Genomic DNA, 143787 nt, shown 5'->3' on the forward strand with positions numbered 1-143787 from the left:
CTCATCACCTTGTATCCCCCCCCAGCGCTTAGAACAGTGCTTTGCACATAGTAAGTGCTTAATAAATGCCATCATTATTGGGGAAGCAGCGTGGCTCAGTGGAAAGAGCCCGGGCTTTGGAGTCAGAGGTCATCGATTCAAATCCCGGCTCTGCCACTTGTCAGCTGTGTGACTTTGGGCAAGTCACTTAACTTCTCTGGGCCTCAGTTCCCTCATCTGTAAAATGGGGATTAAGACTGTGAGCCCCACGTGGGACAACCTGATCACCTTGTAAACTCCCCAGCGCTTAGAACAGTGCTTTGCGTATAGTAAGCGCTTAATAAATGCCATTATTATTATTATTCTATTCTATCTATTCTGTTGTGGCCAACTTGTACTTCCCAAGCACTTAGTACAGTGCTCTGCACACAGTAAGCGCTCAATAAATACGATTGAATGAATGAATGTTGCTGACTTGTACTTCCCAAGTGCTTAGTACACTGTTCTGCACATAGTAAGTGCTCAATAAATACAACTGACTGAATGAATAATAAACACCATAATTATTTAAACAGTTCTGACTTTGCAATGGTCTGTGTGCCCAATGACCTAACTGCCCGGCTGCCTGTGTATCTGAAATCTCTGTTTGCCCCACAGTCTGCCCTATGGGATCAAGGCTTGACCGGAGCTTCTCAGCAATCAATCAATCAATCAATCATATTTATTGAGCGCTTACTGTGTGCAGAGCACTGTACTAAGCGCTTGGGAAGTACAAGATGGCAACATATAGAGACAGTCCCTACCCAACAGTGGGCTCACAGTCGGTTGTGCTGTGCTGCAGGAAGACTGCAGGAAGAAACAGTGTGGCCGACTGGGTAGAACACAGGCCGGGGAATCAGAAGGAATTCCCACTCTGTCCTTTGTCCGCTGTATGCCCTTGGGCAAGTCATTTAACTTCTGGGCCTCAGTTCCCTCACCTGTAAAATGGGGATTGAGACTGTGAGCCCCACGTGGGACAGGGACTGTATACAACCCGATTTGCTTGTGTCTATCACCACGGCGCTAAATACAGTGCCTGGCACATAGTAAGCGCATAACAAATGCTATCATTTGTAATATTATTATTATTCTCTGGGCCTCAGTTACGTTTAACAAATGCTATTATTTGTAATGTTATTATTATTCTCTGGGCCTCAGTTACCTCATGTGCAAATTGGAGATGAAGCCTGTGAGCCGCATGCGGGTTGTGGACTGGGTCCAAACCGATTAGCTAGTGTCTGCCACCGGTGCTCAGTATAGTGTCTGGTACATAGTAAGTGCTCAACAAATGCCATAATTATTATTATGGCATTATTACTATAGAAGCAGCATGGCTTAGTGGAAAGAGCACGGGCTTGGGAGTCAGAGGCAATGGGTCCTAATACCGGCTCCACCACTTGTCAGCTGTGTGACTTTGGGCAAGTCACTTAACTTCTCTGGGCCTCAGTTACCTCATCTGTAAAATGGGGATTAAGACTATGAGCCCCACGTGGGACAACCTGATTACCTTGTATCTTCCCCAGTGCTTAGAACAGTGCCTGGCACATAGTAAGTGTTTAACAAATACCATTATTTTTATTATTATTCTCTGGACCTCAGTTACCTCAGGCGAAATGGAGATGAAGACTGTGAGTCTCATGTGGGACGGGGATATTGTTATTATTAGTATTATTCTCTGGGCCTCAGTTACCTCAAGTGCAAAATGGAGATAAAGACCGTGAACCTCATGTGGGACAGCGACTGGGTCCAACCTGATTAGCTTCTATGGCTTAGAAGTGGGCTGACACATAGCAAGTGCTTAACAAATACCATTATTATTATTTTTATTGTTCTCTGGGCCTCAGTTACCTCGAGTGCAAAATGGAGATAAAGGCAGGGAGCCTCATGTGAGACAGGGACTGGGTCCAACCTGATTACCTTGTATGGCTTAGAAGAGGGCTTACACATAGCAAGTGCTTAACAAATACCATTATTATTATTTTTATTATTCTCTGGGCCTCAGTTACCTCAAGTGCAAAATGGAGATAAAGGCAGGGAGCCTCATGTGAGACAGGGACTGGGTCCAACCTGATTATCTTGTATGGCTTAGAAGAGGGCTGACACATAGCAAGTGCTTAATGAATATCAATATTATTATTTGTATTATTCTCTGGGCCTCAGTTACCTCAAGTGCAAAATGGAGATAAAGGCAGTGAGCCTCATGTGAGACAGGGACTGGGTCCAACCTGATTACCTTGTATGGCCTAGAAGAGGGCTGACACATTGTAAGTGCTTAATGAATACCATTATTATTGTTTTTATTATTCTCTGGGCTTCAGTTACCTCAAGTGCAAAATAGAGATAAAGGCAGGGAGCCCCATGTGAGACAGGGACTGGGTCCAACCTGATTACCTTGTATGGCTTAGAAGAGGGCCTGACACATACTAAGTGCTTAACGAATACTATTATTATTATTATTGTTCTCTTAGAGGAGGGTCTGACACATACTAAGTGCTTAACGAATACTATTATTATTATTATTGTTCTCTGGGGCCTCAGTTACCTCAAGTGCAAAATGAAGATGAAGGTAGCGAGCCTCATGTGGGACAGGGACTGGGGCCAACCACGATTAGGTTGTATGGCTTAGAAGAGGGCCTGACACATACTAAGTGCTTAATGAATACTATTATTATTATTATTCTCTGGGCCTCAGTTACCTCATGAGCAAAATGGAGATGAAGGCAGTGAGCCTCATGTGGGACAGGGACTGGGGCCGCCACGATTAGCTTGTATGGCTTAGAAGAGGGCCTGACACATACTAACCACTTAATGAATACTATTATTATTATTATTATTATTATTCTCTGGGCCTCAGTTACCTCAAGTGCAAAATGGAGATGAAGGCAGTGAGCCTCATGTGGGACAGGGACTGGGGCCACCAGGATTAGCTTGTATGGCTTTGAAGTGGGCCTGACACATACTAAGTGCTTAACGAACACTATCATTATTATTATTATTGTTCTCTGGGCCTCAGTTACCTCAAGAGCAAAATGGAGATGAAGGCAGTGAGCCTCATGTGGGACAGGGACTGGGGCCCAATTGATTGGCTTGTATGGCTTAGAAGAGGGCCTGACACATACCAAGCACTTAACAAATACTATTTATTATTATTACTGTTGTTATTGTCACCACCCCAGCGCTCATTTCGGTGCCTGTCCCCCATCAGCGCCTTACAAGTAGAAGGAGAAGCTGCGTGGCTCAGTGGAAAGAGCCCGGGCTTTGGAGTCAGAGATCATGGGTTCAAACCGGCTCTGCCAACTGTCAGCTCTGTGACTTTGGGCAAGTCACTTCACTTCTCTGGGCCTCAGTTCCCTCAACTGTAAAATGGGGATGAAGACTGTGAGCCCCCCGTGGGACCACCTGATCATCTTGTAACCTCCCCTGCGCTTAGAACGGCGATTTGCACATAGTAAGGGCTTAATAAATACCATCATCATTATTATTATTATTATCCCGGCTCTGCCAATTGTCAGCTGTGTGACTTGGGCAAGTCACTTCACTTCTCTGGGCCTCGGTTCCCTCAACTGTCAAATGGGGATTAAGCCCCTGAGCCCCCCGTGGGACCACCTGATCACCTTGTAACCTCCCCTGTGCTTAGAACAGTGATTTGCACATAGTAAGCTCTTAATAAATACCAACATTATTATTATTATCCCGGCTCTTCCAACTGTCAGCTGTGTGACTTTGGGCAAGTCACTTCACTTCTCTGGGCCTCGGTTCCCTCAACTGTCAAATGGGGATTAAGAGTGGGAGCCCCCTGTGGGACCACCTGATCACCTTGTAACCTCCCCTGTGCTTAGAACTGTGATTTGCACATGGTAAGCACTTAATAAATACCATTATTATTATTATTATCCCGGCTCTGCCAATTGTCAGCTGTGTGACTTTGGGCAAGTCACTTCACTTCTCTGGGCCTCGGTTACCTCATTGTCAAATGAGGATTAAGACTGCCAACTTGTACTTCCCAAGCGCTTAGTACAGTGCTGTGCACACAGTAAGCGCCCAATAAATACGATTGAATGAATGAATGAATGAATGTGAGCCCCCCAGTGGGACCACCTGATCACCTTGGAACCTCCCCTGTGCTTAGAACAACGATTTGCACCTGGTAAGCGCTTAATAAATACCATTATTATTATTATTATCCCGGCTCTGCCAATTGTCAGCTGTGTGACTTTGGGCAAATCACTTCACTTCTCTGGGCCTCGGTTCCCTCAACTGTAAAATGGGGATTAAGACTGTGAGCCCCCCATGGGACCACCTGATCGATCACCTTGGAACCTCCCCAGCGGTTAGAATAGTGATTTGCACATGGTACGCGCTTAATAAATGCCATTCTTATAATACTAATAATAGTATTTGTTAAGCGCTTACTATGTGCAAAGCACTGTTTTAAGCTCTGAGGGGGAAACAAGATGATCAAGCTGTCCCACTGGGGGCTCACTGTCTTAATCCCCAATTTACAGATGCGGGAACTGAGGCTCAGAGAAGTTAAGTGACTTGCCCAAGGTCACACAGCAGACATGTGGTGGAGACAGGATTTGAACCCATGACCTCTGACTCCAAAGCCCATGCTCTTTCCACTGAGCCACTATCCCGGCTCTGCCAATTGTTAGCTGTGTGACTTTGGGCAAGTCACTTTACTTCTCTGGGCCTCGGTTCCCTCACTGTCAAATGGGGATTAAGACTGCCAACTTGTATTTCCCAAGCGCTTAGTACAATGCTTGGCACACAGCAAACGCTCGATAAATACGAATGAATGAATGAATGAATGAATGTGAGCCCCCCCCCCCCCCACCTGATCACCTTGTAACCTCCCCTGCGCTTAGGACAGTGATTTGCACATAGTAAGCACTTAATAAACACCGTCATCATTATTATTATTATCCCTGCTCTACCAATTGTCAGCTGTGTGACTTTGGGCAAGTCACTTCCCTTCTCTGGGCCTCGGTTACAACCTCAACTGTAAAATGGGGATGAAGACTGTGAGCCCCCCGTGGGACCACCTGATCACCTTGGAACCTCCCCTGTGCTTAGAACAGTGATTTGCACATGGTGAACGCTTAATAAATACCATCATTATTATTATTATTATCCCGGCTCTGCCAATTGTCAGCTGTGTGACTTTGGGTAAGTCACTTCACTTCTCTGGGCCTCAGTGACCTCAACTGTAAAATGGAGATTAGGACTGTGAGCCCCCCGTGGGACAACCTGATCACCCTGGAACCTCCCCAGCGCTTAGAACAGTGATTTGCACATAGTAAGCGCTTAATAAATATCATTATTATTATTATTATCCCTCCTCTGCCAATTGTCAGCTGCGTGACTTTGGGCAAGTCACTTCACTTCTCTGGGCCTCGGTGACCTCAACTGTCAAATGGGGATTAAGGCTGTGAGCCCCCGTGGGACCACCTGATCACCTTGGAACCTCCCCAGCACTTAGAATAGTGATTTGCACATGGTACACGCTTAATAAATGCCATTCTTATAATAATAATAATTGTATTTATTAAGCGCTTACTATGTGCAAAGCACTGTTCTAAGCGCTGAGGGGGAAACAAGGTGATCAAGTTGTCCCATGGAGGGGGCTCACCGTCTTAATCACCATTTTACAGATGAGGGAACTGAGGCTCAGAGAAGTTAAGTGACTTGCCCAAGGTCACACAGCAGACATGTGGTGGAGGCTGGATTTGAACCCATGACCTCTGGCTCCAAAGCCCGTGCTCTTTCCACTGAGCCATTAATGATCCCAGCTCTGCCAGTTGTCAGCTGTGTGACTTTGGGCAAGTCACTTCACTTCTCTGGGCCTCGGTTACCTCAACTGTCAAATGGGGATTAAGCCCGTGAGCCCCCCGTGGGACCACCTGATCATCTTGTAACCTCCCCTGCGCTTAGAACAGTGATTTGCACATAGTAAGCGCTTAATAAATACCAATATTATTATTATTATTATTGTTATTATCCCGGCTTTGCCAATTGTCAGCTGTGTGACTTTGGGCAAGTCACTTCACTTCTCTGGGCCTCGGTTCCCTCAACTGTAAAACGGGGATTAAGAGTGTGAGCCCCCCGTAGGACCACCTGATCACCTTGTAACCTCCCCTGCGCATAGAACTGTGATTTGCACATGGTAAGCACTTAATAAATGCCATCATCATCATTATTATTATTATGCCGGCTCTGCCAATTGTCAGCTGTGTGATTTTGGGCAAGTCACTTCACTTCTCTGGGCCTCGGTTACCTCAGTGTCAAATGAGGATTAAGACTTCCCATTTGTACTTCCCAAGCGCTTAGTACAGTGCTGTGCACACAGTAAGCGCCCAATAAATACGATTGAATGAATGAATGAATGAATGTGAGCCCCCTGTGGGACCACCTGATCACCTTGTAACCTCCCCTGCGCTTAGTACAGTGCTTTGCACATAGTAAGTGCTTAATAAACACCATTATTATTATTATTATTATTATTATTATCCAGACTCTGCCAGTTGTCAGCTGTGTGACTTTGGGCATGTCACTTCACTTCTCTGGGCCTCAGTTTCCTTAACTGTCAAATGGGGATTAAGGCTGTGAGCCCCCCGTGGGACCACCTGATCACTTTGTAACCTCCCCAGCGCTTAGAACAGTGATTTGCACATAGTAAGCGCTTAATAAATACCATCATCATTATTATTATTATCCCTGCTCTGCCAATTGTCAGCTGTGTGACTTTGGGCAAGTCACTTCACTTCTCTGGGCCTTGGTTCCCTCAACTGTAAAATGGGGATTAAGACGGTGAGCCCCCCGTGGGACCACCTGATCAATCACCTTGGAACCTCCCCAGCAGTTAAAAGAGTGATTTGCACATGGTATGCACTTAATAAATGCCATTCTTATAATAATAATAATAGTATTTCTTAAGCGCTTACTATGTGCAAAGCACTGTTTTAAGCGCTGAGGAGGAAACAAGGTGATCAAGCTGTCCCACGGGGGGCTCACCGTCTTAATGCCCATTTTACAGATGAGGGAACTGAGGCTCAGAGAAGTTAAGTGACTTACCCAAGGTCACACAGCAGACATGTGGTGGAGACGGGATTTGAACCCATGACCTCTGACTCCAAAGCCCATGCTCTTTCCACGGAGCCATTATCCCGGCTCTGCCAATTGTCAGCTGTGTGACTTTGGGCAAGTCACTTTACTTCTCTGGGCCTCGGTTCCCTCACTGTCAAATGGGGATTAAGACTGCCAACTTGTACTTCCCAAGCGCTTAGTACAATGCTCTGCACACAGCAAACGCTCAATAAATACGATTGAATGAATGAATGGGACCACCTGATCACCTTGTAACCTCCCCTGTGCTTAGGACAGTGATTTGCACATGGTAAGTGCTTAATGAATACCATTATTATTATTATTATTATCCCGGCTCTGCCAGTTGTCAGCTGTGTGACTTTGGGCAAGTCACTTCACTTCTCTGGGCCTCAGTTACCTCAACTGTAAAATGGGGATTAGGGCTGTGAGCCCCCCGTGGGACCACCTGATCACTTCGTAACCTCCCCTGTGCTTAGAACAGTGATTTGCACATAGTAAGCGCTTAATAAATACCAACATTATCATTATTATTATCCCGGCTCCTCCAACTGTCAGCTGTGTGACTTTGGGCAAGTCACTTCACTTCTCTGGGCCTCGGTTCTCTCAACTGTCAAATGGGGATTAATGGTGAGCCCCCCGTGGGACCACCTGATCACGTTCTAACCTCCCCAGCGCTTAGAATGGTGATTTATAATAATAACAACAATGGCATTTATTAAGTGCTTATGCAGAGCACTGCTCTAAGCGCTGGGGAATTTACAAGGTGATCAGGTTGTCCCATGTGGGGCTCACAGCCTTCATCCCCAATTTACAGATGACGTAACTGAGGCCCAGAGAAGTGAAGCTACTTGCCCAAAGTCACCCAGCTGACGAGTGGTGGAGCCGGGATTTGAACCTATGACCTCTGACTCCAAAGCCCGGGCTCTTTCCACTGAACCACGCCGCTTCTCAATAACAATGGCATGTATTAAGCGCTTACTATGTGCAGAGCACTGTTCTAAGCGCTGGGGAATTTATAAGGTGATCAGGTTGTCCCACGGCGGGGGGGGGGGGGGGGGGGGGGCTCACAGTCTTCCTCCCCATTTTACAGATGAGGTAACTGAGGCCCAGAGAAGTGAAGCTCCGCTCCTCTGCCGCTAATCTCCTCACCGTGCCTCATTCTCGCCTGTCCCACCATCGACCCCCGGCCCACGTCATCCCCCGGGCCTGGAATGGCCTCCCTCTGCCCATCCGCCAAGCTAGCTCTCTTCCTCCCTTCAAGGCCCTACTGAGAGCTCACCTCCTCCAGGAGGCCTTCCCAGATTGAGCCCCTTCCTTCCTCTCCCCCTCGTCCCTCTCTCCATCCCCCCATCTTACCTCCTTCCCTTCCCCACAGCACCTGTATGTATGTATACATGTTTGTGCATATTTATTACTCTATTTATTTTACTTGTACCTATCTATTCTATTTATTTTATTTTGTTAGTATGTTTGGTTTTGTTCTCTGTCTCCCCCTTTTAGACTGTGAGCCCACGGTTGGATAGGGACTGTCTCTCTATGTTGCCAACTTGTACTTCCCAAGCGCTTAGTCCAGTGCTCTGCACACAGTAAGCGCTCAATAAATATGATTGATTGATTGATTGATTGACTGAGCCCCCTCCTTCGTCTCCCCCTCTCCATTCCCCCATCTTACCTCCTATCCTTCCCCACAGCACCTGTATATATGTATACATGTTTGTACGTATTTATTACTCTATTTATTTATTTTTTTATTTTACTTGTACATATCTATTCTATTTATTTTATTTTGTTAGTATGTTTGGTTTTGTTCTCTGTCTCCCCCTTCTAGACTGTGAGCCCACTGTGGGGCAGGGACCGTCTCCCTATGTTGCCGACTTGTACTTCCCAAGCGCCTAGTCCAGTGCTCTGCACACAGTAAGCGCTCAATAGAGCCCGGGCTTTGGAGTCAGAGGTCATAGGTTCAAATCCCTGCTCCGCCACCTGTCAGCTGTGTGACTTTGGGCAAGTCCCTTAACTTCTCTGTGCCTCAGTTCCCTCATCTGTAAAATGGGGATCAAGACTGTGAGCCCCCCATGGGACAACCTGATCCCCTTGTAACCTCCCCAGCGCTTAGCATGGTGCTTTGCACATAGTAAGCGCCTAATAAATGCCATTAAAAACATAAATACGATTGATTGATTGATCAATCTCTCCCTTTTAGACTGTGAGCCCACTGTTGGGTAGGGACCATCTCTATACGTTGCCAACTTGTACTTCCCAAGCGCTTAGTCCAGTGCTCTGCACACAGTAAGCGCTCAATAGAGCCCGGGCTTTGGAGTCAGAGGTCATAGGTTCAAATCCCTGCTCCACCACCACAGTCAGCTGTGTTACTTTGGGCAAGTCCCTTAACTTCTCTGTGCCTCAGTTCCCTCATCTGTAAAATGGGGATCAAGACTGTGATTGGGACAACCTGATCACCTTGTAACCTCCCCAGTGCTTAGCACGGCGCTTTGCACCTAGTAAGTGTCTAATAAATGCCATTAAAAATAATAAATACGATTGATTGATTGGTTGATTGATTTAGACTGTGAGCCCACTGTTGGGTAGGGACTGTCTCTATACGTTGCCAACTTGTACTTCCCCAGCGCTTAGTCCAGTGCTCTGCACATAGTAAGTGCTCAATAAATACGATTGATGATGATCTGTAAAATGGGGATCAAGACTGTGAGCCCCCCATGGGACAACCTGATCACCTTGTAACCTCCCCAGCGCTTAGCATGGCGCTTTGCACCTAGTAAGCGCCTAATAAATGCCATTAAAAAAATAAATACGATTGATTGATTGATTTAGACTGTGAGCCCACTGTTGGGTAGGGACCGTCTCTATATGTTGCCAACTTGTACTTCCCCAGCGCTTAGTCCAGTGCTCTGCACACAGTAGGCGCTCAATAAACACGATTGATTGCTCTCGCCTGTCCTGCCATCGACCCCCGGCCCACGTCCTCCCCCGGGCCTGGAATGCCCCCAATCCCTCTGCCCATCCGCCAAGCTAGCTCTCTTCCTCCCTTCAAGGCCCTGCTGAGAGCTCACCTCCTCTAGGAGGCCTTCCCAGACTGAGCCCCTTCCTTCCTCTCCCCCTCATCCCCCTCTCCATCCCCCCATCTTACCTCCTTCCCTTCCCCACAGCACCTGTATATATGTCTATATGTTTGTACATATTTAATACTCTATTTATTTATTTATTTTATTTTTACATATCTATTCTATTTATTTTATTTTGTTAGTATATTTGGTTTTGTTCTCTGTCTCCCCCTTTTAGACTGCGAGCCCACTGTTGGGTAGGGACTGTCTCTATATGTTGCCAACTTGTACTTCCCAAGCGCTTAGTGCAGTGCTCCGCACACAGTAAGCGCTCAATAAATACGATTGATTGATTGATTGATTGGTTTTCTTCTCTGTCTCCCCCTTCTAGACGGTGAGCCCGCTGTTGGGTAGGGACCGCCTCTATATTGGGCCAGTCATTTCTCTGTGCCTCGGTGACCTCTTCTGGAAAAAGGGGGAGGAAGGCCTCGAGCCTTCGTATTTACTACTCTATGTATTCATTTATTTATTTTACTTGTACATATTTATTTATTTTACTTGTACCTATCTAGTCTATTTATTTTATTTTGTCACTACGTTTGGTTTTGTTCTCTGTCTCCCCCTTCGAGACTGTGAGCCCGCTGTTGGGTAGGGACCGTCTCTCTATGTTGCCAACTTGTGCTTCCCAAGCGCTTAGTACAGTGCTCTGCACACAGTAAGCGCTCAATAAATACGATTGATTGATTGATTGATTGGTTCTGTTCTCTGTCTCCCCCTTCTAGACCGTGCACCCGCTGTTGGGTAGGGACCGTCTCTATAGTGGGCCAGTCATTTCTCTGTGCCTCGGTGACCTCTTCTGGAATAAGGGGGAGGAAGACCGCGAGCCTTCGTATTTATTACTCTATGTATTTATTTATTTATTTTACTTGTCCCTATCTAGTCTATTTATTTTATTCTGTCACTACGTCTGGTTTTGTTCTCTGTCTCCCCCCTTCTAGACTGTGAGCCCGCTGTTGGGTAGGGACCGTCTCTCTATGTTGCCAACTTGTGCTTCCCAAGCGCTTAGTCCAGTGCTCCGCACACAGTAAGCGCTCAATAAATACGATTGATGATGATGATGATTGATATTGATTGAAGCGACTGGTATTGATTGATTGAAGCGACTGGTATTGATTGATTGAAGCGACTGGCCCAAAGTCACCCAGCTGAGGAGAGGCGGAGCCGGGATTTGAACCTTATGACCTCTGACTCCAAAGCCCGGGCTCTTTCCACTGAGCCTTGCACGTCGTCATATTTTAATAAACGCCCTCATCATCATCATCATCATTATTTTATTATTATTAGTATTATTTAGAGAAGGGAGGGTAGGTTGAGGAGAGTAGGCCGCGGGCGCTCGTCGGCTCGGCCGTCGAGCGGCCTTGCCTGTGGGCGGTTCTGGCGGGCCGCGGCCTCCATCTTGCGCTCGGCGCTCGATTGGCCGCCGCCCTGAGGAGGAGGGAGGAGGAGGAGGAGGAGGACGGAAGATGGCGGACAAAACGCCCGGCGGGTCGCAGAAATCCACTTCGAAGGTGGTCCGTGAGGGGAGCGCGGTCGGGGCCGCCATGGCGGAAGGGCGGAGGGCTTTGGGCAAGTCACTTCGCCTCTCCGGGCCTCGGGCCCCTCAGCTGTGAAATGGGGATACAGGCCGTGAGCCCACCTCGTCACCTTGGAATAATCAGAGCCATAATGGCATTTGTTAAGCGCATACCGTGCGCGGAGCACTGTTATAATAATAATAATGATGATGGCATTTGTTAAGCGCTTACCATGTGCGGAGCACTGTTATAATAATAATAATGATGGCATTTGTTAAGCGCTTACTCTGTGCAAAGCACTGTTATAATAATAATAATAATAATGGCATTTGTTAAGCGCTTACCATGTGCGGAGCACTGTTATAATACTAATAATAATGATGGCATTTGTTAAGCGCTTACTCTGTGCAAAGCACTGTTATAATAATAATAATAATGGCATTTGTTAAGCGCTTACCATGTGCGGAGCACTGTTATAATACTAATAGTAATGATGGCATTTGTTAAGCGCTTACTCTGTGCAAAGCACTGCCCTAAGCGCTGGGGGATTTAGAATGTGATCTGCGAGCCCACTGTTGGGTAGGGACCGTCTCTATATGTTGCCAACTTGGGCTTCCCGAGCGCTTAGTACAGTGCTCTGCACACGGTAAGCGCTCAATAAATACCATTGAGTGATCAGGTTGTCCCACGTGGGGCTCGCGGTCTTCACCCCCCGTTTTACGGATGAGGGGGCTGAGGCTCAGAGAAGCGAAGCGACTTGACCAAGGTCGCACAGAAGACGTGGTGGGGGGCGGAATTCGAACCCAGGACCTCCGACTCCAAAGCCCGGGCTCTTTCCACTGGGCCACGCTTGGTTAGAATCAATCAATCGTATTGAGCGCTTACTGTGTGCAGAGCGCTGTACTAATCAATTAATCGTATTGAGCCCACTGTTTGGTAGGGACTGTCTCTATATGTTGCCAATTTGTACTTCCCAAGCGCTTAGTACAGTGCTCTGCACATAGTAAGCGCTCAATAAATACGATTGATGATGATGATTGAGCGCTTACTGTGTGCAGAGCGCTGTACTAATCAACCAATCGATCGTATTGAGCGCTTACTGTGTGCAGAGCGCTGTACTAATCAATCAATCGTATTGAGCGCTTACTGTGTGCAGAGCACTGTACTGAGCGCTTGGGAAGTCCAAGTGGGCAACATAGACGGTCCCTGCCCAACAGCGGGCGGAGGTCGTGGGTTCGAATCCCGGCCCCGCCGGTTGTCAGCTGTGTGACTTTGGGCACTTCTCTGGGCCTCAGTTCCCTCATCTGTAAAATGGGGATGAAGACTGCGAGCCCCCTGTGGGACAACCTTGTCCCCAGCGCTTAGAACAGTGCTTTGCACATAGTAAGCGCTTAACAAATGCCCTTATTATTATTATAGAAGGGGGAGACAGACAAGAAAACCTGTTTATTTATTCTTAGCTTCTCGGGGTGATGACCGGATTTTCTTGGCTGGAGGGGGTAGAGTGATTTGCACATAGTGAGCGCTTAATACATATTATTATTATTATGAGTGATTTGCACATAGTAAGCGCTTAGTAAATATCATTATTATTATTATGAGTGATTTGCACATAGTAAGCGCTTAGTAAATATCATTATTATGATGATGGTGATGGTTAGTATCCCGGCTGGGCGGGAGGGCCGGAGCGGGGTTGCGGCCTACGGGCCTCCCGGAGCCTCGGGCTCGCGTAGATCGGGGCCCCGGACGGGGGCGGGGGGCGGCGGCAGCGCCTGCACGTGCGCCCGCCCGCCCTTCCTCCTTCATCCACTCCCTCACTCGTTCGGTCATATTTATTGAGCGCCTCCTGTGTGCGCAGCGCTGTGCTAAGCGCTTGGGAAGCGCGAGTCGGCCGCATTCATTCATTCAATCGTATTTATTGAGCGCTTCCTGTGTGCACAGCACTGGACTAAGCGCTTGGGCGAGTACGAGTCGGCCATATTCATTCATTCAGTGGTATTTATTGAGCGCCTCCTGTATGCACAGCACTGGACTAAGCGCTTGGGAGAGTACAAGTCGGCCGCATGCATTCACTCATTCAATCGTATTTATTGAGCGCTTACTGTGTGCAGAGCACTGTACTAAGCGCTTATGGAATCAGTCGTATTTATTGAGCGCCTCCTGTGTGCAGAGCGCCGTCCTAAGCGCTTGGGAAGCGCGAGTCGGCCGCATTCATTCCCTCAGTCGTATTTATTGAGCGCCTCCTGTGTGCGCAGCGCCGTCCTAAGCGCTTGGGAAGCACGAGTCGGCCTCATTCATTCCCTCAGTCGTATTTATTGAGCGCTTCCTGTGTGCAGAGCGCTGTACTAAGCGCTTGGGAAGTACAAGTTGGCAACATGAGTCGGCCGCATTCATTCATTCAGTCGTATTTATTGAGCGCTTCCTGTGTGCACAGCACTGGACTAAGCGCTTGGGAGAGTACAAGTCGGCCGCATTCATTCACTCAGTTGTATTTATTGAGCGCTTCCTGTGTGCAGAGCACTGTACTAAGCGCTTGGGAAGTACAAGTTGGCAACATGAGTCGGCCGCATTCATTCATTCAGTCGTATTTATTGAGCGCTTCCTGTGTGCACAGCACTGGACTAAGCGCTTGGGAGAGTACAAGTCGGCCGCATTCATTCACTCAGTTGTATTTATTGAGCGCTTCCTGTGTGCAGAGCGCTGTACTAAGCGCTTGGGAAGTACAAGTTGGCAACATGAGTCGGCCGCATTCATTCATTCAATCGTATTTATTGAGCGCTTCCTGTGTGCACCGCACTGGACTAAGCGCTTGGGAGAGTACAAGTTGGCCGCATTCATTCACTCAGTCGTATTTATTGAGCGCTTCCTGTGTGCAGAGCGCTGTACTAAGCGCTTGGGAAGTACAAGTTGGCAACATGAGTCGGCCGCATTCATTCACTCAATCGTATTTATTGAGCGCCTCCAGTGTGCGCAGCGCCGTCCTAAGCGCTTGGGAAGCACGAGTCGGCCGCATTCATTCACTCAGTCGTATTTATTGAGCGCTTCCTGTGTGCTCATTGCCGTACTAAGCGCTTGGGAAACACGAGTCGGCCGCATTCATTCCCCCAGTCGTATTTATTGAGCGCTTCCTGTGTGCAGAGCGCTGTATTAAGCGCTTGGGAAGTACAAGTTGGCACCAGGAGTCGGCCACATTCATTCATTTAATCGTGCTTATTGAACGTTTCCTGTGTGCACAGCACTGGACTAAGCGCTTGGGAGAGTACAAGTCGGCCGCATTCATTCACTCAGTCGTATTTATTGAGCGCCTCCTGTGTGCAGAGCGCTGTGCTAAGCGCTTGGGTAGCGCGAGTCGGCCGCATTCATTCACTCAGTCACATTTATTGAGCGCTTCCTGTGTGCAGAGCACCGTACTAAGCGCTTGGGAAGTACAAGTTGGCAACATGAGTCGGCCGCATTCATTCATTCAGTCGTATTTATTGAGCGCTTCCTGTGTGCACAGCACTGGACTAAGCGCTTGGGAGAGTACAAGTCGGCCGCATTCATTCACTCAGTTGTATTTATTGAGCGCTTCCTGTGTGCAGAGCGCTGTACTAAGCGCTTGGGAAGTACAAGTTGGCAACATGAGTCGGCCGCATTCATTCATTCAATCGTATTTATTGAGCGCTTCCTGTGTGCACCGCACTGGACTAAGCGCTTGGGAGAGTACAAGTTGGCCGCATTCATTCACTCAGTCGTATTTATTGAGCGCTTCCTGTGTGCAGAGCGCTGTACTAAGCGCTTGGGAAGTACAAGTTGGCAACATGAGTCGGCCGCATTCATTCATTCAGTCGTATTTATTGAGCGCTTCCTGTGTGCACAGCACTGGACTAAGCGCTTGGGAGAGTACGAGTCGGCCGCATTCATTCCCTCAGTCGTATTTATTGAGCGCTTCCTGTGTGCAGAGCGCTGTACTAAGCGCTTGGGAAGTACAAGTTGGCAACATGAGTCGGCCGCATTCATTCATTCAGTCGTATTTATTGAGCGCTTCCTGTGTGCACAGCACTGGACTAAGCGCTTGGGAGAGTACAAGTTGGCCGCATTCATTCACTCAGTCGTATTTATTGAGCACTTCCTGTGTGCAGAGCGCTGTACTAAGCGCTTGGGAAGTACAAGTTGGCAACATGAGTCGGCCGCATTCATTCACTCAATCGTATTTATTGAGCGCCTCCAGTGTGCGCAGCGCCGTCCTAAGCGCTTGGGAAGCACGAGTCGGCCGCATTCATTCACTCAGTCGTATTTATTGAGCGCTTCCTGTGTGCTCATTGCCGTACTAAGCGCTTGGGAAACACGAGTCGGCCGCATTCATTCCCCCAGTCGTATTTATTGAGCGCTTCCTGTGTGCAGAGCGCTGTATTAAGCGCTTGGGAAGTACAAGTTGGCACCAGGAGTCGGCCACATTCATTCATTTAATCGTGCTTATTGAACGTTTCCTGTGTGCACAGCACTGGACTAAGCGCTTGGGAGAGTACGAGGTGGCCGCATTCATTCAGTCGTATTTATTGAGCGCCTCCTGTGTGCAGAGCGCTGTGCTAAGCGCTTGGGAAGCACGAGTCGGCCTCATTCATTCACTCAGTCGTATTTATTGAGCGCCTCCTGTGTGCAGAGCACTGTACTAAGCGCTTGGGAAGTACAAGTTGGCAACATGAGTCAGCCACATTCATTCATTCAGTCGTATTTATTGAGCGCTTCCTGTGTGCAGAGCGCCGTCCTAAGCGCTTGGGAAGCACGAGTCGGCCGCATTCATTCACTCAGTCGTATTTACTGAGCGTCTCCAGTGTGCGCAGCGCCGTCCTAAGCGCTTGAGAAGCACGAGTTGGCCGCATTCATTCACTCAGGCTTATTTATTGAGCGCTTACTGTGTGCACAGCGCTGCCCTAAGCGCTTGGGAAGTACAAGTCGGTGACGTATTCAACATATTCATTCGTTGTCATATTTATGGAGCGCTTCCTGTGTGCAGAGCACTGGACTAAGCGCTTGGGAGAGTACAAATCGGCCACATTCGTTTATTCAAGCGTATTTATTGAGCGCCTCCTGTGTGCAGAGCGCCGTCCTAAGCGCTTGGGAACCGCGAGCCGGCCGCATTCATTCACTCAGTCGTATTTATTGAGTGCTTCCTGTGTGCGCAGCGCTGTCCTAAGCGCTTGGGAAGCACGAGTCGGCCGCACTCATTCAATCAATCAGTCAATCATTCATTCAATCGTATTTATTGAGCGCTTCCTGTGTGCAGAACACTAGACTAAGCGCTTGGGAGAGTACAAGTCGGCCACATTCATTCATTCAATCGTATTTATTGAGCGCCTCCTGTGTGCAGAGCGCTGTTCTAAGCGCTTGGGAAGCACAAGTCGGCCACATTTATTCATTCAATCGTATTTATCGAGCGCTTCCTGTGTGCACAGCACTGGACTAAGCGCTTGGGAGAGTACGAGTCGGCCACATTCATTCATTCAATCGTATTGATGGAGCGCTTCCTGTGTGCACAGCACTGGACTAAGCGCTTGGGAAGTACAAGTCGGCCACATTTATTCTTTCAAGCGTATGTATTGAGCGCTTCCTGTGTGCAGAGCGCTGCCCTAAGCGCTTGGGAAGCCCAAGTCGGCCACATTCATTCATTCAATCGTATTTATTGAGCGCTTCCCGTGTGCAGAGCACTGCCCTAAGCGCTTGGGAAGTACAAGTCGGCAACGTATTCATTCAGCCGTATTTATTGAGCGCTTCCTGTGTGCACAGCACTGGACTAGGCGCTTGGGAAGTACGAGTCTGCGACGTATTCATTCATTGTCGTATTTATTGAGCGCTTCCTTTGTGCAGAACACTGTCCTAAGCCCTTGGTAAGTACAAGTCGGCAACATATTCATTCATTCAGTCGTATTGACGGAGCGCTTCCTGTGTGCAGAGCACTGTACTAAGCGCTAGGGAAGTACGAGTCGGCAACATCTAGAGACGGTCTCTACCCCATAACGGGCTCACAGTCTAGGAATAATAACGATGGCATTTATTAAGCACCTACTATGTGCCAGTCACGGTTCTGAGCCCTGGCGGAGATACAAGGTGACCAGGTTGTCCCACGTGGGGCTCGTAGTCTTCATCCCCACTTTACAGATGAGGGAACGGAGGCCCAGAGAAGTGAAGTGACTTGCCCAAAGTCACACAGCAGACAGTTGGCGGGGCGGGATTTGAACCCGTGACCTCTGACTCCAAAGCCCGGGCTCTTTCCACTGAGCCACGCTGCTTCTCATTCGTTCATTCAGTCGTATTTATTGAGCGCTTACCGTGTGCAGAGCAGTGGGCTAAGCGCTGGGGAAGTACAAGTAGTAGGCAACATTCATTCATTCAGTCGTGTTTATTGAGCGCTTATTATGTGCAGAGCACTGGACTAAGCGCTTGAAGTACAAGTCGGCAACATTCATTCATTCAGTTGTATTTATTGAGCGCTTCCTGTGTGCACAGCACTGGACTAAGCGCTTGGGAAGTACAAGTTGGCAACATTCATTCATTCAGTCGTATTTATTGAGCGCTTCCTGTGTGCACAGCACTGGACTAAGCGCCTGGGAAGTACAAATCAGCAACATATAGAGACAGTCCCTACCCCACAACAGGCTCACAGTCTAGAAATAATAATAATGGTATTTATTAAGCGCTTCCTATGTGCCAAGCACTGGACTAAGCACCTGGGAAGTACAAGTCAGCAACATATAGAGACGGTCCCTACCCCACAACGGGCTCACGGTCTAGAAATAATAATAATGGTATTTATTAAGCGCTTACTATGTGCCAAGCACTGTTCTAAGCCCTGGGGGGTATACAAGGTCAGCAGGTTGTCCCACGCGGGGCTCACAGTCTTAATCCCCATTTTCCAGATGAGGGAACTGAGGCCCAGAGAAGTGAAGTGGCTGGCCCAAAGTCACACAGCAGACAATTGGCGGAGTGGGGATTTGAACCCATGACCTCTGACTCCATAGCCCGTGCTCTTTCCACTCAGCCACGCTACTTCTAATTCATTCATTGTCGTATTTATTGAGCGCTTCCTGTGTGCAGAGCACTGGACTAAGCGCTTGGGAAGTACAAGTCGGCAACATATTCATTCAGTCGTACTTATTGAGCGCTCCCTGTGTGCAGAGCACTGGACTAAGCGCTTGGGAAGTACAAGTCGGCAACATATTCATTCAGTCGTACTTATTGAGCGCTCCCTGTGTGCAGAGCACTGGACTAAGCGCTTGGGAAGTACAAGTCGCGCCAACTGCACGCAGGCCACTGGACTGAGCGCTTTCAATAATAATAATAGTAATAAGGACGGTATTTGTTAAGCGCTTACTCTGGGCCAAGCACTGTTCTATTCATTCATTCAATCGTATTTATTGAGCACTTGCTGTGTGCAGGCACACTGGGGGAGATACAGAGTCATCAGGGTGTCCCACGTGGGGCTCACAGTCTTCACCCCCATTTTAATAATAATAATAGTAATAATAATAATAATAATAATGATGATGGTATTTGTTAAGTGCTTACTATGTGCCAAGCACTGTTCTAAGCGCTGAGGGGGATACAGGGTGATCAGATTGTCCCACGTGGGGCTCACAGTCTTCACCCCCATTTTAATAATAATAATGATGATGATATTTGTTAAGCGCTTACTATGTGCCAAGCACTGTTCTAAGCGCTGAGGGGGATACAGGGTGATCAGATTGTCCCACGTGGGGCTCACAGTCTTCACCCCCATTTTAATAATAATAATGATAATATTTGTTAAGCGCTTACTATGTGCCAAGCACTGTTCTGAGCGCTTGTGGGGGGGGATACAAGGCGATCAGGTTGTCCCATGTGGGGCTCAGTCTTCATTCCCATTTTAATAATAATAATAATAATAATAATGATATTAGCATTTGTTAAGTGCTTACTAAGTACCAAGCACTGTTCTAAGCGCGGGGGAGGATGCGAGGTGATCAGGTTGTCCCATGTGGGGCTCCCAGTCTTCATCCCCATATTAATAATAATAATGTTGGTATTTGTTAAGCACTTACTATGTGCCAAGCACTGTTCTAAGCACTGGGGAGGATACAAAGTGATTAGGTTGTCCCACGTGGGGCTCACAGTCTTCATCCCTATTTGACAGGTGAGGGCACTGAGGCCCAGAGAAGTGAAGTGAGTTGCCCAAAGTCACACAGCTGACAAGGGGCGGAGCCGGGATTAGAACCCATGACCTCTGAGTCCCAAGCCCGGGCTCTTTCCACTGAGCCACGCTGCTTCTTTCACAGATGAGGGAACCGAGGCCCGGCTCCACCAGTTGTCCGCTGTGTGACCTTGGGCAAGTCACTTAATCAATCGTATTGAGCGCTTACTGTGTGCAGAGCACGGTACTAAGCGCTTGGGAAGTACAAGTTGGCAACATATAGAGACAGTCCCTACCCAGCAATGGGCTCACAGTCTAGAAGGGGGAGACAGAGAACAAAACCAAACATACTAACAAAATAAAATAAATAGAATAGATGTGTACAAGTAAAATAGAGTAATAAATATGTACAAACATATATACATATATACAGGTGCTCAGAGGAGCGGAGGGTGCGGGCTGGGCTGGAGAAGGAGAGAAGGGAGGTGAGGTAGGAGGGGGCGAGGGGATGGACAGCCTTGAAGCCCAGGGTGAGGAGTTTCTGCCTCATGCGCAGATTGATTGGTAGCCACTGGAGATTTTTGAGGAGGGGAGTAACATGCCCACAGCGTTTCTGGACAAAGACAATCCGGGCAGCAGCGTGAAGTATGGATTGAAGTGGGGAGAGACACGAGGATGGGAGATCAGAGAGAAGGCTGGTGCAGTAGTCCAGACGGGATAGGATGAGAGCTTGAACGAGCAGGGTAGCGGTTTGGATGGAGAGGAAAGGGCGGATCTTGGCAATGTTGCGGAGCTGAGACCGGCAGGTTTTGGTGACGGCTTGGATGTGAGGGGTGAACGAGAGAGCGGAGTCGAGGATGACACCAAGGTTGCGGGCTTGTGAGACGGGAAGGGTGATAGTGCCGTCAACAGAGATGGGAAAGTCTGGGAGAGGGCAGGGTTTGGGAGGGAAGACAAGGAGCTCAGTCTTCGACATGTTGAGTTTGAGGTGGCGGGCGGACATCCAGGTGGAGATGTCCTGAAGGCAGGAGGAGATGCGAGCCTGGAGAGAGGGGGAGAGAGCAGGGGCAGAGATGTAGATCTGGGTGTCATCAGCGTAGAGATGATAGTTGACTTAACTTCTCTGGGCCTCAGTTACCTCCTCTGTAAAATGGGGATGAAGACTGAGCCTCACGTGGGACAACCTGATAACTTTGTATCCCCCCCCCCAGTGCTTAGAACAGTGCTTGGCACATAGTAAGCGCTTAACATATATCATCATTATTTTTATTATCAGGGTGTCCCACATGGAGCTCACAGTCTTCATCCCCCTTGTACAGATGAAGGAACTGAGGCCCAGTTCCACCACTTGTCTGCTATGTGACCTTGGGCAAGACACTTCACTTCTCTGGGCCTCCGTTACCTCACCTGCAAAATGGGGATTAAAACTGTGAGCCCCACATGGGACAACTTCGTTACCTTGTATCCACCCCAGTGCTTAGAACAGTGCTTGACACATAGTAAGCACTTAACAAATACCATTATTATTATTATAAAGTGCAATACAGCACTATAAAGAGGCCGTCCCTGCCCACACAGGGCTGACGGACTAGAAGGGGGGAGACAGACATCAATACATTCATTAAATCGTATTGATTGAGCGCTTACTGGGTGCAGAGCACTGTAGTAAGCACTTGGAAAGTACAATTCAGCACTAAAGACCATCCCCATCCACACTAGGCTCACAGTCTGATAATAATAATGGTATTTGTTAAGTGCTTACTATATGCCAAGCACTGTTCTAAGCGCTGGGGTAGATACAGAGTAATCAGGTTGTCCCACATGGGGCTCACAGTCTTCATCCCCATTTTACAGATGAGGTCACTGAGGCCCAGAGAAGTGAAGTGACTTGCCCAAGGTCACACAGCAGACAAGTGGCGGAGGCGGGATTAGAACCCATGACCTCTGACTCCCAGGGCCTTGCTCTTTCCACTGAGCCACTCTGCTTCCCATAAGGGGGGGAGGCAGACATCAGTGTATTCATTCATTAAATCGTATTGATTGAATGCTTACTGGGTGCAGAGCACTGTAGTAAGCACTTGGAAAGTACAGTTCAGCACTAAAGAGAGACCATCCCCGCCCCCACCAGGCCGACAGTCTAGAGAGGAGACAGACATCAATATATTCATTGTCGTATTTATTGAGCACTTACTGGGTGAAGAGCACTGTAGGAAGCGCTTGGAAAGTAGAGTGCTGCCAATAAAGAGAGGCAGTCCTTGCCTACACCAGGCTCACAGTCTAGAGTGGGGGAGACAGGTATCAAAACAAACAGGTGTCAGTATAAATAAATAGAATTATAGGTTCATTCATTCAATCATATTGAGCTCTTACTGTGTGCAGAGCACTGTACTAAGCTCTTGGGAAGTACAAGTTGGCAACATATAGAGACGGTCCCTACCCAACAACGGGGTCACAGTCTGGAAGGGGGGAGACAGACAACAAAACAAAACACGTGGACAGGTGTCAAGTCATCAGAATAAATAGAAATAAAGCTAGACACACATTATTAACAAGAGAGAGTAGTGAATATGTACAATTAAAGTAAATAGAGTAATAAATCTGTACAAGTGCTATATACAAGTGCTGTGGGGAGGGGAAGGAGATTAGATGGGGGGATGGAGAGGGGGACGAGGGAGAGAGGAAGGAGGGGGCTCAGTCTGGGAAGGCCTCCTGGAGGAGGTGAGCTCTCAGCAGGGCTTTGAAGGGAGGAAGAGAGCTAGCTTGGAGGATGTGTGGAGGGAGGGCATTCCAGGCCAGGGCGAGGACGTGGGCCGGGGGTCGACGGTGGGACAGGCGAGAACGAGGTACGGTGAGGAGATTAGCGGTGGAGGAGCGGAGGGTGCGGGCTGGGCTGGAGAAGGAGAGAAGGGAGGTGAGGTAGGAGGGGGCCAGGGGATGGACAGCCTTGAAGCCCAGGGTGAGGAGTTTCTGCCTGATGCGCAGATTGATTGGTAGCCACTGGAGATTTTTGAGGAGGGGAGTGACATGCCCAGAGTGTTTCTGCACAAAAATGATCCAGGCAGCAGCGTGAAGTATAGACTGAAGTGAGGAGAGGCAGGAGGATGGGAGATCAGAGAGGAGGCTGATGCAGTAATCCAGTTGGGATAGGATGAGAGATTGAAAGAGCAGGGTAGCGGTTTGGATGGAGAGGAAAGGGCGAATCTTGGCGATGTTGCGGAGGTGAGACCGGCAGGTTTTGGTGACGGATTGGATGTGAGGGTGAACGAGAGAGCAGAGTCGAGGATGACACCAAGGTTGCGCTTGTGAGACAGGGAGGATGGTAGTGCCGTCAACAGTGATGGGAAAGTCAGGGAGAGGGCAGGGTTTGGAGGGAAGATAAGGAGTTCAGTCTTGGACATATTGAGTTTTAGATGGTGGGCAGACATCCAGATATATATACGTCAAAACGAGTAAGGCCCCCGGGGCAGAAGCTCAGCACCAAGAGGTGGGGTGTCGAGGCTGGGGTTGGGGTCAGGCTCAGGCTCTCGCCCCCTCCCTCTCTCTCCCTCTGCCCCCGCCCTATAATTATAATAATAATAATTCTGGTATTTGCTAAGTGCTTATTGTAGGCCGGGCACTGTACTAAGCGCTGGGGTGGATGCAAGCAGAGCGGGTTGGACCCAGTCCCTGTCCCACATGGGGCTCACAGGCTCAATCCCCATTTTAGAGGAGGAAACTGAGGCCCAGAAAAGTGAAGTGACTTGCCGAAGGCCACATATCATACAAGTGGCAGAATTGGGATTAGAACCCATGACCTTCTGACTCACAGGCCCGTGCCCTAACCACTGGGCCATGCTGTTGCCCCAAATTAAGACCATTTGTTGAGCGCCTCCTCTCTCTCTGCCCCCAGCCCTTTAATCCAGAGCATCTGTTGAGTGCTTCCTGGGAGCAGAGCACCCTATTTTTCGTGTGGAGGAGTAGAGTAATAATCATGGTATTTAATTAAGCACTTAACATGTGCCAAGCACCATTCTAAACTCTGGGGTAGATACAAGGTGATCAGGTTGTCCCACCTGGGGCTCACAGTCTTAATCCCCATTTTACAGATGAGGTAACTGAGACACAGAGAAGTGAAGTGACTTGCTTAAGGTCACACAGCAGACAAGTAGCGGAGCCGGGATTAGGAGCCACGCCTGTGCTCTTTCCACCAAACCACGAGGCTAAACACTGGGTGGATACAATCAAATCAAGTTGGATACAGTCCCTGTCATCAATCGTATTTATTAAGCACTTACTGTGTGCAGAGCACTGTGCTAAGGGCTCACAGTCTCAATCCCCATGTTACAGATGAGGTAGCTGAGGCCCCGAGCAGTGAAGTGACTTGCCTAAGGTCACACGGCAGACAGGTGGTGGGGCTGGGATTAGAACCCATGACCTGATTCTCAGGCCCGTGATCTATCCACTATGCCATGCTGCCTCCGAGACACAATCCCTGTCTCCAGGAAGCTTTCAATTTAATAGGGGAGAGTTGCCAGGCCAAAGCAAACACGAAAAGCTTTGGTAGCTGGAAAACTGTAAATTAGTCCCAAATCAGGGGTCGTGACTGGCAACTGTATTGTCTTCTACTGTCCCAAGCTCTGCAGGCAGCGCTCAGTAAATACCACTGATTGACTAATAAATTGAAAATGTGTGTAAATGTTAAGGGTGGCTGGGGGATGATGGATACGACCAGGTAAAGTGGAGTTGAAGCAAGCAGTGCGTTTGGAGGAAGTATTTTTGCAGGAGGGTTTCGAAGATGTGGTGCGTCATGGCCTGACAGATTTGAAGTGTTAGTTGTGGTATTTATTCGGCGCTTATTATTGGTCAAGCACGGTGTGGGTTAATACGACTGTCAGAGACTGTGAGCCCACTGTTGGGTAGGGACTGTCTCTATATGTTGCCAACTTGTACTTCCCAAGCGCTTAGTACAGTGCTCTGCACACAGTAAGCGCTCAATAAATACGATTGATTGATTGATGCGACTTTCGCGTGCAGCCCCTGTTCAATCCGGGTTCACAGTTTAGGGTGCAGGAAAGGTCGGCAGCGTGGCTCAGTGGAGAGACCGTGGGCTTGGGAGTCAGAGGACACGGGTTCTAATCCCCGCTCTGCCACCTGTCAGCTGTGTGACTTTGGGCAAATCATCTAACTTCTCTGTGCCTCAGTTACCTCATCTGGAAAATGGGGATTAAGACTGTGAGCCCCATGTGGGACAGCCTGATTACCTTGTATCTCCCCCAGCGCTTGCGCTGGGCACGTAGTAAGCGTTTAACAAATACCAAAATAATAATAATAATATTTATGGGTATGAGGTCGGACAGGAGAGGGCAGGGTACGGAGGAAGATTCAGCGAGAAAGTGAGCTTGGGAGGAAGAGCTGATGGAGAACCCTAAAGGCAGTGGTCAGTTATTCCGTCTTGGTGTGGGAAAGTGGGTAGACTTTTGAGGAGACGTGAGTTATGATTTTTCTTTAATAATCTGGGCAGCCAAATGAGAGGATGGAGGCAATAGCGATAAAAATAATTGTGGTATATAAGCGCTTACTCTTTGCCAAGCGCTGCACTAAGCATGTGGGTAATAATGATAACGATGGCATTTATTAAGCGCTTACTATGTGCAAAGCACTGTTCTAAGCGCTGGGGAGGTTACAAGGTGATCAGGTTGTCCCACGTGGGGCTCGCAGTCTTAATCCCTTCTTCCCTTAATCTTCTAAACTGTGAGCCCACTGTTGGGTAGGGACCGTCTCTAGATGTTGCCAACTTGTACTTCCCAAGCGCTTAGTACAGTGCTCTGCACACAGTAAGTGCTCAATAAATACGACTGAATGAATGAATGAACCCCCATTTTACAGATGAGGGAACTGAGGCCCAGAGAAGTGAAGTGTCTTGCCCAAAGTCACACAGCTGACAATTGGCGGAGCCGGGGTTTGAACCCATGACCTCTGACTCCAAAGCCCGTGCTCTTTCCACTGAGCCACGCTACTTCTGTAGATATTGGACGGTCAGGTCCCACGTGGGGTTCACGGTCTAAGTAGGAAGGAGATGAGGTTTTGAATCCCCATTTTGCAGATGAGGCAACTGAGACCCAGAGAAGTGAACTGACTTGCCCAAAGTTCTCATTCTGGCTCCCGGGCCCACGCCCTTTCCACTAGGCCACGCGTCAGCCACAAAGCTGATACAGTACACTTGTGATATGAGTGCCTGTTGTTTTGGGCTGTTTGACTAGTAGGGGAAAAGCCGGATGCAGAAAATGAGGTGGAAGAACAACCGGCCGAATTTAGTGAATGTGAGACTTGAAAGACAGCGAGGAGTCAAGGATAACACCGTGCCGGTGAGCCTCGGAAACAGGGAAAGTGGTGGTGGGGGTTACACTGTGATGGGAAAGTTAGAAGTGGGTTGGGGAGGGAAGGTGGGGCGTTCCGTTCCAGACCCGTTGGGCACGGGATTTCCATTAGCTGTGGCAGGATGGGCGTGTGGGAATGCGAGATGGCGGGAGTGAGAGCGCGGAGAAAGGTGCTAGCTGAAAGGATGTGTGAATGAGTGAGCGAGTGTAAAGGGAGAAGAATAAGGGCATCCGGAAAAGCGACTGAGGGACACCCACAGATGGGGGCGAGGCAACGGAAGAAGAGATAGAAGAGCAGGCAGAGTGGGAAAACCGAGACTGGATAATATTTCCAGGAAGAAGCGAGCGGTCGACACCGACGAAGGCGAGGACCGAGAGGTCAGTTAGGATTAGGCTAGAGTATAACCCCGGGAGATCTGGCAACACCGAGGTCGTCGACGGTCTTGGAGACTGCAGGCTAAGTGAAACAAACAAAGGAGACCGAAACCAGGTTGTCGTGGCGAAGGAGGGAACTGGAGAAGAGGGAGTGAAGATGGTGGGTGTATTGCAGCCATTTTAGACAGGAATGGGCACAGATAATCGCTTGATATTCACTCCACCCCCCAACATTGCGTGTGCATGTCTGTATGCACCCCCTCTCCCATATCATAATTTCCTTTAATGTCCGTCTCCTCTAGACTGTAAGGTCCTGGTGGACAGGAATCATGTCTACCAACTCTCTTGTACTTTCCCAGGCGCTTAGAAGAGTTGCTCTGCACAGAGTGAGCACTCAAGAAGTGCCATTGATTGCAAGGAGATCTGGAAAAGTCTCTCTTAGCTTAGGAAAGACCTGTGTGGCTGAAGGCAGAGGAGGAGGAGCCATCTGAACGTGAGCAGCTGAAGTGGGTGGATAGGGAGTCAATCATTCTTATTGTGTGCTTACTGTGTGCAGAGCACTGTACTAAGCGCTTGGTAGAGTACGGTAGAGCAGATACATTCGCCGCCCACAACGAACTTATGGTCTAGAGCGAAGAAGGGTGGGAGAAAGGGTCTTTGGAAAGGGAGAACGAATGGGATCTGAGGCTTGGGTGGGTTTTGAAAGCAGGTGGGAGACTTCTTGTGAGACTGCTGAGAAGGATGAGGAAAGATGGTGGGGGAGGAAGGGGAGGAGGAAGTGAAGCGAGGGCTTTGGATTGCTCGGGCTCGAGGGTGTCAGTTTTGTCAACAGAGTAGTTGGCAAGACTGTCAGGAGCAAGATGGGGCGAAACACTGAATGGGCTGGGCCGGTTTCCCTGTGGGGAAAAGGAGAGTGAAAGTAATGCTTGTCACTGCCAGGGTCAGAGGAAGTATTTTAAGATGCGAAAAAGAAGTTCTGTCATTTTGGTGGGATCATAAATGGAATGCCAAATGTACAGAAGCAGCTAACATCCTTGAAAGGCTTCTATGACTTCATATAGCTCCTATCCCGTAAATACATGCAGTCCTTGGATTAATGACGCGATTCCTGTCAAATACATCGTAGCCTGAGACGTTGTGAGTTGGGACCAATTTTCTCATCGGAAAACTGTTTAAAAGCGGGGGGGGGGGGGGGTTGGTTCCCGAATCGAGGCCAGACATCCTTTTTTTATCAAAATGACCTAGAACAGTAGTCATTGAATTGTAGATGAGGCATGTAGGTGCATTAATGAATCTGTGTGGATATTGACCTTGCACACTGACCTGTCATTATGGTGGAGCAAGTGGAGCTACGGTGTCCTATGTAGTTACCCACGAGTGTGGAAAACTTCACTCCCATAGCTAGGCTTCTGGCCCTTACCCTTCCCTGCTTCTCCTGTTCTTCCGTTGTGGGAAGAACCTCCCGCCCCCCCCCCCCCCTTTTTTTTTTTTGACTTCCACATCCACCATCACTGGCCTTCTCCACCGGCCCCCACCTTCCAAGGCTGGGTCAGGATGTGTGTTTGTCGGAAGCGGGGTGTTGGGGTGGAGGAGGAAGGCAACGGGAAAGAAGGTACGAGCTCCCTGTTGCTGCTGCTGCCCCAACTATCCCCTGCCCTCCCCGTGTCTGATGGGTATTTGTTGATGGTATTTGTTATGTTCTTACTATGTACCAAGCACTGTTCTAAACATTGGAGAAGATACAAGTTAATGAGGTAAGACACAGTCCCTGTCCCACATGGGATTCACACTCACACCCCCGTTTTACAGATGAGGTCACTGAGGCCCAGGGAAGGGAAGTGACTTGTCCAAGGTCGCTTCCCCGTGCTATTTACCTGGAGTCGCAAGCCTCATATCATAAAGCCAAAACCGATACTGAGTCGGAATCGCCATTGGTGGTAACCCCGAAAATGTTGTAAGGCAAGAGCCGTCTGTAGACTGATCTCCAGATAAAGGGCCAGGTTGAGGACTGTTGATCCTTTGCGAAATCGTAATCGACTTTATTCCAGATATCCTGGGTACCAAGACATTATTCTTCCACAGACTGTAACTGTGGACTAGTGTGGCAGTAAAGCTTTTCATCCTGGAATTCTGCCAGTCTGTTTCGAGTACCTGGTACTGGGATCAATCAATTACTTGGTGTTTACTGAGTGCTTACTATGTGCGCAGCACTGTACTAACGCTGAGAAGCAGCGTGGCTCAGTGGAAAGAGGCTTGGGAGTCAGAGGTTTAGGGTTCAAATCCCGGCTCTGCCAATGGTCAGCTGTGTGACTTTGGGCAAATCACTTAACTTCTCTGTGCCTCGGTTACCTCATCTGTAAAATGGGGATTAAGACTGTGTGCCCCCCATGGGACAACCTGATCACCTTGTAACCACCCCAGCGCTTAGAACGGGGCTTTGCACATAGTAAGCGCTTAATAAATGCCATCATTATTATTATTACTAACTGCTTGGGAGAGTACAATACGACAGAATTAGCAGGCCATGTTCCCTGCCCACGGCAAGCTTAGAGTTTAGGTGGGGGAGACAGACATTAATATGAATAAATAAGGTTTGTATAATAGATAATTTAAATCTCTGTACATAATCATATTTATTGAGCACTTACTGTGTCCTGAGCACTGTACTAAGCGCTTGGGAAGTACAAGTTGGCAACATATAGAGACGGTCCCTACCCAACAGTGGGCTCCCAGTCTAGAAGGGGGAGACAACATAAGTGTTGTAGGGTTTGAAGGGGTGGGGTGAATGTCAAATCGGGAAGGAAACTGTTTGAGCCTAGCCACCCTCACCCTCCAGCTGGAAGAGGGTTTTCTTTCAAGCCACGCTCTTCAAAGGAAACTCTGCCGTGGCTACCACGACATTTTGAGTCGCTCCCTTTTTAAAAAGAGAAGCAGTGTGGCCTAACGGGTAGAACACAGACCTGGGACCTGGCTTCTAATCTCGGCCCTGCCACTGATCTGCTTTGTGACCTTGGGCAAGTCACTTCAGTGGGCCTCAGTTGCCTCATGTGTAAAATGGGGACAGGGACCGTGTCCTACCTGATTAGCTTGTATCTGCCCCAGTGCTTAGTTAAGTGCCTGGCACATAGCAAAAACTTAAGTGCCACTATTATTATTATTATCATGGTCACCGAAAAGTGAGCTGCCCTCCTTTAAGTGCCCACCCAGTGTCTGTGCAGCTCCCTGCCAGCCCACCCAGCTTCTTTTCCCCCCTTGTTTCCCTTTCCTCCCTGTGCCCTACCACACATCCCGTTTCCTCCGTACTCATCGATTGCCTTCTGTTAGCTCACCTAGCGTAATCCAGTCGGCTCATCTGCCACGGGCACGACCTCTGGCTCCTGGAACCTGGAAAAGGCAACCCCCGGGTTGGCACTCACCAGAATCTCCTCACTGGCACCTGTACCCTGTACTTCCCAAGCGCTTAGTACAGTGCACTGCACACAGTAAGCGCTCAATAAATACGATTGATAGATTGGTTTGGTGGTGGTGACGGTGATGATTCTAATAATGATAACAGCAATTGCCGATGGTATTAAGTGCTTACCGGGGACCAAGCGAGGGGTGGATCCGAGATAAGGAGATCAGACACAGTTCCCGTCCCACAGTCTAAGCCGGAGGGAGAACAGGTTTTTGGTCTCATTTGACAGATGAGAGGCAAGCCCAGAGACGTTGCACGACTTGCCTAAGGTTCCTCAGCAGGCAAGCGGTGGAAACGGGATTAGAACCCGGGTCTCCCGACTCCCAGTCCCCCCGGGCCACACTGCCTCCCGGGCCACATTTGAAGACCAACCACCTAGTTTATGGCTTATAGGCCGCCTCTCCCCATGATTGGCTTTCTCTTGTGAAGTATGCAGAACTTAAAAAGGGTAGTAATAGGAATTTCTGAGTACCTCTCATTGAGGCCCTCTGTTTAAAAAGGACCATCGATCAATCAGTCGTACTTATTGAGCGCTTACTATGTGCAGAGCACTGGAATAAGCCCTTGAGAAAGCAGAATTAGTAGACACCTTCCCTACTACCCAGTGACTTTGTCTTAGCCAAAGGTAAGCAAAATTTAGGATAGTATGTGATTGTGCTTCTGTGAATTTATTAACTAGATATTAAAATAGCATGTAACATGGTGGGATTGGAAGTCTCTGGGGACATAACTTTATCAGTTTTTATTGCGTTTAGTTATTTGCACGTATGGTTAGATCTTCCTGATAGCCACCAAAGTTCATTTCAGGACTCCAAACAATTTTACTTTTAAAGTTTTTCACAACATTGAATATTGGGTTTGCTCCAGTACATTAAAGGAAAACCTGTTTCCCGCTCTAGAGTGTAAGCTCAATGTGGGCGGGGAACGCATCTACCAACTCTGTTGTAGTGTACTCTCCCAAGCGCTGAGTACAGTTCTGTGTCCCCAGTAAGCGCTCAGTAAATCCTGTCGATTGATTAACCTCAGATTTCTCTATTGCTCTACAAAAGGCCGTTTTTTCAGCCCTCCAGTTAAGTTCAAAGTAGTGGCGTGCATGGGGTGGGGGGTAGTGAATGGAGATGGGAGAAGAGGATGACAACTCGAAAGGGTTCTGTTGGCTCTTCCTGCAGTTCCTGGCATTTCTAGCTCCCAGATTTGGATGTCTTGCCTGCCCACACGGTTTTCCCTGAGAGGAGAGTGGGCAGTGTTTGCTATTCCAACCCCTTCCCAACTCGTGTTTGTTCCTGCCGCATGTATTTCTATATCCCGAACAAACTCACGCTAGCACCGTACATGGGCCAAGATGGCTTTTGCTCATTGAGCTGCTTCCTTCTTTCTGATAGTGGTCATGCCATGAATGTGTCTAGTCCTTTTATTTTTCTAAAGCCGTGTGTGCGCATCATTCACATTAATGATCTCATTTTAAGTCGACATCATCCCCCTTAAGGGGAAGCATCTGTTATTTTCCTCATTTCACAGATGAGGAAACCAAGGCACAGAAAGGGTAAGTGGCTAGTCGGAGAGATGAGGCAGCGAGCCCGTGGCAGAGCTGGGACCAAGGTCCCGGAGCCATGCTTTTTTCCACTTAAGGAGCTGACCTCTGGCTGAGAGAGAAGCACCAGGAAGTTGAGAGCAGGAACAACCGATCTGCGGCCTGTTTGTCTCACGGTTGCCCGTTGAAGCAGTGCGGTGTGGGGGCCAGGGTGTCTGGACCGTGAGCTGGTGCTGGGCGACGTCTTTTCCCCGTGCCACCCGATGCAGGAATTCCGAAAGGCCTCAGCGCTTCCAGCCTCCGAGCGCTCTGGCCCACCGACCCTTCTTCCCAAGCCCCTGGGATTGGGACGGGGACTCCAGGGGCTGGAAACGCTTGTGCTTTAGAGGCCGCAACGGCGGGACGGGAGATCGGGACTGAGCCAGGCTGCGTTGGCTCTCGGTCACTGGGTGAGCGAGGGCTGAACCCTATTGGGATTGGGCTCAGGCCAGTCTAGAAGGCGAGGCCCACCGCCAAGAGACGCTTCGGGAAAGAGGCAGGCGTCCTTGGGTCAGTCGAGAGTTGAGGTTCTGGCAGGCCACGGGACAGTCATGTCTGTGGTATTGCCCTAGAGACCCTTGAGAACGTCCTTATCCTCTTTCTCTCCACCCCCTCAGCCTGCAGCCCCCAAAGCACTGTACTAAGCACTGGGGTGAATACAAGCAAACTGGGCTGGACACAGTCCCTGTACCACTTGGGGCTCAAACTCTTGAGACCTATTTTACAGATAAGGGAATTGAGGCCCAGAGAAGGGAAACGAGGTCACACGGCAGGCAAGTGGCAGAGCCAGGATTAGAATCCAAGTCCTCCTGACTCCCAGGCTTGTATTCTAGCCACTGGGCCACGCTGCTTCTCACTAGACCAGCCTAATAATCATCGTCGTCGTCATCCTGTGTGCTAAGCCCGTGGATGGATAGAAGGCATCCATCGTTGGGTCCCTCGGTGGGTTCCATGTCTAAGGAGGAGGGAGAATATGACCGGTTAATCCCCGTGTTTCAGGTGAGGAGCCGGTCTCCTTGGGGCCCGTGGGCTGGGTATTTGTTGGCCATACTGGGATGCCAGGGGCAGTGGGGAGAGCGACGTTGCCCGTCGGCATCTCCCGGGTCATCCCTCGTTAGGTGTCACGGCAGAGCCGGGTAGGGGCCGTGGCTCTCTAGGGCCCCTCGGTCCACCTCTGAGGCCGCGGCAGAAGCCGGCCAAGAGAGGTGAGTGGAGATTGGAAGGAGCCCCGGGCCGGGGAGAGCCGTCGGGGACGCGTCTGTGTGGCGTCTCGGTTTCCCCTTGAAAAACCGGGGGCCCGCTGGTCGGGGTGATGCATTTTTGCGGCGTTCTGGATGGGCGATTTCTGTGTAGTGCGTCTGCGGAGTAAAGCACAAGTACACTTGAAGAAAATGCGGCACAGGCTCTGAAAGTCCGGCTCTTTCTAAATTAATTAAAGCCCGGCCCCAGGATTTTAGAGGCAGCGAAATTGTTCGCGATTGGCCCGCGGGTGGCCGGCTTTGGTCGGGGTGCCGTGAGGTCGTCGGAAGTCTTGATCCCAGATGGGTGGCCGTTAGGCTGTCCCGCTTCTGTTGAATGCTCCGCTGCCGAAGGTGACCGGCTTGTTCTGTCTCCCTTTCTCGTAAACCCCCAGCCTCCCAATCAGTCTTTGGTTGGGTAGGGGACTGTCTCTCTATATTGCCAACTTGTACTTCCCAAGCGCTCAGTACAGTGCTCTGCACACAGTAAGCGCTCAATAAATGCGATTGATTGGTATTTGAGTGCTTACTGGGTGTCGGACACTGGACTTCACCTCTCTCCTTCCCCACAGTCCTCTGTCTCTTTCCCACGTATCCCACTCTTTGGCCTGTTTCCGCCCAGGCCCGTCTCCTATCAAAGCCTTGGGCGTGATCTTGGCAATTTTTAGAGCATTTAGTTTTGTAGAGCTACTGAATTCCCTGCAGCAGTTGACATCATTAACACCCTTAAGGCAACTGCGGAAGACTCCGTCTCCCCGAACTTTTTCAGACATCCTTTGCTGGGAAGGAAACAACATCGATAATTGAGACTTACTGCAGAGGTGGGTGAAAATTGTATTTAGAGCCTTGTACTTTGATGAACAACTACCGTTCAGCTTATTTATTCATTCAATGGTATTTGTTAGCTAAACATTTAGTTGATGAGCGCTTATATAGTTTGTAAGTGCTTAACAAGTACCGTAATTATTATTGTGAATTTTGTGAATTATTGTGAATTATTGTGAATTTTTCTTAAATTTTTCTTACCCATCAGAGGCTGGGTAAGGAATCATTAAGGAACCCAAGGTGTTTTGTACAGCTCACTGCAGGATTTTTTTTTTTATGGTATTTGTTAATCACTTACTGTGTGTTGGGCACTGTTCTAAATCCTGGGGTAGATAGACGCTACTCAGGTTGGATACCATCCATGTCCCACATGGGACTGTCGGTCTTAATGCCCATTTTACAGATGAGGAAACTGAGGCACAGAGAAATGGAGTGACTTCTACAAGCTACTCAGGTTGGACACTGTCAGTGTCCCACATGGGGCTTTCAGTCTTAATGTCCATTTAACAGATGAGGAAACTGAGGCGCAGAGAAGTGGAGTCACTTCTACAGGCTACTCAGGTTGGACACTGTCCATGTCCCACATGGGGCTTTCAGTCTTAATGTCCATTTTACAAATGAGGAAACTGAGGCACAGAGAAATGGAGTGACTTCTACAAGCTACTCAGGTTGGACACTGTCCATGTCCCACATGGGCCTGTCAGTCTTAATGCCCATTTTACAGATGAGGAAACTGAGGTGCAGAGAAGTGGAGTGACTTCTACAAGCTACTCAGGTTGGACACTGTCCATGTCCCACATGGGGCTTTCAGTCTTAATGTCCATTTTACAGATGAGGAAACTGAGGCACAGAGAAATGGAGTGACTTCTACAAGCTACTCAGGTTGGACACTGTCCATGTCCCACATGGGGCTTTCAGTCTTAGTGTCCATTTTACAGATGAGGAAACTGAGGCACAGAGAAGTGGAGTGACTTCTACAAGCTACTCAGGTTGGACACTGTCCATGTCCCACATAGGGCTTTCAGTCTTAGTGTCCATTTTACAGATGAGGAAACTGAGGCATGGAGAAGTAGAGCAACATGCCCAGGGTTGTACAACAGACAAATGGTGGAGCTGGGATTAGAACCCAGGCCCTTCCGACTCCGAGGCCTGTGCCGCCTTCACTTGGCCACGCTGCTATTCTAATCATCATCAATCGTATTTATTGAGCGCTTACTATGTGCAGAGCACTGTACTAAATGCAGTCTCTTAGCGGATGGGGCTTAACTCGGACGCAGATGTGTTCACCTTCGGGGTCTGAAGAGAAACTTGCTCCTGCTTGCTGTGGTTTAGCACCAAACTCAATTCCCATTCTTCCGCTCCCTTAGCCCGTGAGCCCCAAGTGGGGCAGGGAAGGTGCCTCAACTGATGATCAAATACAGTTCTTGGCACATAGTAAGCACTTAACTAATACCACTGCAATACTAATAATAATTCTAAATCGTCTCTCAAGAAAGGATGGAGGCCAGACTGCCCAGGCCAGAGAAGCAATATGGCATAACGGATAGATGAAGGGCCTGGGAGTTAGAAGGTCATGGGTTCTAATTCTGCCTGTCCCACTTGTCTGCTGTGTAGCCTTGGGCAAGTCGCTTCACTTCTCTGGGCCTCAGTTATCTCATTTGTGAAATGGGGATTGAGACGGTGAGCCCCACATGGGACAGGAACTGTGTCCAACCCAATCTGCTTGTATTCATTCTAGCATTCATTCATTCAATCAATCGTATTTATTGAGCGCTTACTTATTACTCTATTTATTTATTTTACTTGTACATATCTATCCTATTTGTTTTATTTTGTTGGTATGTTTGGTTTTGTTCTCTGTCTCCCCCTTTTAGACTGTGAGCCCACTGTTGGGTAGGGACTGTCTCTATGTGTTGCCAATTTGTACTTCCCAAGCACTTAGTACAGTGCTCTGCACATAGTAAGCGCTCAATAAATATGATTGATGATGAAATACGATTGATGTGCAGAGCACTGTAATAAGCCCTTGGGAAGTACAAGTTGGCACATATAGAGACGGTCCGTACCCAACAACGGGTACAGTGCCTGGCACGTAGTAAGCATTTAACTAAAACCACGATGATGCTGATGATTATTATTAATCTCCTTTGCCTTGCTATTCTGGAAGCATTCTGCATCCCCAGGCCCTAAAGCAAACAAGGTTGTCCACCCCTCTTCTTCCTACTGGCAGGCAAGAGGTGTATCCTTGGGCAAGTCATTTCACTTCTCTGTGCCTCAGTCGCCTCATCTGTAAAAGGGGGATTAAGACCGTGAGCCCCGTGTGGGTCAGAGACTGTGTCCGACCAGATGGGCTCGTATTTACCCCAGCTTAGTACAGTGCCTGGCACATAGTAAGCACTTAACAAATAACATTAAAAAAGGAGGTGGGGGATGGTAATGTGTTTAAAAAACCTCATAGGACAAGAGCAAGTGTGGGCCAACTCGACTGAGGGCATACTGCAGGTTTGCAGAGACGGCAACAGACTCAAAGGAGAGAAATGCCCCTTCCACCACAGGGAATGTTTTTACAAGAAGAGGTGTGTATTACCCAAAATAGCCTTGTCTTTTGGACATAACGGTTTTCCATTTCTTAAATTTGGCTGCAAACTGTTAACTTCACGGTGGGGCGTTTAAAGGCGCTTCTGAATAAAGATGATTTAGGAGCCATTTAATTAAGCTTTGATTCTCAAGGGGCGGTTTTGTAAACGGTCGGTGGATTGCGTTAACAAGCTGAGCTCTACCCGGAAGGTCTTGTGTCTCCAGTGGACCTCATTTGCCCTGGGAATCTCAATCTATCAGTGAACAGTATTTATTGAGTGCTTACTATGTGCAGAACACCATGCTGAGCGCTTGGGAAAGTACATTACAGTAGAATTAACAGAAACGTTCCCTGCCAGTATCGAGCTCGAAGCATTCTGGGCTGGTTATGAAGCTTTCTTAATTAGCTCAGCATTTCTTAGAGACTCATTTGGTGGGTTTCGTGAATTTAGTGTGCATTTGGAAGAATGTCACCCACTTCACTGTCACAACAGGAGTCCAGTTGTCTTCTTTCTCCGAGTGCTCATTGGAGCATGGTCTCCCCGTTGATGGCCAGAAGGGATTTGGAAAAAGTCTTTCTTTGTTCTCCATAATAATAGTAATAACACTTGTGGTATTTGTTAAGCGCTTACTATATGCCCGGCTTTGTACTAAATGCTGGGGTGGATCCCAGCAGATTAGGTTGGATTTGGTCACTGTCCCATGTGGGGCTCACATCCTTAATCCACATTTAACAGATGAGGGAACTGAGGCACAGAGAAGCTAAACTGTAAGCTTGTTGTGGGCAGGAAACGTGTCTACCAGCTCTGTATTGTATTCTCCCAAGCGCTTAGTACAGTGCTCTGCACACAGTAAGCGCTTGTAGAATACCATTGGTTGATTTGGAAAGAAATATCTATAATTCTATTTATATTGATGCTATTGCTGCCTGTCTACTTGCTTTGTTTTTTTTTTTTGTCTGCCTCCCTCCTTCTAGACCGTGAGCTCATTGTTGGATAGGGATTGTCTCTATTTGTTGCCGAATTGTATTTTCCAAGTACTTAGTACAGTGCTCTGCACACAGTAAGCGCTCAGTGAATACGATTGAATGAAAAGAACTGTCTTTCTCCTGAAACCCACTCTTGCAGGGAGAGCGGCTCACTGGCCTGATTCTCAGTTGCCTCTGAGAGCCCCATGTGGGACAGGGACTGTCACTTGTATCTACCCCAGTGCTTTGAACAGGGTTTGGTGCATAGTAAGCGCTTAAAAAAGCCAAAAAACCCCAGAAAGAGCAAACTAGTTGTGGAGGTCCCGATGATGAATTACGGCAGTAAAAACGGAGTAGGTGGTTCTGGCGTGTTAGATGGCATCGATGATTGACTGCTGGATTGGGTGATGCGTTGTACCGCTTATTTAGCAGGGTAGCCGATTTTGCTCCTTGTCTCGCAATGGTAGAAGAACGATCCCAACAAGGTGGCCCAAAGTTTCTCCGTAGAGCACGACTTGCTACTGTGGTAAAATGAGTTTCCTACCAAGTCCATTTCTCGTTACAATTTGCTGTAACTAGGAGGAGGCTGGCTCTGCCTCCTCCCTGGCCTCCCTGCCTCTGGTCTCTCCCCACTCCAGTTCATACGTCACTCTGCTGCCCAGTTCATTTTTCAACAAAAATGTTCAGTCCATGTCTCCTCAGGAACTTCTCGTGGCTGCCCACTCTCCTCCGCATCAAACGGGAGCTTCTTACCTTTGCTTTAAAAGCCCTCAATCAGCTTGCCCCCTTCTACTTACCTCTCTGATTTCCTCCTACAGCCCAGCCTGCTCACTTCACTCCGCTAGCGCCAGCCTAATTCCCTGTTTTCCGATCTCGTCTCTCCCACCGCCGACCCTTTTCCCTCATCCTCCTCCCTTCCCCTCCAAATGCCAGACCACTGCTCTCCTCCTTCAAAGCATTATTAAGGTCACATCTCCTCTAAGAGGCCTTCCCCAATTAAGCCGTCTTTTCCCTGGCTCACTCTCCCTTCTGCGTCATCTCTGCACGTGGTTCTGTGACCTTTGGGCATTCGATATTTTCCCCCCCACGACCCCATAGCACTTCTGGACGTACATTTAAATTATATATTATAAATGATTTATATTAATGTCCAACTTCCCCTCTAGACTGTAAAACTGTTAAAGGCAGGAAACGTATTTGCTAGTTCTGTTGTACTCTCCCATATGCTTCGAGAAGCAGCGTGGCTTAGCGGAAGGAGCCCGGGCTTGGGAGTCAGAGGTTGTGGGTTCTAATCCTGACTCCGCTGCCTGTCAGCTCTGTGACTTTGGGCAAGCCACTTCACTTGTCTGGGCCTCAGTTACCTCATCTGTAAAATGGGGCTTAAGACTGAGTTTCACGTGGGACAACCTGATTAGCTTGTATATGCCCCAGGGCTCAGAACAGTGTGTGGCAAATAGTAAGCGCTTAACAAATACCGTCATTATTATATGCATAGAACAGTGCTCTGCACATAGTAAGCTTTCAGTACATGCCGTTGATCCAGTGTGCGGTTCATCTTTCTGGGTCACAGTCTGTCCTAACTGTGTGTAATGAACAGGCAGATCAACAAGAAGGACATTTGAATTTGCCACTGAGAGGCTTGAGAAGGGACCCAGACGTCTCTTTGAACTGGAGTCTGGGTGGGAGGGAAATGAGAGAGTCAGGTGAGCACTGGGAAGCAGCGTGGCCTTGAAGGTAGTGCACGGGCTTAGGGGGGCAGAAGGACCTGGGTTCTAATCCCGGCTCCACCATTTGTCTGCCGTGTGACCTTGGGTGAGTCGCTTCACTTCTCTGGGCCTCAGTTACCTCACCTGTAAAATAGGGATTAAGACTGTGAGCCCAATATGGATCATGGACTGGGTGTTCGACCCGATTAGCTTGTATCTATCCCAGCACTTAGTACAGTGCCCGGCCCATAGCTAATTACATAACAAATACCATAAAAAAGGATATCAATTTATGAAGAACCCATGCTATCAAAGGATCAATCGATCAATGAATGGTATATATCCAGAGCTTATTATGTGCTCAGCACTGTACTGAGCGGTTGGGAGAGTACACTGTAATAGAGTCGGAAGACACGCTCCCTGCCCGCAATGGTAGTGATATTAACAGCTGGGCACGGAGCAAACTCTCCCCCTTCCTCCGCTCTCCTCCTTAGAGAGAGACAGCAGCTAGATTTGGGCTGGATAGGGGTGGGAGAAAGCAGAAAAAGGGGCAACATCATCAATCGTCAATCGTATTTATTGAGCGCTTACTATGTGCAGAGCACTGTACTAAGCGCTTGGGAAGTACAAATTGGCAACATATAGAGACAGTCCATATAGAGGCAGCAGTTTCCAGCAGAATCCTCCCCTGTATAGGTTTTGAGGAACAGGGGTTCGGAGGATCTTCAGAAGAGCCTGTTGCCTACTGTTTCAAATGGATCACTAATTTCTCGGTTCCTCGAACGCCTCCAAAGCCAGATTCTGCTGAGCAGAAATTCCCCCCTCCTTTGGAAAGTTCTCCAAATGGCAGATTGGGAGCAACCTCCAGGATCTTACTGGACTTCCCTCAGTCAGTCAGTTGGTATTAAGTGCTTACTGTATGCCAAGCACTGTACTAATCACTTGGGAGAGTGCAGTATAACAGAGATGTTAGACATATTCCCTGCCCATAATGACTTTAGGATCACTTTCGTTTTTGCTGGTTTAATTTGTTGGGACTGTGAAGGCTTTGACACACACATTGTGCTTCTTTCTCTAAAAGTAATAATAATGACGATGATGGTATTTGTTAACACTTACTATGTGCCAAGCCCTGTTCCAAGCGCTGGAGTACAAACAAGGTAATCAGGTTGGACACAACCTTAATCCCCCTTACCTTTCCAGATGAGGTAACTGAGGCACAGAGAAATTGTGACTTGCCGAAGGTCACCCAGCAGGAGCTGGGCTCTGGAGCCACGTCCTCTGATTCCCAAGCCCATGCTCTTGCCACTAGGCCAAACTGTTTCTCTACTAGGGAGTAATCAAGGCACACCCAGTTGTCCTGTACCACAAGGGTTGGGTTCTTGCAAAACCCTTTTTGCACTAAAGCAAGTTTGTGCTGCAATCCTTTGCCCTGTTTTGATGCCATATGCACAAGCGGTTTCTTCCGAGAACGCCAAGCCCCAACAGGCTTCCATGGTCAGAGGAACTTTCCCCAGTTGCCTAGTTTGTGTCCTGGCCAAAACGCACCGCGCAAACATGTGGTTTCTTCTTCCGCAACCCAGCCTGTACACTCTGATCCTCTAACGCCAGCCCACCCACTGTACCGCTATCTCGTCTCTCCCGCCACCGATCCTTTGCCCAGGTCCTCCCTCTGGCCTGGAATAATAATAATGATGGCATTTATTAAGTGCTTACTGTGTGCAAAGCACTGTTCTAAGCGCTGGGGAGTTTACAAGGTGATCAGGTTGTCCCACGGGGGGCTCACAGTCTTAACCCCTATTTTACAGGTGAGGTAACTGAGGCACAGAGAAGTGACTTGCCCAGAGTCACACAGCTGACGAGTGGCGGAGCCGGGATTTGAACCCCTGACCATCTCTTCCCCCTTCATATCTGACAGACCACTACTATCCCCATCCTCAAAGCCCTTCTCAAATCACGTTATCCTCCAAGAGACCTTCTCCGACTAGGCCCTCATTTTCTCCTATTTGCTCTCCCTCACGTGTCACCCGTGCCCTTGGCCGTGTACCCTTTAAGCGCTTGATACCCACCCCAGCCCCTAGTACTTAGGTACATATTCGTATTCTCTCCCATTCCCCTATCAGTAATTCATTTTAATGTTTACCTCCCCCCTAGACTGTGAGATCCTTGTGGGTAGGGAATACGTCTGCTAACTCTACTGTAACGTTCTCTCCCCGGCGCCCAGAACAGTGCTCAGCACATAGTAAGCGTTCGATGAATACCGTAGATGGTGGCAGAACTGAGTGTATTCTCTTCAGTTTATAAAATTATGACGTTGGACCACGTAAACAACCTGAGGTCTGCGAGCCCTAAACCTAATGGAAGTAGAAGTTTCTGCGGTTCTCAAATCGATCAGTCAGTGGTATTTATCGAGCGCTTCCCATGTGCAGAGCACTGGACTAAGCACTTGGGAGAGTACAACTGAACAATAAAACGGACAACCTTCCCTTCCCACAACGCGCTTATAGTCTAGAGACGAGGTTGCAGGGTAGCCTTAAAGCAGGGTGCGGGTTTTGAAGTTTTGTGGATTTGGGCCACAGGTCATGACCGTAATGTCTATCTTCTGGGCTCCTGAGCCAAGCATTCAGCAAGCAGTCAGGGAGGCCGTGATGGACGGGTCTGACGGCAACAAGCACGCCATGCGCTTTAAATAGCCAAAGAGAAAAATCTCCAGCAGCATTCCTTGAAATGAATTCAGTTACCAGTGAATAGTTCCGCAAGTATGTAGGAGCAGCAGTCTGACCTAGTTGAAGAGCCTGGGCCAGGCAATCATGGAGCGCTAGACTATAAGCTCGTTGTGGGAAGGGAAGGTGTCTTTTTATTGAGCTGTTGTATTCTCCCAAGCACTCGGTAAGTGCTCAGTAAATATGAACGAGTGACTAAACCTGGGTTCTTAATCCAGCTCCACCACTTGTCTGCTGTGTGACCTTGGGCAAGTCAGTTAACTTCTCTGTGCCTCAGTTACCTCATCCTGAAAATGGGGATGAAGACCGTGAGCTCCACGTGTGACGGACTGTGTCCAAGTTGATTAGCTCGTATCGACCTCAGTTCTTAATACTGCGCCAGGCGCATAGTAAGCATTTTTGTCAGCCGGGAACGTGCCTACCGACTCTGCTTCACTGTACTTTCTCAAGCGCTTAGTAAGCACTCAATAAATGTAATCGATTTGGAATTTTATTTTAAAAAAGAGGCAGAGGAGAATGGCATTTGCGTTAGGGGTAAAGCAACATGGGGATGGGCGGCTTATGCGGCAGACATCCATGTGAAGCTGCACTTGGATAACAGCTGCGCATTTCGGACGTTCTCTCAAGTTTTCGGCGCCAAGTAGAAGGCAGAAGAAAGGGCAGTGAAATTGGTGACTAGAATTCGTCGTTTTTAGTTCTTGCTAATTCAGGGCTTTGGGCGTCCAGAATCAGGGAGATGAATAAGGCCCAGTCAGCCACGACACACGCTCACACGGACTCTCACGCGGATATATTTTCTTCAGTGCCCTCCTCGTGGGCAGGGAACTCTGTTGTGTTGTACTCTCCCGAGCGCTTAGTACAGTGCTCCGCACACAGTAAGCCCTCAGTCCACTCCAGCGATGTACCACAACCACAAAAGCAGGACACAGCGGAGGCATGCGCTTTACCATCGCGCTCTGCTGCTCCTGGGCCAGCTGGGCCTCGCAGGCCGCGTTTTCGGCATTCCTAGTGTGGTGCGTCATCTGGCTGGAGTCGGATGCCAAAACAAACGTTCTTGGAATTACCTAACCCGTTGTCCCACTTGTATTCACCGAACACGGGTGGCCGCTCGGCGGAAAATGCCATTTTCATCAAATGCCAAGCACCGCTGAAGACTAGAAAGATTCCAGCCAAGCTTGCCACCACACAGCCTGTTGTAGCAACTCTCAAGGGAGCGAGAAATGCCCTGTACCCCAACTTTATTTCCGGCAGCCCTTGTTATGAGGTGGTTTTTTTGGTTGTTTTTATGGTATTAAGCATTTACTATGTGCCAGGCACTGTACTAAGTGCTGGGATAGGTACAGTCAGGTTGGACACAGTCCCTGACCCATATAGGGCTCACAGTCTCAATCCCCATTTTTCAGGTAACGGAGGCACAGAGAAGTGATCCAAGGGTCACACAGCAGACAAGTGGCAGAGCCGGAATTAGAACCCAGGTCCTTCTGACTCCCAGGCGCTATCCACTAGCCCACACTACTTCTCCACAATATGTTCTTCATTAGTTGTATTTATTGAGCGCTTACTGTGTGCAGAGCAGTGTTCTAAGTGCTTGGGAAAGTACAGTACGGCAATAAACAGTGACACAAAGTGCTTACCGTCTAGAGGCGGGGGAGACTGACGTCAGTACAAATAAATAAAATTACAGATACGTGCATAAGCGCTGTGGCTTGTGGAAGAAGCAAAAGGAGCGGTAGAGGAGGAAAAGTGGGGTTTAGTGTGGAAAGGCCTCTTGGAGGACTTGTGACTTCAATAAGTCTTTGAAGGTGGGGAGAGTAATAGTCTGGCGGATTGGAGGAGCGAGGGAATTCCTGGCCAGAGGCAGGACATGGGCCAGGGGTCGGCGAGGAGGTTAGCGGCGGCAGAGGAGCGGAGTGTGTGGGCTGGGCTGTAGAAGGAGAGAAGGGAGATAGGAGGGGGCAAGGTGATGGAGAGCTTTAAAGCCAGTAGGTAGGAGTTTTTGGTTTTGATACAGAGGTGGATGGGCAACCACTGGAGTTTTGGGAGAAGAGGTGGTGACGTGTCCTGAATGTTTTTGTAGAAAAACGGGCAGCAGAGTGCAGTATGGACTGGAGTGGGGAGAGACAGGAGGTTGGGAGATCAGCAAGGAGGCTGATGCAGTAATCCAGGCGGGATAGGACGAGCGATTGTACGAACTCGGTAGCAGTTTGGCTGGAGAGGAAATGGCAACTTGTAGCGATGTTGTGAAGGTGGGACCGACAGGGATTTGGTAACAGATTGAATATGTGGGTTGAGTGAGAGAGAGGAGTCAAAGATAATGCCAGGATTATGGGCTTGGAAGACAGGAAGGGTGGTGGTACCGTCTACAGTGTTGGGAAAGTGGGCCTGTGTACCACCTGTGCCATTTTTATACCCCCAGCTCAAGGGGAGCAGGTGGTAGAGGAAGTGGAATATGGGAAACTGGGGGAAAACCATTTTCCAAGGCATGATGGTTGGGAAGAATGAAGAGAAAAAGGAATGGTTTAACGGTGCTGGGGGGTAGAAATGGATTAGGGTGGGGTGGTAGCCGATTACCAAGTGGAGTGAGCTAGAGAGAGTTGTTCACGTGGCCGTTTTGCTTCTGAAGACGATGTTTCAGGGCTCCTGTCCCTCTGGTTTTCTCTTTGTTCTCTCGCGAAGCTTATTGGCCGTGCGGTTTCAGTTCCCAGCCAGTCCCTTAAGTTCTGGTGCAGCTTGCGGGAACCAGTTCAATCACTAATTTGTATGGAGGGCATAGTATGTGCAGAAAATTGGAAGAATGCAATGTAGCAGAGTCGGTAGACACGTTCCTTGCGCAAAATGAGCTTAAAGTCTAGTTTGGGTCCTCTGGACTGTAAGCCCCCTGTGGGAAGGGGATGGTGTCTACCAACTCTGTACTGAAAGAGCGCGGGCTTGGGAGTCAGAGGTTATGGGTTTGAATCCCAGCTCTGCCACTTGTCAGCTGTGTGACCATGGGCAAGCCACTTACATTCTCTGTGCTTGTTACCTCATCTGTAAAATGGGGATTAAGACTGTGAGCCCCAAGTGGGACAACCTGATCCCCCCCCCCAGCACTTAGAACAGTGCTTTGCACATAGTAAGTGGTTAACAAATACCACCACTATTGTTATTATTATTATTACTCTGCCCAGCTTTGTACAGTGCCTGCATACAGTAAGCATTCAGTAAGTGCCGTTGATTGATCGGCAGTGCCAGGACTACTTGGTGGCACAACTGCCCCCCGTCATGCCCGTCACCGCAAATTCCCCACACTGTCACTCACGCCCCCGTTGGGCATCTCCCTCCCGATCCAACTGCCCCAGGCCCCAAAGGGCAGCTCCTCCAGCCCATGCCCAGGACCTCTCCCTGTGGTCAGACAGCTTTGGGGAGGCCAGCAAGGGGCAGAGGTGTCACAAGCTGCCCCTTCTTGCTTGTAGGACCTCAGCGCTGGGCCCTTCCCCACCAAGGGGCCCCCGGGGGGGGGATAACACCACAATGCCCAGCTTTGTGCCACAGGTGAGACAATGACAGAGCCCCCTGTGCCAGTGGGGGCATGAGGCCCAGCAAGCTACAGGCAATCAAGAAGCTGAACCTGGTAACTCATGTGGGCTGGGAATGTGTCTGCGTATCTCCAGCGCTTAGAACAGTGCTTTGCACATAGTAAGCGCTTAACAAATGCCAATTATTATTATTATTCTGTTGTATGGGTTCTAATCCCAGCCCTGCCACTCGTCGGCCGTGTGACTTCGGGCAAGTCACTTCACTTCTCTGGGCCTCAGTTGCCTTATCTGTAAAATGGAGAGTAAGACTGTAAGCCCCACGTGGGGCAACCTGATTACCTTTTATCTACCCTAGCGCTTAGAACAGTGCTTGGCAATCAATCAGTCAATCAATCAATCATATTTATTGAGCGCTTACTATGTGCAGAGCACTGTACTAAGCGCTTGGGAAGTACAAATTGGCAACATATAGAGACAGTCCCTACCCAACAGTGGGCTCACAGTCTAAAAGGGGGAGACAGAGAACAAAACCAAACATACTAACAAAATAAAATAAATAGAATAGATATGTACAAGTAAAATAAATAAATAAATAAATAGAGTAATAAATGTGTACAATTTACATATTGCTGTGGTGCTGTGGGGAAGGGAAGGAGGTAAGATGGGGGGATGGAGAGGGGGATGAGGGGGAGAGGAAGGAAGGGGCTCAGTCTGGGACACATAGTAAGCGCTTAACAAATACCATCATCATTAATACTACTACTACTACTACTACTACTACTAATAATGGTGATGGTCATGTACAGGAAACATGTCTACCAACTCGGCACATAGTAAGCGCTTAACAAATACCATCATCATTAATAATAATAATAATGGTGATGGTCGTATACGCTGTCTACCAACTCTGTTCTCCTGTACTCTCCAAACTCTTAGTCCAGTGTCTGCAGAATTAGTGGAATTCAGGGAAGGTGAAGCCCCTCTAGACTGTAAGTTCATCGTGTACAGGGAACCTGTCTACCAACTCTGTTCTCTTGTACTCTCCAAACTTTTAGGCCAGTGCCTGCCCACAGTAAGCGCTCAATAAATACCATTGAGTAATGGGTTGATGGAGTGCTTGTGGCTGCAGGGTTTTCCTGTCACATCCCTCCCAGGCAGCCTGCTGAGTTCCACCTCCTCTCACTTTCCACCTCCTCTCACTTGGTATTTTTTTTATTTTTATTCTTTTTTTTAGTCTTAAAAATGTGTTTGATTCAAAGATGGTCTGAAAAGTTTATATGAAGATCGACTTGATTTTAGACTTTAAATATTTCTCCAGCCTCAGCCCACTGATTTGGTGTTGGTGTATTGAGTGATTACGGTGTGCCGTGGGCTTGTGCTTAGACAGTAGGTCTTTAAAATGGTCTGGAAAATGGACTCCAGCCCCTCTATAATCATTCAAAACCCACGTAAAAGAACCTGCAAGTGCGGGTGGATCTGGAGGCGGCTCCAAAGAGCCGTGCCAGCTTTCTAACTTGGTACCTTGGTACCTAGTGGGCAGAGCTGTGTGACTTTGGGCGAGTCACTTAACTTCTCTGTGCCTGTTAGGTCATCTGTAAAACGGGGTTGAAGACTGTGAGCCCCCCGTGGGACAACCTGATCACCTTGTAACCTCCCCAGCGCTTAGAACAGTGCTTTGCACGTAGTAAGCGCTTAATAAATGCCATCATTATTAAAGAGCACAGGCCCAGGAATCGGGACCTGGGTTCTAATCCCACTTCTGCCACCTGTCAGCAATGTGTCCGTGGGCAAGTCACTCCTCTGGGCTTCAGTTTCCTCATCTGTAAAGTGGGGGTTAAATGCCGGTTCTCCCTCTCCTTTCGACTGGGAACCCCATGTGCAACAGGAATTGTGTATGGTCTGGTCGTAGTGTAGCTGCCCCAATGTTTGGCACATAGGTGCCTAACAGAAATTAGTATTTTCCGCCTGAAATCAGGTTCCTGTACGGGCCAGCCGTGGTATATCTTGGGGGAGGAGGAAGGCAGATGGGATTCAGGGAAGGTCCTGGGCACTGAGTCCCAAACTGGTAATCATCCAGGATGCTAGCACCAGTCTGGTCCCCCGTCCCCCCTGCCAGGGTCAGTTACTGCTCCAGGCGTGTCGGACTGCCCTCCAGAATAGTAGTGGTAATAGTAATAATAATAATAATTAATAATAATAATAATGGTGGTATTTGTTAAGCGCTTACTAGGTGTCAAGCACTGCTCCAAGTGCTGGGGTAGATACAGGGTAATCAGGCTGTCCCATGTGGGGCTCACACTTTAATCCCCATTTTAGAGATGAGATAAGCAAGGCCCAGAGAAGTTAAGTGACTTACCTAAGGTCACACTGCAGACAAGTGGTGGAGCCGGGATTAGAACCCATGTCCTTTGACTCCCAAGCCTCTGCTCTTTCCACTAAGCCATGTGGTGGTGGTGTTTATTGAGGAGATAATAATGGTGGCATTTGTTAAGCGCTTACTATGTGCCAAACACTGTTCTAAGTACTGGTGGGGGGGGGGGATACAAGGTAATTAGGTTGTCCCACATGGGGCTCAGTCTTAATCCCCATTTTCCAGGTGAGGTAACTGAGGCCCAGAGAAGTTATGTGACTTGCCCAAAGTCACACAGCTGACAAGCGGCAGAGCTGGGATTAGAACCCACGACCTCTGACTCCCAAGCCCGGGCTCTTTACACTGAGCCATGCTGCTTCTAAAATTCTTGCCCCCAAAGCCTTTCCTTTTGACATCCATTATGTGGTACACACTTATGTAATGAGGGCTATGTAATGTAATGTACACGTTGCCTCATGTGACAGCAGCCCAGGACACCCTTTTCGCTACTACCCACAATCAGAGAGACCTAAGTAGATAAATAGTAAGTGCAGGAGGAGGTTTGAGGGTCGATGGGAAGCGGGACTAATTGTTAATCCAGACAGACTTGGAGGAGGTGGAATTTTAGGATCCCTGAAGGTGGGGGGAATGAGCTCACTGTGGGCAGGGAACATGTCCGGCAATTTGCATGGTACTCTCTTAACTGCTTCGTACAGTGCTCCGTACAGCTGGAGCTCAATAAATACCATTGATGGTGAGGGCCAAGGTGGGGCAGCGGTGGGTGGGAGGTGGAGGGGAGGGCAGGAAGATGGACAGTGTGAGCAAGGGTACAGAGTTAATCAATCAATCGTATTTATTGAGCGCTTACTGTGTGCAGAGCACTGTACTAAGCGCTTGGGAAGTACAAGTTGGCAACATATAGAGACAGTCCCTACCCAACAGTGGGCTCACAGTCTAAAAGGGGGGGACTGAGAACAAAACCAAACATACTAACAAAAGAAAATAAATAGAATAGATATGTACAAGTAAAATAAGTAAATACATAAATAGAGTAATAAATATGTACAAACATATATACATATATACAGGTGCTGTGGGGAAGGGAAGGAGGTAAGATGAGGGGGATGGAGAGGGGGACGAGGGGGAGAGGAAGGAAGGGGCTCAGCCTGGGAAGGCCTCCTGGAGGAGGTGAGCTCTCAGTAGGGCCTTGAAGGGAGGAAGAGAGCTAGCTTGGCGGAGGGGCAGAGGGATTGGGGGCATTCCAGGCCCGGGGAAGGACGTGGGCCGGGGGTCGATGGCGGGACGGGAGAACGAGGCACGGTGAGGAGATTAGCGGCAGAGGGGTGGAGGGTACGGGGTGGGCTGCAGAAGGAGAGAAGGGAGGTGAGGAAGAGAGGATCCAGCCAGGAGGTGGGCTTCAGAGGGAGTGCGAGCAAGGGAGTAGTGGGCGAGCAGCCCCAATAAGGTGAAAAAGCATAAAAGGCAAGGGTAAGGAGTACCTCCCCTAGACTGGAAGCTCGTTGCGTTCAGGGAACGTGTCCGCTAGTTCCGTGGTATTGTGCTCTCCCGAGCGCTTAGGACAGTGCTCTGCATTAGTAGGCCCTCAATAAATACCATTGATCGATTAGACTGGAAGCTCCTTGTGGGCAAGGGACCATGTCTGCCCACTCTGTTGCACTGCACTCTTCCAAGCTCTTAGTACAACGCTGTGCACCCAAGGATGCACTGATGGATGGATCGATCTAGTCTTTGCATGTTGAGTTTGGCAGCCGTTGGAGGGGTGTGTGGCTAGGGGAGGTGTCTGCTGAGAGAGCAGCCCGCAGTTGGCCTGAAGATGTTCAAGCCACGCCTAGAGAAGCAGCGTGGCTCAGTGGAAAGAGCCCGGGCCTTGGAGCCAGAGGTTATGGGTTCAAATCCCGGCTCCGCCACTTGTCAGCTGTGTGACTTTGGGCAAGTCACTTAATTTCTCTGTGCCTCAGTTCCCTCATCTGTAAAATGGGGATGGAGACTGTGAGCCCCACGTGGGACAACCTGATCACCTTGTAACCTCAGCACTTATAACTAACAGTGCTTTGCATGAAGTAAGCGCTTATATTATTATTATTGTTATTATTATTATTATAGATGTTAGGTAGAGGGGTGAGCACTTGAACCGGGGGAAAGGGTGGAGCCACAAAATGCTCCTGAGGAAAAATGGGCAGGTTTTGGCGACAGACTGGCTGTTAGAGCAGAACGGTGACAAGGAGTCAAGGATGTATAATACCAAGGTTACAAGCTTCCAGCCCCGGGCAACTGCCTTCCCGTGTATTGTCAGCAGAGATGGGGAAGTTGAGAGGAAGAGAGGGTTGGGGGCGTGGGGTCAGGCAAAAATGTTGCGTTTGGGACACGTGGAGGAGTGTGAGGAGCTGACTGGCCATGTCTGTGAAGAGGGCTGGGGCTGCTTGCTACAGGATAGAAGCCTCCCCCAGAGGTCTGGGCCTGAGATCGGGGAGCGGGCCTAGCCCTGGCCCCATTGTTGGGGCTTTGTAAAATGAGCAGCCTTGGCCAACCCCCTCCCTGTGAGCCTGCCCTTGTTCTGCCAGGCTCCCACCTGTGGCTACTGCTGTAGGAAATGGCGAGCCCCAGCACTAGCCGTCCGCCGTCCCGTGCACACCATACTGACCTGATGTTTTCCGTGTCCGCAGGCCAGAGTACCAGAACCGGTCCATTCCTCGGGATCTGCAGATGCACACGTAAGTACCCAAAGGACAGCTGTCGGGGCAACGAGGGAGGAAGGCATAGTTTTCTTGTCCACTCTTTGATCTTGATGGTTGGTGGCCCAGCGTTTGGAGGGCAGACCACCAGCCCGAGCCAGAAGTTACGCATGTGAACACCCTCGTAGGAAGGAGCATTTCTCACTGACTGGTGTTCTCTCTTGGATGACCAAATAACTTCAGATGCATTTAGGTGCAAGCACTCAATCAGATCGCACCCTCACTGATCTCCTATTACAGCCCAGCCCACAACACTTGGCTCCTCCAGTGCCAGGTTGCTCACTGTGACCCGATCTTTTCTTGTCTTGATGCTGACCTCTTCCCCATGGGTCCCTTCTGGCTTGGAACTCCCTGCCCCTCCATATTTGCCAGATCACCACTCTCCCCACCTTCAAAGACTTAAGGTCACATATCTTATTAGGGGCTTCCCCCAATTAAGCCCTCTTTTCCCTGGCTCCCTCTCAATCAGTCAGTCGGTTGGTATTTGAGTGCTTACTATGTGCAGAGCCCCGTACTAAGCGCTTGGGAGTGTAAGATGCAACAGAGTTGGCACACATGTTCCCTTTCCACAGTGAGCTTTGGGCATTTGATATTCACCCCACCCTCAGCCCCATGGGATTGAATTATTGTGACAGAACTGTATATATCTATGAACTATTTATATATTATGAAATATTTATTTATATTAACGTTTGCCCCTCCGGACTGTAAGTTTGTTGTTGGCAGCGGACATATCAAACAACTCTGTTGAATTGTAACTCTCCCAAGCACTTAGTTCGCACATACAAAGCGCTCAGTACCATTGATGATGATGATGATCAATCAATCAATCAATCGTATTTATTGAGCGCTTACTGTGTGCAGAGCACTGTACTAAGCGCTTGGGAAGTACAAATTGGCAACAATGATGATGCGTTGGCACAGATATTCAGCAATAAAGTCAGTTTAAATTAAGCTTCCAACGCTCAAGTTTTGAATTTTTATTGCTTTTTTGATCATCTGAAAGTAAATCAGATACCCAAATCTGATTTACTCCAGAATGTCAATCCTGGGTCAATCTGACCTACAAAATGCCTCTCAAATTTTCCATGAACCTCTTTCTCCTCCGGTGCTGCTCTCTACCTGAACCCAAAAGCAAATTAACCAAGAAAGGGGGTAATAAAAGAGTGTTTCTACCATCAACAATACCGTGTTTCCGATTTAAAACGTTAGCAGCCCCTCTTCCCCAAAGAACCTCAAATACAAGGAGGCCAGTTTCAGATTTCTGGGCAGGTCTGTTGTCGAGAAAATCAGCAGGTAGGGCCGTAAGGGTTTCGCAGAACTCCTAGTTCCTACTTCTGACCCAAGTCTATGCTTAAGGAAATCCAAATGAAAGGCTTTTAGGTTAGGGAGAAATAGGCAGGGAGGTCAGCCAAGAGGTTGATGGAGCAGTCACGGTGGGATAGGATAACTGGATCAACATTATTTATTTATTTTACTTGTACATATCTATTCTATTTATTTTATTTTGTTAGTATGTTTGGTTTTGTTCTCTGTCTCCCCTTTTTAGACTGTGAGCCCACAGTTGGGTAGAGACTGTCTCTATATGTTGCCAATTTGTACTTTCCAAGCGCTTAGTACAGTGCTCTGCACATAGTAAGCACTCAATAAATACGATTGATGATGATGATGATGAGTAGCAGTTTGGATCGAGGGGAAAGGCCTTTTTTTGGGGGGTGGGGACAGGGAGGGCTGGCCAGCCAGCCTGGGGAGATTAAATGAGAGAAGTGGGCTAATGGCTGTTGGGGCAGGGCTGGGCAGCAAAGACCCTCCTGGCCCAGCCCCACTTGAGTCTGGGCACTCCTCATTCATTCATTCATTCATTCATTCATTCAGTCGTATTTATTAAGCACTTACTGTGTGCAGAGCACTGTACTAAGCACTTGGGAAGTACAAGTTGGCAACATATAGAGATGGTCCCTACCCAACAGTGGGCTTCTGGTCTAGAAGGGGGAGACAGACAACAAAACAAAACAGGTGGATAGGTGTCGTCAGAACAAATAGAATTAAAGCTAAACGCACATCATTAACAGCATAAATAGAATAGTAAATATGTACAAGTAAAATAAATAGAGTAATAAATCTGTACAAACATATATACAGGTGCTGTGGGGCGGGGAGTTGGGGAGGAGGAGAGGAAAAAGGGGGCTCAGTCTGGGAAGGCCTCTTGGAGGAGGTGAGCTCTCCGTAGGGCTTTGAAGGGAGGAAGAGAGCTAGTTTGGCGGATGTGCGGAGGGAGGGCATTCCGGGCAGGGGGAGGACGTGGGCCGGGGGTCGACGGCAGGATGGGCGAGAACGAGGTACTGTGAGGAGATGAGCTGCAGAGGAGCGGAGGGTGCGGGCTGGGCTGGAGAAGGACAGAAAGGAGGTGAGGTAGGAGGGGGCGAGGTGATGGACAGCCTTGAAGCCGAGAGTGAGGAGTTTTTGCTTGATGCGTAGGTTGACAGGCAGCTACTGGAGATTTTTGAGGAGGGGAGTAACATGCCCAGAGCGTTCCTCCTTCCCCTCCCTACGTCCACAGGCCTTTCTGGCGGGAGTTGCCCATTCTGGGACTTTGCCCTCCACCAGAGGTGAGTTCAGGCCGATTCTGGCTTGCTTCCACAGCTGAGGGGAGGTTCCCAAAGTCCTCAAAAAGCTACTCTCTTTCTAAAGGCAATTTCTCCATTGCCACCTTAGCCAAGTGCTCTGGAGCTGAATTTTTGAAAGCAGCTCAGGTGGGACATTGGCCTCTCTCTCTCTGCCTGCTCCTGGTTCCTAGAAACTTGTCTCCTGGGAGCAAAGTTTTTCCAAGCCTGTGAGTCATACCCTTAGTAGCTAGTTAATTTTCTTTGTAATTTTTTTTTGTTAAGTGCTTGGTGCGTGCCAGGCACTGTACTAAGCATTGGGGTAGATACAGGCTAATCAAGTTGGGCCACGTCTAGAGAAGAAGCGTGGCTTAGTGAAAAGAGCACAGGCTTGGCAGTCAGGGGTCGTGGGTTCTAATCCTGCTTCGGACACTTGTCTACTGTGTGACTTTGGCTAAGGCACTTCACTTTTCTGTGCCTGTTACCTCATCTGTAAAATGGGGATTAAGACTGTGAGCCCCAGTTGGGACAACCTGATTACCTTGTATCTACCCCAGCACTTAGAACAGTGCTTGGCACATAGTAAGCGCTTAACAAATACCATCATCATGAATATTGTTGTTACATGGTGCTCTCATTCTTAGTCTTCATTTTTCAGGTGAGGTAACTGAGGCACAGACAAGTGGAGTGACTTGCCCAAGGTCACACAGCAGACAGGTGGCAGAGTCGGAATTAGAACACAGGTCCACTGACCCCATGCCCGTGCTCTTTCCAGTTGGCCACGCTGCTTTCCAAATACATAAGCCTTCCTCTTTCCTGGAAAAGTTTATACAACGTGATGAGGATTTCAATTTAGAACAGTCTGTGGCCTGGAATTTTTAATTGATCTTCCTTTCTTGTTTACTTTCTGTTATTGATTTATATTAATGTGTCTCCCTCTCTAGACTGTAAACTCTTTGTGGGCAGGGAACATGTCTGCCAACTCTGTTGTATTCTCCCGAGCGCTTATTACAGGGCTCTACACACAGTAAGCAATCAATAAATGCCATTGATTGCCTCTTTGGAATTAACACACTGGGAATGTTTAATCAGGAGAAATTGCTGATCACTTAAGGATCTTATAACACCTCACTCACTTAACACTTTAAGAGAAGCAGCGTGGCTCAGTGGAAAGCGCCCGGGCTTTGGAGTCAGAGGTCATGGGTTCGAATCCCGGCTCCGCCACATGTCTGCTGTGTGACCCTGGGCCAGTCACTTCAATTCTCTGTGCCTCAGTTACCTCATCTGTAAAATGGGGATTAAGACTGTGAGCCCCACGTGGGACAACCTGATCACCTTGTATCCCCCCCAGCGCTTAGAACAGTGCTTGGCACATAGTAAGCGCTTAACAAATGCCATCTTTTTTAATTTTTTTTAGGTTTATTAGTCTGGGCCTATCAGTCGTCCTAGGAGACCTAATTCCAGGCTGATCACCTAAAAAAGACCTCCTCCCTCACATTTTTTATGTCAGTTGTTCATGTTTCCTATGTGCCAGGCACTGTATTATACACCAGGGTACCTTCTAGACTGTGAGCCCACTGTTGGGTAGGGACCGTCTCTATACGTTGCCAACTTGTACTTCCCAAGCGCTTAGTACAGTGCTCTGCACACAGTAAGCACTCAATAAATACGATTGAATGAATGAATACAAACTAATCAGATTGGACACAGTCCATGTCTCACAAGAGGCTCCCGGTCATGATCCCCATTTTACAGAGGAGGTAACTGAGGTGGAGGACAGTTAAGTGTCTTGCCCATGGCCCCGCAGCAAAGTGAGAAGAAACAGCGTGGCTCAGTGGAAAGAGCCTGGGCTTTGGAGTCAGAGGTCATGGGTTCGAATCCCGGCTCTGCCAATAGTCAGCTGGGTGACTTTGGGCAAGGCACTTAACTTCTCTGTGCCTCAGTTACCTCATCTGTCAACGGGGGATTAAGACTGTGAGCCCCACGTGGGTCAACCTGATCACCTTGTAACCTCCCCAGCGCTTAGAACAGTGTCCTGCACATAGCGCTTAATAAATGCCATTAAAAAACAAAAAGTGGCGGGGCCGGGTTTAGAACCCAAGTCCACCCGCCTCCCAGGCCTGCGCGTTATCCACCACACCACGCTGCTTTTTGGGTCCGCTTCTAGCTCCCTTTGCAGGGGCCACCAGGGAAACGTCTAAGAAGTTCACCTCAGGCGCAAAAATGGGACCCGGCTCTCCTGTATCCAAGAATTCGAACCGAGCGTTTTGGCCGGGAGGGAACTGAGGGCTTCCTGGGTCCCCTCTCTGATCGGCTCTGCCGCCCGCTGTTGGGTAGGGGCCGTCTCTATATGTTGCCAAATTGTATTTCCCAAGCGCTTAGTACAGTGCTCTGCACACAGTAAGTGCTCAATAAATACGATTGAGTGAATGCAGCCACTGGTTGGGACAGGAGATTGGAGCCCTGACCCTTCCCCAGGGTTATTAATAGCAGCTGAGAGGCCAGCAGTGGATGGCAGGGAAGGGGATAAAGGTAATTCTCCTCCAAGAATCCTTCCCTGACTAAGCCCTCCTCTCCTCTTTTCCCACTCTGTGTCCCCCTGACTTGCTCCCTTCATTCATCCTCCCTCTCATCCCCACAGCACATTGTCTACATCTATATAGACAATATATATATATGTATATATGTATATATGTTTGTACATATTTATTACTCTATTTTATTTGTACATATCTATTCTATTTATTTTATTTTGTTAGTATGTTTGGTTTTGTTCTCTGTCTCCCCCTTTTAGACTGTGAGCCCACTGTTAGGTAGGGACTGTCTCTATATGTTGCCAGTTTGTACTTCCCAAGCGCTTAGTACAGTGCTCTGCACATAGTAAGCGCTCAATAAATACGATTGATGATGATGATGACCTATAATTTATGTATTCATATATGTGTATTAATGCTTGTCTCCCCTGGACTGTGAGCTCATTGTGGGCTGGGAATGGATCCGTTAATCGTATTGTAATAATAATAATGATGGCATTTATTAAGCACTTACTATGTGCAAAGCACTCTTACAAGCACTCAGTACAGTGCTTTGCACACTGTAAGCATTCAATAAAATGATAGATTGAGTGAATGAATAAAGTTAACCCACGAGGGCCTTAACACCTCATAAGGAGGAAGAAGAAAAGTTCACACCTCCCCCGCACTGTTTTGTTTTTGTTTTCTTGATGGCATTTATTAAGCACTTACTATGTGCAAAGCACTGTTCTAAGCGCTGGGGAGGTTACAAGGTGATCAGGTTGTCCCACGGGGGGGCTCACAGTCTTCATCCCCATTTTACAGATGAGGTAACTGAGGCACAGAGAAATTAAGTGACTTGCCCAAAGTCACACAGCTGATAATTGGCGATTTGGGTTGTGGGCTACCTCTATCAAAAAAGCATTCCCAATTTGACCTTTACTTTTCTAGAGAGGAAACTGATGGGAAGGAGAGAGATCGATCAATCAATCAATCAATCGTATTTATTGAGCGCTTACTGTGTGCAGAGCACTGTACTAAGCGCTTGGGAAGTACAAGGTGGCAACATATAGAGACAGTCCCTACCCAACAGTGGGCTCACAGTCTAGATTCGATAGACTGTTTCAGTTAAGAGATGCTCAGGAGAACACAAGCACATTTGTGCAGCCCCAGCCTTTAAATCAATCAGTTGTATTTATTGAGCACTTACTGTGTGCTTGGGAGAGGACAGTAGCATAATTACCTTATTCATTCATTCAGTCGTATTTATTAAGCACTGACTGTGTGCAGAGCACTGTACTAAGCACCTGGAAAGTACAATTAATCAATAGAGACAATCCCTGCTCACACTGGGCGTAGTCTAGAAGGGGGAAAACAGACATTCAAACAAGTAAACAGGCATCAATGTAAATAGAATTGCATAGACATATCAGAACAAGTAAAAAGGCATCACTATAAAGAGAATTATGAATATATATATATATATAAGTGCTGTTGGGTGGGGAGAAGGGTAGAGGAAAGGGAGTGAGTCGAGGTGATGCAGAAGGGAGGGGGAGTTGATAAGGGGGGCTTATTATGGTAAATCCTCTTGGAGCAGGTGAGCCTTCAGTCGGGCTTTGAAGGGCGGGGAAGAGTAATTGTTTGGTGGATTTGAGGATGGAGGGTGTTCCAGGCCAGAGACCCAGGTTGCAGGCTATTTATTTTATTTTGTTAGTATGTTTGGTTTTGTTCTCTGTCTCCCCCTTTTAGACTGTGAGCCCACTGTTGTGTAGGGACTGTCTCTATATGTTGCCAATTTGTACTTCCCAAGCGCTTAGTACAGTGCTCTGCACATTGTAAGCGCTCAATAAATACGATTGATGATGATGATGATGATGGCGAGGATGATTGTGCCATCCACTGTGACGGGAAAGTTTGGGAGGGGAGATAAGAAGCTCTGTCGTGGACAACTTAAGTTTTAGGTGACAGGAGGACATCCAAGTAGAGATGTCCTGAAGGCAGGAGGAGATGTGAGCCTGGAGGGAGGGAGAGAGAACTGGGGAGGAGGTATAGATTTGGGTGTCAGCTGCGTAGAAATGATAGTTGAAGCCATGGGAGCGAATGAGATCACCAAGGGAGTGAATATAGATGGAGAATAGAAGGGGACCAAGAACTGACCCTTGAGGGACCCCAACAGTTAGGGAATGGGAGGGGGAGGAGGAGCCCTGGAATTGGTTGACACGTTCCCTTCCCATCGCAAGTGTGAAGTCTAGGCGGGTTTTAAAACTCCTAGTTCACAGTTTGTCTAGACCTTTAAGAGCATCTAAACTAATCCGCTGGCCAAGGCAGTTGTTTTCACTCTTAACCCTCTGGGAAACCTAGAGCCTATTTGAAAGAGAAAGTCTGTAAATTGTTTCCCCATCTTCTCTTGGCGCTTCTCCTGAAGATGGAAGGAGCAGGACCTTCAGACACGGACGCGCCAAGCCGGTCACGCCCGAAGAGCCCCAGGAAGCACAGTTACCGAACGGAAAGCTCGCGTGACAACCTTTGTGACTCTCCACACCAAAGCCTATCATCCAGGGTAAGAGTCCCAAGTGCCCAGAGCACTGACGCTTTTCTCATTTTGCTTTTCTTTTCTCCATGTTTCTGGCAAGAAAGTGGAAGAGACCTCCCCGCTCCCCAACATCCCCTGCCCCGATGCTTTTTTACCGAGCCAGTGGCTTGTGAACCGGTCGGATGGGGTCTGTTGTTGTGTTCTAGGACCAGACTTTAGCCGGGTCCCCTCCTTGCTATCTCACAATGCCAGCACTGGTCATGATGGGGGTCAGGGGTGGGGAAGAGGCATGGGAAGAGTGTGGAGGACTTGGCACAAACCATCACCGCTCCTTTACAAACCACTCCAGCCTTGGTTTGTCCTTTCTGAGACTCTCTGAGAGAGTCTCTCTTGTACACTTGACTACTCTGAAGGGATGAGGGCTGGGTCTGGCCTGGGGCTCTCTCCCAAACAATAGAGTGCTCTGCACACAGTAAGTGCTCAATAAATATGACCGACTGCCCCAGGCAGCTTACAAGGCTGTAAGCATTTAACTCCCCTTGTATTCTTTTTGTTCTCACCTCTGTGTCCAAACCTGGCCTGGATTTGGATAGTGGAGGGCTTCTGGTGACCCCTGGTTCCTCTGCCCCATCCTCCCATCTAAATCAATCAATCGTATTTATTGAGCGCTTACTGTGTGCAGAGCACTGTACTAAGCGCTTGGGAAGTCCAAATTGGCAACATATAGAGACGGTCCCTACCCAACAGTGGTCTCACAGTCTAGAAGGGGGAGACAGAGAACAAAACCAAACATACTAACAAAATAAAATGGAGGAAGGGCTGGACTGTGAGGTTTATCTGTGTGTTCTCACCACGGAAGGTGGGGCCTCTGATTCCCCTCTGAATCTCTGGGTCTGAGAAATGCTGGCCTGAATGGCAAGGGGTCAGAGGAGATTTGGCGGTTGTCATTTCATGGGTTTGGGGTCCGAAGCAACTTGACCACTGTCGCGTGCTCGCTGTCTACTTGGGAACATAAAGTACAAGTAAAGGAAGTGTTAGGAGCTGGTAGATTAGGTATGGGAAACACCCCCCCACCCCTTTTTTTTAAAATGGTATTTGTTATGCACTTACTCTGTGCCAGGCACTGTACTAAGCGCTGGGGTAGATATAAGCTGATCAGGTTGGATACAGTTCATGTCTCACGTGGGACATAGTCTTCACTCCCCATTTTACACATGAGGTAACCGAGGCACAGAGAAGGTCATTGACTTGCCCAAGGTCATACAGCAGACAAGTGGTGAAGCCAGGATTAGATCCCAGGCCCTCTGACTCTCGGGCTCTAATAATAATAATAATAGTAGTAGTAATCATGATAATAGTGATATTTGTTAAGCACTTACGTGCTAAGCACTGTTTTAAATGCTGGGTTAGGTACAAGGTAGTCAGGTTGTGTCACGTGGGGCTCAGTCTTTAACCCCCATTTTACAGATGAGGTAACTGAGGCACAGAGAAATGAAGTGGCTTGCCCAAGGTCACACAGCAGACAAGAGGCGGAGCAGGGATTAGAACCCACGACTTCTGACTCCCACATCTGTGCTCTTTCCACTAAGCCACGCTGCTTCTTGTTTGTACTAGAGGGAGGGTTGGTCAGCGGTTTGTGTTTTGACCTGGTCTCCAAACTGGCTTTAAAAGAAATCTCTGAAAGTAACCATGTTTCTTTTTTCTGGTTTATAGAGATTAACCCTTTTAGATAAATGGGGAATATTAGTGGATGCTGGAAACCACATAGTCTCACTCAAAACAGATTTAAAAATTGAAATTAAGTAGGTTACAATGGAAAGAATTGCAAATGCCACAGAGAATTCAACTATTATCTTCATATTTCAGAGCTTTAAACAAAGTTGTTTTGACTAAGTAAAATTATTTCTGAACTCATTGAGATGATTTTATTTTATTTTCATTATCATTTTCAAAATGACTAGCAGTCTGTCCTAATTTAGGGAGAGAATCAATCATATCTGTTGAGCACTTACTGTGTGCAGAGCACTGTACTAAGCACTTGGGAGAGTAAAACACATTAATATAACAGACACATTCCTGCCCACAATAAGAGAAGTGGATACTCTCTCATTCAATAGATGACAGTATGGAGGAAAAGAGAAGTCACTTTCCTAATGTAGAGTGTTTGAGGGTTAAGAAATGTGTGCAATCAATTTTGGGTGCTAAATAAAATAAATCAAACAGCAAGGTGCTTTTCTTAGCTGTTTTGGTGTTTTATTCTTAGCTGTTTTGTTTCTAAATGCTGAATTCAGTTAGAGAGGCAACAAATATGAGATGCTCTTAAAACGTATTTAATGTTTTCGATTGGGTCGGCAAATAAAGCAGTCTGTTTTCACTAATTCAGTCAATCCGACCATTATTTTTGTTAAGAAAAGAGATGTTGGAAAGAGTGAGTTTGTGATCAGTAAGTAACCCCGGTGCCAATCTACCTATAACGTTTTCCGTAGGCATCCTTTAAATCAAGCTGAGGCCAGTGTGATCTTCAAATTCCTTTCATTTGGTGCCTGAGAGAGAATTGATAATAGGATTTTTGTTGTGTATGTAATTACTATTGTCTTCCTTTCGCAGCCGCTTCTGGAAAATAAACTTAAAGCTTTCAGTATCGGGAAGATGAGTGCTGCCAAGAGGACTTTAAGCAAGAAAGAGCAAGAAGAATTAAAGAAGAAGGTGATGTTGCATTAAATCTTGGTTTATTGAGCAGCTTGGGGTCGCATTGCATAAAAATAATAATTGTAGTATTTGTTAAGCACTTACTTTGTGCCAATTACTATACTTAGCGCTGGGGCAGACACAAGTTGATTAGTCCCACTTGGGGCTCCAAGTCTAAGTAGGAGGGAGAACAGGTATTGAATCCCTGTTCTGCAGATGAGGGAACTGAAGCTGATAAATTAAATGACTTGCCCAGGGTCACACACTTGGGGTGGCATTGCATAATAATAATAATAATTGTAGTATTTGTTAAGCACTTACTTTGTGCCAAGCACTATACTTAGCGCTGGGGCAGATACAAGTTGATTAGTCCCACTTGGGGCTCCAAGTCTAATTAGGAGGGAGAACAGGTATTGAATCCCTGTTCTGCAGATGAGGGAACTGAAGCTGAGAAATTAAATGACATGCCCTGGGTCACACAACAGGTGCATGCCAGAACCAGGATTAGAATCCAGGTCCTGGAACTTACAGGTGTGTACTCTTTCCACTAGACCACACTGCATACCGTAACACATCCAGGAGGGGCTGGGAGAGCATGCCTAATGCGATAATTGCTTTAAGAAAAGGCCAAATCCTCTAAAATCTAAATGTTTAAAATTTTAAAATCAGTGGGAATAATGCTGTTTTGCAAGGCTTTCCCCAGTTACCCTGAGAGTCCTTGCAGGAGATGGGGGTCCTCACACAAGCTTTGCTGGCTGGATTCAGAGAGGGAAGAGTGAGAACTGGAGGAAAACTGGGGAAAAGGAGAGAGCCGAGTGGGGAGGAGGGTTAGAGACCAGTAGAAGCGGGAGTAAAGATAGCCGCAGGGGAGTCTGAGGGGAGTTGAAACCACTTGGATAACAGAAGGGCCTGGAAGGAGGGCCCACCAAAATGAGTGAGAGACCAAAAGGGGTCTCTGCTGGGAATCAAAACCACGTGGAGTTTGTAGGTCTCGGCAGTCAGCTGAAAAGGGTACTCATCGTTTCCTGGTCACCCGTCCTCTGAAGTAGTCATGATTTCTACTCGAACTCCTGCCCCTTAGCTGCAGTGGAGAAGGAATTACACACTTCATTTACATTTACAGCAGTAAAATGACTGGCTTTGGAATTACAACATGATGATTGAAAGAGGCGTTCTTGAGCAGATGTGCATGTTCACTGGGTGGTAATTTCCGCAAATTAAAAACCTTCAAGCAAGCAAGTCAAGATTTCCCCCCCCTCGACTTATAAAAATCAGGCTCATTCATCGTGGTCATTGATAAATGTCCAGACACTAGCTATTTGATTGTTTTTCTGATTTTCCCTCAAAGAGCATGCTTCAAGTTTCATGTGATTTTAAAAAAATGTAATCTTTTCAACCAACAAAGGAAACAACGCTTACCTCATGGGCCTTGTATTGTCAACTCAGCCATGCTGGATGAAGGACATTCATCTGTAGTTTGGGGGATGAACAGATGAGTAACGTTTTGCTTTGAATGCAGGAGGATGAGAAGGCAGCTGCTGAGATTTACGAAGAATTCCTTGCAGCTTTTGAAGGAAGTGATGGGAACAAAGTGAAAACGTTTGTGAGAGGGGGAGTTGTGAATGCAGCTAAAGGTGAGTGGGTTGGAGGTGCCCAGGCCTCGCTGGCCACTGGCCACTGCCCCGGGCGAAACGGTAGGAGAGAACGCATGTTCTACGTGCTTCTTCACGGAGTAGAGTAAGACACATCTGTTTCCCTGTATACTTCTTTTTTTTTTTTAATCAGTATTTTCCATGAGATTTCGTTTGACACTGACCTTTCTTTCACTACTTGTTGAACTGTTGCCCTGTTTGTTTATCTGTGGTAAAGGAGTACAGAGTTAGCAGGGAGAGAGGCAGCGTGGCTTAGTGGGAAGATCCCAGGCTTGGGAATCAGCGGTTGTGGGTTCTAATCACGGGTCCGCCCCTTGTCAGCTGTGCAAGTCACTTGGGCAAGTCACTTCACTTCTCTGGGCCTGTTACCTCATCTGTAAAATGGAGAGTAAGACTGTGAGCCCCACCTGGGACAACCTGAATACCTTGTATCTACCCCAGTGCTTGGAACAGTGCTTGGCACATAATCAGCGCTTAACAAATACTATCATCATGATAGAAATTTGTCCGTCGCTCCCCAACCTAATATTTTGGCCATTTGCTTCTCTTCTTTCATCAATCGTATTTATTGAGCGCTTACTGTGTGCAGAGCACTGTTCTTTCTTTCCCTCCTTTTGGCGATGGTGTTGCTGATTGGAAGGCAGGCTGAGGGAGGGAGGGTGGTGGGTGGGTATGGCTGTTCAACCTTTTGGCAAGCAAGCACTGGCTGTAGTTTAAAAAACCCCTGGCCTGTCTGTGCTAGAGGCCCCCCGGCCCCTTGGCAGGCATATCTGGTATCCGAGCGGTCACGGGGAATCCGGTGGGGGCCCGCGGCTTCGGGACTCACCCCAGGACTGCTCCAAGTCCACCTGCCGCCCGAAGGGAAGACCACCGTTCCTCCCGGTGGTCGGGCGGACAGCGTTCCATTTGAAACCTCCTCTGGGACTTCTTAAATTGCAGAAGAACACGAAACGGACGAAAAGCGCGGCAAGATCTACAAGCCCTCGTCAAGGTTCGCCGATCAGAAGAATCCTCCCAGTCAGTCATCCAATGAAAAGCCTCCGTCCCTTCTCATGATAGAAACCAAAAAGCCTGTAAGTTTTTTTTCAAAAGAGGACCACCCTGCTGCTGATGCTGCTTCCTACCCTAGTACAGATTTCCCTTGTCGGTGGTGACGGACACCCTCTACTTCTGAACTTTCCTCACCTCCCCGCTCCCTCATTTTCATAGTGAGAAGTTTGGGGCCATTTTGCCCCCACCTTGGTGATCCACAAGCTGAAAAGCTTGAGGGTGGCAGCTGCAGCCAGATTTGGTTGCCCCTCATGGTCCCTGACAGGTTGTCTAGAGGTGCCAGTTGCATGGCCATTGTATCCCACACAAATTTGCAATCAATCCATTAGTTTCGGATCCTGTGGGAGCACCTGACTACATTAAATCTCACAAATGCAGGATGTCACTTCAGTTGGGGTAAGAGTCTCCCACCTCTGAATTATTCAGAGAACGGGACACAGATTTACTCTAGGCCCATATGTTTAATTGAGAATATTCTTCTACAACCCCCAGACCCAGTTCTTAATGTTCATTTTTGGAATGCATTTTGGATAGACCGATTTTAGGAGATTATTCAAGTGTATTTACGGCTCACCGGCTGTGTGCAGAGCACTGTTTTAAGCATTGGAGAAGAATACATCTGAGAGTTTGTGCCTACCTGGTGAAAACGTGATTGTGGAGTTGGAAGAAATAGTTGTGCACGGGGCACCACTTGAGGTGTGGGCTGTAGTGTGAGATTTCTCTTAACGTGGGCTTCGTTAGGAAGACAACCCCCCCACATCCTCCTTTTTATGAATGGAAATGCTCATTAAAAAGTTACCGTGGGATCAGTATAATTGAAAACTGGGGTAATTATGGGAACTGTTTGTTTTGTTAAGCATTCCGTAGCACACAGTTCTGAAACACAATTTGCCATTTCCTTCCTAGCCTTTAAAGAAAGGGGAGAAAGAAAAGAAGAAGAGCAATTTGGAACTCTTCAAAGAAGAACTGAAACAGTAAGTATTACAGTGTGGGGAATTAATTGTTCTCAGTTATTGCTAGCCGACTTGATCGATACAAGAATGAAAGCACGTCCCACGCGACTCCGTCATTACCATCTGGTCCGTCATCAGACTGGTTATTAGGCTGGGTGACCGTTATGTGGAGTGGGACGGGATTGAAACTTTATGGCTAATAAAATTCAAAGCCTACCCCCTTGTTAACATCCGCAGAGGCTGAGTTTAATGAATTATTACTTCAAGAATAATGAGTTATTACCTCAAAACCCAAATTCCACTTTTGGTGGGATCAGTCTCAGCACAGGGTCCTTGGGTCCAGTAGTGATTTTTTTTGGGTGGGGCGGTATTTTTTAAGATATTTTTTCCCCCCGTTTTTCTTTTAATAGTATTTAAGTGCGTACTATATGCCAGACACTATTTACTAAGGCGCCAGGACAGATACTAGCTCAATACACAATACATGTCCCACATTTTACAGATGAGGTAACCGAGGCATGGGGAAATTAAGTGTCTGCTAGGTGACCTTGGGCAAAGTGAGTGGTGGAGCTGGCATTAGAACCCAGATCCTTCTGACGCCCAGGCTCATGCTGTATCCTTTAGGCCATGCTGCTTCTTGAATTTACTTGAAACTTGAGTTTTCTTCCCCTAGTGATGCAGCTAGTGTGGTCTTGGTCTAATGCTAGTGAGAGAGGCAGAGCTAGGGACTTGCATACCCACAGGAATCCATAACGCAGTTGAGGTTGGATCTGATAATGGAGGTCAGGATGCAGAATGGCTTAGTTAAAAGATTTGGGGATTGGCAGTCCGGAGACTTTGTGTAATAATAATTGTGGTGTTTGTTAAGCAATGGTAATAATAGTATTTATTAAGTCCTTACTTGGTGCTGAGCATTGTACTAAGTGCTGGGAGAGAATGTGCTGTTTTTTCTTGTTTGTCGCCCGTTTCTAGACTGCGAGCTCGTTGTTGGGTAGGGATTGTCTCTGTCTGTTGCCGAATTGTATTTTCCAACCATTTAGTACAGTGCTCTCACACAGTAAGCGCTGAATAAATACAACTGAATGAATGAATACACAGATAGGAATTAATAATAATCATATTTGTTAAGCACTTACTATGTGCCAGTCACCGTACTAAGGTCTGTGTGGAGATGAGAAAATCCAGTTGGACACAGCCCATGTCCTGTGTGGGGCTCACAGTCTCAATCCCCATTTTACAGATGAGGTCACAGAGAAGTGAAGTGACTTCCCCAAGGTCACCCAGAAGACAAGTGGCAGAGCTGGGATTTGAACCCATGACCTTGTGACTCACAGGCCTGCCCATGCTCTATCCAATACGCCGTCCAATAGCTGTCCCACCTACGGTCCCTGTCCCTCAAGGGGCTCACAATCTAAAAATGGGGAGAAGGCGTCAGATGGACACATCAGGAGCTCACTGTGGGCAGGGAATGTGTCTGCCAACACTATTTGCATTGTATGTACTCTCCCAAGCACTTAGTACACTGCTCTGTACACAGCACTCAATAAATTGATTGATTGAAGCATTACTCAACACAGAGGGACAAAACAGGCCCCAAGTCTCAGTGGCAGGAGAGCAGGTGGTGGTTATCACAATGTTTTTCTCAATGGCTATAAAAGGTCCGAGAGCAGGTGGAAGCAGCTGTTATCCCCAGCCTGGAATTCCCGGTGCCTGCCTGGGACAGGGATCATCTGGTGGGAAGGAAGGTGGCGGTTACCACGGGGCTTTCCTTGGAGTTGATGGGGGCGGGGGGGGGGGGAGTCTGAGAGTGCCCAGGAGCAGCTCTTATCCCTGGTCCAGTGGGCACCGAGCCCACTGGGAGCAGGGACCCCCTTAGTACAGTGCTGTGCACACAGTAAGCGCTCACGATTGATTGAATGAATGAATGGTGGGAAGGAAGGTGGTGGTTACTGCGGTGTTTTGCTCCACCACTCTCCACTGAGAGTGCATTATAGCAGATTGTATCCCCGGTCCCATGAACTCGGAGCATGCCACGAGTAGGATTCTCAGTCAGTGGCACGACGAAAGGTGACGGTTACTACGGTGCTTTTCTAGGCAGCAGTGAATTGCACATAGAGAAGCAGTGTGGCCTATTGGAAAGAGCACCACACTGGGACGCACAGGATCTGGGTTCTAATCCCGGCTCTATCACTTATCTGCTGTGTGACCTTTGGCAAGTCCCTTAACTTCTCTTTGCCTCCGTTGCCTCATCTGTAATGTGGGGATTCAGTCGTTCTAATTTGTACTTAGACCGTATGCCCCATGTGGGAAGGGACTATGTTCAGCTCGATTAATTTGTTTCTACCCCAGGGCTTGTAACAGTGCTTGACACATAATAAGCTCTTAGCAAATGCCAACATAATAATAATAATTAGTAGTAGTAGTAAGAGCTTACTATGTGCCAATCACTGTTCTAAGCGCTGAGGTAGATTCAGAATCATCAGATCAGACACATTTCTTGTCAAACATGGGTGTAATCCCATCTCCACTGCAGGCCTCCTTCGTGTCCGTGGGCTAATCACTTAACCTGCCTAGACCACCATCTCCTCCTCTGCTCTGCCGGTTCCTTAGACTGGGAGTCCCATGTGGGGCGGAGGCTGTGTCCGATCTGACTGTTTGGCACGTACTAAACCCTTAATAAATGGCATCGTAATAAAGAATGATTTGGGATTAGGTCAGGTGGGAATAAAGTCAGCTGTCCAAACTCTGGGGTAAAAATGGTAACAACTGTGGCCTGAAGCAGCCCTTGTTATCCCTTTACCCCTCTCCTTTCCCAGCAGCAGCCGTTGCCCCTCTTTGCGTGCCCAACACCATTTTGTCTTGGGAAAGGACGGCGGGGGTGGCCTTCTCTGTACCCTCCTGTCGAAACGTATTCGGCTGCCTTTCAGTACCTTCCACCTGCCTGGCCTGATAAAAATAATAATAATGATGGCATTTATGAAGCGCTTACTATGTGCAAAGCACTGTTCTAAGTGATGGGGAGGTTACAAAGTGATCAGGTTGTCCCACGGGGGGCTCACAGTCTTAATCCGCATTTTACAGATGAGGGAACTGAGGCCCAGAGAAGTGAAGTGACTTGCCCAAAGTCACGGACTTGAACCCATGACCTCTGATTCCAAAGCCCTTTTCCACTGAGCCATGCTGCTTCTCTGCAGCCGATCTGCAGTCGTCAGCGGCAGAGGTGTGGTTTGAGTCAGTAAAGATGATGTACAATGCTTGGCACATCAGTCTTATTATCATCAATCTTATTTATTGAGCACTTACTGTGTGCAGAGCACTGTACTAAGCGCTTGGGAAGTACAAATTGGCAACATATAGAGACAGTCCCTACCCAACAGTGGGCTCACAGTCTAAAAGGCACATAGTAAGCGCTTAACCAATACCATTAATTATGGCTTTTGCGGGTCTGGCACCGTTACTGAATATAGTGCTGCTCTCTAGGCAGAAGGCCTGCAGATGTCTGGCCAGGAGGAAGAACGGGGCAACAGACTTGGGAGAGGAGATCCCCGCCTACAAGGAGTTTACAGTCTTCAATGGGAGGCAGAAATGAAAGTAGATTAGGGATACAGGACGTAGTAGGGTATAAGAATGTTTCCATAAGTACTATGGGGATGAGATGAGAAGAAAAGTACTTAAGGGATCCGCAGCCAAGTTCATCGGTGACCCAGAGGAGGGCAAATAGGGGATATAAAAAGCTTAATCTGGGATGGTCTCGTGGAAGAGATGTGATTTTAGGAGAGTTTCTTGAACGTGGGGAAGAGTGGTCGACTGTTTGATACGTCGGCCAGCAGCATCTCTTAGTGGAGAGAGCAAAGACCTGGATTCTAATCCCGGCTCTCCCACTTGTCTGTTGTGAGAGACCGCGGACCAGTCACTTTAATTTATTTGTCTGTGCTTTAGAAGCAGCATGGCCTAGTGAATAGAGCGTGGCCCTGGGAGTCAGAAGGTCGCGGGTTCTAATCCCAGCTCCGCCACTTGTCCGCTCTGGGATCTTGAGCAAGTCACTTCACTTCTCTGTGCCTGTTATGTCCTCTAAAATGGGGATTGAGACTGTTAGCCCCATGCGGGACAGGGACTGTGTCCAACCCGATTTGCTTGTAGCCACCCCAGCGCTTAGTACAGTGCCTGTCACGTTGTAAACGCTTAACAAAAACTGTAATTATTTAGTCTCTTAACCTGTAAAATGGGGGATTTAGGCGTACTCCCTCTTACTTAGACTGTGAGCCCCATGAAGCAGCGTGGCTCATTGGAAAGAGCCTGGGCTTTGGAGTCAGAGGTCATGGGTTCAAATCCCGGCTCCGCCAGTTGTCAGCTGTGTGACTTTGGACAAGTCACTTCACTTCTCTGTGCCTCAGTTACCTCATCTGTAAAATGGGGATGAAGACTGTGAGCCCCCACCCCCCGTGGGACAACCTGATCACCTTGTAACCTCCCCAGCGCTTAGAACAGTGCTTTGCATATTGTAAGTGCTTGATAAATGCCATTATTATTATTATGTGGGACAGGGACTGTGTCTGAGCCGATTAACTTGTATCTACCCCAGTGCTTAGTCCGTACTAAACTATTTGCTTGGCAGATAAGTACTTAACAAATACGATAATTGTAGCCCGGGCTTGAGAGTCAAAGGTCGTGGGTTCTAATCCCGGCTCAGCCACTTGTCAACTGTGTGACTCTGGGCAAGTCACTTTCTCTGTGCCTCAGTTACCTCATCTGTAAAATGGGGATGAAGACTGTGAGCCCCACATGGGACAATCTGGTCACCTTGTAACCTCCCCAGCGCTTAAAACAGTGCTTTGCACATAGTAAGCGCTTAACAAATGCTATTATTATTATTATTATTATTGTTATATGAAGAGGGAGGGAGTTCCAGGCCCAAGGGAGAATGTGGACAAAGGGGTGGGTAGTGAGGTAGACAAGATTGAGGTACAGAAAGTAGGTTGGCACTAAATCAGTGGACTGTGTGAGTGGGGTTGCCATAGGAAATCATGAGGAAATCCATGAGTGCCCTAAATAGTTTCTGGTGGAATGCCAGTCTGGCCACTCTGCCCAGCAATTCACCTCTTTCCTCTGTTTCTAAACCCTCTCATACCACCCCTACTAAACCTTTTATAATGGAAGGTTTGTTTGCTCGTATGAATATCACCGTGCGTTTTTCACAGAATCCAAGAAGAGCGGGACGAGAGACATAAAACGAAGGGCAGGTTAAGTCGTTTCGAGCCACCTCAATCAGACTCTGATGGCCAGCGCCGTTCTAGTGAGTGATATTTATTCGAGTACATACCTTCTCCACAGTTAATTTTGAAAATTGAGACTTGCTCTTTCTTTGTTTGTTTTTTTCCTTTTAATGAAGTGGATGCTCCTTCAAGAAGAAACAGATCATCTGGTGGTAATATAGTTTCTTGCTTTTTAATTCGGTCCAAATTGTTCTCCCTAATTCAATTTCAAGGGTTACAATCTCTTTCTCTATTCTAGTGCTTGATGACTATGCACCTGGATCACATGATGTCGGGGACCCAAGCACCACAAATCTGTACCTGGGAAACATTAACCCACAGGTAATAGCACGAAAAAGAAGAGTGGTATTTGTTGAGAGCAGGGACACACAGCCACTACCGTGGGCATCATAATAATGGTATTTGTTAAGCGCTTACTATGTGCAAAGCACTGTTCTAAACACTGGGAGGTATCCCATTTCTTCTTCACGTATCCTTTCTTTCCGTTCTTTTCTTTCTCCTATCTAGAAATTATTTTGTCCGTCTCCCCTTTGCAATTCTGAGGTCCTCGAGAGCGGATATCTTGTCTCGGTTGTACTTGCCCGAGCACTTAGTACACAGTCCTGCACACAGCAGGTGCCTGATCAGTGCTGTTGATTGGTTTTGTTTAAGTAATTGTTAAATGTCCTCTAGGATATATGTGGTTAAATAGAGATTTTAGAATAATAATAATAATAATAATAATAATAATAATGGCATTTGTTAAGCGCTTACTATGTGTAAAGCACTGTTCTAAGCGCTGGGGAGGATACAAGGTGATTAAGTTGTCCCACATGGGACTTACAGTCAATCCCCATTTTACAGATGAGGTAACTGAGGCTCAGTGAAGTTAAGTGACTTGCCCAAGGTCACACAGCAGACATGTGCTGGAGGCGGAATTCGAACCCCTGACCTCTGACTCCAAAGCCCGGGCTCTTTCCACTGAGCCACGTTAGAAGAGCCCTTGTACAGGAATGAATGCCAATTTCCATTCATTGAAGAAAAGTGAGAGTTTCTTTAGGAATTATTGATGATGATGATAATGTGAGTGTGTGTGACTGGATGGAAAAGACTAACAAACTGTCTCTTTCGGTAGATGAACGAGGAAATGTTATGCCAAGAATTTGGGCGGTTTGGACCATTAGCCAGTGTTAAAATTATGTGGCCAAGAACTGACGAAGAAAGAGCAAGAGAGAGGAACTGTGGCTTCGTGGCCTTTATGAATCGCCGAGATGCCGAACGAGCTTTAAAGAATTTAAACGGTAAGCGGTGCTACTGACTCTGGAAAGGGAGGGAGAGAAAAACCCATAGCACTAAGGGGCCGACCATCCTTTACGGGGTGGGAGAGATGTAGGGGAGGGAAGGAGGTTGTTGAGGTGCCTCCCCTCTCCAACCCTGGTTTCTTAGGATTCAGTGCTGAGAGTTGTAGTCACATTGTCAAACCGTTGGCTGTTTCTTTCCTCTTAGACTGGCTAGCTCCTTGAGGGCTAGGACTGTGTCTTGTTGATCGTTCAAGTCCTCAGTTCAGGACTCAGCCCAATGCAGGTCCTGGATAAACAATTCTGTGATGAATGTCTAGCGTTTCCAAAGTCCCTTTTGTGAGACGCTCCTACTCTTGGAGGATGGAGGGAAGAGACTAGGAAAGTGGTGGCTATCTTTCCGATCAGCTGTTCAAAATAATAATAATAATAATGATTATGGTATTTTGTTAAGTGTTTACTATGTCAGGCACTCTATTACGCCCTGGGGTGTAAACAAGCAGATCAGGTTGGACATTGTCCCTGTCCCGTGTGGGGTTCACGGTCTCAATCCCCATTTTACAGATGAGGTATCGGAGGCTGACAGAGCGAAGTAAAGTCAATCAATCAATCAATCAGTCATATTTATTGAGCGCTTACTGTGTGCAGAGCACTGTACTAAGTGCTTGGGAAGTACAAGTTGGCAACATATAGAGACAGTCCCTACCCAACAGTGGGCTCACAGTCTAAAAGGGGGAGACAGAGAACAAAACCATACTAACAGAATAAAATAAATAGAATAGATATGTACAAGTAAAAGGTCACACAGCAGACAAGTGGCAGAGCTGGGATTAGAACCCATAACCTTCCGACTCCCGGACCCGGGCCCTATCCATTATGCCACGCTGCTTCTCTAAGACCCCAAAATGTCATACTGCTCTGACTGTGTCCTAAAAGTTGCCTTTTCTCCTTTATAGGAAAGATGATTATGTCCTTCGAAATGAAACTAGGGTGGGGCAAAGCTGTACCCATTCCCCCACATCCAATATACATTCCCCCCTCCATGATGGAACACACTCTCCCGCCCCCTCCGTCAGGACTGCCTTTCAATGCCCAGCCCCGGGAGAGGTTGAAGAATCCCAATGCTCCAATGTTACCGCCGCCCAAAAACAAGGAGGATTTCGAGAAGGTAATTTAGAAAACGTACATGGGACCGCATCTAATTGTAAATACTAAGTCGCAGGTAGTCTTTCTTTTCAACAGTTTTGTAGAGTTGTATGTGCTTATCTGCTTGGCAACCCTGAGCGATAGAGTAGAGCTGTTCCCTGCCTTAGAGCCCCCGGAACCGAAGCCTCAAAAAGGAGGACCAGGCCATATTTTGAGTTCTCGTCACCCCTCTAAATCTGGTGCCCCTTCCTTCTCCAGTCTCCCATTATTGGTTTTTGTTTTTTGTTTTTTGGGATTTGTTTTTTTTTCTTCCTTTGTCCTCTCGTCCCTCAGCTCGGCCAGGTGCCAATTTTGTGGTTCCCTGGTTTTATTTTTTGGTTTTGAGCAATGCTGCATTATATTTCAGTTGGCTCAGTTATCCATTTGAATGATCTCCTCGATAATACATTTGTGTAGATGGCTATTAGCTGGTTTAGCATTTTAGGGAAAACTAGGTATCAGGGTATTTTCAGGGGATGGTTTTAAGAAAACAAATGAAAGCCTCAACAAACTACTATAGTAAGAGCAAAGGGTGAGTATTCCTTATTATTTTTTTTTAAACATAAACCAACTTAGTTTTCAGTTTTGAGAATGTGTTGGTACTCTAATGAATGACACTTAAAAAAAAAAAAAAGAGCCAGGGCTGGTTTTGTAGGCTCGGGAACAAAGTAGTGAAATGGCAAATTTTTGTTTGATTATCTCCACAAATTAAAATCCTTATCTTATTCTCAGTGTAGTACCTATTCAGTGCATTGTGCATTCTGGCAGGAATGTTCCGATTCTTTGCATTGCGTGAACGTTGATGGTTCACTGAACACATCCCTTTTGCATTTATGTTAATTGCTTAGTGTATAACTTCACAGCAGTGATTGCCTGCAAAACTTGTGATTAGATGTGTAGTATTTTCAATGCATATGTATATTTTTGCTTGTTACTTGTTAACAATACTCACATATTCTATGTTTATTATCTGATGTGACTTCATATACAGACTCTGTCGCAAGCCATAGTCAAAGTGGTTATCCCAACAGAAAGGTACATGTTTTTCTTTATTATTACTGATCTGAATATAGAAAATATCCCCTTCTGAATTAAACGGATGATGTTGAGGAAAAGGTAATGGCTGGACTGAGCAATAGGCCCCTTCAGACTCTGTTACAGGGAAAATGCTAGGGTTTTACCTTCTCACGGCTTTCCTTCTTATCTGAATATCACCTCTCTTTGTGGACTCTGTAATGAATCAGCCAGAGAAGCCTAGAGAAGGTTGTCTGAAAATGCGGGTCAGATAGCTTTGGGGTCAGGCACGAGAGAGAGGACAAGTCGTTTACCATTGTGCCTGAAGCCTCTAGGTAGGGTCACGACTCTGCCTCGTTAGTAGAAGTAGTTGCACTTCACTTACAGCCTTGGTTGATCTTTCAGAAAATATAACTTTATGTTTTCGAGGCTTAAACCACGGATGTCTGCAAATGGTGGCAGAGTCACTGAACCTTGGGCAGGAGAGAGAGCGCGCTGTGGTAGAAAGAGGGTGGCTGGATTTTGCTTTTGGTTTTTTGTTTTGTGTTTCCTTTCCCCTCTCCCTTCTCCCCTCCCCTCTTGGCTCTTTGGCCCCTCTTTGTAAAGCCAGTGGTAACGCACAGGCAGCGTTCAGGGTATGCCCTTGCTCAGTCAAGCTATGCCTTTTCCCAAACACCTAAACACAACACTGGTTGACTAATAAATGAAGACCAAAGAATACCAAATTCTCTTTGACATTGGCCTTGGTGAGCAACACCAGCTGAACCGTCTGCGGCAGCGGGGGACCAGGAAAGCATCATGGGATGGAATGGGAAAGTATACAGTTTTTGACCAGACACTGGTACGATCGGCTCCAATAAATGTGGTTTTATGATAACTGAGAGGCAATTTTTTTTGTTTTTTTTTTTTTGTTGTTGTTGTTGCCCAGCGTAAGATAATTGACACTTTAAAATGACGCACTTTAAATTCTCATCCTTTTGCACTACACTGTTTTCATTCTGTCATTAAAAAAACACTTCCATGTAGAAAAGCCAAAAACTGAAAATTTAAACAGTAAAATTTAAAGAAAACACATAGATGTCAAGGCAGATTGAGTGGTAATCAGTGCAGTTTCCCTCTAGGGCCAGAGTGAATTCTGACCGAACTTGAGGGTAATTTTTTTTTAATTAAGTAGCCGTAGGAAGCATTTTTAATTTTGGGCAGGGATTTTAAAAGCAACACATGTAAGTTATTGAGTTGTGAGATGGATCAGAGTTACAGAGCCTATTTAAAACTGAAATTTTCCTCAGCTAGTGAGCACCCAAAGAAAAGCCCTTCCCACTTGTTTTCTGCAGGGATTTGGAAAGCTCTCCTGAGGGGAACATCTTTGCGTGGCTCTCAAAATTGATTTCCATTGAACTATTCCCTGGCTGAAAAGAATTAGTCGGTTTCTCCCACGCCCGTTTGAAGGTGCAAAACCAGTTTCCATCTGCCTAGAAATAGCCTTTTAATTTGGAAAATTCTAATGAATAACTTCAGATTTTGAAGTTTCTGATTATTGCCTAATGAAGTTTCCCAGCTATTTCCCTACGTGATGCTAGATGGTAATTGGTTTTACATTGCGCAGTGGAGGCTGGTCAGAAGTTTCCCATGTCTCTAAGGTGGCAGAACATTTAAAATTGTGAATCATGGTTTCACTGTCCCTTTATCCTACCACCCCCAGCCCCGTCACCCTCCAAAAGATTCCATTTTCTGCGCAAAAGAGCAGTCTTCTCCCCATTCAAACTTTTAGAACTGCCTGCACCTTGCAGCACACCGCTTTTATAGGAGCAGAAAAAAAACACTTTTAGATAACTTGAGAGCCTGATAACATCTTTTCTATTGAAAGAAAAATAATTACACATGGCGGTGGTCAACCCTTTTGAGTTCTAAAACTTTTGCAGACAGGTTTTTTTTTTTTCTTTTAGTCTTAAATTTGTTTTTCCCTTTTGTTTTTGGTTAAGATTCTAGCATCCACTTAAGGCTTTGTCAAATGTGAAAATTAAGAAAAGCTGTGGAAGTTAACTCCTGGTGATTGTAATTAAAATGCTTTGAAACGGGTGATCCGAAGCCAAACCATCTATTTTCTTACATGTCTTTAAAAAAAATTCATTATTTTTTTTAATGCATGCTGTGGCAGACACCAGAACATAATCTGTTCTGAGGAGGCTGAAGGGATCAATTTTGTCTGTGCCATGTACCGAAGGCCAACAGCCCTTTGTCTTGCCCACCTGATTTTTGACTAGTCTTCTTTCAGGCAAGCGGCAGATGGTTAGGCAAGAGAATCATTCATTCATTCACTCAATCATATTTATTGAATGCTTACTGGGTGCAGAGCACTGTACTAAGCGCTTGGAAAGTACAATTCGGCAACAGTCAGTCAATTGATCATTTATTGAGTGCTTATTGTACTAAGCACTTGGGAAAATACAGGTTAACAGAGTTGGTAGGCATGTTCCCTGCCCATAAGGAGCTTACAGTCTGGAGGGAAGGAAGGGAGGAAAGAAACCAGGAACATTTTAAATGAGAAAGCTAATCCCATTACATGGCACATCTTGCCCTAAGACTTTTTTCGAAGGCTCCACCTGAAATCCCTTTTGTTTTGTACAACGTGAGGACCATGATAGATTGCCAAACACATTCCTTGCTCCAGGCTCTGGCAACGCTGACAGGCAACGGAAGGTCACCGCAGGCTCCTTCCTAGCACAAACGTCGAAGCCCACATTAGGCAGATTGTCTCTTTGGGGGATGCTTCTCACTCTCCCCTTGGGCGTGCTTTGAGCCCAGTGGGCCTGGCTTTCTTTTGAGGACTTGGTTTTGAATTTCATTCCCTGAGGGGCAAGCAGTTTTTAAAAACGAAAGCATTGAATCTAGGAAATTGAAACGCCGCACGTGCCGTTTCACCAATTGGTGCGGCTCCTTTTCGGTGTCGGCCGAAGGGCCATTGCCTCTTGATGGGTCGGGTTAAAATACAAAGCCCGTGTGGACCATGTGCCCTGAGAGCCCTTAGCCAGCTGTCCGGGTGCTCGGGGAGCTGGGGAGCATTTAGCTCTGGCCCTTCAGCGGCCTGGGAACCGGGGGAACATCTTGTTTCACCCCGCTGAGGTCCCTCCGTCCGTGGGGTGATGTTGCGTTCTTAGCCAAGCAGATCGCCACACCCGATTAAACAACACGCAAACACACAGCTTTCGAGGCTGTTCTTTTTCTCCCATCCATCTCGATCAGGCAAACTAGATCAGGACTCCTCTGATTTAACTAGGTTAGCGCCTTGGAGGGCTTTAAGTACTTGTTTTTTAGAGCTGAGTAGTGTTTTTCATGTTTTTCTGATTGAAAATAACTCTGTATTTACTTGTTGGAAGATGGGAGTGAGTAGTTCATTTAGGAAATGGGTTCTCTACCTTGTTGGGCTGTGTTTTGCTTTCCTCTTTCCCTGTCCTCCTTCCCCCACCCCTTCCCCCCCTCCCCCCTTCCCCCAATTCAAGGCTATGACATATGCTCCAAATTCCTTTATCTGGTATAAAATTCTGTACTAGTCAGCAAGAATAATCTTCTCCTGCTCAATTATAGTATCGTAGGTGGAGTGTAGTTTTGTATAGTGGTAGGTCTGAATCCATTTTTCTTTAACTGTGTTGTTGTTGTAGGAATTTGCTCGCATTGATACATCGGATGATCGAGTTCGTGGTACGGGAAGGGCCCATGTTTGAAGCTATGATCATGAACCGAGAAATCAACAACCCTATGTTCAGGTGCCTATTCTTTTTCACCTTGCTTTGCCGTCGCGGCTTTTAAGTAACTGTACTGCTTGGCACATAGTAAGCGCTTAACAAATACCATCATTATTATTATTATTATTGTTAACTGTCTGCCCTTGCGAGTGGAATTGTGATGTTCCAAAATAGTACAGATACCCTTTCGTTAATGGTCAGTGGGGTAGAGGAAGTTGGGCAGAATGGAGACCCAGAAGGAAAATAAATTAAATAATTTACCATCTTCCTTGATTGGGGTTCCCTCTGCGTTGGATTTTCAAAAGGAAGAAATTAAATGTATCAATTGCACGCTTGGTAAATTGTTTCATTGTATTGCTTTGGGAAGCAGTTAATGACAATTACCTAAGCAACTTCGAGTCAGTTGTGGACATATAGACTGTGTATGATGTGTCCCTGGCCTCAGTGCTTCAGTCATTAAAGCACGAAGCTCAGTCCCCAGAACATGCGTTTAGCTGATCTGGCTCGTGATCTTGGGTTCTTTATTTAAGTCTTGTTACATCCTTTAGAGTAACCAGACGATGCATCATTTCGGCTCTCTTGCATTAGTGCTCCTCGGGGACCGTGTTTAAAGGGCATCTTCAGTTAACTTCTTGTTAAACATATTTTCTTTTGTTTTCTAGGTTTCTGTTTGAAAACCAGACTCCAGCCCATGTGTACTATAGGTGGAAGCTTTATTCCATTTTACAGGCAAGTAGTGGATCAGTGTAAGCTCCAGCTCGAACTGTACGATAATTTCTGCCAATAAGTCAGTCACTCCATTGTATTTATTGAGCGCTAACTGTGTGCAGAGCACTGTACTAAGCACTTGGGAGAGTACAGTATAACAGAGGTTTTTTTATGGTGTTTCTTGGGCGCTAACTGTGTGTCAAATACCGTTCAAGCGCTGGGGAAGGTACAAGTTAAGTCGGACATGGTCCCTGTCCTGCATGGGGCTGACAGTCCAAGTAATCAGATGGGCTAGGATAAGTGCTTGGATTAATGTGGTAGTTAATAATGGAGAGGAAAGGGCAAGTTAGCGATGTTGTGAAGGTTCACTCATTCATTCAGTAGCATTTATTGAGCGCTTACTGTGTTCAGAGCACTGTACGAAGCGCTTGAAAAGTACAGTTCGGTTGAACCGACAGGAATCGGTGGATATGATCCTTGCCCACAGTGAGTTTACAGTCTAGAGGGGGAGACAGACCTCAATATAAATAAATTACAAATATGTATGTAAGTGCTGTGGATTTGAGGGTGAACAAAAGGAGAAAATCCAAATGCAGTGCAGTGCAGAAGGGAGTGGAAGAAAAGGAAATGACAGCTTAGTCAGAGAAGGCCTCTTGGAGGAGATGTGCCTTTGAAGGTGGGGAGAATGATAGTCTGTTAGCTATGAAGGGGAGTAGGGGGGTGTTTCGTGTCAGGCAGAATGTGAATGAGAAGTCGGCGGCAAGATATGCGAGATTGAGGTACAGATGCAGGTTGGCATTAGAGGAGTGAAATGTGCGGGCTGGGTAGCTAGGTGACATAGGAGGGGGCAAGGTGATTGAGCGTGATGGGAAGGAGTTTCTATTTGATGCAGAGGTTCTTGAGGAGTGGGGTAACACGGGCTGAATGTTTTTGTAGAAAAATGATCCGGCCAGCAGGGTGAAATATGGACTGGAATGGGAAGAGACGGGAGTTAGGGAGGTCAGCAAGGAGGAAGTAGAGGCAGTGGGTGTAGACAACTCGCTCAAGAAGCTTGGAGAGGAATGGTAAGAGGAAGATGGGGTGATAACTGAAGGGTGCTGTAGGGTCAAGGGATGTCTTTTAGGATAGAGAAGACCATACGTGTGTGTGTGAAAGCAGTGGGGAAAAAGACGAAAGGATAGGAGAGCAAGTGAGTTGAGTTCAGTAGAGAGGGTGATGTGGAGGGCATCAGTTTGGTCGTCAAGGGAAGGTAGTTTGGGTGTGGAGACTTATTGGGGCACGATGACTTGAGAAAATTGGTCGGGGTCAAAAGATCAGAGTTCTCTGGAGCAACAGGGCAGATTTCCTCTGTTCCTCATTCTTGGTGATCTTTAGGGAGATGCTCCAACTAAGTGGAGAACAGAAGACTTTCGAATGTTCAAAAATGGCTCTTTTTGGAGGCCGCCACCCTTAAATCCGTACTTACATGGGATGTCGGAGGAGCAAGAAACTGAAGCCTTCGTAGAGGAACCGAGCAAGAAAGGAGCACTTAAAGAAGAGTAAGTGGATTTATTTTTTTTTTTCTCATCTTTTTTGAACACTTACTTTTGGAAGCATTTTTAACACACCTTTTAAGTGATGTACAGCAGACAGTGGTTGGATGTGGATAACTCCATTGCTCCTGTCCTGGAGAAAAGACACACAATTAAATGTCAGCCACTTGTGTATGTGGGGCCTGCACAATCTTTCTGCTTTGGCCCCTTTTGCCTGTGTCAAATCGTTGCTATTGGTGGAATATGAAGATGTCAAGCTTGGCCAAAAGTTTTGTTTTCCCCCCCGTGGAACCTGAAGTTTCAGGTTCCATTGAGTCGCTGGGTAGCTCTGCCCTCTTGACCACGCAGGGTCAGGAGAGTGGCCTGCTCTGGTGTACGGGGTGGCCATGAAGAGCATCGCCCCACTCCTAGCTAAAGCCAAGAGTTCCCATCCATATCAGTAGCAACAAGAATTTCTTTTCATTACTTGCCTCTGTTTGATTACACTTACATTAGAATCTGGGTATCATCAGAAAACAGCTTTGCTTCAAAGAAATGTCATTTTCATCTGTGGAAGTGTTTTTAAACCCATTCTTTTCTTCAAGAGGTATGAAACCCATCAGCAATGTCAATTCTGAGTGATCAGTGATTTATTTAGCTTAGTATTCTGTCTCAAATGGCAGCACGGTGCTTGAAGGAACCAAGTGAGGGTTTCCTTTCTAGATACCCAACCCTTGTGTTTAGGGGTGGGCTGTGTGAATTTTCCTCCTTTACACTTTCTGACTGTAGAAGTTTTTGGTATTCTTGTTTGGCTGGGAAAATCGTTGATTTTGCTGATTGTGAAGACTTTTCCTACCTTTTTCTCACATGGCTGTACGTACTGATACTATTTTCCAGGCCGAGGATGGTTTTCATTAGGTAAATGCAGTGTCCCTGGAGGGAAAATGTTTGCTACAGTTTTAGTGTTTTCCTAAAATAGCCCTGGCAGTTTGGTACTGAATATGCCTTACCACCTTGCTTCAAAGTAAGAGCATGGTGGAAGACTGTAGAAATCATGTTTCACCAGGTTGTAATTTTTAGTGTACAGTACTTAGGGGGAATTAGACTTCCTCTGAAATATTTGTATTGGTTTGAAGACAAAAGTTACAGCTTGAAAATCATTTTAGGCAGAGGGACAAATTGGAAGAAATCCTGCGTGGTTTAACCCCAAGGAAGAATGATATTGGGGACGCAATGGTTTTCTGCCTGAACAACGCCGAAGCTGCTGAAGAAATAGTAGATTGCATTACGGAGTCATTGTCCATCTTGAAAACACCACTTCCAAAGAAGGTATGAAAGAAGATTCTTTTTTCCCCCCTGAAAATGCTTGGGGCACTTAAGGTCATACTTTAAATTCTGCACCCTTCTGTGTTACTTTTTGTTGTTGGAGTTGATGTCACTTTCCGTCCCTGATAATTTTCCTTTGTAACTTTCCTTTTTAACTTTCCTCCACTTCATCTCTTCCATCCTCAAATGAATTACCTGCAGAAGGTCGCTGTACCTGCTCCAGATTGGAGCGTTTGCAGTCCGAGTGGAGTGAAATTTTAGAATCCAAATCTTGTTCCTGCCAAGGTCACAGTTATAGAGAATGTAGGTATTACCTGGGCCAAGTTGATTCTGGTCTCACCACATTCTCCCCAGATACGCTGTCAGCAAGTAATTACTGTATCCCGTTTTTCCCAAATGGGATAAATTTAGGCAAAATGCCCTTTTCTCATTTCTTCTCAACTTGGACCTCCCCATACTGTTGTTCTAGTTCTCATATCTCTGTTTTTGGTATTGTAGATTGCCAGACTGTATTTGGTTTCCGATGTGTTGTACAACTCCTCAGCCAAAGTTGCCAATGCTTCGTATTACAGAAAATTGTGAGTATAATTATTTTAGGATCATTTTCAAAATTTAACCTTTAAGAATCACACCCATGGTCCTGCCAGAGGGAATCATCCACTTGCTCTTCCAGTGAATTGAAAGACCACGTCCCAGTGGAAGTGTTAAGCTCAGAAAGGCTTTAAACATATGGGGAGGGTGGTGTTCTTCGCCTTATTTTTGGTCATTTCACGTGGACAGAGCTGCCCAACTGTTTCTAACTGTTTGAGGAGCAGCGTGGCTTAGTGGAAAGAGCCACGGGCTTGGGAGTCAGAGGGCGTAGGTCCTAATCCTGGTTCCGCCACTTGTCTGCCGTGTGACCTTGGGTAAGCCACTTAACGTCTCTGGGCCTCAGTTCCCTCATCTGTAAAATGGGGATTAAGACTGTGAGCCCCACGTGGGACAACCTGATTATCTTAAATCTAAGTGTTTAGAACAGTGCTTGGCACAAAGTAAGTACTTAAATACCGTAATTATTCATTATTGTTATTTGTAAGCCAGCAGCATCTCATAGTTGCACTCATTGTAACCAAGGTGCCTCTGGAGCAGTCTTCCCGACGTCTCCTCTCCCTCCTTTCTTCCCTTCCCTGCCCGTCTTTGGTCTTCCCTGTGGTTTCCATTTAGAGAATTGTTTTCCCCAGGGAACCAAACGGCTCTATAGGCTTAAACTGATTTCCAAAGCAGTGGAAATCTTGTTGCCAACTTGTACTTCCCCAGCGCTTAGTACAGTGCTCTGCACACAGTAAGCGCTCAATAAATATGATTGATAATGATGATGGACGGCACTCCCCTTTTTGGCTTTTTCACTTGAGGCTGGCATTAGAGTTCCAGTCAGACTCCTCTTTTCTCTTGGGCCATTAAGCCATGCCTAACCTTCTGAGCCCTGAGTATCTGCCGCTCCCGTTGCAGAGGTTAGTAAGAACACAGGGTAAAAAACTCGCGTGGATATCCCCACTAGGGTGTAGAATACTCTTCCTGGTTTCACAGACGATAGCTTTGTATAACTTAGAGCGAAAAGCAACTTTAAGTAGAACGGGACCTGTGATTGTGACCAGATATTGATGAAGAAGGTGGAAATGACAGAGCGTGAGAAATTCTTCTTTCATTTTCAGCTTCGAGTCGAAGTTATGTCAGATATTTTCAGATCTCAATGCTACGTACCGTACGATACAAGGCCACCTGCAATCTGAAAATTTCAAGGTATGTCTCTGGGACATGTTTCAAAGCCTTATGGAAGGCACATCTCCAAGAAGCCTTCCCTGACTAAGCCCTCATCACCTCTTTTCCCACCCCCTTCTGCGACACCCTGATTTGCTTTCTTTATTCACCACTCCCTCAACCCCACAGCACTTATGTACATATCTGTAATTTCTTTATGTTGATGTCTGTTTCCCCCTATAGACTGTGAGCTCATTGTCAGCAGGGAATGTGTCTGCCAATTCTGTTGTACTCTCCCAAGCGCTTAATACAGTACTCTGCACACAGTAAGCACTCAATAAATTTGATTGATTCATTGTTAAAAAGATTGCATTCTAAATACAGTATTGATATTTTGTCTCGGAACCCTGAATTTAAGGAAAGATATCTTATCAGTTTCCTCTCCGGGGCAAAAATAATTAATTTCTGGGTTTAAAATCCATTCTGCGCTTGCTTAGATTGTTTGTTCCCACATTTTAATGTCAGCATCCAGCCCAGGATTGTCACCACAGGATTCTTGGAGGAGCAGTGTTTCTCATAATTTCAAATGCATCTTCTGTTGTCCCTGACTTTCATTTAGTGGTATTTATCGAGCTCTTAATGACGATGATAATTATTGTGATGTTAATAATAATAAAATTGTGGTTATTTGTTAAGCACTTCCTATGTGTCAAGGCCTGGGTTAAGTGGTTGGGTAGGTATGATATCAGAGCAGATATAGTCCCTGTCCCAAATGGGGCTCACAGCCTAAGGGGGGAAAGAGAAGTGATATTTAATCCCCGTTGAACAGAGGAGAAAACTGAGGCCCAGAGAAACTAAGTGACTTGCCCAAGGTCACACAACAGCTAAATTGTTAGAGCCGTAGTCTCCTGACTCTCTGTGATGTGCTCTTTCCTCCAGACCCTACCATGTGCAGAGCACTGTACTCCCAAGCCTTCATGAAAAAATATAGTGAAGGGTCGATAGGATTTTGCCACTGAGCCTGAGGGAGCCCCCAATCTGAAAGAGGGACTGGGAAGTTGGTGGTGGACATAAAAGGAAAGATTGAATAATTGTGGACACAGTAGCATAAGAACCCTCAGACAATAAGGAACACAGTAAGAATTCCAGAACATCGTGGTGAAAGGAGCCGTTTCCAGGCTCCGTGCTGCTCAGGCAGGCCTGCCAGTGTCCAGTAGTCACAACGGCCACAGCGGAAGCCTTCCTAGAAGCCTCTAGGAAGCCTCCCAGAAGCAGTGTGGCCTAGTGGATGGAGCGCAGGCTTGGGAGTCAGAAGGACCTGGGTTCTAATCCAGGCTCCGACACTTGTCTGCTGTGAGACTGTGGGCAGGTCACTTAATTTATTTCTCTATGCCTTAGTTCCCTCGTCTGTAAAATGGGGATTAAGACTGCGAGCCCTATGTGAGATAGGGACTGTGTCCCATGTGATCATCTTGTCTCTGCCCCAGTGGCTGGCACATAGGAAGCACTTAGCAAATACCCTTAAAAAAATAATAATTTATGTGGACCTACTGCTGTTGTGGTGGTGGTGGTGGCTATGGCGGCTGCTGCTGCTTCAGTCCTCCCCACCACCCCATCCTCAGGCCAGGCACGTTGTGAGCCATGCCTAGGAACCACCATGAAATCTCAAATTTCCAACCTCCCGAGCCTTCCCTCTAGGAATCCATTATGGACCGTTTGCCCATCCGTGTCTTCAAACACTTTACACCTGCTATTGAGATTTTTAGCCCTGCACAACTTCCCAACTTGTCTCTAAGAGCCGCATCCACGTGTATAAGACCCCTCCGTAGGTGACATTTCCAGCTAGGATCCCGGGTCTTTACGGAGCTTGGGAAAAGGCGAGGGGAGTTGACGTAGCACAGACCAGCTTGGAAAAATATTTCTAACCCAACCGGCCATGTTCTGTCTTTAGCAACGGGTCATGACGTGCTTCAGAGCGTGGGAAGACTGGGCAATTTATCCGGAACCCTTTTTGATCAAACTTCAGAACATTTTCTTGGGACTTGTAAATATTATAGAAGAAAAGGAAACCGAGGTAGGTACTCGATCTGTTGTTAAGAAGGGGGAAAAAATCGGCACGGGTGTAGATTGTCACTTTGTCGGAGGACTTGGTAAACCCGGACCTTACCCTTCATTTCACAGGATGTTATTAATAGCGGGCTGCCTCCAGAATTTTCCAAAAATAAGAAAATACTGGTGTAGAGGGGACGTGCTTCCCTCCCAATTCTCATTTTAAAACTTCCCGTCCGTGTCTCATCTGCCGAATCTTCCCTGGGGCCCGGGGGGTGTGGTAAAAATGGAATTAACCGTACTTTCAGCATCCATTTGTCTGGATAGGCACGGGGTTAAAGGTGGACATGTAAACACATACACAGGTTAAATGTATCCAGGTTTGGGCATACTGCTGGATTGCTGAGTTGGGATTGGAGCAGGACCCAGGGCAGCAGTGGCTCCAGCAACCTTTGAGAACCCCTTTGCCGGCTCCGAGGTTGTGCTGGAACGCCAGGTCCTTGGACGGTTGGACCAATTCTGGGTTTTTTGCTTGGTGGCTCCTTGGTTTGGGTCCTCATTGAAGCAGAGGAGCGTGGGGCTGGCATTGGTACAGGTGGGCGCCTTCGGGGCATCTAGTAGTCTGAAGCTGCCCCTCGGGTTTGAGGTTTGGACTTGGGGAGACTAGCGTCCAGACTGCAGCTGTTGGGCTCACTGGTCCCCACAGGCATGTGGGGGACTGTCTTCATTCTTAGGGGTTCCCGTGTCCCCCCGAGTATGCCAGATGGCCATGAAACTCAGTATGGGGCGAAGGCAAACGGGCCTCTTCTCATCCGCACAAATTTGCGATCCTAGCCTGGGGCCAAGAGAACTAGGCGACGCTCTGAGGGGCTCCGATGACAGGCTAGCCCGAGTTGGCAACAGAGCAGACCTCTTAACATCTGGCCCAAAGCCGTGGGGCTGGAGGCAGGGAGTAGCAATGCACTAGTTTCTGCCCACTGGTGTGGTTTCCTGCTTGAGATCCTGACCTTCCCAGGAGCTGCAACCTCTGGTTCCCATCACAAGAGGGGATGGAGGGGATGTGCTTGGAATAAGAAGCTTGGGGGAGTTCTGGTGGGGACACTTGGTTAGAGGACAAGGGATCCTGTTGTCCTTTCTTACGCACATCTGGAGGGGTCACTCGGGAGACTGTTTAGGGTCACGGTGGGAAGACGACCTTTGCCCCGTTCAGGAAAAACGGCTCTCTCAGGAAACCTGTGTATGCCCTGCAGGAAGTGCCTGATGATCTCGATGGGGCCCCCATCGAGGAAGAGCTGGATGGTGCCCCATTGGAGGATGTGGACGGAATTCCTATCGATGCTGCCCCGATGGATGATCTGGATGGAATCCCTATTAAATCCCTTGATGACGATCTGGATGGTGTGCCTTGTAAGAGAAAGAGCTAAAAGTTGACTTTTCTCCCTAGCGGTGTAGCATTCTGTCAGCATCCCCACCCTCGGTGGGAGGGGGGGAAACGGGGAATGCCCATTTTTCCCATTATCTCCCATTTAATGTCTAGTCGCTAATCACTTTCTGCTTCTTTTCTTGGATTTCCCCAGCTACAGTGCCTAAAACTCATAACTTAAGCTTCCCCAGCTTGGAAATCAGAGCAGCAAAACAGAAAATCAATCAGTCGTATTTATTGAGCGCTTACTGTGTGCAGAGCATTGTACTAAGTGCTTGGGAAGTACAAGTTGGCAACATATAGAGACAGTCCCTACCCCATAGTGGGCTCACAGTCTAAAAGGGGGAGACAAAGAACAAAACCAAATATACAAAATAAAATAAATAGAATAGATATGTACAAGTAAAATAAATAAATAGATAGAGTAATAAATATGTACGAGCATATATACATATATACAGGTGCTGTGGGGAAGAGAAGGAGGTAAGATGGAGGGGATGGAGAGGGGGAAATGTTATTCTCTACTTAGTAAACTTTTTGTAGCTTCCAGTAAATCTAAGGGTATTTGACATTCCCTCATTGTTCATCTGTTAATTGCTATCCATCACCCCGAAGACAAAAAGCACCCCCAAAAAACACCGATTGAACTAGCCATCCCTAATAATAGTCGTATTCTGAGTTGCTCTTCGTTTCTCCACCAGTGGATCCATCTGAAGACGCTAAGAAGAACGAGCCCATCTTCAAAGTGGCCCCGTCTAAATGGGAAGCTGTAGATGAATCTGAATTGGAAGCCCAGGGTGAGTTGGAAAAAAAAGAAATGTAAAGATTTATGATCCCGCCCTTTAAATTGTATGACTTTTATAGCGGATATCATTAGCGTACTCTGTTGCACTTTTCCAAGAGCTTAGTGCGGTGCTCTGTATAGAGTAACTGTTCAGTAAGTGCTGTTGACTGATTGATACCAAGAACCAGGAACTCTGTTACCATGGAGACTTGTGTGTTGTCTGCACTATTGTAATAGCCTCTCTCCCTGGTGCCCTGTCCAACCTGTTTGTTGTTGTCGCACTCTCCTGAGCGCTTAGTACAATTCTTTGCACACAGTAAGCACTCCATAAATACGATTGAGTGAATGAACATATGAATCTGTAGTTATGCATCTCTACCTTTACTATGGCTTAGTTGAAAGAGCTCGGGCTTGAAAGTCAGAGGACACGGGTTCTAATTCTGGCTCTGCCACTTGTCTGCCGTGACCCTGGGCCAGCTGCTTAACTTCTCTGTGCCTCAGTTACCTCATCTGTAAAATGGGGATTAAAACTGAGCACCCCCATGGGACAACCTGATTACCTTGTATCTACCCCAGCGCTTAGAACAGTACTCGGCATATAGAAAGCGCTCAACAAGTACTGTAATTATTATTATTATTAAACCGCCAAAGACGGTCCCTCTCCTCAGCAATCTCTGGGGGCTCCTGTGATATTTTTATTGACGTTTTCAGGGTGGGCATCCATTAAAAACCCCAGGACCCAATTGCCCAGGACACTTTATGGCCATCCATAATAAGGGCTCTTTCGGGGCTCCCTGCTTGTGCATCCTGAGATTGCCCCAGTGGTCGGCCACCACCATTTCATCACTTAGTCGTATTTATAGAGCACTGTACTAAGCGTTTGGGAGTGTACAATGTAACAATATAACAAACAATTTTCCTTGTCCACCGCAAACCCCCATCAAAGGCATGGGGAGGATTCAGAGTTAAGCTAAGCTACTAGGCCTGCATTGGTGCTAAGGCCTATGCTCACCCCCTCTCCTGAAGCCCAACTCTAATTCCTGGAATTTTCTCAGTTTCAGCAGTGCTAGTTTATATCATGTAATATTGTCTTTCCCCCCCTCTCATTTTTCATTTAGCTGTAACAACCTCTAAGTGGGAGTTATTTGACCAGCATGAAGAATCAGAAGAGGAAGAAAATCAAAAGTAAGGCTCTAGATTATGTACCCACCCGTTTCCTTGGTTTGCCACTTCCACTTTACCTCTTAAGGAAAAAGCAATGAGAAAAAAAATGGAAGGGAATTATTCTCAATAATAAGACGATGCCTAATTGTGGTAGTTGTTATACACTTAGTATGTGTCGCGCACTGTCCTAAGTGCTGGGGTAGGTTAGATACAAGATAATCAGGTCCCTGATGGGGCTCACAGTAGGAGGGAGTACAGGTCTTGATCCTCATTTTGCAGAGGAGGCACAGAGAAGTTAAGTGACTTGCTCATAGTCACACAGCAGGTAAGTGCTGGAGCCAGGATTAGAACCCAGGTCCTGTGACTCCCAAGCCTGTGCTCTTTTCACCAGGCCACACTGCTTCTCAAGCCCCAGATAATTTCCCCCAAAGAATAGGGAGCTTCTGGGACTTCTGTTTCAGCTTATAGTCTGTTATGCGTATTGTGCCCCGTTGAAAATTTTCACCCATAATGGACATGAACAGTAGGAGCATTTTAAGAATGCAGTAAAGTATTTCATTTCAAAGATTCAGTTTTACAAGTGGATTTGAAAGGATTGTCTGAGGCTGCTTATTCAGGAGTCCAAGAATAGGGAAAATCATTCAGCAATATTTATTCTTTCTCGGCTGGGGAGAGAACAGCCTTGAGCAGAGGCAGAGAGGGCCTGAAAGGCCAATTTCATTTCTGAGAGAGGAAATTGATCCCCTTACATATTGTGAAAATTACTCAATATAAATAGCGAAAAGCTTTCATCAGAGAAGACGATTTGAAAACAAGGAAAAGGGAACTTTCAGGTAATGGTGGCCAGGATTTCTAAAATTCACGTGTTTTTCTAATGGACAGAAAAACATTGGCTGTGAGATTGCTTTAAAAAAAATAAGGCTGTAATCCCACCCTTTGAAGTGGAAGAACCACAGGTTTATTTTTACAGTTGTGCATGAAAGGCTAAGGGGAATATTCTTCGCCGCCCTTGAAATTGTGCAGGTCTGAATGGGAGCACTCTCGTGGCCCAGTCGGGAACAGTATTACTGATGAATACATCGTGCTTGCTGTGTGAGATGGACAAAGGTTATTTCAGCATGTGGGGAAGCAAAAATACAGTAGGAAGTCGAGTTGAGGTTTAGGTTTTCAGATTGGGGATTTCGTGGGCTCCAGAGGAGCCTCTGTTGCAAATTGAGGAATAGAGAAAGTGGAATCTGAAGGCAGAAAGTGTTTGCTGTTTGCGTGTGAGCCAAAGTTTTGAAGCTGCTGCCAGGGGAAAATCATTCCATATATTTCCACAAAGGCCCTGGTAGGATTGGATGGGTTTTTTTTTTTTTTCCAGTTTGATTTGATGCTTTTGTTCCTGCTGAATATTAGCTGAGGGGTTGAGGAGATTTGGGGAATTTCTGGGATCCAGGAGCATCTTACATTACCACCCTTTTAAATGCATGTATCGTCCCTCTTTTATCCCAAGGAGGTGAGCAGGTAGAAATAATAATAATGATAGTTGTAATAGTTTTAAATGCTTACTAGGTGACAGAGACCCTGTGAGCCCCACGTGGGGTTTAAAATCTGTTGTGTCCCCATCTTACAAGTGAGGAAATTGAGGCTCTGCCTCACCGAAGGTCCCCCAGCAGGCCTGCAGCAGAGGTGGGACTAGGAACCGGGATCTCCTGACTCCCGATCTTGAGTTTTTTCCTCTAGGCCAGCCTACCCTCCCGTTATTGAAAATCTCCAACTGAAGTTAAGGGTGAACTAGGCTGGTGACTCACTTGTGGCCCTAGAAGCCGTTTGTCTCATCCTGCTCCTTAGACCGTTAACTCCTCGTGGGCAGGGAACGTGCCTACCAACTCTGTTGTAGTTCCGCACCCAGTAAGTGCTCAGTAAATTCCACCCATTGGATTGATTGATTGATTGCTGCGGAAGGAAGTTCTTCATTCTCAAGTGGGAAAATGTCCGGTTGCAACCACTCAAGGGCATAAAATCAGTTCAGAATGTGGAGAGCAGGAGGGACTAGGGTGGGTGGGTTAGCTCACTTCCAGGTGATGGGGATGAGGATCTGAGTTAATTCTCTCTGGAAAGCTCCCTTTTTCCCCAGCAGAAAGGGGAGCTTGCCAGAGGGCGTCTTGAAGAGTTGAACAGTTTTAACGTGGCAGTATGTTCTGTTTTCTCCTAAAGCCAAGAGGAAGAAAGTGAAGATGAGGAAGATACTCAGAGTTCCAAGTCAGAAGAGCATCATATGTACTCCAATCCCATCAAAGAAGAAATGACGGAGTCCAAGTCTTCTGTCAAGTATTCTGAAATGAGCGAAGAAAAGCGAGCGAAACTTCGAGAAATTGAGGTCAGTGCTAAAGTGAAATTGAAAAGGAAGACTAAATTGTGGTGGGAAAATGTGCACATGAAATTTTAAGCGACATAATTGAGGGTTCTGGGAGTGTGTCAGAGACTGAATACGTGGCCATGTCCAGGCATTTCCCCCTACATCGCTGCCAAACCCTGTGCTACCCCCAAATTCCCGGGAACAGTAGTTTCAGTGGGAATTTTAATGGGTTTAGAGAAAGGTGATGTGAAAGTAATTGAAATAATACCTGGCAGCTTTTGCACCTGTTGAAATTCAAGATTTGTGGCAGATTTGATTTAATTGGAAGACAAAAGGGGCCACAAAAACAAGCCTTTGTAAAGCTAAAACTTGGAGTGAACTACAGTAATTCCATAGTAATTCGTTCATTCAGTCATATGTATTGAGCACTTACAGTGTGCAGAACACTGTACTAAGCGCTTACAAAGTGCAATTCAGTGCCCTGGATTGGTTAGAGAGGCCCTCACAAATGAGATAGAAATATATTCAGCATCTCTCGGCCACTGGAGACCTACTCTGTTGTACTTCTTTCTCTGACACTCAGTAGTCATTGGCATTCCACAGAGGCCAATTTGCACTCCTTAAAATCATTTTCTAGGAAACTATGGATTTGAAATACCCACAATTGGCTCCCTTGGGCACAGGCCTGGGAGCCAGAGGGTCTGGGTTCTAATCCCAGCTCTCGCTCTGTGACCTTGGGCAAGTCACTTCACTTCTTGGGCCTCAGTCCTTCATCTGTAAAAATGGGGATTCAGGACCTCCTGTTCTACCTCCTACTTAGACTGAGAGCCCCAGGTGGGACAGGGGATTAACTTGTATCTACTCCAGTACTTAAAACAGTGCTTGACACATTGTAAGCGCTTAACAAGAATCATTTAAACCCACAAACATCTGATCACAAAGCCATGAGTCTATCCTCTCCCTGAAAAGGCACCAGAAAAATCTCACACAAGCTGTGATCATCCACCGTTAACCCTGTGAACTCTTGCTCGGCAATCCTGCCGTAATTAGAGGCTTTGATTGTAAACGTTTCCTGTCTCACAGCTCAAAGTGATGAAGTTTCAGGACGAATTGGAGTCTGGGAAAAGGCCCAAGAAGCCAGGCCAGAGCTTTCAGGAGCAGGTCGAACACTACAGAGACAAACTTCTTCAAAGGGTAAGCAACCCCCTTCTGAACCTAGGGGTACCCACCTTCCTCCTGGCTCCTGGCAGAACCAAGAACTCTGTGTCCCTGGCGCTGTGGGCCCCGGGGTGGCAGGTGTCGTGCGGGTTTTGACGAATGTCTCAGGGTAGATGTGGGAGCTCCTCCGCACCCCTCTTCCCCTTAGCCGAGCTGGAGACATTCTAGGGCTAAGAAGCTTCTGGGAAGCTTGGTCCTGGTAGGAATCATTGGATTTGACCACAAAGAGGGCCGGTTGGGTCAACTGCCCCTGCTTTTCCTTTTGGTGACACCTGGGGAAAGAACTGTCAGAAAGGGCCGGTTCCAGTTGCTTGCAAATCAAAGTGCCCAAGCAAGCCAAGAGCACTTTAGCCCTGAATTAGAGCCCGATTGCATAGTCTAGAGGCTGGTATTCACTCATTCATTCATTCAATCAATCGTATTTATCGAGCGCTTACTGTGTGCAGAGCACTACTAAGCGTTTGGGAAGTACAAGTCGGCAACGTATAGAGATGGTCCCTACCCAACAACGGGCTCACAGTCTAGAGGGTGGTGTCTAGGATTGGGGATACCCCTCTATTCGATCAGAAAGTGTGAACCTGGCAGTGCCTGTGTTTGTCTTAGGGATGAGATGGCATGTTCAGAGGAAGTTTAATGCATCAGATGGTTTTAAAACGTGAGCCCTGCAAACCAGAGAATTACCTCATGCTCGAGGCCCTATACCTTACACTTCTTTTCCCATTGGGGTTAGAGGTTGAGTCAGTTGTTTTCTGGAGACAGCCTGGTGTGCATTTGGATTTTCCGCAACTTCAGTCCACGTTTGTCAAAAAGAACTCCAGGCGCGTGTGCCCTCCGGACTAAGTAATGTAGTAATATGACTCTTAGTGAAGAGTTTATAGTAGACTTTCAGTTAATGTGGCCATACTTTCATTCATTGTCGTATTTTTTGGGCGCTGCTGTGTGCAGAGCACTGTACTAAGTGCTTGTTCAGTAGAACAATAAACAGACACATTCCATGCCCACAACGAGCTTACAGTCTAGAGGCGGGGGGAGACGAACATTAGTATAAATAAATAAATTACAGATATGTACATAAGTGTTGTGGGGCTGAGAGAAGGAAAGAACAAAGAGAGCAAGTCAGAGCAACGCAGAAGGGATTAGGAGAAGAAGAGAGGGGAAGCTTAGTTAGGAAAGGCCTCTTGGAGGAAGTATGCCTTCGATAAGGCTTTGAAATAAGGGAGCGTAATTGTCAGATTTGAGGAAGGAGGGCATTCCAGGCCAGTGGCAGGATGTGGGCAAGGGGTTGGCAGTGAGAGAGACAAGATCAAGGCACATTGAGAAGGTTAGCATTGGAGAAGCGAATATGTGGGCTGGCTTGTAGAAGGAGAGTAGTGCGGTAAGAGGTAATTAAGTGCCGTAAAGCCAATGGTGAGGAGTTTTTGTTTGATGTGGAGGTGGATGGGCAACCACTGGAGTTTTTTGAGGAGCGGGGAGACATGTCCTGAAAATATTTGAAGAAAAATGATCTGGGCAGCAGAGTGAAGTATGGACTGGAGTGAGGAGAGACAGGAGGCTGATGCAGTAATCCAAGCAAGATAGGATTGCATTAATTTGGTATCCGTTGGGTTGGAGAGGCAAGGGCGGATTTTACCGCACTTTCCTACCTGGTTTGTTGTTCGCTCAGTCAGTGATGTTTACTGAGTGCTTACTGTGTGTATAACAGAAGTAGTAGATATGTGCCCTGCCCACAGGGAGCTTACAGAAGGGGAAGCAGACATTAAAATAAATAAATTATGGACATAAGGGCTGTTGGGCTGAAGGCGAGGTGAATGTCAAGTGCCTAAAGGGGACAGATCAAAGTGCAGTGGCACCTGGCAGCCCACATTAAATATGAGCAAGCCCGGGGATAAAGGATTCTGGAATTAGGTGGAAGCCATAAGGCCTTGGGGAAGAAGCGGGAACCTATTGTATTTTCCCAAGTGCCTAGGAGAGTGCTCTTCACTCCCAGGTGTTTAGGACAGTGCCCTGCACATAGTAAATGCTCAGTAAATATTTTTTTAAACTGTTGGACTATTTAATCTCAAATATTTGGGGTTTAGGAAGCTACTTTCTGTTTAAGGGATTCAGCATTCATTCATTCATTCAATCGTATTTATTGAGCACTTACTGTGTGCAGAGCACTATACTAAGCTCTTGAGAAGTACAAGTTGGCAACATGTACAGATGGTCCCTACCCAACAGCGGGCTCAAATCTACCTGCTTTGCTGAATAATGCAGATCCCTTCCTGGCTGATTCAAAAATGCATAAATTCTCTGCTGCTTTAGAATCGTCTTTTAAAAGTGTACGACTGCGATTGAGAGGAATACACATTTCTTGGTTTTGAATGGTCCCAAAATAGTTTGAGCCAGCTTGTTGAGGTTTTTTGGGTTAGAAGTGTTGATGAACCAATGATAAAATATGGCTAGAACCCAATCCCTCCATTTTTTTTCCTTTTTTTTTTTTTTGGTGGGGTTTGTGAAAACATAGGAAAAAGAGAAGGAGTTGGAGAGGGAGCGTGACCGAGACAAGAAGGACAAGGAGAAAACAGACTCTCGATCCAAAGACAAGAAGGAGAAAGATGAATGTACCCCAACACGGAAAGAAAGGTAATGTTGCTTCTCACACCGCGCCTGAGCAATTTCTGGTTGGATTTGGCTCTGCTGCTGGCTAAGAAATGGACTGGCTTCCCTGCTGTCTGGATAATGAGCACCTGGAAAGTGGGGCTGTGGAGCCAGGAGCAGACGGGGCAGGGCAGAGCAGAGCTGAGCCCTCCTTCTCATGGGAACTGAAGAAGAGATCGGACCTGCAGGCTGTCCTAAAGAAAGGAGTTTAGTTTAAGTCTTATATACCATACCCGGGGCTTCAGCAGCCCGACCCGGTCTTCTAGATCGCCCTGCCAAAACCAGAGTGCCAGCAGTGACCGCGCTTCCGTGGAACTGAAGGAAAGAAAAGGCCCCTGTGAAACGGACCACAAAGAGCAGAGTCCCCTTGGGAAGGCTTACTTCAGCCCAGAGTCAATCAATCAGTCGTCTTTATTGAGCACTTACTGTGTGCAGAGCACTGTACTAAGCGCTTGGGAGCGTACTGCACAGCAGAGTTGGTAGACATTCCTTGCACATAATGCAGGGAGAAGCAGCGTGGCTCAGTGGAAAGAGCCCGGGCTTTGGAGTCAGAGGTCATGGGTTCAAATCCCGGCTCCACCACTTGTCAGCTGGGTGACTTTGGGCAAGTCACTTCACTTCTCTGGGCCTCAGTTCCCTCATCTGTCAAATGGGGATGAAGACTGTAAGCCCCCCGTGGGACAACCTGATCACCTTGTAACCTCCCTAGCGCTTAGAACAGTGCCTTGCACACAGTAAGCGCTTAATAAATGCTGTCATTATTATTATTATAATGCGCTTAATAGTCTAGTTCCAAAAGAGTGTATTTCTGGACTGACAGGAATCCTGCATCTTAGATCCAGGAAGATCCCCTTCCATTTAAACCCAGGCAAACCGAGGTACGGGCCGGTTGGGTGCCTGAGCCCCGTGCCCCTGGCTGCCTGGCCTGGTTTACGTCCTGTCAGATTGGAAGCGACTCTGGGCAAGCCTGCCACTTCTTTGTCCGTGGATGCGGGATTCCTGCAGTTCACCTGCCCTCTTGTCAGCAAGCAAGAGACCGAGCATGGGCTTCAGCAACCAGGCGCATCTCACAGAGCTCCGGGGCCCTACTCTTGTAAATTGTAGTCCGAGGGAGCACGCTACGGAGCCAAAAGCCTCGGTAAAGGCAGGAGCTTATGCGAATGCATGAGCACAGAAAGAATTCTCTTTAGAAAAACAAACTGCCTAAAATAAGCAACCCAAGCCCTTGTCCTTGAGAGCAGTGGTTTAAATCAGCTCTATGGTAATGTAAAGGGAAGACTGAGTAAATGCAACAGAGTAATGGATGCACTGCTTGCTGTAGACGGTAGCTGCAGTAAATGTAAAACCACATTTCCTGCCAGGAAAGGAAAACTATTCTCTTTTCGTCGATTGATCCGAAAATGACTGTCGGTCATTTGTCGGAGAAAACGCTCGGGAAATCTGAACTTTGAGTTTCCGATACCAAAGTAACGAGGACGTAGCCAGAAAGAGTCAAACTGTTATAATTTCGAACAATCTGAGCATGGAGCCTGTAGAAGTAAAGATGGGGGCACCCACCCCTGTTTCTTGCTGACCCTCTTTGGGATTTTGTTGCGCAGGAAAAGGCGGCATAGCACATCCCCCAGCCCGTCCCGTAGCAGCAGTGGTAGACGAGTAAAATCTCCCTCACCAAAATCGGAACGCTCAGAACGATCAGAGAGGTCGCACAAAGAGAGCTCCCGCTCCAGGTCATCTCACAAAGACTCACCCAGAGACGTTAGTAAAAAAGCCAAAAGGTAAACTGGAGTCCTTGGTTGTTTTAACAGGGTCGGGGGGAGGAGGGGGAGGGAGAGGGGCTCATGTGTCGTGGTCCCTGAAAATACTGGAAACGTAGCCTCCTTTCTAGTTCCGCCTGGGGAAGCATCTTTTGGGGCTGAAACACTGCCGAGAGATTGAGGAGTACAATTTTAAGTGGTGTGTGTTACTCTAATGTTCTCCCCACCCACTCGTCTCGGAAATTTTTTTTTTTTTTTTTTTAAGATTATTGCCTTTTCCTTTTTAGGAGTAAATTCAAGGCTTTGAGGAAGTAAGTCAAGGCAGATATCCAAGAAAGGTCAAAGCCAGTGTTTCTCAGGGGAAAAGAACTGGATAGGGTTCTCTTAACTTTCCTCGCCACTGCTCGGGTTCTGAGTTGCCTGAGCTCGCCCCAGTGGAAGGGCAAAGGGGCTGTAGATTGGCAGCCTGCACCTTAGAAGGCAGCAGGGGTCCCGGTGAGGGCATGGGGCTGATGTCTCCCTCAGTTTCCTCACAACTGCGAGAGTATCTTGTGTAATTTTCTCCGTACTGACTCCCACCTCTCCAGATAATTGTAGGGATTCAATCCTTCTCCTGAGCCGTGTGAGGGAAGCTTTCAGGCAGCATATGGGCTCACTTTTTTTGGTTCTCACAGTGGCAGAGCAAACCGGCTTGCCTTAGAACCATTGCAGGACTGTTTTCCTGTCTTAGATCTTAGATCAGATCAGGGAAGCAGACTGGCTTCCCTTAGAGCCATTGCAGGACAGTTTTCCGACATGGGAGATCCGGGTCACCGGGGACTAGAGAGGTTTGAGCTAAAGAGCCCCGGCTGTTGTGGGCTGCATCTCTGGAGTTGATTCATATGACTCGGGGAGGTGGCCCATGGCCAGTTCCTGGGGCGGGTGGCCGTTGTCGAAAACCGTGCTGAGCGGAGATTCCCTCATAGGCTCCAAGTCAGCCCTGCCTGCTGTCTCTCTCCAGGCAGGTTTGCCCATTCACCATCTCCGAAGCCGGAGACTCCACAGCCTCCCTTCCTCCCACATCCCCCATCTAGCTCAGTGGGGAACAGTGGACGTGTTCCTAATTGGTGGAATTAATTTGCAAAAAGGAAGCCGCGTGGCCTGGTGGACCTGAGTCCTAATCCCGACTCCACCATTGGTCTGCTGCGGGACCTTGGACAAGTCACTTCACTTCTCTCAATGTCGGTTACTTCATCTGGAAAGTGGGGACTAAAATGTCGGGCCCCATGTGGGACATGGGCTGTGTCCAACTTGATTAGATTGTTTCTGCCCCAGCGCTTTGTACAATGCCTGGCATTTAATAAGCCCTTAATAAATACCATTCAAAAAAGAAAAAAAGTGAGAGAGGGGTTTATGAAGCAAGTCGGTAAATCCGTTGGCATGCTGCCTCGTGGTTTTCAGGAGTGAGGTGGGACTCGGTCCTAGCTGATTTTCAGCACTGAATAGTGGGCATGATTGCGGGTGTGGGCTCATTCCTTGGTAGAAATGGAGGGAAGGGCTCGTGCTTGGTACCCAACTGCTCCTGGAGAGGAAGAGGGCAAGGAAGGAAGGGAGTAAGGTGGTCCCAAAGAGAGACAAGTGGCCCCTGTGGAAATGGTTGCAAGACGCTTTGCCAAGCTTAAGGGTTTCAGCGTGTTTGGTGTCCTGTTCGCCAGCGAGTTGAATGTGTTAAACCCGTCTGGTGCTAATTTGTTCCGTAGTTAAAAGAGGCCACCTGCTCACCCCCTACGGTTTATTTACAGGTCACCGTCCGGATCCAGGACCCCGAAGAGGTCGAGGCGGTCCCGATCTCGGTCCCCTAAAAAGTCAGGGAAAAAATCCAGATCCCAGTCCCGATCTCCACACAGATCTCACAAGAAGTCAAAGAAAAGCAAACACTGACAACACGTTCCCGTTTTTTACGATGCTGTCACTTCCTGGAATTGCGGTTTTGTTTTTGTGCCTGAACAGTCTGTTTTGAAAAAAAAAAAATCAAACAAAAGAGCATTCCTGAATTTTTTTTTTTTTTTGTGAATGCACGTGTACACTCATGAGTAACTGCATCTGTAGACCTGTCATTGTTTTATATTGTACAAAATCTCTTCATCGTGGCTATTTCCCCAAATGGAACATTTTTGTGTTAGGAATTCCATCTGAAATGTGTGTAACTGATCTGCTGGCAGTAGTGATATTTTGTTTTAGGATGTTGTGACCTAGCAAAAATAACACACAGATGTTTTCCCCCTTTTGTAGCTTTGACAATTTGAATTAGATTTCAAATAAAATCTCAACAGAAAATGAAGATGTTTAGTTTACTGTCTCCTGTTTTCAGTGAGTTTTCTTCAGAATAATCTGAGCTGGAATGTGGACTATGGTTCGTAGCTAAAATGCACTTTATGAGGCCCCATTGTTGCTGGTGGTAGTTTGTGTAGCCAACCCTTGCTGTGTGCTAAGATGACTACAAGAGTTGGCACCCGAAGATTCAGGAGGGGCCGCGTTTGCCGTCCTGGACCTCAGATAGAGCCATAGGCCCCAGACCAGGAAAAGACTTACTCTGCCATGGGAAAAGAGCAAAATCAAAGGCAAAATACATGTGTATATATATATATATATATTTTTCTTAAAACAAGTTTAGTTTCAACATAACCCTTGTTCTGAATTGCTTGTTTTAAATAGATGTCCGTTTTTGATGGGTTCTTGGGCACAGGACAGAGAGAAAGAGTGGGGAAAAACAATAGAAAGTTCCAATAATTACACTTCCTAACCCAATTATTCTGGGAAAGCCTTTGAGAGGGAGTTTTGTAGGTCTCACTGCGGCCCTTAGAATCCCCTTTGTGGCATTGCAGTTATGTACCATCTTTTTCCACTTCGCACCGTTCAAATCCCAATTAGAAAAAATAGGAAAGATCTGGCTGGCAGCTTCCTGAAAGACTGTTAAGAAAATCAGGGAGAGAAATTGTTTGGAAACCCTTCAAGTTAGAAAACGCTCGTAGATGTGCAGGCCCTGCTGCAAGTTTTGCACCCTCATACATCGGGGTGGAGGGAATGACTTTGGTGGGAGAAGAAAAGGCCGGATAATGCCTGTACACGAAAGGAGATAGCGTCGTGTAGTGGGATGAGTCTAGAATTGGGACTCAGGAAACCAGGGGTCTAAACCCGGTTCTGCCACTAGCCTGCTGGGTGGCATTGGGCGTCTCCTCTGTGGAGTGTAAATAAGAGACCTGAGCTGATGTGAGCCCCATCAATCAATCAATCAATTGCATCTATCAAGCGCTTACTGTGTGCAGAGCACTGTATCCAGTTCTCAGGTGAGTACACTGTAACAGGGTAGATGTGCTCCCTGCCTATATCGAGCTTACAGTCTAGAGGGGGATACAGTTATTAATATAAAATATGGCTATGTGCATAAGTGCTGTTGAGCTGAGGGATGGGTGAATAAAAGGTGTAAATACCAGAGCAAAGGAGACACAGGAGGGAGTTGGAAGAAGAGGAGATGAGGGCTTAGTCGGAGAAGGCCTCTTGGAAGAGATGCGCTTTTAATAAGGCTTTGAAGTTGGAGAGAGTGATTGTCTGTTGGATATGAAGAAGGAGGGCGTTCCAGGCCAGAGGCATGGGACCTCAGGCTGACTGTCTGAGCTGATCATCTTGTTTTATGCTGTTGAGTCGTGTCCGACCCATAGTGATGCCATGGACACATCTCTCCCAGAACGCCCCACCTCCGTCTGCAATCGTTCTGGTAGTGGATTCGTATTTGGTAAAAATATGGAAGCAGTTTACCATTGCCTTATTACGCGCCGTAAACCCGAGTCTCCTCCCCTGACTGCCCCATGCTGCTGCTGCCCAGCACAAGGTGATTTTTGACTTATAGCAGATTGCCTTCCACTCGCTAGCCACTGCTCAAGCTAGGAATGGAATGGGTAGGCCTCTGCTTGACTTTACCTCCTGTAGTTGAGACCGGTAGAGTACTGGAAACTCTCCAGGTGCGACCCTGAGAGGTGGATCATCTTTTAACTAGCTGAATATTTAGCTCTGCCCGATGCTGGGTTAGCCTTTAATAAATACCATCATTATCATTGTCAGATGGCTGGCAAAACTGGGTCTTTTGGGTTCTGGTAGAGAACACTGACTTGGTCTAAATGGTTTCCATTTGGGGATGCCAATTGTGTGGTGATTTAGGATAATTTGGGAGCTTTATCTTTTAAGTAGTAAAGGTGAGAAGTTGAATAGTAGATTCATCTTGAAGATCTTGAGAAAACTGGCTATAAAAGCAAGCTCAGTTTTATTATGTTTTTCCCACAGTGGTAAAGACCCACCGGTTGCATGAAATGTGAGATGAGGCTGCCGAGGTTTCGGCCGCCAAACTGCCAAATGACGATTAAGGGGCGGTAAGGCCGGGATTGTGAGTTTAATAATGCCGTGGCTCTCTCAATGAATTGGTCCATGTAAGGAGTCGGATTTTGAAATTTCGGCGTGAGCTGATAGTTACCCGGGAGAGCTCCGTGCCGATTGGTTTTCGTTTTCAAAACAGCTTTTCATCCTACCATGAACACCTGTCTTGAGCATCTTCTTCAATCCTGCTCTTGGCCCACCTGGGGAGCGGATGGGGGTGGAATTTAGGAGACTCGTCTTGTTGGAAACCAGAAGAATTAGAGAGAGGCCCAGTGTTGGTGCAGCCTGTGGGTAGTGCAGGCTTGCAAATAACTTCTGATCACCAGCCCAGGTCAGGCTGGTAGGGCGGTTAATTTTACTAAGGGGCTGGTGAGCCAGTTCCCCACCAAGATGGCCCAAGTTGGTGTGGCTCAGGGTTCAGGCTACAGTTTCCCACTTCTCACAGATTAATTTATTCATTCAGTTGTCTTTATTGAGTGCTTACTGTCTGTGAAGCACTCTATTAAGTGCTTGGAAGAGTACAATAATAACCAGTAGACAAAATTCCTGCCCACAATGAGCTCACAGTCTAGAGGAGGATGGGACTGCTTTGATAACTGTATCAGCCTCCTTGCTGACCTCCCTGCCTCCTGTCTGTCCCCACTCCAGTCCATACATCACTCTGTTGCCTGGATCATTTTTCTACAAAAACGTTCATGTTTCCCCACTCCTCAAGAACCTCCAGGGGTTGCCCACCTACCTCTCCTTACCATAGGCTTCAAAGCTCTCAATCACTGTATCCCCTCCTACCTGATTTTGCTACTCTCCTGCCACAACCCAGCTCGCGCACTTCATTTCTCTAATGCCAATCTACTCATCTAGCTCTATCTTATCTATCTCACCACGGACCTCTCACCCACATCCTGCTTCTGGCCTGGAACACCCTCCCTTTTCATAGCTGACAGACAACTTAGTGGAAAGAGCCCAGGCATGGGTTCAAATCCCAGCTCCGCCACTTGTCAGCTGTATGACTTTGGGCAAGTCACTTAACTTCTCTGGGCCTCAGTTACTTCATCTGTAAAATGGGGATTAAGACTGTGAGCCCCCTGAGGGACAACCTGATCACCTTGTAACCTCCCCAGCACTTAGAACAGTGCTTTGCACATAGTAAGCGCTTAATAAATGCCAATAAAAACAAAATTACTCTCCCCACACTTAAAAGCTTTATTGAAGGCACGTCTCCAAGAGGTCTTCCCTGACTAAGCCATCTTTACCTTTTTTTTCCACACCCTTCTGTGTCGACCTGACTTGCTCCATTCATCCTCCCTTCCAGCCCCACAACACTTATATGCATACTGTAATTTGTTTATATTAATGTCTGTCCCCCTCTAGACTGTAAGCTCATTGTGAGCAGGGAATGTGCCTATTATATTTTTTTGTATTGTACTCTCCCAAGCATATAGTACAGTACTCCGCATACAGTAACCACTCAGTCAATACAATTCATTAATTGACTGAATTCCTTCTGTGGAAACGAAGGACCTACTTTGAAACGGCAATGGTGAGCGAATAGAATCAAGTTCAGTTCTAGAAAATCACTTTTCATGAGGTGTGCTAACCAAGGGCACAAAGAGATCCAGACATCTGTACCTTTTCTCAAAGTGCCAAATCCAGAAAGACAAACAGTGTGGCCTAGTGGATAGAGCATGGACCTTGTAATCAGTAATAATAATAATAATGATGGTATTTGTTAAGTGCTTACTATGTGCAAAGCACTGTTCTAAGCGCTGGGGAGGTTACAAGGTGATCAGGTTGTCCCATGGGGGGCTCACAGTTTTAATCCCCATTTTACAGATGAGGTAACTGAGGCACAGAGAAATTAAGCGACTTGCCCAAAGTCACACAGCTGACAATTGGTGGAGCCGGGATTTGAACCCCTGACCTCTGACCCCAAAGCCCCTGCTCTTTCCACTGAGCCACACTGCTTCTCTAGGACCTGGGTTCTAATGCTGACTGCCACTTGTCAGCTGTGCAACCTTGGGTAAGTCACTTCACTTCTCTGTGCCTCAGTTACCTTTTCTGTAAAATGGGGATTAAGACTGTGAGCCCTGTGTGGGACACGGACTGTATCCAAACTGTTTCTACCCCAGGGCATAGAATGGTGCTTGACACATAGTAAGTGCATAGCTATAATTCTATTTGTTCTATATGTTGCCAACTTGTACTTTCCAAGTGCTTAGTACAGTGCTCTGCACACAGTAAGCGCTCAATAAATATGATTGATTGATTCTGACGATTCTGACACCTGTCTACATGTTTTGTTTTGTTGTCTGTCTCCCCCTTCTAGACTGTGAGCCCGTTGTCGGGTAGGGACCATCTCTATATGTTGCCGACTTGTACTTCCCAAGCACTGAGTACAGTGCTCTGCACACAGTAAGCGCTCAATAAATACGACTGAATGAATGAAAAATACCATCATTATTGTTATTATTCAACAAATACTTTAAAAAAACTTGAAGAACGTGCCACTGGTGATGAAGTGTTCCTTGTATGGTTACAAAAGCCAGATATTGGACACGTGGCCCCAACCACACCAGTCACACTCCAGGCTATCCTTTCGGCTGTTGTTTGGTTGTCTGCAGCTCTTGATACTAATTTGGCTTAGGTCTTTTTGTTTTAAAATTATCTTGAAGCTTTGGCTCCTAATGAACCACTCAATCAATCTTCATTCATTCAACTGTATTTATTGAGCGCTTACTGTGTGCAAAGCACTGGACTAAGTGCTTGGGGGAGTATAATACAGCTACAAACAGACACAGTCCTTGCCCCTAGCGAGCTTGAGCACTGTGGGCCAGAGCACTGTACTAAGCTCTTGGGAGAGTAGAATATAACACTTGGCTCCTGCCCACAACAAGCTTACAGTCTAGCAGTGGAGACAGACATTAATATAAATAACTACTGATATTAATTCATTCAATCGTATTTATTGAGCGCTTACTGTGTGCAGAGCTCAGTACAGATACTTCCCATCTCTGACCATTTTGATGCTAGTGATGCCCGTCTACTTGTTTTGTTTTGTTGTCTGTCTCCCCCTTCTAGACTGTGAGCCCGTTGTTGGGTAGGGGCCATCTCTTTCTGTTGCCAAATTGTACTTTTCAAGCACTTAGTACAGTGCTCTGCACACAGTAAGCGCTCAATAAATACGATTGAATAAATGAATATGTACGTAAGTGCTGTCGGGCTGAGGAAGAGGTGACAACAGGGTTCAAATCCGAGCGCAGGGTCAGTGCAGAAGGAGAGTGGTAGAAGAGGAAATGAAGGCTTAGACAGGGAAGACTTCCTGGGGATGTGCTTTTAATAAGATTGTGAAGGTGGGGAGAGTCATCATCTGTCCGATATGAAGAGGGAGGACATTCCAGGCCAGGGGCAGATCGTGGGCGGTGAGACAGTCTAGATTGAGGTACAGTGAGAAGGTTAGCATTAGAGGAGCGAAGCGTACCAGCTGGGTTACAGTAGGAGAGCCAGCGAGGTGACGTAGGAGGGGACAAAGCGATTGACTGCTTTGAAGCCGAAGGTAAGGAGTTCCTGTTTTATGTGCAGGGGCATGGGAAACCCCTGGAGGTTCTTAAGCAGTGCAGAAACATGGGATGAACAGTTTTGTAGAAAAATGATCTGGAAAGCATTCTCCATTCTGGATGGTAGTGAGTCATGCAATCTGTCTACCCCTCTTGGCTCCCGGCCTTTGCCTGAGATGCCATGTTGCTTGAATGCTTCATAATAACATTTCCTCCGCCCGCCTTGTTTGCAGTTGCCTTATTTCGTTTCCCGGGGTAGCGGCTGTGTTTGACTCGATTTCCTCTGCCCATCTTGTTCTCAGTTGCCTTATTTTGTTTCTCGGGTTAGGAGTTGTATGGGGCTGTGCTGCACCTTCTCCACACAGTCCTAACCGGTGCAGCCGTGTTGAAGCCCAGTAATAGTGCCCAGAAAGCTTCCTTGACTCCGAACGTCATGTAGTCCTGCTCGACTGTGAGCCCATTGTTGGGTAGGGATTGTCGCTATATGTTGCTGATTTGTCCTTCCCAGGCGCTTGGTACAGTGCTCTGCACACAGTAAGCGCTCAATAAATGTGATTGAATGAATGAATGAATTGGGCACAAAGGAGCATGCTGAGGTCAGTGAACATCTCCCAAGCGCTTAGTACAGTGTACAGTTTAACAAATGCCATCATCATCATCTGATTATTTTGAGGGGTATTTACTACATGCCAGATGCTGTAGGGGGTAGATAGGCTAGGATAGGTAGATACCTGTATATATGTTTGTACATATTTATTACCCTATTTATTTTACTTGTACATATTTATTCTATTTATTTTATTTTGGTTCATACGTTTTGTTTTGTTGTCTGTCTCCCCCTTCTAGACTGTGAGCCCGCTGTTGGGTAGGGACTGTCTCTATATGTTGCTAACTTGTACTTCCCAAGCGCTTAGTACAGTGCTCTGCACACAGTAAGCGCTCAATAAATACGATTGAATGAGTGAATGAATGTCAGGCAGAAGTAACTCACAAGAAAATGTGTTCAGTGCCGAGAAGCAACGTTGCCTAGTGGATAGAGCACGTGCCTGGGAATCAGAAGGACCTGGTTTCTAATCCTGAATCTGCCACTGGTCTGCTCTGTGACCCTGGGCAAGTCACCCAACTTTTCAATGCTTCAGTTACCTCATCTGTAAATTGGGCTTTTAGACTGTGAGCCCGCTGTTGGGTAGGGAGTGTCTCTATATGTTGCCAACTTGTACTTCCCAAGCGCTTAGTACAGTGCTCTGCACACAATAAGTGCTCAATAAATACGATTGATTAAGACTGTGAACCCTATGTGTGGCGTGGACTGTGTCCAACTGATTATCTGTATCTACCCAGCACTTAGTGAAGTTTCTGGCACATAGCGCAGAAAAAGTACCATTAAAAAAAAGTAGAAGTAAAAGTATTTATTAAACTCCCAATTGGGAGAGCTAAAGAGAAAAACAGTGACGTGCTCCCTGCCCACAAGGAGCTTCCACTCTAACGGGAGCGACAAACACCAAAATATTGGGTCGACCCTGGGCCAGCCTCATTATTTGCATGTTCGACCGCACTGCAAGCACTATGTCGGCCTAGTTTGTTTCGCTTTGTGCAGACCATTCCCGTGGGATTAAAACCCAAATTATCCTTCTCCAATTTTTTAAAAAGGAGTGGGAGAGGCATGCGGTTATGAGGTTTTCCATCCAGACTTTACGCATTGTTGACCATTTAAAAAGCATTTTTCAGAATGCCATTTGCGATTGGATTTAAATTCCCATCAAGGGTTTTCGCCTTCTTGCTGGGATAAACTCTGCAATTCAAAGGATTCTGGACCGGAGCCGGAGATTGGAAGTCGGTGAGCGCCGCGGCTCTAAGAGTTCTCCTCCCAGCTAGGGTCGACCCTAAAGTAGGTGTGTAAAATCCCCTTTTCAGAGCCGCAGGAGGACTGGTTCGAGAGGTGGAGCTTGCAGTGGCTGAGTTGAAAGCTTTGCTTATCTTAGGGAAAAGCAAATTGTGCTGAATTTAATTAAGATCCTTATGGACAGTCTGGGTCAGGCAGTCGATTGTATTTGAGTGCTTCCTGTATGCAGAGCACTGTACTAAGTGCTTGGGAGAATAAAATATGACAATATAATAATAGTAATAATAATAATAATGGTACTTGTTAAGCGCTTACTATGTGCCAAGCACTGTTCTAAGCACTGGGGGAGATAAAAGTTAATCAAGTTGGACACAGTCCCTGCCCCACATGGGGCTCACACTCTTAATCACCATTTTCCAGATGAGGGAACTGAGGCCCAGAGAAGTGAAGTGACTTGCCCAAGGTCACACAGCGGACCTGGTGGAGGCAGGATTGGAACCCAGGTCCTTCTGACTCCCAAGCCCATGCTCTAGCCACTGAGCCAGGTTGCATCTACCAACTCTATTGTATTGGACTTTCCCAAGCACTTCGTACAAGAGAAGCAGCGTGGCTTAATGGAAAGAGCATGGGCTTGGGAGTCAGAGGTCATGGGTTCTAATCCCGACCCTGACACCTACCAGCTGTGTGACTTTGGGCAAGTCACTTAACTTCTCTGGGCCTCAGTTACCTTTACTTCTCTGGGCCTCAGTTACCTCACTGTAAAATGAGGATTAAGACTGTGAGCCCCACGTGGGACAACCTGATCACCTTGTATCCACCCCCAGTGCTTAGAACAGTGCTTTGCACATAGTAAGCGCTTAATAAATGCCGTTATTATTATTACAAACTCTATTATACTTTCCCACACACTTAGTACAGTGCCCTGTACACAATAAGTGCTCAATAAATACCACTGATGGAGTAATCCAGCCGTGAGGGCTTGAATCAGGATAGAGGCTATTTTATAGAAAAGAAGTGGTGAACGTGGGCATTTTTGTGGAAAAGGAACCAGTAGGGCTTAGGACGGGGGGGGGGTGAGTGTGTGTGTGGGGTGTGTGTGTGTGTGTGTGTGTGTGTGTGTGTGTGTCCAAGGTTGTCAGCCTACGGGACAGGGAAGATGGTGGAGTTGTTGGTCATGACAGAAAGTTAAACAAAGAAGCTGGAGGAGGAGTCTGCAGAGGATGATAATAATAATAATAATAATGGCATTTGTTAAGCACTTACTATGTGCAAAGCACTGTTCTAAGCGCTGGGGAGGTTACAAGGTGATCAGCTTGTCCCAGGGGGGCCTCACAGTCTTCATCCCCATTTTACAGAAGAGGTGACTGAGGCACAGAGAAGTGAAGTGACTTGCCCAAAGTCACACAGCTGACAATTGACGGAGTGGGATTTGAACCCATGACCTCTGGCTCCAAAGCCCGGGCTCTTTCCACTGAGCTATGCTGCTTCTCACCAGATGAGTCTGTTGTTTGTGCTAGCCCTTCAGATGGACCTAGACAAAAGAGCACATGGAGACATGGGTCTCGGGTGAACTAAATTAATCTATCAGTGGTATTTATGGAGCGCTCACTATGTGCAGAGTCCTGTACCGAGTTCTTGGGAAAATACAACACAACAGAATTAGCAGACATATTCCCTGACCACAACGAGTTTACAGTCTAGAAGGGGAGACAGACATTAATATCAATAAAATAGTAATTTATTATATATAATTTAAAGATATATACATAAGTGCTGTGGGGTTGGGAGTGGGGCAAATAGCAAATGTTCAAAAGTCACAGTTAATTGCATAGACAACACAGAAGGGAGAGTGAGCCAGGGAAAACAAGGCTTAATTTGGGAAGGTCTTTTGGAGGAGATGTAAATAATAATAATAATAATGGCATTTATTAAGCACTTACTATGTGCAAAGCACTGTTCTAAGCACTGGGGAGGTTACAAGGTGATCAGGTTGTCCCATTGGGGGCTCACGGTCTTAATCCCCATTTTCCAGATGAGGTAACTGAGGCCCAGAGAAGTTAAGCAACCTGCCCAAAGTCACACGGCTGACAAATGGCAGAGCCGGGATTTGAACCCATGACCTCTGACTCCAGAGCCCGTGCTTCTTTCCACTGAGCCACGCTGCTTCTCAGATGTGAGCTTAATAGTGCTTTGGAGGTGGACAGTGTGGTGGGTCTGGAGTATGTGGAGGGGTAGGGAGTTCCAGGCAATGGGGAGGATATGGGAAAGGGGTCAGCGGTGAGATAGACCAGATTGTCTGCTTTTGCTGGCTGGAAACTGAATCATCATCATCAATTGTATCTATTAAGCGCTTACTGTGTTCAGAGCACTGTACTAAGCGCTTGGGAAGTACAAGTTGGCAACATATAGAGACAGTCCCTACCCAACAGTGTGCTCACAGTCTAAAAGGGGGAGAATATCTGGCCATGGGCGTGAGGCCGTCATTTGGCCCGTGAGGCAACAGGAGAGTCTTTAAGAAAACTACCGTTTGGTGACCCTGCACAGCACTAGACAGAGAGGAAGAAGTCAAGGAAGTCAGGTCTCCAGATGACAGCCGGGAAATCCAGGCCATCAGGGTGGCCAGCGAACTCTGTCCCGGCCCAGCGCTGCCTATCCTTTCCCTTAGACTGCTTGGGAAGACAGTCTCTCTGGGCATTCCCGCCCCAAGTAGGGGTGAGAGAGGGGACGGGAAGACCACCCTGGCCTCTCTCTCCCCCTCGTCCCCCTCTCCATCCCCCCATCTTACCTCCTTCCCTTCCCCACAGCACCTGTATATATGTATATAGGTTTGTACATATTTATTACTCTATTTATTTATTTATTTTACTTGTACATATCTCTTCTATTTATCATCATCATCATCAATCGTATTTATTGAGCACTTACTGTGTGCAGAGCACTGTACTGTTAGTGTGTTTGTTTTGTTCTCTGTCTCCCCCTTTTAGACTGTGAGCCCACTGTTGGGTAGGGACTGTCTCTATATGTTGCCAACTTGTACTTCCCAAGCGCTTAGTACAGTGCTCTGCACACAGTAAGCGCTCAATAAATACGATTGATTGATTGATTGAATAGTGCTTTAAACTTGGCAACTGGTTCTGTAGCCAATTCCCTGGCTGCAGAATAACCCTCAACTTCCTCCATGGGGGATACAGAGGTGAGAGGAGAGATGTTCTTACACTCTCAAGAATCATTTTCAGCCAAGGTACACTTCGCAACCTGGGTACTATCAATCAATCAATCAATCAGTCAATCGTATTTATTGAGCGCTTACTGTGTGCAGAGCACTGTACTAAGCGCTTGGGAAGTACAAGTTGGCAACATATAGAGATGGTCCCTACCCAACAGTGGGCTCACAGTCTAGAAGGGGGAGACAGAGAACAAAACCAAACATATTAACACAATAAAATAAGTAGAATAGATATGTACAAGTAAAATAAATGGAGGAATAAATATGTACAAACATATATACATATCTACAGGTGGTACTAGTTTCCCTGAGGGTAATTCCATCAGTTCTGTCTAGGGTGTGCCCACCCTGCTTCTTGCTGGGTCACCCTGATGAGAGGAGCACCTCAGAGAACCTGGCAAGAAGGGGCCTAGCAGTCCATGTGACCCGAGCGAGCCGCAGAAACTGCTCCCGCTGTGCTTCTGGCTCCCCACTGCTCGTAATAATTAACGATGGTATTTCGAGAAGCAGCGTGAGCTCAGTGGAAAGAGCACGGGCTTTGGAGTCAGAGGTCACGGGTTCAAATCTCTGCTCCGCCAATTGTCAGTTGCGTGACTTCGGGCTAGTCACTTCACTTCTCTGTGCCTCAGTTACCTCGTTTTTAAAATGGGGATTAAGACTGTGAGCCCCCCAGGGGACAACCTGATCACCTTGTAACTTCCCCGGTGCTTAGAACAGTGCTTGGCACATAGTAAGCACTTAATAAATGCTATTATTATTATGTGGCGAAGCACCTAGCACCTGCCCACAAACGCTTCCACTCGGGAGGAATTCACTTACATTTTACTCTGGCGTGGTGACGAGTCTAGCTCCCAACCACAAATGCTTCCCGCTCAGGAGGAATACATTTATGTGTTACTTGCAGGTCGCAAAGAGCCCTAACTTCCAGCCCCAAGAGCGTTCAGCGGGACATTCACCTGTCCCATGGCTCCTCACTTGGTGAAGACAGAGCGGGCATCCCACACTCTGGGCAGAGTTGACACGCAGCTGGCTGCTGCAAGTCTCAGTCCACTGCTCAGAATGTCGGAGGTGGCAGGTATTCGTCACCTGTACCCCCCGGCCGATTGGGCTTCTAGTTCTGCTTGTCCCATCTCCAACCCCATCCCACCTATACCTTCTTTGGTTGGCCTGAGAGCGAAGCCCACCTTCTCTATTCCTGGCCTGGGGTGTCTATTTAGCGTTTTTGGTCTCCGGGGTGGTGTCCCACCCATGCTTCCGAGTTCCGCTTTGCCAGTTCAGGCACTCACGAGGTAGCATTTGATCTTGAGATAGTGGGTGCCCCAGTTCACCTTGGAACAACGACTCCCTTCACTTCTCTGTGCCTCAGTGTCCTTATCGGTAAAATCGGGATTAAGACCGTGAACCCCACGTGGGAAAAGGATTGGGTCCAACCTATCTTGTATCTACCCCAGCACTTAGAACAGTGCCTGATATAATAATAATAATAATAATAATGGCATTTATTAAGCGCTTACTATGTGCAAAGCACTGTTCTAAGCGCTGGGGAGGTTACAAGGTGATCAGGTTGTCCCACGGGGGGCTCACAGTCTTAATCCCCCTTTTACAGATGAGATTACTGAGGCCCAGAGAAGTGAAGTGACTTGCCCAAGGTCACACAGCTGACAACTGGATGTAGTAAGCATTTAACAAATAGCATAAAAAAAAAAGAGTCAGGCCAACCAGCGAGAGGCAAATAGTGTATTCTCAGGCTACTCCCCAGGAGGTTAAAGTGATCAGGGCAAATGGAGGCCAGTGAGTCTCATTTTTTGACTCTGGCAAGGGTGAGGGCAGCAAGAGGTGTTGCCAAGAGAAGTCCAAGTCTCAGCAGGAAATGGAACATCCTGTTGTATTTGTTCCTTTCCCACGTCTCCGGGCTAAGCTTTCCTTTGTAGGGATGTCATGGGGTTGGATAATAATAATCATAATAATGTTGGTGTTTGTGCTTACTATTTGCCAAGCACTGTTCTAAGCGCTGGGGTAAACACAAGGTCATCAGGTTGTCCCACGTGGGGCCCACAGTCCTCATCCCTATTTTACAGATGAGGGAACTGAGGCACAGAGAAGTTGTGACTTGTCCGAAGTCACACAGCTGACAAGGGGCAGAGCCGGGATTAGAACCCACGACCTCTGACTCCTAAGTCTGTGCTCTTTCCACTAAGCCACACTGCTTCTCACGTTGGATGGCCTGTGAGGGCTTGGCTAGTACCCCGCAAGAGCCCCACAGGGCCAGGCTGATTTATCAATCAATCAATCAATCAATCGTATTTATTGAGCGCTTACTTTGTGCAGAGCATTGTACTAAGCGCTTGGGAAGTACAAGTCGGCAACATATATTTCTAGCAGATATGGTTGATTATCAGTTCCTGGAGGGCAGGTGACGTGTCTACCAACTCTTTTGTATTTCACTCTCCCAAGTGCTCAGTTCAGTGCTCCACACACAGTGGGTGCTCAGGAAATGCCATCGATTGATTGAATGCTCTGTGTTTCCCACCCAAGTGACCGCTCCTGCGTGGGATGCATTCACAATGCCTTGCTGGAGGAGGTCAAGACTGTGTGTGCGCGGAAGATTTGAGGCAGGGAGGCGGGGAAAGGCGAGCGAGGCATGGGGATATCTGGCTTCAAAAACTCCCCTCCCTCCCCCTGGCTCTGTGGCCATAGTGGCAATTAGTGGGTCAAATCATTCTGGGGGTGAGGATTTATAAAGATACATTTTACAGATGGGGATATCAAGGCTAAGGGAAGGTTTGATCACCTATTCCAGGTCACTTGGTCTGGCTGAAAGGTCCCCGTGCCTCTTGAATAATAAAAATTAAAATGACAATTGTGGTATCTGTTGAGCACTTACTATGTGCCAGGCACTGTACTAAGCGCTGTGGTAAATACAAGCAAATCGGGTTGGGCACAGTCCCTGTCCCATGTGGGGCTCTCGGTCTCAATCCCTATTTTTCAGATGAGGTATCTGAGGCACAGAGAAGTGAAGTGACTTGCTCAAGGTCACACAGCAGACACGTGGTGGAGCCGGGATTAGAACCCATGACCTTCTGATTCCCAGGCCCGTGCTTTATCCACTGTACCATACTGCTTCTCTCTAAGCCATGCTGCTTCTAGGTGCTTTGGGCCCGTACCCTTGAAGCCCTTGATATTCTCCTCACCCCCACAGCTCTTATGTACACATCAATTAATCAATCAATCAGTGTTATTTATCCAGTGCCTACTGCATACAGAGTACTTTACTAAACACTTGGGAAAGTACAATTCTCTCCCTCCCTCCAGGCTCGCATCTCCTCCTGCCTTCAGGACATCTCCACCTGGATGTCCACTCACCACCTAAAACTCAAAATGTCCAAGACTGAGCTCCTTATCTTCCCGCCCAAACCCTGCCCTCTCCCTGACTTTCCCATCACTGTGGACGGCACTACCATCCTTCCCATCTCACAAGCCCACAACCTCACTGTCATCCTTGACTCCACTCTCTCATTCACCTCACACATCACCAAAACCTGCCGGTCTCACCTCCACAACATCGCCAAGATCCGCCCTTTCCTCTCCATCCAAACCACTACCTCATTTGTTCAATCTCCCATCCCATCCCGACTGGATTACTGCATCAGCCTCCTCTCTGATCTCCCATCCCCCTGTCTCTCCCCACTTCAGTCTATACTTCACTCTGCTGCCCGGATTATCTTTCTACAGAAATGCTCTGGGCGTGCCACTCCCCTCCTCAAAAATCTCCAGTGGCTGCCTAGCAACCTTTGTATCAAGCAAAAACTCCTCATTATTGGCTTCAACGTTCTCCATCCCTCGCCCCCTTCTACCTCCTAATTGTGCCTCGTTCTCACCTGCCCCGCCATCGACCCCTGGCCCACATCCTACCTCTGTCCTGGAATGCCCTCCTTTCTCACATCCATCAAAATAGCTCTCTTCTTCACTTCAAAGCCCTACTGAGAGCTCACCTCCTCCAGGAGGCCTTCCCAGACTGAGCCCCCCTTTTCCTCTGCTCCTCCTTCCCTCCCCAATGCCCCTACTCCCTCCCTCTGCTCTACCCCCCTTCCCCGCCCCACAGCACTTGTGTATATATGTGCATATTTATTAGTCTATTTTATTAATGATGTGTATATATCTATAATTCTATTTATTCTGATGGTATTGACACCTATTTGCTTTGTTTTGTTGTCTGTCTCCCCGCTTCTAGACTGTGAGCCCATTGTTGGGTAGGGATTCTCTCTATCTGTTACCAAATTGTACTTTCCAAGCATTTAGTACAGTGCTTGGTACACAGTGAGCGCTCAATAAATACAATTGAATGAATGAGTGAATGAATATAATACAATAAGAGTTGCCAGACAAGGGTCCTGACTTCAAGGAGCTTACAGTCTATGGGGAAGACAAACATTAAAATAAATTACAGCTAGGGGAAATTGTAGAGTATAAGGACATACGGACAGGATATAAGGAGTATAAGGACATTGCCTCATGGCTTAGTGGAAAAAGCCCGGGCTTGGGAGTCAGAGGTCATGGGTTCTAATCCCGCCTCTACCACTTAGCTGTGTGACTTTGGGCAAGTCACTTCACTTCTCTGTGCCTCAGTTCCCTCATCTGTAAAATGGGGATGAAGACTGTGAGCCCCACTTGGGACAATCTGATTACCTTGTATCTCCCCCAGCACTTAGAACAGTGTTTGGCACATAGTAAGTGCTTAACAAATACCATCATTATTATTATTATTTACACAACTGCTGTAGGAGTGGGGTGAGAATCAAAGTGTTCAAAGGGTGCACAGCCAGTACTCTAGATGATGCAGAGGGGAAGGTGGGTAGAGGTCTTCGTTAAAGAAAGCCTCTTGGAGATGTAATTTTAGGAGGTTTTTGAAGGTGGGAGGAGAGTTTCAGGCTCAGGGAAGGACATGGGCAAGGGTCAACCGTGGGACAGACGAGATGGACATGTGGAGGGTAGATTGGTGTTGGAAAAGCCAAGTATTTGGGTTGGGTTGAAGTAGATCTGCAAGGGTAGGTAGGAGGTGGACAGCTGTTTGAGTGCCTTAAAGCCTGTGGTAAGGAGCCTTTGATGCGGAGGTGGATAGGCAACCACTTTCTTCGCACCTTATCGAAACACTAACCCCCTCCCTTTTTCCCTTCCTAACGGCCACTTTCAACTGTTTGCTCTCCAATTGTTTCTTTCCCACTGTTTTCAAACACGGCCACATCTCCTCTATCCCCCCGAAAACCCTCCTTTGACCCCACGACTCCCTCCAGTTATCTCCCCATCTCCCTCCTCCCTTTCCTCTCCAAATGCCTTGAGCAAGTTGTCTACACCCGCTCCTCCAATTCTCTCTTCCACACTCTCCAATCTGGCTTCCATCCCCTTCACTCCTCAGAAACTGCCCTCTCAAAGGTCACCAATGATCTTCCTCGTGCCAAATCCAATGGCTTCTTCTCCATCCTAATCTTCCTCCCCCTCAGCTGCCTTCGACACTAACGACTTTCCCATCACTGTAGACGGCAGTGCCATCCTTCCTGTTTCACGAGCCTGTAACCATGGCATTATCCTTGACTCCTCTCCATCATTCAACCCCCATATTCAATCCTTCACTAAATCCTGTCTGTTCAACCTTCACAACTGGCAAAAATCTGTGCTTTGCTCTCCAACCAAACTGCTACCATGTCAATCCAAGGACTTACTCTCTTTCTCCTTGATTACTGTATCAGCCTCCTTGCTGACCTCCCAGCTTCCTGGCCCTCCCCACTCCAGTCCTTTCCTCACTCTGCTGCCTGCATCATTTTTGTACAACAAAAATGTTCAGGCCATGTTTCCTCCTTCCTCAAGAACTTCTAGTGGTTGCCCATCCATCTCCATATCAAACAGAAACCACTGGCTTTAAACCACTCAATCACCGCTCTCCCTCCTACCCCACCTCACCACTCCTCGACTACAACCCAGCCCACGCACTTCGCTCCTTTAAAGCTAACCTTCTCACTGTTCTCCTATCTCATCTATCTCACCTCCAACCTCTCGCTCACTCCTGCCTCTTGCTAGGAACGCCCTCCCTCCTCATATCAGGCAGATAATTACTCTCACCCCCTTCAAAGCTTTATTGAGTGCACATCTCCTCCAAGAAGCCCTCCCTGACTAAGCCCTCTTTTCCTCTTCTCCCACTCCCTTTTGTGTCACCCTGACTTGCTCCCTTTATTCATCCCCTCTTCCAGCTCCACAGCACTTACGTACGTATCTGTAATTTATTTATACTAATGTCTTTCTCTCACTCTAGACTCTAAAGTGTGGGCAGGGAATGTGGCTCTTATATTGTTGTAGCGTACTCTCCCAAGCACATAGTACACTGAGCTACAGCCTTCTAGACAGTAAGCCCGGTGTGGGCAGGGATTGTCTCTATTTATTGCTGAACTGTACTTTCCAAGCACTTAGTACAGTGTTCTCCTTAGTACAGAGCTCTCCTACCGAGAGCTCACCGCCTCCAGGAGGCCTTCCCAGACTGAGCCCATTTTTTCCTCTCCTCCTCCCCATCCCCCTGGCCCTACCTCCTTATTTTCCACTAAGCCACACGGAAATATCCTTATACTCCTTATTTATTTCAAGTTCTCCTCCCCTGCCATAGATGGTAAGCTCCTGGAAAACAGGGATCCGGTCTACCAACTGCTTATTTCCCACTAAGCCACATGGAAATGTCTTTATACTCCTTATTTATTTCAAGTTCTCCTCCCCTGTCGTAGATGGTAAGCTCCTGGAAAACAGGGATCCGGTCTACCACCTCCTCATTTTCCACTAAGCCACATGGAAATGTCCTTATACTCCTTATTTATTTCAAGTTCTCCTCCCCCGCCGTAGATGGTAAGCTCCTGGAAAACAGGGATCCGGTCTACCAACTCCTTATTTCCCACTAGGCCACATGGAAATGTCCTTATACTCCCTATATCCTGTCTGTATGTCCTTCTACTCTACAATTTCCCCCAGCTGTAATTCTTTTAATTTTAATTTTAATAATTTCATTATTATTGTTGAGGGCTCAGCAAATACCATCATCCTCATCACGGATTGGAGAAGGGAGTTGTCAGGGGGAGGCAGGGGGAGTGGCCGTCTGGATGAACCCAGACTGAGCCCCTTCCTTCCTCTCCCCTTCGTCCCCCTCTCCATCCCCCCCATCTTACCTCCTTCCCTTCCCCACAGCACCTGTATATATGTATATATGTTTGTACATATTTATTACTCTATTTATTTTACTTGTACATATCTATTCTATTTATTTTATTTTGTTAGTATGTTTGGTTTTGTTCTCTGTCTCCCCCTTTTAGACTGTGAGCCCACTGTTGGGTAGGGACCGTCTCTATATGTTGCCAATTTGTACTTCCCAAGCGCTTAGTACAGTGCTCTGCACATAGTAAGCGCTCAATAAATACGATTGATGATGATTGATGATGAACGGCGCAACCCCCGAGCCGATGCCCGTCAGGCCCGGTAGGGGGCGGCCTCTCCCCGCTCCCGCCACGTAGGCCCCCCTCATTCATTCATTCATTCATTCATTCATTCATTCATTCATTCATTCATGCATCCAATAGAATTCATTGAGCGCTCACTGTGTGCAGAGCACTGGACTAAGCGCTTGGGAAGTACAAGTTGGCAACCTAGAGAGACGGTCCCTACCCAACAGTGGGCTCACAGGCTAGAAGGAGGAGACAGACAACAAAACCAAACATATTAAACAAATAAAATCGATAGAATATGGACCATCATCATCAATCGTATTTATTGAGCGCTTACTGTGTGCAGAGCACTGTACTAAGCGCTTGGGAAGTACAAGTTGGCAACATAGAGAGACAGTCCCTACCCAACAGTGGGCTCACAGTCTAAGTAAAATAGAGTACTAAATCTGTACAAACATATATACAGGTGCTGTGGGGAGTGGAAGGAGGGGGCTCAGTCGGGGAAGGCCTCCTGGAGGAGGTGAGCTCTCAGTAGGGCCTTGAAGGGAGGAAGAGAGCTGGCTTGGCAGATGTGGGGATGGAGGGCATTCCAGGCCAGGGGGATGATGTGGGCCGGGGGTCGACGGTGGGACAGGTGAGAACGATTCATTCATTCATTCATTCATTCATTCATTCATATTTATTGAGCGCTTACTAGGTGCAGAGCACTGTAATAAAGCATTTGTTAAGCACTTACTAGAGAAGCAGCGAGGCTCAGTGGAAAAGAGCCCGGGTTTGGGAATCAGAGGTCATGGGTTCGAATCCCCGCTCTGCCAATTGTCAGCTGGGTGACTTTGGGCAAGTCACTTCACTCTCTGGGCCTCAGTGACCTCATCTGTAAAAATGGGGATTAAGACTGTGAGCCCCCCGTGGGACAACCTGATCACCTTGTAACCTCCCCAGTGCTTAGAACAGTGCTTTACACATAGTAAGTGCTTAACAAATACCATCAGTATTATTATTATAGTAAGCGCTTAATAAATGCCATTATTATTGTTATTATTATGTGCAAAGCACTATTCTAAGTGCTGGGGCAGATACAAGGTTATCAGGTTGTCCCACGTGGGGCTCGCAGTCTTAGTCCCCATTTTACAGATGAGGTAACTGAGTGAAGTGAAGTGACTTGCTCAAAGTCACCCAGCTGACAAGTGGCAGAGCTGGGATTCGAACCCATGACCTCTGACTCCAAAGCCCGGGCTCTCTCCACTAAGCCACGCTGCTTCTCTACTAAGCACTTGAAAAGTACAATTCGGCAACAGATAGAGACAATCCCTACCCAACAACGGGCTCACAGTCTAGAAGGGGGAGACAGTCAACAAAAACAAAACATGTAGACAGGTGTCAGAACTGTCAGAATAAATATAGTTACAGCTATATGCACATCATTAACAAAATAAATAGAATAGTAAATGTGTACAAGTAAAATAAATAGAGTAATAAATCTGTACAAATATATACAAGTGCTGTGGGGAGGGGAAGGAGGTAGGGCCCGGGGGATGGGGAGGGGAGGAGGAGAGGAAAAAGGGGGCTCAGTCTCGGAAGGCCTCCTGGAGGAGGTGAGCTCTCAGTAGGGCTTCCAGGGAGGGAGAGGAGGCGGGGGTAGGGTGGGTCGGTCATTTATTTATTCATACACACATTCATTCATTCATTCATTCATTCAATCGTATTTATTGAGCACTTACTGTGTGCAGAGCACTGTACTAAGCGCTTGGAAAGTACAATTCGGCAACATATAGAGATATTCCCTACCCAATAATGGGATATATATATATATAATATATATATAATAATTATATATAATAATATATATAATATTTTATATATATATATTCACATGGTAAGTGCTTAACAAATACCATTATTATTACTGAGCCCTTACTATGTGCAGAGCACTGTACTAAGCATTTGGAAGTATAATACAGCACTAAAGAGAGATAATCCCTGCCCACACCGGGTTTACAATCTAGAGGGGAGGAGACAGGCATCAATATACTCATTCATTCAATCGTATTTATTGAGCACTTACTGCGTGCAGAGCACTGTAGTAAGCACTTGGAAAGTACAATTTATCAACAGAGACCATCCCCGCTCACACCATGCTCACAGTCTAGAGGGGAGGAGACAGACAATCGTATTGATTGAGCACTTACTGTGTGCTGAGCACTGTACTAAGCGCTTGGGAAGTAGAATTCAGCACTAAAGAAAGACAATCCCTGTCCACTCCAGGCTCACAGTCTGGGGGTGTGTGTGTGTGTGTGTGTGACAGACATCAAAACAAACAGGCATTAATAGAAATAAATAGAATTATAGATATGTACACATCAAAACAAGTAAACAGGCATCAATAGAAAGAAATAGATTTGTAGGTATGTACACATCCAAACGAGTAAATGGGCATCACTAGATAGAAATAGAATTGTAGATATGCACACATCCAAATAAGTAAACAGGCAACAACAGAAAGAAATAGAATTACATATATGTACACATCCAAACGAGTGAACAGGCATCAATCGAAAGAAATAGAATTATAGATATGTACACATCCAAACGAGTGAACAGGCATCAATAGAAAGAAATAGAATTGTAGATATGTACACATCCAAACAGGCGTCAATAGAAATAGAATCGTAGATATGTACACATCCAAAAAAATGAACAGACATCAACAGAAAGAAATAGAATTATAGATATGTACACATCCAAACGAGTAAACAGGCATCAATAGAAAGAAATAGAATTGTAGATATGTACACATCCAAACAGGCATCAATAGAAAGAAATAGAATTGTAGATATATACACATGCAAACGAGTAAACAGGCATCAATAGAAAGAAATAGAATTATAGATATGTACACATCCAAACAGGCATCAATAGAAAGAAACAGAATTGTAGATATGTACACGTGCAAACAAGTAAACGGACATCAGCAGAAATAGAATTACAGGTATGTACACATCCAAACAAACAGGCATCAATAGAAAGAAATAGAATTGTAGCTAGGCACACATCCAAACAAGCAAGCAGGCATCAATAGAAAGAAATAGAATTAGATATGTACACATCCAAACAGGCATCAATAGGAAGAAATAGAATTGTAGATATAGACACATCCAAACAAGCAAACAGGCATCAATAGAAAGACATAGAATTATAGATATGTACACATCCAAGCAAATAGGCATCAATAGAAAGACATAGAATTATAGATATGTACACATCCAAGCAAACAGGCATCAGCAGGGAGAAATAGAATTGTAGCTATAGACACATCCAAAGAAGCAAACAGGCATCAATAGAAAGAAATAGAATTATAGGTATGTACACATCCAAGCAAACAGGCATCAGAAGAAAGAAATAGAATTATAGATATGCACACATCTAAGCAAACAGGCATCAACAGAAAGAAATAGAATTGTAGATGTGCACACATCCAAGCAAACAGGCATCAACAGAAATAGAATTGTAGATGTGCACATGTCCAAGCAAACTGGAATCAATAGAAATAGAATTGTAGATATGCACACATCCAAACACGCAAACAGGCATGAATAGAAGACATAGAATTATAGATATGTACACATCCAAGCAAACAGGCATCAACAGAAATAGAATTGTAGATGTGCACACATCCAAGCAAACTGGAATCAATAGAAAGAAATAGAATTGTAGGTATGCACACATCCAAACAAGCAAACAGGCATGAATAGAAGACATAGAATTATAGACATGTACACATCCAAGCAAACAGGCATCAACAGAAAGAAATAGAATTGTAAATATGCACACATCCAAGGAAACAGGCATCAATAGAAAGAAATAGAATGGTAGATATGCACACATCCAAGCAAACAAGCACCAAGAGAAAGAAATAGAATTACAGATATGTACACATCCAAGCAAACAGGCATCAATAGAAAGAAATAGAATTGTAGAGATGCACACATCCAAACAAGAAAACGGGCATCAATAGAAAGACATAGAATTATAGATATGTACACATTCAAGCAAACAGGCATCAATAGGAAGAAATAGAATTGTAGATATGCACACATCCAAACAAGCAAACGGGCATCAATAGAAAGACACAGAATTATAGATATGTACACATCCAAGCAAACGGGCATCAACAGGAAGAAATAGAATGGTAGATATGCACACATCCAAGCAAACTGGAATCAATAGAAAGAAATGCAATTGTAGATATGCACACTTCCAAACAAGCAAACGGGCATCAATAGGAAGAAATAGAATTGTAGATATGCACACATCCAAGCAGATGGGCATCAATAGAAAGAAATAGAATTGTAGATATGCACACATCCAAACAAGCAAATGGGCATCAATAGGAAGAAATAGAATGGTAGATATGCACACATCCAAGCAAACTGGAATCAATAGAAAGAAATAGAATTGTAGATATGCACACAGCCAAAGAAGCAAACGGGCATCAATAGGAAGAAATAGAATTGTAGATACGCACACATCCAAACAAGCAAACGGGCATCAACAGAAAGATATAGAATTATAGATATGTACACATGCAAGCAAACAGGCATCAAAAGGAAGAAATAGAATTGTAGATACGCACACATCCAAGCAAACAGGCATCAAGAGAAAGAAATAGAATTGTAGATATGCACACATCCAAGCAAACTGGAATCAAGAGAAAGGAACAGAATTGTAGATATGCACACGTCCAAGCAAACTGGAATCAATAGAAAGGAACAGAATTGTAGATATGAACACATCCAAAGAAGCAAACGGGCATCAATAGAAAGACAATTATAGATATGTACACATCCAAGCAGACAGGCATTAATAGGGAGAAATAGAATGGTAGATATGCACACGTCCAAGCAAACGGGAATCAAGAGAAAGAAATAGAATTGTAGATATGCACACATCCAAGCAAACAGGCATCAATAGAAAGAAATAGAATTGTAGATATGCACACATCCAAACAAGCAAACGGGCATCAATAGAAAGACATAGAATTACAGATATGTACACATTCAAGCAAATGGGCATCAAGAGAAAGAAATAGAATTGTAGATATGCACACATCCAAAGAAGCAAACGGGCATCAGTAGAAAGACATAGAATTACAGATATGTACACATCCAAGCAAACGGGCATCAATAGAAAGACATAGAATTACAGACATGTACACATCCAATAAAACTGGAATCAAGAAAAAGGAATAGAATTGTAGATATGCACACATCCAAGCAAACTGGAATCAATAGAAAGAAACGGAATTGTAGATATGCACACATCCAAGCAAACTGGAATCAAGAGAAAGAAATAGAATTGTAGATATGCACACATCCAAACAAGCAAATGGGCATCAATAGAAAGACATAGAATTACAGACATGTACACATCCAAGCAAACTGGAATCAAGAGAAAGGAATAGAATGGTAGATATGCACACATCCAAGCAAACTGGAATCAATAGAAAGAAATGGAATTGTAGATATGCACACATCCAAAGAAGCAAACGGGCATCAATAGAAAGACATAGAATTACAGACATGTACACCTCCAAGCAAACTGGAATCAAGAGAAAGGAATAGAATGGTAGATATGCACTCATCCAAGCAAACTGGAATCAATAGAAAGAAATGGAATTGTAGATATGCACACATCCAAAGAAGCAAACGGGCATCAATAGAAAGACATAGAATTACAGATATGTGCACATCCAAGCAAAATGGAATCAATAGAAAGAAATAAAATTGTAGATATGCACACAACCAAGCAAACTGGAATCAAGAGAGAGAAATAGAATTGTAGATATGCACACATCCAAGCAAACAGGCATCAATAGAAAGAAACAGAATTGTAGATATGCACACATCCAAACAAGCAAACGGGCATCAATAGAAAGACATAGAATTACAGACATGTACACCTCCAAGCAAACTGGAATCAAGAGAAAGGAATAGAATGGTAGATATGCACACATCCAAGCAAACTGGAATCAATTGAAAGAAATGGAATTGTAGATATGCACACATCCAAGCAAACTGGAATCAACAGAAAGAAACGGAATTGTAGATATGCACACATCCAAACAAGCAAACGGGCATCAATAGAAAGACCTAGAATTACAGACATGTACACAACCAAGCAAACTGCAATCAAGAGAAAGGAATAGAATGGTAGATATGCACACGTCCAAGGAAACTGGAATCAATAGAAAGAAATGGAATTGTAGATATGCACACATCCAAGCAAACTGGAATCAACAGAAAGAAATGGAATTGTAGATATGCACACATCCAAACAAGCAAACGGGCATCAATAGAAAGACATAGAATTACAGACATGTACACAACCAAGCAAACTGCAATCAAGAGAAAGGAATAGAATGGTAGATATGCACACGTCCAAGCAAACTGGAATCAATAGAAAGAAATGGAATTGTAGATATGCACACATCCAAACAAGCAAACGGGCATCAATAGAAAGACATAGAATTACAGACATGTACACCTCCAAGCAAAATGGAATCAAGAGAAGGGAATAGAATGGTAGATATGCACACATCCAAGCAAACTGGAATCAATAGAAAGAAATGGAATTGTAGATATGCACACAGCCAAAGAAGCAAACGGGCATCAATAGAAAGACATAGAATTACAGATATGTACACATCCAAGCAAAATGGAATCAATAGAAAGAAATAAAATTGTAGATATGCACACATCCAAGCAAACTGGAATCAAGAGAGAGAAATAGAATTGTAGATATGCACACATCCAAGCAAACAGGCATCAATAGGAAGAAATAGAATTGTAGATATGCACACATCCAAACAAGCAAACGGGCATCAATAGAAAGACATAGAATTACAGACATGTACACATCCAAGCAAACTGGAATCAAGAGAAAGGAATAGAATGGTAGATATGCACACATCCAAGCAAACTGGAATCAATTGAAAGAAATGGAATTGTAGATATGCACACATCCAAGCAAACTGGAATCAACAGAAAGAAACGGAATTGTAGATATGCACACATCCAAACAAGCAAACGGGCATCAATAGAAAGACATAGAATTACAGACATGTACACAACCAAGCAAACTGCAATCAAGAGAAAGGAATAGAATGGTAGATATGCACACATCCAAGCAAACTGGAATCAACAGAAAGAAATGGAATTGTAGATATGCACACATCCAAACAAGCAAACGGGCATCAATAGGAAGAAAGGGAGTTGTAGATATAGACACATCCGAATCAGTAAGCAGGCATCAATAGACTGTGGCTGAGGACGGGCTGGGGCTCGGGGGGCGTGGCCCCGGAGAGCGACGGCCGGCTCCACCAATAGGGAGCAGGGGTCCGGAGGGCGACGCGGGTCTCCGCCAATCGGGAGCGGAGGGCGGGGAGAGGGGGCGGGGCTCCGGGGCCCGGCCCCTATAAAAAGGCTGCGGCTGGGCGGGAGTGGGCAGAGCGGGGCCGGGCTGCGGCGGCTCCGGAGGTGGAAGGGGCCGCGCTCGGTGGCCTCGTCGCCCGGCCCGTGTCCGGAGGTCGCGATGGGATGGGCCCGGACCCCGGCGGCCCGGACCCCCGGCGGAGGAGGCGGTGGCGGTGGCGGAGGCTGTGGCGGCTGTGGCGGTGTCGGTGTCCCCCGTGTCGGCCGGGCATGAAGGCGTTCGGCCGTCGGGCCCTGGTGCTGGGCGCCGGCTACGCGCTGCTGCTCCTGCTGCTGCTCACCGCCCTCGGCCTGCTGGACCCCACCAGGCCCAAGCCCGACCCCAGGCTCGGCTGCGAGGTCCCGAGGGGCCCCGCCGGACCGGGACCCCTTCGCCTCCCGGAGCCCCGGGACCCCCTCGTCCCGCCCCCCCAGCCCCCTCACCCCCCGGACCCCCGGGACCCCCTCATCCCGGCCCCCCAACCCCGTCATCCCCTGGACCCCCTCATCCCGCATCCCCGGGACCCCCTCATCCCGGGCCCCCAACCCCGTCACCCCCTGGACCCCCTCATCCCGCCTCCCCATCCCCTGGACCCCCTCATCCCGGCCCCCCAACCCCGTCACCCCCTGGACCCCCTCATCCCGCCTCCCCATCCCCTGGACCCCCTCATCCCAGCCCCCCGGCCCCCTCACCCCCTGGACCCCCTCATCCCGCCTCCCCATCCCCTGGACCCCCTCATCCCAGCGCCCCAGCCCCCTCACCCCCTGGACCCCCTCATCCCGGCTTCCCACCCCCTGAACCCCCTCATCCCAGCCCCCCAGCCCCCTCACCCCCTGGACCCCCTCATCCCGCCCTCCCACCCCCTGGACCGCCTCATCCCACCTTCCCACCCCCTGGACCGCCCCATCCCACCTTCCCACCCCCTGGACCCCCTCATCCCGCCTTCCCACCCCCTCATCCCAGCTCCCCACCCCCCGGACCCCCTCATCCCGGAGTCCCACCCCCCGGACCCCCTCATCCCGGCCCCCCAGCCCCCTCGCCCCCCGGCCCCCGGCGTCCCAGGCCCCCTCGCCTCCGGCCCCTCGCAGAGGGCAGGCAGGCGTCGACTGGTGTACGTGTTCACCACGTGGCGGTCGGGCTCCTCGTTCTTCGGGGAGCTGTTCAACCAGAACCCCGACGTGTTCTTCCTGTACGAGCCCGTGTGGCACGTGTGGCAGAAGCTGTACCCCGGCGACGCCGTGTCCCTGCAGGGCGCCGCCCGGGACATGCTCAGCGCGCTCTACCGCTGCGACCTGTCCGTCTTCCAGCTGTACGGGCCGGCGGGCGGCGCCGGCCGCAACCTCACCACGCTGGCCATCTTCGGCGCCGCCACCAACAAGGTGGTGTGCTCGTGGCCCCTGTGCCCGGCCTACCGCAAGGACGTGGTGGGGCTGGTGGACGACCGGGTCTGCAAGAAGTGCCCGCCGCAGCGCCTGGCCCGGCTGGAGGAGCAGTGCCACCGCTACCGCGTGCTGGCCATCAAGGGCGTGCGGGTCTTCGACGTGGCCGTGCTGGCGCCGCTGCTGCGGGACCCGGCCCTGGACCTCAAGGTCATCCACCTGGTGCGCGACCCCCGGGCCGTGGCCAGCTCGCGCATCCGCTCGCGCCACGGCCTCATCCGCGAGAGCCTGCAGGTGGTCCGCAGCCGGGACCCGCGCGCCCACCACGTGCCCTTCCTCGAGGCGGCGGGCCACAAGGCGGCCGCCAAGAAGGAGGGCCGGGCCGGGCCCGGGGGCGCGGCCGACTACCACGCCCTGGGGGCCATGGAGGTCATCTGCGGCACCATGGCCAAGACCCTGCAGACCGCCCTGCGGCCCCCGGACTGGCTGCGGGGCCGCTACCTGGTGGTGCGCTACGAGGACCTGGTGGGCGACCCCGTCAAGACCCTGCGCCGCGTCTACGGCTTCGTGGGGCTCCTGGTCAGCCCCGACATGGAGCGGTTCGCCCTCAACATGACCAGCGGGTCCAGCTCCTCCTCCAAGCCCTTCGTCGTGTCGGCCCGCAACGCCACCCAGGCGGCCAGCGCCTGGCGCACGGCCCTGACCTTTCCGCAGATCAAGCAGGTGGAGGAGTTCTGCCACCAGCCCATGGCTCTGTTGGGCTACGAGCGGGTCAGCGGCCCCGAGGAGGTCAAGGACCTGAGCAAGACCCTGCTCCGGGAGCCGCGCCTCTGAGGGACCGGGGCTGACCGCCTCCCCGCCCCGAGCCGGGGCCCGGGACCCCCGGGGCGGTGCCCGTCTGGGGGGCGCGCCACGCGCTCGGGATCCCTGGTTGGAGTCGTGGGGTCCGAGGATCAGCCGGGTCCGGGTCGCGGAGACTCCCCCGATCCCGCCCCGCCTCCCCTTCAGACGGCCGAAGTCTCACCCACGACCCATCTGTGGTTTTTCGGTAGCGGCGGCGAACCTGCACGGGCCCTCGGCCCCCCGCTCCCTGCCCGGGGAGGCGGTCGAGAGAGGTCGGAGGTTGGAGGAGGCGGCCGCAGGGAGGAAGAGGAAGAGGAGGAGCTGGGGCAGCCCAGAGGCGCCCAGCAGGAGTGAACTTTGGTGTGAAAATCAAAGGTGACAAGGTCCGAATAAAAATAAATGATATTCATTTTTTTAAGAAGTGCCTTGATTGCATTGGCATCGCCTGTGCCCTTCTGGGCATTTGGCCCCGAGAGTGTCCTTTGGGAGACCAGTGGAGTTGCAATTCGTCCGTTTTCAAGCCCGGGCCGAGTAAAGCTCAGGTCTCGTCCTGCAGCCGACGGGGTCTCCGGATCGGAGAGCAGGACCACGGGTCAGAATCGGGTGTCTAGCCTGGGCCGGGGGTGTGAACCGAGGGGCAGCGTGTGTCCGGAAAGACCAGCGCCGGACGTGTTCTCCGAGCGCTCCGCTGTAAGAGGGAATCCGGAGCCGGGAGGAGGCCCGGCTCGGCTCGGGGGTCAGAGGAAGTCCGGAGCCGGGAGGAGGCCAGGATCAGCTCAGGGCCTTCACCTTCAACTTCTCCCCATTCCCATCTTGCCCTGCCCTGCTCTCTTAGGGTGAGAGAGTGTGGTGGCCAACGCTGTGGGTTTGACAGGGGGCCAACTCTGTTATATTGTGCTTTCCCCAGTGTGTAAGTGCTTAGTAAATGCCACCGATTGCTTCATTTCCATCACGTAGGTGTAAATGGACTGAGGAGAGGAGGTAGTAGATGGGGCTGGTACTCATTCACCCTCCTACACCGTCACCACCACCGACCAACTTCAAAGGAACCTGGGGGCTTCGTCTTCCTGTGTGGGCAGCTGGCTGGGAGGGGGGCCTGAGAGGGCCAGGGGTCCACAGAACCGCAGCTGGCAGGGCCAGATAAATCATCATCCTAATCGTGACGGCATTTGTTAAGGACTTCTTATGTGCCAAGCCCTCTACTAAGCGCCGGGGTAAATGCAAGATAACTAGGTCAGACGTGGTCTCTGTCCCACACGGGACTCAGAGTCTAAGGGAGAAGAACAGCAGGGGAGTGTTTAACCCCCATAATAGTAATAATAATAAAAGTGGCATTTATTAAGCTCTTGCTATGTGCAAAGCACTGTTCTAAGCGCCGGGGAGGTTACGAGGTGATCAGACTGTCCCACAGGAGGAAACCGACTGGCTTGCCAGAAGTCACGGAGAAGCAGCATGGCTCGGAGGAAAGAGCCCGGGCTTTGGAGTCGGAGGTCAGGGGTTCAAATCCCGGCTCCGCCAATTGTCAGCTGGGTGACTTTGGGCAAGTCACTTCACTTCTCTGGGCCTCGGTTTCCTCATCCGTAAAATGGGGATTAAGACTGTGAGCCCCCCCGTGGGACAACCTGATCACCTTGTAACCTCCCCAGCGCTTAGAGCAGTGTTTTGCGCATAGTAAGCGCTTAACAAACTCCATTATTATTATTATTATTATAAGTCAATCAGTCGTATTTATTGAGCGCTTACTATGTGCAGAGCACTGTACTAAGCGCTTTTTTTGCTGTAGGGGAAATTGTATTATGCCAAAAACAGTACTTAGACCTTAAAATGAGTTATCAAATGAGGTTGTAGCACAGCGCCTACTTGAAAGTTTTAAGAATCTGGTAGACTATTGTTTGTCTGGAATGGTATTAATCAATCAATCAATCAATCGTAATCATAATGTCACCCAGCAGATGATTTTATTTTACTTGTACATATTTTATTTTACTTGTACATATCTATTCTATTTATTTTATTTTGTTAGTATTTATTTTATTTTGTTAGTATGTTTGGTTCTGTTCTCTGTCTCCCCCTTTTAGACTGTGAGCCCACTGTTGGGTAGGGACTGTCTCTATACATTGCCAATTTGTACTTCCCAAGCGCTTAGTACAGTGCTCTGCACATAGTAAGCGCTCAATAAATACGATTGATGGTGATGAGTGGTGGAATCAGAATTAGAACCCGGGCCTCCCGGCTCCCCGTGTCCTTTCAACTAGGCCCCCGCTGCTTCTCCGCGAGGTCTCCCGAGACCCGCGCCGTGCGGTCTGTGGGATTCGCATCCTGAACTCAGGCGAGGACTCGCTCCAGGAAGAACGCGAGGAGGCTGTGTTTTTCCGGTAGGGATTTCCTTCAAAAGCCGGGTGCGGGGGCCGAGCCCGTCCTCTCACAGTGGCAAAAGGGCTTCAAAAGCAAGGAGCACAAAAGGGAGCGTGGATGTCTTTGCGGGAAAAGACATCAGCAGGTGACGGAAGACTTGTTCTAGAAACAACACCGCTTTTCCGAACGGCTCGTTTTGCTTACTGTGGCAGGTTACGCGTCTGATCCGTTACTGATTATTCTTCCTGACAAGTCTTCTAGCAGATCCGGTGGTTACGACGCTGCTCTGTTTAATTCGAAAGCCCTTAAAAATAGATTAACCTGTAGTAAAGAAGACGAATCGCCGTTGGAGGCCTTCAGCCGGCATGATGTTTCAGACCGCGCAGGGGCAAACGTACTTGGCGCTGGCAAGCGTGGGCCTTTGTTAAGAAGCGAATTGAAAGCGTTGGTGGTGGTCAGAAGCAGCGTGGCTCAGTGGCAAGAGCACGGGCTTGGGAGTCAGAGGACATGGGTTCTAATCCCAGCTCCGCCACTTGTCTGCCGTGTGGCAAGACACTTCACTTCTCTGGGCCTCAGTTAATAATAATAATAATAATAATAATGGCATTTGTTAAGCACTTACTATGTGCAGAGCACTGTTCTAAGCGCTGGAGAGGTTACAAGATGATCAGGTTGTCCCACGGGGGGGCTCACGGTCTTCATCCCCATTTTACAGCTGAGGGAACTGAGGCCCAGAGAAGTTAAGTGACTTGCCCAAAGTCACACAGCTAACTGGCAGAGCTGGGATTTGAACCCATGACCTCTGACTCCAAAGCCCGGGCTCATCTGGAAAATGGGGGTTGAGACTGTGAGCCCCGCGTGGGACAACCTGATTGCCTTGTATCTGCCTCAGCGCTTAGAACAGTGCGCGGCACGTAGTAAGCGCTTTAACAAATACCATTTTTTTAAGCGCTTAGTACAGTGCTCTGTACAGAGTAAGTGCTTAATAAACTAGACTGTGAGCCCACTGTTGGGTAGGGACTGTCTCTATATGTTGCCAACTTGTACTTCCCAAGTGCTTAGCACAGTGCTCTGCACACAGTAAGCGCTCAATAAATATGATTGATTGTATCTGCCTCAGCACTTAGAACAGTGCATGGCACATAGTAAGCACTTTAACAAATACCATTTTTTTAAGCGCTTAGTACAGTGCTCTGTACACAGTGAGTGCTTAATAAACTAGACTGTGAGCCCGCTGTTGGGTAGGGACCGTCTCTATATGTTGCCAACTTGTACTTCCCAAGTGCTTAGCACAGTGCTCTGCACACAGTAAGTGCTCAATAAATGTGATTGATTGTATCTGCCTCAGCGCTTAGAACAGTGCGTGGCACATAGTAAGCACTTTAACAAATACCATTTTTTTAAGCGCTTAGTACAGTGCTCTGTACACAGTGAGTGCTTAATAAACTAGACTGTGAGCCCGCTGTTGGGTAGGGACCGTCTCTATATGTTGCCAACTTGTACTTCCCAAGTGCTTAGCACAGTGCTCTGCACACAGTAAGTGCTCAATAAATGTGATTGATTGTATCTGCCTCAGCGCTTAGAACAGTGCATGGCACATAGTAAGCGCTTTAACAAATACCATTTTTAAGCGCTTAGTACAGTGCTCTGTACATAGTAAGTGCTTAATAAACTAGACTGTGAGCCCACTGTTGGGTAGGGACCATCTCTATATGTTGCCAATTTGTACTTCCCAAGTGCTTAGTACAGTGCTCTGCACACAGTAAGCGCTCAATAAATATGATTGAGTGATTGACTGTATCTGCCTCAGCGCTTAGAACGGGGCATGGCACATAGTAAGTGCTTTAACAAATACCATTGTTTTAAGTGCTTAGTACAGTGCTCTGTACACAGTAAGTGCTTAATAAACTAGACTGTGAGCCCGCTGTTGGGTATGAACTGTCTCTATATGTTGCCAACTTGTACTTCCCAAGTGCTTAGTACAGTGCTCTGCACACAGTAAGTGCTCAATAAATACAATTGAACGAATAAGTACAATCAAATGAATGAATGAATGAATGGGGGAATCAGGTCCCGCAGTAGCGTGACGTAGGGGAAAGAGCCTCGTCCTGGAAGTCACAAGGTCATGGGTTCTAATCCCGGCTCCACCACTTGTCTACCGTGTGATTTTGGGCAAGTCACGTAACTTCTCCGGGCCTCAGTTCCCTCATCTGTAAAATGGGCATTAAGACTGTGAGCCCTACCCGGGACAGGGTCTGTGTCCAACCCGATTTTCTGGTGCCCTCCCCAGCACTTAGTATAGTGCCTGGCCATAATAAGCACTTAATAAATGCCAGAATTATTATTATTATCATTAATAATAATGGACCCTTCTTGACTTAGTAATCAAGCGCCTAGTACAGTGCTCTGCACACAGTAAACACTCAATAAATACGATTGATGATCAATAAATACGATTAATGATGACTGGAAAGTATTTCCAAGCCTTTGAGCTGGGAGGAATGGGGTCTCTGTCCCTTCGTCTTCGCCCCAGCAGTAGTGGCTATCTCCCTGCCCCAGCCTTGCCAGAGCCAGGCGGGGACGGTTAGTACAGTCCCGGAGGGCAGGCTAGGGGCCGGGGAGGGCAGAGAGGATCATCATCATCAATCGTATTTATTGAGCGCTTACTATGTGCAGAGCACTGTACTAAGCGCTTGGGAAGTACAAATTGGCAACACATAGAGACAGTCCCTACCCAACAGTGGGCTCAATGTGATCCCGGACGCCGAGGCGATCATTTCTGGGACCCTTGGGGATGGGGAGGTTGCTTCTGCCTCCCAACTCTCCAGGGCACTCTCCCTCAGCGCTTAGTACAGTGCTTGGCACTTGGAAAACACTTAGCAGCGTGGCTTAGTGGGAAAGAGCCCGGGCTTTGGAGTCAGAGGTCATGGGTTCAAATCCCAGCTCCTCCAATTGTCAGCTGTGCGACACGGGTAGGGACTGTCTCTATATGTTGCCCACTTGTACTTCCCAAGCGCTTAGTACAGTGTTCTGCACACAGTAAGCACTCAATAAATACGATTGATTGATTTGGGCAAGTCACTTCACTTCTCTGGGCCTCGGTTCCCTCACTGTAAAATGGGGATTAAGACAGTGAGCCCCCTGTGGGGACAACCCGATCACCTTGTAACCTCCCCAGCGCTTAGAACAGTGCTCTGCACACAGTAAGCGCTTAATAAATGCCATTATTATCATCATCATCATCAATCGTATTTATTGAGCGCTTACTGTGTGCAGAGCACTGTACTAAGCACTTGGCAACTAAGCTTGGCGCTTAGAACAGTGCTCGGCGCTTAGAACAGTGCTTTGCACATAGTAAGCGCTTAATAAATGCCATCATTATTATTATATAGAGACAGTCCCTGCCCAACAGTGGGCTCACAGTCTAAAAGGGGGAGACAGAGAACAAAACCAAACACACTAACAAAATAAAATAAATAGAATAGATATGTACAAGTAAAATAAATAAATAGAGTATTATTATTATTATAATTAAGTGCCATAATGATGATTGTTTTTATGATTAACTCCGGCCTAGCTCTGCCTTGGGGGGCCTCGCTCCGTGTTGGACCCGATCGACTGGGTGGACCCGATCGACTTTCCCCCTTTTAGACTGTGAGCCCACTGTTGGGTAGGGACTGTCTCTCTATGTTGCCAATTTGTACTTCCCAAGCGCTTAGTACAGTGCTCTGCACATAGTAAGCGCTCAATAAATACGATTGATGATGATGATGATGATGACTGGGTGACGATAGGATGGAGCAAGGCTGGTTTGAGCAGGTTTTAGAATAATGATAATAATAATAACGATGGCATTTATTAAGCGCTTACTATGTGCAATGCAGAAAGCAGGGGTGGCGATGCTAGACCGGGTGGGCCCGGCCGACCGTGTAGTGGAGACCTCAGCGGGTCCTCGCTCTGTCTTGGGTGTCGGGATCCCCGCGGGTGGGGCAGTGGTTGAGGCTGGGGGGGTAGGGAAGCAGTGGCATTAATGATGGGGGACGCCGCCGTGCTGTGGGGGGCCGCGACTGAGGGGCCACACTGGCCTGGGGACGGGCTGCGTGGTGAGCCCACTGTTGGGTAGGGACCGTCTCTATACGTTGCCAATTTGTACTTCCCAAGCGCTTAGTACAGTGCTCTGCACACAGTAAGCGCTCAATAAATACGACTGATGATGGTGAGACACTGCGCTCGCGAGTAGTAGTATTGTGAATGGTCTTTGGTAGGCACTTGTTATCCACCAAGCAGTGTTGTGAGCGCCTGGGGTAGATCCAGTAACACTAATTCTGGTACTTGTTAAGCGGCGATTATGTGCCAAGCGCCGTTCATTCAGTCGTATTTATTGAGCGCTTACTGTGTGCAGAGCACTGTACTAAGCGCTTGGAAAGTACGGTTCAGCAACAGAATAGAGACAGTCCCTCACCAACAATGGGCTCACAGTCTGGAAAATGGGCTCACAGTCTGTTCTAAGCACCGGGGTAGATACAGGTGAATCAGGTTGGACACAGCCCCTGTCATTCGGTCGTATTAAGCGTTTACTGTGTGAAGGGCGCTATAATAATAATAATGGTGGCATTTGTTGAGCGCTTACTATGTGCAAAGCAATCAATCAATCAATCAATCGTATTTATTGAGCGCTTACTGTGTGCAGAGCACTGTACTAAGCGCTTGGGAAGTACAAGTTGGCAACACATAGAGACGGGCCCTACCCAACAGTGGGCTCACAGTCTAGAAGGGGGAGACAGAGGACAAAAGCAAACATATTAACAAAATAAAATCAATAGAATAGATATGTACAAGTAAAATAATAAATAGAGTAATAAATATGTATAAACATATATACAGGTGCTGTGGGGAAGGGAAGGAGGTAAGACGGGGGGATGGAGAGGGGACGAGGGGGAGCGCTGGGGGGGATTCAAGGTGATCAGGTTGTCCCACGTGGGGCTTACAGTCTTAACCCCCATTTTACAGAGGAGGTAACTGAGGCTCAGAGAAGTTAAGTGACTTGCCCAAGGTCACACAGCAGACATGTGGCGGAGTCGGGATTAGAACCCATGACTTCTGACTCCCAGGCCCGTGCTCCTTCCACTGAGCCAGGCTGCTTCTCTACTGACATGGGGCTCACGGTCTTAATCCCTGAGGTCACTGAGGCCCAGAGAAGTTAAGTGACTTGCCCAAGGTCACACAGCAAGCATGTGGCTGGGATTAGAACCCAGGTAGTCAGGTTGGACACAGTCCCTTTCATTCATTCATTCATTCAGTTGTATTTATTGAGCGCTTACTGTGTGCAGAGCACTGTACTAAGCGCTTGGGAAGACCAAGTTGGCAACATATAGAGACGGTCCCTACCCAACACCCAACAACCTCTGCCCCTCCGCCAAGCTAGCTCTCTTCCTCCCTTCAAGACCCTACTGAGAGCTCACCTCCTCCAGGAGGCCTTCCCAGACTGAGCCCCCTCCTTCCTCTCCCCCTCCTCCCCCTTTCCATCCCCCCGGCCTTACCTCCTTCCCCTCCCCACATCACCTGTATATATGTATATATGTTTGTATGTATTTATTACTCTATTCATTTTATTTGTACATATTTATTTTATTTTGTTAATATGTTTTGTTTTGTTCTCTGTCTCCCCCTTCTAGACTGTGAGCCCACCGTTGGGTAGGGACTGTCTCTATATGTTGCCAACATGTACTTCCCAAGCGCTTAGTACAGTGCTCTGCACACAGTAAGCGCTCAATAAATATGATTGAATGAATGAGCCTGGAGTCTAAATAGCAGAAAGTAGGATTTAATCCCCATTTTACAGAAGAGGGAAGTGAGGTACAGTGATGTGCAGTGACTTTTCCAAGGTTACACAGCAGACATGTGGCAGAGCCAGGATTAATAATAATAATAATAATAATAATAATAATAATAATAATTATAATAATTATAATTATAATAATAATGATGACATTTGTTAAGCGCTTACTATCATCATCAATCGTATTTATTGAGCGCTTACTGTGTGCAGAGCACTGTACTAAGCGCTTGGGAAGTACAAGTTGGCAACATATAGAGACAGTCCCTACCCAACAGTGGGCTCACAGTCTAAAAGTGGGCTCACAGTCTAAAAGGTGGGCTTACTATGTGCAAAGCACTGTTCTGAGCGCTGGGGAGGTTACAAGGCGATCAGGTTGTCCCACAGGGGGCTTACAGTCTTAATCCCCATTTTACAGATGAGGTAACTGAGGCCCAGAGGAGTTAAGTGACTTGCCCAAAGTCACACAGCTGACAAGTGGTGGAGCCGGGATTTGAACCCAAGCCAGTTCTCCTGTCTCTCAGGCCTGGGGCTCTTTCCACTAGTCCACGCTACTTCTCTGGCCACCTCCCCCATCGACACTCACTCCCCGGGATTCCCGGATATTCCTCTCTGTACCCAGGCTATCTCGGATGGTTTCTGGTGGCACCAAGAGGGAGTTGCCCAGGGGAACCTCTCTCTCTGCTTGTATTAATGCCAGCAGGAGAAGGTGGGTGAGGGGGGATTTGGGAAGTCTGGCTAAAATGGGAGAAGAGGGGGAGAGAGGAAAAGGGGAGGGAGAGAGAGAATTAACTTACATTCGGTTGTTTTCTTCCTGCTGTGTGACCTTGGGCAACTCACTTCATTTAATAATAATAATAATAATAATAGCATTTATCAAGTGGTTATTATCATCATCGTCATCAATCGTATTTATTGAGCGCTTACTGTGTGCAGAGCACTGGACTAAGCGCTTGGGAAGTACAAGTTGGCAACATACAGAGACGGTCCCTACCCAACAGTGGGCTCACAGTCTAAAAGGGGGAGAATTATTATGTGCAAAGCGCTTGGGATTCATTCAATCGTATTTATTGAGCGCTTACTGTGTGCAGAGCACTGGACTAAGCGCTTGGGAAGTACAAATTGGCAACAGATAGAGACGGTCCCTACCCAACGACGGGCTCACAGTCTAGAAGCACTGTTCTAGGCTCTGGGGAGGTTACAAGGCGATCAGGTTGTCCCACGGGGGGCTCACAGTCTTAAACAGATGAGGTCACTGAGGCACAGAGAAGTCGAGTGACTTGACCAAAGTCACACAGCTGACAATTGGCGGAGCTGGGATTTGAACCCATGACCTCTGACTCCAAAGTCCGTGCTCTTTCCGCATTTCTCTGGGCCTCAGTTCCCTCATCTGTAAAATGGGGATTCAGTCCCCGTTCTCCCTCCTATTTGGCCTGTGAGCCCCATGTGGGACCGGATTACCTTGTATCGACTCCATCACTTAGAACAGGAAGCATTTAAGACTGTGAGTCCCATTCAGGACAGGTTCTGTGTCTGACCTAAATGACTTGTACCTACTGCTAGAGAAGCAGCGTGGCTCAGTGGAAAGAGCCCGGGCTTGGGAGTCAGAGGTCATGGGTTCAAATCCCGGCTCCGCCACATGTCTGCTGTGTGACCTTGGGCAAGTCACTTAATTTCTCTGAGCCTCAGTTACCTCATCTGGAAAATGGGGATGAAGACTGTGAGCCCCATATAGGACAACCTGATCACCTTATATCCCCCCCAGCGCTTAGAACAGTGCTTCGCACATAGTAAATGCTTAACAAATGCTATTATTATTATTATTACCCCAGCGCTTAGACCAGTGTTTGACACATAGCAAGTGCTTAATAAGTACCATAAAGTGAACAACCAACCAGTGCTTGATACATAGTAAGCACTTAACAAATTATTACTATTATTATTAATCAATCAATCAATCGTATTTATTGAGTGCTTACTGTGTGCAGAGCACTGTACTAAGCGCTTGGGAAGTCCAAGGTGGCAACATCTAGAGACAGTCCCTACCCAACAGTGGGCTCACAGTCTAAAAGGGGGAGACAGAGAACAAAACAAAACATACTAACAAAATAAAATAGATAGAATAGATATGGACAAGTAAAATAATAAATAAATAAATAACAAGAAATATAATAATAAATAATATACAACAACAATAATAATATATAAATAATAATAAATAAATAAATAAAGTAAAATAATAGTAAAATAAAGTACAAGTCCCTAGTTAAAGAGGGCAGAGGGGGAGCCCGGCCTGCAGACATCCCACCACCCGGCTCTAATGGGTCGCCGCTTCTCCCCCTTCCCGAGTAGTGGCTGTTGGACGCTTTGAGATCTCCCCTTTAGGGGCCTGAGGCCATAACAATAATGGCATTTGCTCATTCATTCATTCAATCGTATTTATTAAGCGCTTACTGTGTGCAGAGCACTATACTAAGCGCTTGGGAAGTACAAGTTGGCAACATATAGAGACGGTCCCCACCCAGCAGCGGGCTCACAGTCTTCGATTATCTCACAGTCTTTGATTATATTAGTAGTAATATATTACTACTATTATGACTATTACTGTTATGATCATCATTATTATTCCTCTTTCTTCGCCACTGCCGCTTGCTTAACTTGGTTGCCCCCAATCCTGGCCCCTGGGGGCCTGGGATAAATGCTTGGGGGGCCCACTACAGCAGCTGAACTCACCTCGTGTCCTGATGCCGTACTGTTCCTAAGTTCCCACCCTAAGACAACAGTGACAACAGCCCCATCGCCCCCCTGGGAGTTGGCATCTCTCGATTCCGGTGGCAGATCCTACCCTGCAAAAATCCACCCACCGACCGGCCGTGGAGGCTCCTGCTTGGAATTATCAATCAACGGTATGTATTGTGTGCACCGTACGAAGTGCGTGGGAGAATACAATATGACACTTTATGGACAATGTATTAAACATTCATTCATTCATTCATTCGATTGTATTTATTGAGCACTTACGGTGTGCAGAGCACTGTACTGAGCGCTTGGGAAGTACAAGTCGGCAACATATAGAGACGGTCCCTACCCAACAACGGGCTCACAGTCTAGAAGGGGGAGACAGGCAACAAAACAAAACATGCGGACAAAGTGTCAAGTTGTCGGAACAAATAGAATTAAAGCTAAATGGACATCATTAACAAAATAAATAGACCATTGCACATTTTAAGTTGTCCTCCCCTCTCCACCCCCCTGACTCCACTCACTTCCCACGGAAAGCCTCAAGGAGAACCCCCGCGCCCCCTTTCCCCACCAAGTCATTAGCGCTTAGTACAGTGCCCTGCACACAGTAAAGCGCTCAATAAATACGATTGAATGAAAGCCAAACGGTGTTAACTCGAGTGGGCCTCTCGGGTGGTTCATTCATTTATTCATTCAATCGTATTTATTGAGTGCTTACTGTGTGCAGGGCATTGTACTAAGGGCTTGGGAAGTACAAGTTGGCAACATATAGAGACGGTCCCTACCCAACAACGAGCTTACAGTCTAGAAGGGGGAGACAGACAACAAAACAAAACATGCAAAGTGTCAAGTTGTCAGAACAAAAGAATTAAATGCACACCATTAACAAAATAAATAGAATAGACCATCGCACATTTTAAGTTGTCCTCCCCTCTCCACACCCCTGACTCCACTCACTTCCCACGGAAAGCCTCAAGGAGAACCCCCGCGCCCCCTTTCCCCACCAAGTCATTAGCGCTTATTACAGTGCCCTGCACACAGTAAAGCGCTCAATAAATACGATTGAATGAAAGCCAAACGGTGTTAACTCGAGTGGGCCTCTCAGGTGGTTCATTCATTCATTCAATCGTATTTATTGAGCGCTTACTGTGTGCAGGGCACTGTACTAAGCGCTTGGGAAGTACAAGTTGGCAACATATAGAGACGGTCCCTACCCAATAGTGGGCTCACAGTCTGCAGCCCGAGGACACAGTCCACCGCTGCCCGGCATCCCTCACCCTGCTGGGCGCTGTCTGACCCTGTTGGAGACCCCGGTCCTGCCCCGCTACAGCTCACCCTGTGCAGAGCCCTTCCTGGGGTCAGGACTTTCCCATCTGACCGCAGGGATGACCAGGCTGGGGGTGGGTGCAAGAAAGGGCGGGGACAGACTCGGTGGTCCTGGGACAAGGGCAGTCCTGGCTGACACTCAGAGACTCGGCCAGGGGGAGAGGCCAGAGCCGGTGACCCCAGCCCCCTGGTCTGCCTTGGCACAGACAGCAGCAAGAGGGCTTGTGGCAAGCAGGCAGGGCACTGGAAACCCTGGTGTCAGTCAGTCATATTTACTGAGTGCTTACCGTGTGCAGAGCACTGTACTAAGTGTTTGGGAGAGTACAATACAACAATATAAATGACATGTTCCCTGCCCACAACGAGCTTAACGTCTAGAGAGCGAGACAGACATTAATATACATGAATAACATTACAGATATACACGTGAGTGCTGTGGGGCTGGGAGCAGGGATGAATAAATGGAGCAAGTCAGGGCAAAGGAGAAGGGAGTGGAAGGAAAGAAAAGGAGGGCTGCATTAGGAAGGTCTCTTGGAGGAAGTACGCCTTCAATAGGGCTTTGAAGCAGGGGATGAGTCATTTTCTATTGGATATGAAGAGGGAGGGCGTTCCAGGCCAGAATGCTAGTAGGAGAGTAGTGAAGTGGGGTAGGAGGGGGTAGGATTGAGTGCTTTAAAGTTGATGGCGAGGAGTTTCTGTTTGATGTGGAGGTGGATGGGCAACCACTGGAAGTTCTTGAGGAGTGGGGAAACATGGACTGAACATTTTTGTAGAAAAATGTTGCGGGCAGCAGAGTGAAGTATGGATTGCAGTGGGAAAGGAGGATGCAGGGAGGTCAGCAAGGTCAACCGGTAAAGTAATCCAGGTGGGATAAGATGTGTGATCGTATTAACGTGGTAGCAGTTTGAATGGAGAAGAAAGGGCAGATTTTGACCATGTGAAGGTTGAACCTATGGGATTTAGTGGTAGATTGAATATGGGGGTTGAGTGAGAGAGAGGAATAAAGGATAACGCCAAGGTTGTGGGCTTCTGAGGCAGGAAGGAAGGATGGTGGTGCGTTTACAGTGATGGGATGGGGAAGGACAGGGTTTGGGTGGGAAGATAAGGAGTTCTGTTTTAGCCATGTTTAGTTTGAAGTGATGGGAGGACATCCAAGTACAGATGTCTTGAATATGAGACTGCAGAAAGGGAGAGAGATGAGGGCCAGAGGTGTAGATTTGGGAATCATCCACATAGAGGTGGTAGTTGAAATCATGTGAGTGAATGAGCTTTCCAAGGGTGTGAGTGTAGATGGAGAATATAGAAGGGAACCCAGAACTGAACCTTGAGGGACCCCCACAGTTAAGGGGTGGGAGGCAGAGAAGACGTCTGCAAAAGAGACTGAGAATGAACAGCCAGAGAGAGAGGAGGAGAACCAGAAGACAGTGTCAGCGAAGCCGAGGTTGGATAATGTTTCCAGGAGAAGGGGGAGGTCGACGGTGTCCAAGGCAGCTGAGAGGTGGAGGAGGATTAGGATGGAGTAGAGGCCATTGGATTTGGTGACAAGGAGATCATTGGTGACCTTTGAGAGGGTGGTTTCTGGGTAATGAAGGGGATGGAAGCCAGATCGGAGGGGGTCCAGGAGCGAGTTGGAAGAGAGGAATTTGAGACAGCGGGTGTAGATGACTCGCTCAAGGAGTTTGAAGAGGAATGGTAGGAGGGAGATGGGATGATGACTGGAGGGACCCGTGGGGTCAAGGGAGCGTTTTTCTAGGATGGGGGAGACATGGGCATGTTTGCAGAGGAGAAGAAGCCATTGGAAAGCAAACAGACTGTTAGCGAAGAAAAGAGGGGGCAAGTGTTTTGTTAAGGTGTGAAGGGATGGGGTCTAATGAGCAGGTGGAGGAGATGGATTTTGAGAGAAGGCAGGAGATCTCTTGAGATACTGCTGGGAAAGATGGGAGAGTTGAAGAAGAGGGAGGAGGGATTGGGGTGGAACAGGGGAGGATTTAGGGAGATCATGCTTGATCATTCCAATTTTTCTCCAGTAAGTAGGTGTCTAGGTAATTAGTGGCAAGGGATGGGGGAGGTGAGAGGACAGGGGAGTTAAATGTCTGGAACAACTGGGGAGGGCAGTGGGCATGGGTGTCAATACGGATGGAGAAATCATTTTGCTGGGCAGAGTTAAAGCCTGCGCCATGTATGGGTGGCGAGGAAGCTCTGAATAGGAGGCTGAGGCCGGCAGAATGGGCCTCCTGCAGAGGGGGGCTCCTCCAGGTGAGGCTCTGGGGAGGGGGTTCAGCCCACCAGAGCAGAGCACCCAGCTGGAGCGTCTGACCAGACAGAGCCCACGCCGGTGCCCGCTTTTGGCCCACTTGATAGCTCATTTCCAGAGTCCACTTGCTCCCATCCAGATGAACTTTTATCTAGGCTTCATCTTGGCTTCTCCTCTTGGATTGAGCCCAGCCCATGCCCCTTGGTCCAGCTCAGACTGAAACCCTCTCTTCCGGGTGTGGCTCTCGGTTAAGATTGCCTCAGGGGAAGTGTTCGGAGTCGGAACATCAACTCCCCAGGCTGGGGCCACTGGGCCAAGGCTGTGCAAGGTGCTCTTCTGGTCCACAGAGTTCTTCCATGGCATCTGTTCTAGGAAACGTTTGATAATCACAGCAGCAGCAGCAGCGTAGCTCCATGTGAGCCACATACCCACCACCTTTCCTTGGGGGAAGGATGGGGCAACGTCACAGATGTCTTGGCTTGGATTGTCCATTCTGTTAGAGTTGTCCGGTGACTGGGCTCGGTTAGCCTCCAAGGCCTGCGGGCCTGCAGCCTTCAGGGGATCTCGTGAAAGCAGATGGGGAGTACAACACAACAAATTCCCTGCCTAGAGAAGCAGCGTGGCTCAGTGGAAAGAGCCCAGCTTGGGAGTCAGAGGCCATGGGTTCTAATCCCAGCTCCGCCACTTTGTCAGCTGTGTGACTTTGGGCAAGTCGCTTCAGTTCTCTGGGCCTCAGTTTGCCTCATCTGGAAAATGGGGATTAAGACCGTGAGCCCCCCCGTGGGACAACCTGATCACCTTGTATCCTCCCCGGCACTTAGAACAGTGCTTTGCACATAGTAAGCGCTTAACAAATGCCATCATTATTATTATTATTACAACGAGCTTACAGTCTAGAGGGTGAGCCTGGCCTCCTGTGTCAGTGGCACACAGCCCATGGCTGAGGAGAGAGGCGTGAGGGAGAAGGGTGTGTTCATTCACTGGTCTTAGGGGACAGGAAAGAGTTGGTTTGCTTGCGGCGCTTTTTCTTTATCACACCTCGTGAACTTGCCTTGGTCTCGGTTTCCTGGGTGGACCATGCACAGGTCATTCTGAGTCAGGACGAGAGGTCAGGCGACCCACCCATCTTGCTTGAGTTTTGAGATCAGTAAATGTGTTTCTGTTTCCTTCCCCTAGGCTTAGGGTCAGAGAGATTCCCCTTGTCTGTGAAGGTCAGGAAAGGGAAGGCTTTCTGTCCTTTTGGGGGCGTGTGGAAAAAGCATGAAGGATGCAGGGCCTCCAAGAATTGGCGAATTGCCCCCTTCCTTTGTACATGAGGATTTGAATTTGTCACTCCCAAGGCGGCTATAGCTGTGCTAAGCAGATGCGTGCTGCTATCTGGCTGCTGTCCGGCTTCTAGAAGAGCGTTGAACAGGTCTGGAGCAGGCTGGGTGGCAGCATGGCTGGCATGGGATGCCCTGGGTCTGCCAGGGCCTCAGAGATCCTGGATAGGGCAGAGCGATAGGGAGACTGTGAGCCCACTGTTGGGTAGGGACTGTCTCTATGTGATGCCAATTTGTACTTCCCAAGCGCTTAGTACAGTGCTCTGCACATAGTAAGCGCTCAATAAATACGATTGATTGATTGATTGATTGATTGATTGAGGGGAAGAGGTCATGTCCCTGACTAGGGCCTGTCAGGCCATTTGAGTGAGGGTGGCTATTCCTCTGCTTTTATGCTGGAACACCCAGTTTCCAGCTGGCCTAGCCTTGAACTGAACACTGAAGGTCCAGTTTTTAAATTTGCAGAACTCCATGGTTCTGCCGTGACTCTAGAGATCTCACAAATCCGGGAAGGGAAGGCAACAGCTGTGGAAGAGGTGTGTGTATGTATGCATGTGTGTGTGTGTGTGTGTGTGTGTGTGTGTGTGTGTGTGTGTGTTGGGTGGTTGTGAGGAGGAGGAGGAGGTCAGGGGCTCCCCAGGAAAAACGCTCTAAGACCAGGTGAACCCTGACTTCCATCCTCATGTTGTCACTGTGACATTAACATGTTATGCTGGTGGAGGCCGTAGGGTTTGCTTTAGGGGAGATGAGGGGGTGACTCATTCTCTCCCTCGCATCTCTGGGGGAACCTGCTGAGGATTCATGTCAAGACTCTGTCCTCTCCTGGTTCTCCTCTTATCTCTCCGGTCATTCATTCTCAGTCTCTTTTGCAGGCTCCTCCTCCCCCTCCCATCCCCTTACTGTGGGGGTTCCCCAAGGTTCAGTGCTTGGTCCCCTTCTCTTCTCGATCTACACGCACTCCCTTGGTGACCTCATTCGCTCCCACGGCTTCAAATGTCATCTCTACGCTGATGACACCCAGATCTCCATCTCTGCCCCTGCTCTCTCCCCCTCTCTCCAGGCTCGCATCTCCTCCTGCCTTCAGGACATCTCCATCTGGATGTCTGCCCGCCACCTAAAACTCAACATGTCCAAGACTGAACTCCTTGTTTTCCCTCCCAAACCCTGCCCTCTCCCTGACTTTCCCATCTCTGTTGACGGCACTACCATCCTTCCCGTCTCACAAGCCCGCAACCTTGGTGTCATCCTCGACTCCGCTCTCTCATTCACCCCTCACATCCAAGCAGTCACCAAAACCTGCCGGTCTCAGCTCCGCAACATTGCCAAGATCCGCCCTTTCCTCTCCATCCATACCGCTACCCTGCTCATTCAAGCTCTCATCCTATCCCGTCTGGACTACTGCATCAGCCTTCTCTCTGATCTCCCATCCTCGTGTCTCTCTGCACTTCAATCCATAACTTCACGCCGCTGCCCGGATTGTCTTTGTCCAGAAACGCTCTGGGCATGTTACTCCCCTCCTCAAAAATCTCCAGTGGCTACCAATCAATCTGCGCATCAGGCAGAAACTCCTCACCCTGGGCTTCAAGGCTGCCCATCCCCTCGCCCCCTCCTACCTCACCTCCCTTCTCTCCTTCTCCAGCCCAGCCCGCACCCTCCGCTCCTCCGCCGCTAATCTCCTCATCGTACCTCGTTCTCGCCTGTCCCACCATCGACCCCTGGTCCACGTCATCCCCCGGGCCTGGAATGCCCTCCCTCTGCCCATCCACCAAGCTAGCTCTCTTCCTCCCTTCAAGGTCCTACTGAGAGCTCACCTCCTCCAGGAGGCCTTCCCAGACTGAGCCCCTTCCTTCCTCTCCCCCTCTTTCCCCTCTCCATCCCCCCGTCTTACCTCCTTCCCTTCCGCACAGCACCTGTATATATGTATATATGTTTGTACATATTTATTACTCTATTTATTTTACTTGTACATATCTATCCTATTTATTTTATTTTGTTAATATGTTTGGTTTTGTTGTCTGTCTCCCCCTTCCAGACTGTGAGCCCACTGTTGGGTAGGGGCCGTCTCTATATGTTGCCAACTTGTACTTCCCAAGCGCTTAGTACAGTGCTCTGCACACAGTAAGCACTCAATAAATACAATTGATGATGATGATGATGATCTTGCCCATCTCCCACAGAAATGGTGTCGACCCCTGAGCCCTGAACCAGTGTTCCAAGAGCCCAGGATGTTCTCCTGGATACACTTTCCCTCTCTGTGAGTCAAAGTGGGGCTGGGGAGATTCTCTGCTTCACCAATGGGAACC

The 143787-nt window shown here is 47.6% G+C and overlaps 2 protein-coding genes and 1 non-coding gene across 11 annotated transcripts; 2 read left to right on the forward strand and 1 right to left on the reverse strand.

The window, feature by feature from the left end:
• The first annotated feature begins 11670 nt into the window (after positions 1-11670).
• On the forward strand, positions 11671-97775 carry LOC119926318 (U2 snRNP associated SURP domain containing). Of its 9 annotated transcripts, none has more exons than XM_038744823.1 (29): positions 11671-11752; positions 26144-26248; positions 50248-50295; positions 57858-57992; positions 60573-60671; positions 62173-62287; positions 63245-63378; positions 64262-64329; positions 69507-69601; positions 69695-69733; positions 69820-69902; positions 70696-70861; positions 71815-72026; positions 73035-73078; positions 76717-76821; positions 77463-77529; positions 78883-79046; positions 80186-80348; positions 80844-80923; positions 82037-82124; positions 84034-84156; positions 85382-85538; positions 86256-86351; positions 87457-87523; positions 89702-89864; positions 90927-91037; positions 93568-93686; positions 95300-95476; positions 97237-97375. In XM_038744823.1, the coding sequence occupies exons 2-29, from the start codon at positions 26159-26161 to the stop codon at positions 97373-97375; spliced, it is 3147 nt and encodes a 1048-aa protein (XP_038600751.1). In that variant the 5' UTR covers positions 11671-11752; positions 26144-26158. The 9 variants fall into 9 exon arrangements, with proteins under 9 accessions (XP_038600751.1, XP_038600418.1, XP_038600410.1 ...); XM_038744490.1 differs by having other exon boundaries at positions 11676-11752; positions 26147-26248; XM_038744482.1 differs by having other exon boundaries at positions 11688-11755; positions 26147-26248; positions 97237-97775.
• A 1558-nt stretch (positions 97776-99333) lies between these two features.
• Positions 99334-99471, reverse strand: LOC119936339. The gene has a single exon (XR_005453706.1). It is a non-coding gene; the product is annotated as a small nucleolar RNA SNORA7 (small nucleolar RNA).
• A 24011-nt stretch (positions 99472-123482) lies between these two features.
• Positions 123483-126067, forward strand: CHST2 (carbohydrate sulfotransferase 2). The gene is made up of 2 exons (XM_038745622.1): positions 123483-123976; positions 124391-126067. Exons 1-2 carry the CDS (start codon positions 123553-123555, stop codon positions 125638-125640), a joined length of 1674 nt encoding a protein of 557 aa, XP_038601550.1. The 5' UTR covers positions 123483-123552; the 3' UTR covers positions 125641-126067.
• The last annotated feature ends 17720 nt before the right edge of the window (positions 126068-143787 follow it).

The sequence above is a fragment of the Tachyglossus aculeatus genome, chromosome 1 (assembly GCF_015852505.1).
Source record: "Tachyglossus aculeatus isolate mTacAcu1 chromosome 1, mTacAcu1.pri, whole genome shotgun sequence".
NCBI lineage: Eukaryota > Metazoa > Chordata > Mammalia > Monotremata > Tachyglossidae > Tachyglossus > Tachyglossus aculeatus.

Bases quoted from the DNA above. Each gene is read 5' to 3' on its own strand.
- LOC119926318 (XM_038744482.1), top strand. From the start codon at position 11,708: ATGGCGGACAAAACGCCCGGCGGGTCGCAGAAATCCACTTCGAAGGTG. The intron at 76,822-77,462 runs GTGCCTATTCTT...TTTGTTTTCTAG, and splicing joins ATCAACAACCCTATGTTCAG to GTTTCTGTTTGAAAACCAGA. The intron at 93,687-95,299 runs GTAATGTTGCTT...TTTGTTGCGCAG, and splicing joins ACCCCAACACGGAAAGAAAG to GAAAAGGCGGCATAGCACAT.
- CHST2 (XM_038745622.1), top strand. From the start codon at position 123,553: ATGGGCCCGGACCCCGGCGGCCCGGACCCCCGGCGGAGGAGGCGGTGG. The intron at 123,977-124,390 runs GTCACCCCCTGG...CCCTCATCCCAG, and splicing joins CATCCCGGGCCCCCAACCCC to CTCCCCACCCCCCGGACCCC.